We start from the raw sequence: 115,751 nt of genomic DNA on the forward strand, positions 1-115,751 counted from the left end.
TAACATTGTTGAATTTCCTTAAAATAAAAATGTTGAATTGGTAATAGTAATTTATTTATTTTTGAATTATTATTGGTAATAGATTAAGTTAATTATCACACTATCACATTTAAGATCATGGTTAATTTGGAATTATGCACCGCCAAACATGACAGCAACTTCAGTGACATTATTAGACACAAGAAAAATGAAGTTTATTGGATAAAACATCTCAAGAAACACTCATGGAAAAAAAAAAACCATTAAAAGAACATTGTAATGAATCACTATGAATTTATAAGCTGAGATCACACCAACTATCTATCTATATATATTAACATCTCCATATGACATGACTACCTTCTTCAAAAAACATCTCCATAAGTTTGCAAATTAGTAGCTTATAAAGACTTTTTCGAAAGAGAAAAAACATAAATGTATTTTAATTGATTAGCTCTTAATTACAAACGAAAAATTTGTTAAACGTTGGATGGTTGCATTTGTTTTTCACGTACACCGGTACACAAACTATATTGGCAGTCTGCGGACATAAACTGTATTCCCTGCAATCACACATACGGTGAGTGTATGTATTTATTTTGTCTAAATTTTGGACCAAATATCCTCAAAAAAAAAATATTAGATCTATAATTTAGACAAAATACATCAACATTGGTTGACTAACTGATATTTGGGATTGGAGCGGGTATATATATTGACTAATTTTGATTGCATTCGTTATCTAACTTCAATTGGGTCGTGATATCTAAATTACTTTTTAAAATTCTAAATAAATATATTTAAAAGGCTTTTTATTATATGAAAATTCTAATATTTAAACTAAATTAATTTCACCATTTCAATTTTTAACACTTAACTAATTAAGTTCAAACACTTACAGATTTAATACATAAAAGTTTAAAATTACTTGACAAAATTTTGTTTTGACGAGTCGAGCGAATCCATGCATGATGCATCCACGAGGTTGAAATTCTAAACTATTACCCAAACAAAATTATTTTGAGTTTGGTCAGGGTTAATTCTAGGTTCGACAAAACTAAAAAAAATAAAAAAATAAGTTGAACAATAATCTCCGAAAGCAATGAAATGAATCAACTTCATTAGTAAATTATGGATTGTAAAAAAAAAAAAAAAAAAAACTGTTATTATGGTAGTATGCAACGTTACTGGAGTTGAGTCTAGCTAGCGGATGAGAGACATCATGAGCAAATTGACATCGGTAGTTACTTCCTGTGCGGACTCAATACTTTATTTATATCTAATGGTTGCAAACATGCTTACCCTAATTGCTAACCCTAAACCTAAAAAAGTGGCTCCAAAATTTGAAATGCATTGGAAAACTATGCTAATTACTCTCCCCACTACTCACCGAGCCTTTTCTCTTCCCTAGGAACCATCACTCTGTTCTAACCTGAACATTCACTCCATCCATCCTTCAAAATCTCTCCTTTCCCCTATCTCTTTTCTCTATCTCTCACGAATCAGAAATCGGCCACAACCATCTCACCATCTCCACTATGTTGTCGACTTGACAGAAAATTTTGATTCTAAAGCTTCTGTGCTGACGGATTCAGCGATGGATGCGTATTCAAAATTGCGAATTAGAATCTCCCTTTGTGAATCAGAAATCAACCACACCCATGCCACCATCTCCTCTCCGTTGAGAAATCGAATCCCTCTTCGACAGCGTCAACTCCAGGTTAAACATTTATCGGTACTTTCTCCTACAGTCCAATTTGTAATTGTGATAAGTTGGTTTTTTTCTTCCTTAAACACTTTCTGATTTTTAGGGTTTTTGGTTTTGTTCTTCCTGGTTTGTTGTTGGGTTATGTTTCGCCATTGAATCTTAATTTTGCGTTTTTGCGGTTTGACAGGTAGTATATGACAGCATCATTGTCTGCTGTTCTGCTGTTGTTTAGGGGGTTCTGGGGGTGTCTGTCTGTTGCCTCTTGCTGTGCTGTGCGGTTGGGGTCTGTTTCTTAGGTTCCTTGGTTGTCTGTTATTTTGGCACCTTGGTGTTTGTATTTTGTTTGTTCTGTTTCTGTCTGCGAGCTTTTCTCCATCTTACACAGTAAAATTAGTTGTTTCTAAAATAGAGAATTGCTGTTCCCACATTTGGTTTGGCTATGCCACACGAGTAAATTACTCAAATGCCCTTCGGCAGTTAACTGCCGAATTATGAAACCGGCTGCAGTTAACTGCCGAGGAAAACTTCGGCAGTAAACTACCGAGGAAAACTGAAAACTTCGGCAGTTAACTGCCGAGGAAACCTCAAATCTGTTTTTTTTTTTTTTTATTCTTTGAGAATATTCCGCGGTCTTTATCATTTTTGATTGATTTTTTTTAATAATTCGTTTTTAATTTTATTGATTTGCCTTCCTTATTTATTTTAATTGTATTACTCCTTTAAATCTTTTTTTTTTGTTATAACTGCTTTGATCTTCAACAATAGTGAATATTTTATTTCCAAAGAACTTTCACGGAATTTTCTTCTTTTATTTCCTTTTTACGGAAATATTCACAATTATTTTAATTGTGTTACTCATTTGATCTTCTTCTTTTTTTGCCTATTTTATTTCCAAAGAACTTTCACGAAATTTTCTTCTTTTATTTCCTTTTCCTTTGTTTTAGGCTTAACATTTAAGTCCTCAGAAAACATTTTAATAAGTGTAAAAATTAAGTATTTGAATATTGTTTTGCAAATTACTTAAATAAAAAAAAAAATCTTTGTACACAATTATTTTAATGTAGAAAATATAACAACATATTATACCTTAAAAAAAAATCGTTGTGCACAATTATTTTAACGATTTTTTTATTGTTATTTGTATTTAAGTAATGTGCAAAACAATATTCAAATGCTTAATTTTTACACTGATTTAAATGTTATTCTTATTAAGATATATACATATAAGTATAATACTGCAATTGTTTAAAACGTACCAAAATAATGATTGAAACATTCAAAACCAATAAATATTATTAAAGACAATTTATGGTTTTTGTCAAAACAAAAAAAAAAGTTTGTTATTATTGACAATTTATGGATTTTGTCAAAAAAAAAAAAAAAACAGGTTTGAGGTTTCCTCGGCAGTTAACTGCCGAAGTTTTCAGTTTTCCTCGGCAGTTAACTGCAGCCGTATTTCTAAAACTTCGACAGTTAACTGCCGAGAGGTATTTAAATAATTTACTCGTGTGGCACAGCCAAACCAAAAGTGGGAACAGCAATTCTCTCTAAAATAAAATCAAAATAGAGGCAAGCAATTTATACACATATTAGCAAATTCACCCTATTATAGTTTCACTAATATGATTTCAATTTCATGCTACATGATAATTATGCACGTTGATTTTTTCCTCTGTTTCTGTGCTTAATAGCTCTTTGTCTAATTAATAGCTCTTTGTTTAATTAATTTTCTATAATCTATTATGATGTCCAAATATAATTTTTCCCACTTTTTTTTGTGGCAATAATAAATTGAAGCTTAATTTCTCTCATTCAAGTAGTTAAAAAATAACATCCACATCTCTAAAATATGTTTTGGGTGGAAATAAACTAAAAATCTTAATTCCTCTAATTTAAGTAACTACTACATTTCACTCGAGTCAACTATCCTAATCATTTGTTCTGCGCCCCTAAACCCTATTTATAAGCCAATTCTTAAGTCAAACACACTGCCCCATGAAAAATATTAATTTCATATTATTTGTATTTATCTTTATCCTAAAATGTTTAGCATTTTCTAAATTTATTCCACTTCAAGTGCATCCATTTGTTCTGCGCCCTCCCTATTTACATGTCAATTCTTAAGTAAAAAAAATATGCCCCATCAAAAATATTAATTTCATTTTATTCATATTAATCTTTATCCTAAAATGTTGGACATTTCCTAATTTTGTTCCACTTTTTGTGCGTATCTTGTAATACTCTTTATTGTTCAACCATCATATCCTACTCACACGTATTGCTCGAGGGGTGGTTTAAAGATATTGATTAATGACGAGGACGACGATGATACCGATGTTGCATCAAATGTGGTCTACATAGAAGTTTTCCATAATGTGTAGGATTTTTTGTGTCCTATTCATTTTCTTACTTATTGAAACTATTTACATGTCAACGAACTTCAGTTTCCCTTTTAAAATTATATGTTATGTTAAAGTAACAGGAACTGCGTCTTAGAATTATGGAACAATAACAAAGTCTATGGTAATTGACATTATGCTTTGATTCACGACAATTTTTACATTCAAGCGAACTACATTGTTTTATTTTTACAGTGAATATTTACTTCTTAAAATGACGCGTGCATTAGCACGGGTCAATGGTCTAGTTTTTATAATTGAAATCGAAGAGAGTAGTTCACAACAATTATTTGTGTAGCAAGTAACTATACCTAGTTATTTAGATTTTTTTTTATGGTGGCCGTGATTCGAACCCTGAACCTCGTATATATTATGCATTGTCACAACAACTAACAACTGAGTTAAGCTTACGATGATTGTATCACGTGCTCGTTGACACAATAATTTAGAGTGTAAGAGCTATTAGTGTATACACTGATGTATCTTCCATCCCGATTAACTTTCATTCACTTTCTCTCAATTTATAATAAGAGTAGACTCCCACAACGCAGTACACCAAAGTTTAAATGCGGACTAAAAGGAGGTATCCATTTTCAATGTTCATAAATGTCAATTTTGGGGAAGATCCTAATTAAGCCAACTAAGAAAACTAAAAAATATGTGCAGTGTAACTTTATTATGGGATCCAAAAAATAAACATACAACATGCATGAATGGACATCAACATCGAAAAAGCTTCATCTATTAATAGGCCCCTTTTTATTCAACTTAAAATTCTAATATGATCACAAGACTAAAGAAAAAGTGTTTGATCACAAACACATAAAAAAATATTTTTTAATAATAAAAAGGAAATTGATAAAGTGATTGAATATTTTAAGAAGAATCTTTTTATATGTATGTGACTAAACACTTTTTCTTTGACAGGTAGAACAAGTATATATATTTTAATCACAACGGAATTAATTTTTCAGTATTTGGTTCCTTTCCCTAAAAAAAAGTATATGGTTCCTTTATAACGTAAAAGAAAAGGTATGGGTGTAACAAAGAAAAGAGGTTATGGTTCGTTGTAGCTCAGACCGTTGGTCGAAAAGACTGCTTTCATATTAATTGTTCATATTTTTTTTTAATGGAAAAAAGAATGTGATTATCATTTTTTTAAATTTGGTATCCGGTTAAATAATCAACTCGGTATAAACTAACCCACCAAAGAGAAAAGGACCTTTTATTTTTTGAAAGAAAAGGGAAGAAGTCATTAAGAGGAGCATAGGCACATTGGGTAGATTTATCATTTAATTTTTTTTCAAGTGTGTTGAGAGATTTATCATTTAAGTTTTCCATTTATGCGATTTTTGAAGTATGTCTATGTTTTTCGATTCAATCGGTTAAGTCAACTAGTTTGATTTGATTTTTAAAACACCATGTTTTTTGTTTTGTTTTTGGTTGATAGACGAGATGACAAATCTATCATAAACTCAGACACACAAAGTTGAGGTACCGAGGTTCGAACCCCGATCATGACGTTCGGCCTAACAGTTTCGATATTTTTGCCAGTTGAACTATAACTTATGAGATAAAAAAAACTCCGTGTTATTCACAACTCATATAATAATAGAATTTATCAATAAAATAAAATATAATAATAGAATTTAAAAGAGAACAGGACGAGACTCGAGAGAGAAAAATGGGAAAAGGGTGAGAAATTTATCATCTAAATTTACGTTTATCAATTGTAAATACTAAATATCATGACAATTTTCCTCACAACGTTGTGAGTCTTGTGAAAAATGTTAATAGTATTAGTATTGGGTCACTTAATTAGTTTTGAATTCACAATACTTTCATGAGTCGGTTTTTCATGAGAAATATCATTTATGTTATCAATGATCATCAATCATCGAAAGCATGTATAGATCGACAAATGTCCAGATCATAATCAAAAGTTTTAGAATTGAGAAGTTTGATTATCATGGTATTGGTCCATGCATTTCTTTTGATGTTGTTGTTCCTAAAATACGTTGAATGTTATTGTGGATCTTCAAATTTAATAAGATCCATGGTCAAAATGAAGTTTAATAAAGTCCAAGTTACAAACATTAGGTCAAAAAGGGAAAGTACGTATCCTTGCTTCATATATTTATAAATTAATGATCATTTTATAAAATAAATAGCTATTTGTCAATATTATATTTTAGAAAACATCATTTCATAAGAAGAAAAAATATCATTTCATTGTTTATAAGAATCATATTAAATTTTTAACATTTCTCATAAAAAATAATCAAAATTCTTTGTTATGAGTAATAAAAAGTAAAAAAAAAAAAAGCATCGAAACTTTTGTTAAATAAGATTTAATTATTATAACTGTCAATGATAAAAAATAATTTTTTTTCTTCAAAAAAACAACTGATTTAATTATTAATGATTTGGTGTATAACATTTTAGATGTATCATAGAATTTGACCATAAAAAAAAGTTTAATAAAGAAATTGATTTTAGCATATCTATTTGTTTCTGCGTCAAAACTCAGTAAAATATATATGAGTTGAATATGTTTAGTGAATCTACCACACAACCAAGCATGAGGTTTAGTGAATGTTTGGAGTTAATAAGGATTTAACAAAATCATTACGGTTTAACAAAACTACAATAGCAACGTAATTTTATTGAAGCTCTTCAATAAATCAATTAATTTAAAATCAATTGTTGTCACGGCCACTACATAACAAAATGCACACACAGATTACAAAAGTATAAAAACAGAGAGTTTTTTAAAATTTAAAATAGGAAACTAGCTAGGTGCAGAACAGAAAATTATAACACTTCCAACTTTAAAGAAAACCGAAAAACAAGAAAACAGCCAAATCATAAAAGCAAAATGCTGCCCCTACCCATAAATGAACCCTTCCACTACTAGCTAAAAACCGGGATAAACAAATTTCTAAAAAATTATAGCAATGAACATATTGGGATTAATTCCATTTGTTTTAATAATTCTACATGTAGTAATACTTAATCATATGCACGTAGTAACAATTCTGTAGTATGATTCCATATAGTGACAAACTGCTGCATAATATCCCAATATAAATGTACTAGGACACCAAACTTTTCTTGTAGTAAACATTTATATCAATTGGCATCTAAGATTTGGTGAAAAATCGCTTAATCATAGCTAAATACCTATAATTATATATGTTTTAAGGGACCTATAACTATATATTGGTAGTGGCCTTTTGAATGTATTAATAAATTAATTCCTCAACATATATATCGCTCTCAATTTATTTTCTACAAATATATTTTATGCATGTAGTGATCAATTATATCATTGTCAAAGTCAGGGAAAGGATGAATGTGTTTGTTTGTCTTGTTTGTTCAAAATTCCAAACCGCTTTCAACTTTTGGAAAGTGGTTTTTTCATTTGGCAGTCGTTGTTTTTATGGCTACCCATGCATCCGTGGGCGGATCTAGACATTTGATATTGGTGTGGCAAAACTTTCAAAGCAACTATATATATTAACAAAGTAAAACATTGATACCTTAAATGCTATAGATAAGTGGTTTGGGTGACTGTGTTTTACCTTATTGTTACTAGTTCAATTCCCAGCAACACCCTTTTTTAATACAAATAATTTAAAAAAGGTTTTTTCTAGATTACCTTTGAAGAATGGTGGGTAATTTACCTACCAACCAATGAAAATGAGCAATTTGTTGGTGGGGTCAAGATAGTTCATGGATACCACTTAAAAATGTGTGCTTATGTGGCTAATGTGTATTGGTTGGGGTAAATTACCCACCATTCTTCCATGGGTACCCTAGTTGTCACCTTTAAAAAAATATATCAAAATAGCAACACACCACAAGAATCGAACTCAGCACATTCAATTCGTCCATCAGCACATACCACTAAGCCAAGAAAGAAGTTCTAATATGTTTGCGACTTATATTATATATATAATAATTTAAGTCAAGTATATGAAGATAAAAAAGGGGAATAATCTGGTGTGGCAACTGCCACACCATGTTTCAGTGTGGATCCGCCCCTGATGCACCCTTACGCCTAATGTGTGTAATGAGTCCAATTCTCGACTCTCCAAGAAGTCCAAACACATTTATGCATCCAACGATTTGAGAATTTGAGCAATTTGAGTCTTCAAACAATTTCAATATTCAGCCTCACGTCTAACGCGAAATATGTGATCAATTCTCACATTGCAATCTTTAACCCAACTCTTTTGGCATTTTAAATGAGCTTGGATCTTATTCCAAAAGTTAGTTCAAGATGTCCAAAGACATTTATGCATCAAACGACCTCGGAACCTTAGAAATGTGAGACTCTGAACAAACTATAAACAATTTCAATAAATTCCTATGTCCAATCCATTTGCATGATTGTTCAAGATCCAATATGATGACGCCCCATACCCGGCCCCTCATGATGCAATACTGGTTTCAGAGCCAATGGTTCGCACTAGCTCTTTATACATAGAAAGTCTTCTTGACAATGTTGTGGTTAGACAACATGCACCAAGAACGATACAAATGTGTATGGATGACAAATATTAAACATACTTAGATGAATAGATAGGCAAAAAGATGTTGAACAATATATAAGTGAGAAAATTCATATATCTAATTGTTTAAAGATTTGGTTAAGATGTAATGTCTAATCTATTTTTGTAATCGATCAAAGTTCGATGAAATGATTCATGAACCTAACAAACAATCCAATAGGGAGACACATGTATATTGTTCAAAACTAAATGTAATGATCCCCGAATCCCCTAAGATCCAATAGAAAGACACGTGTATGGCATAGATGAATCTACATATTTAAGAGTTATTCCAAATGCATGATGACAAAGTCCTTTATGTTCAATCAAACAAGCTGTCCAGAGGAATCATAAATCAGGTAAGCAACACACACACACACACACACACATATATATATATATATATATATATATATATATATATATATCCTGAATAATGGTCAAATACTCTCTAGCTAGCACATAGATTCACTACTACCCTGTGTAATAGAATGGAACCGTGCTTGTTGCACTGGGATTTTGTGTATCGGTTTGTTAAATAACATGTACATAACATATTGGAAAATTCTGTTACTCATAGAACACAGCATGATATATGGTCAGCAAAAGCATGTTTGTATATACCAAGTAGTAAAGGAGCAGGGGAGACAAGGGTTTTTATACTAAGGAACTATTTTCACGAAGAGAATTTAACTCTATCCACCAAATGCTCCTTGGAGGTAATTCTCCAAGAGAAGTTTTTGTCATTACAATTACTTCCTCCGTGCTTATATATAAACATCAATTTGATTAAAAAATTATCTCTCAATATTAGCCCATTTTCAAATTACTAGATATATATGTTTATTTTCTAAATAAACCACCATTTAAGACCATCAAGTGTTTTGGAATAGGAAAACTCAATTTACTACACATACATTCAAAAAGAATTTTAAGTGTCCCGTGAGCATAACTCAGTTGGCACGAACAATACATTATTATATATAGGAGTCGAATTTCGAACCCCGAACACCCACTTATTCGGTTTAGAAAGTGAATTCTAACCAGTAGGCTACCTGACCAAAAAAGAAAAAGAAAAAGAATATAAAGTTTTAAGTATATTCATACATAAAAGACACAGCACTGCTAAGTTTTAGTAATATTCATACATTAAACGCTGAATTGAAATATGCTTAGTTGTTCTATCATTGACCTCCAACTAAACCCTAAAGTCACATAATTGAGTGAAGATAAGATATTGGATTTGAATCCGAGATCTCACCATTGATTGTGAGCTAAATGATGTTTGCCTCTTTATTGCGTACGTGCACACACATTGTTAACGATCGAAGTGCAAAAATTAAAGACCTACCAATTTACTATTAACACTAATCCACAGTGAATAATTAATTATGTTTTAGAAAACGAGAGAAAGCTTCCAATGAGCAAGAAATCACCAAAAAAGCCTCGAGAAGAATTTGATTGAAGGAGATGAACTTACACTGTGAGAATCTTAATAATTATGCAAAGGTATTATGGATGGTGACATAAAGAGGGTAGGTAAAGATTTGTGTGCAGCCCAAGAATTTGATTAAAGCTTTTTCGACTAATTGGGATTGATTTTGCCTATGCATCTGTGGAATTGATTAAATTGACCCGTGTGTGGGGGTCTGGTTAATTCTTTTAACACAAATTCTTTTCATTTGACATACGTGTATATTAGATTGAGATGTGATGAAGAATTGATTAAGAAGACTCACATCAACGACGTTTTAAAATGATCAAAATTAACTAATAATAATAATAATTAAGTTTGTGTTACTGAACACAGTCATATATATATATATATATATATATATATATATATATATATATATATATATATATAATGCTTTTTGCTTCCACAGTTCAGGTTGGCCAACTATAGTACTCAAGCAAGAACAAAACTATAAACTATATCACTCCCCGTACTAATCAAATTAATCTTGTCAGCCACCTAGTAAACAAGATAACCGACTCTCCTCTCAATTAATTGATTACATGTGTTTGTATAATATAATATAAGGGTTTTTTTTTAGAAAGTGTCTCCGAGTGACTATTTAAGCATTCCTAATAAAGAAATTATTCTATAAAAATAATTAAAGACTTCAATTTTTTATGTAATAAATGCATAAATTTTCGTAAAATCTTTCTACTTTTGATGCTTAAAGAGTATTCAGAGGTTCTCGTTAACATTTCTCTATAATATATTATAATGACATCCTATATAGACCTAAAAAACTATATCCATATAAATATTTTATATCAAAATCAAAATACGTTATTTATCTATGCATATATAGCTTTTTTTTTTAAGTAGCATAGTTGATACAACTCACACATTTTAAATATGAAGTGAGGTATTTGAGGTTTGAACCCCGATCCTTACATATAATATGTAATATCAATATCAACTGAGTTAAACTTACCGAGATGTGTGTGTGTGTGTGTATATATATATAGGAGGCTGCTAACTTACACCCACCTAAAAATACTACGGTGCAAGTTAGCAAGCTACACCCACTAGTTATTTACCAAAAAACTTATTTCCACTCTTTCAAGTCACTTGAAATTTAAGGGTAGTTTTGTCATTTCAGTTTTATTTTTTCAATAAAAAATAAACTATAACCGTTTTTTAATCATGCTGGATTGTTTGTTAAAAAAAGTTTCATGGATTACCAAAAACAAAACCTTCAGTCGAATTTTTTTATTTTTTGTACAAAAGCTTCAGTCAATTAATAGGAAAAATATGAGTTTCGGTGAATTTATCAGAAAGAGAAAAGTAAATGGCTTTAACTAATTAGCATGTGTTCAAAAAAACGAAAGTTTTATTAAAAAGATTGTACAAATATCATTTCTCATATAGTTAATAGTGTTAGATGTATTGATCGTTTAAGAATGCATGCAAAGAAATAAATGTTGTGATAGCACGTCAGAAAAGGAAGTTTTGGTTGTACTGAAGCACATGCACATGGAGTGATCTGTGCAAGGGTTGGTTCTTCTCTGCTCTAAGACTAGTAGAGTAGTAGTAGTAGTCACTCATTCATTCATTCATGTCATCAACCTTTACAAGAATCTCTGACTATGTCGTCAGCCTCTTCTTCTTCATCTTCATTTTCCTATCATCTTCTTTGTACTTCCGACCGTGTTATTACCAAATGACGAATCCCTTTCTCTTTTTGTTTTTCCACATATTCCATCACCTTCTTCTAATAGAGATTGTTTTCACGCTCTTTTAAATACATTCAACAGTGCCCTTTTTTGAGACACACGCGCGCCATTTCTATCTTCTCATGTACTTTGTCATCAATATAAATATAAGTACGTAAGGAAATGATACTCTTAAGAGACCACAAGATCAAAGTAGGACCTTTGGTTTAGTTTCTTGTTTTTATTTAAGAAATATTATCGATGTTTTAAGAAATATAAGATTAGATAAATGTTCTTTTTTAACTATATACATACATACTCTCATTAATTAAGAAAAAAGATATCAAAATTTGTAATGGAAGCATGAAACTCATTATAAATAATAAGAGATTAATTATTTTGATTCAATCGACCATTATTTGAATCACAATTTTTCTCAGTAATTTTTTCTTCGCATAATACCTATATTTTTATTTTTTTTTAGGTTACAAGGAGTGGGAGAGGTGCATAGTATTTATTTGAGAAAATCTTTGTTTACTATACCATGTTTCATTATATAAAAATAGATCGATGATAACTATGGTCGTGTACGTTTTGTCGTATTAGGAAGGCATAACAACAGTTGTTGGATTTTTTTTTTTTGGCTTCATTGGGTTTGCTGTTAAAATGAAGGCTATAAAATTGTTGAAAATAATGTTAATATTATATCGAGTCTACTGATAATTATTTTATTCAATCAAACAAAGGTGAACATCATTTTCGTCCACATTTATTAGCTGGGCCATTAATCGTTCTGAATTCAAAGATTTTTCATCAACTATTTTTTATTTGGAAGGACATTCATAACGTAGACTATACTGATTGTCTTGCCGAAATATGCGCAAAGAGAAAACAATGCATGTAACTTGTAATGTAAGTACTCTGTCTTCTTCTCCATGGACCGCAGAATCTCCTTGGTGATTGATTAGATGCTTCTAGCTTTTGTTTAAATTAATTAAATCTCTTCTCTTAACCAAAACTAAACATATAAAGATTAACATTAACTACTTCTTAGCGGACAACCACCAATCACCATTGGACACATGATGCAATTATATATCACATCACATCCTCTAATAATATCAATATGTTCTTAATAGAGTCCTCTCCTCTCTTGTGTGCCGTCACCAAAACCTAGTTTATTCTTGTTCATTCATCAAAGAGGTATGATTTAGAGTCAATTTTTGACCCATAATCGCCCCTTTAACTCGTTTTCTCTTTCCCTTTATTGAAATAAATGATTTTCACATCTATTTTGTTTTTTATTTTGTGATTTCGTCATCTTTGTGCAACATTGGTTTGTTTGTCGTCTTTGTGCGGTGTTGTTTGTCATTCTTGTTTCGTTCAGGATTTGTTCGGTTCAGATTGTCAGATCAGCTTAGATCCAATGCAAATTCAATCAATGACTTTAGTGTTGTGCATGTTGCAGATCCAGAGACATGAGTATTTTGGAGACTTGAATATAGTCATATGTATAGGCTTTTGTACTTTGCCGTTTTATGCTATTAACATGTATGCTGTGAGTTTGTTCGCAGATTCATCCTTTTTGTTTTTATCGAATTTGCATTGTATCGATATACTCTGTTAATTTGAATGAATGAATATAATTTATTTTTGTATAAAAAAATATGAATATGTTTTTCTCTTGTTTTTTTTTTTCTACATGCAAACCTTGTACTTCAATTTATTTTTTTATTTTTTTTATTAGGTAGTCTAGTAACTAAAATTCATCTTATAAGATGGATAAGTGGGGTGTCCGAGATTCGAATCCCAACCCCTACATATAATAATACATTGTCTTACTAACTGAACTATACTCACGAAACATTTATTTTTTTTTTCTTTCTTTTCGGTGAGCACGTACGCAATCTAAAATTTTATTTCACCACTCATTACGTCCCAAACAATATACCGGTGAACAGTGATTAAGAAATAGACCTAGATTCTTGTTTAGCTTCTTAAAAATAAATAAATAGACCTATGTCTAGTTTTACCCAGAGATGCTTAATTTATCTTCGATTAACATTTTTTCAGCAATTTTCATTACCATCATGGAGAAAAAGGAGAGGAACTAGTATAAATTTAAAAAATAAAAGAAAATTATCTTAAAAAGTAAACTAAACTAAGTCTTTCATTCTTCAATATTTTTATTTGAGAATGCTAACAAATGCGGACTCTTATTGATTAATAATAATAATATCTTGGAAATTATGTAGTGTACCTCTAAGTTTTGAAAATGAAATTTTTTATGCTACATACGATCTTTAAATTAATAACTAAATGATTTTTTTTTTGAAAAAATTATTTTCTATCATTTACAATTAAAATAGTTGAATATTAATCACCAAAAATATCGACAAAGTAAAATTTAATTCTCTAAAATTTTATCACTTATACAGTGAAAACTAATTATTTTTTTAGATTAAATGTAAAATACTTAGTATGATTATAAACAATGAAATGAATCATTGATTCGTGAGCTTAACTCAGTTGGCAAGGACAAGGTCTGAAGTTCAAACCTCGATCACCACAACAAAAAAAACAATGAAATCAAGTTTTTTTTTTCATCAAATGATATTTAAGAAAACATAAAAGTCACAAATAATTCTTTATTTCATAAAAATAATCGTTAATTTATTGATTTAAAAATTGATGCATCGATATATTTTAATTTACAAGTGTATCGTAGAAACTCCCTCTAAAAATATTTTTTATAACACAAAAATTTTCTTTTCTACTTCTTTAGGACAAATGTTGACCCTATTTTTGTCCTCACCTTTTCTTTACCGCTGATTTTTTATTTATTTTTGTCCCTCACCTTTTCTTCTCCAAGTTGTACGTAACATTTAGAGATGCTCTTATCTCGTTGGCATTTACCAATTAGACACACAGAGGTGGTTACAAAATACCGCATAGAAGTAGTAACATGACATTAGAAATCTGCATATTAGATGACCCATATACTTCTATTGGTCATATCAATGTTTATGCAAGGAAGAAAAAGCAATAAAAGGGAAAATCATCTTTGAATATACTCGTAGATACTTTGAAAGAGAAACAAAATAAAGATAGTATACGATAAATGTGAAATATGAGAAGAAAAGAGTGAGATAAAAAGAAAATAAAATATTAAATGTGTATGTTGAGAAAATAAAGGATGTCCTTTTTTTTTTTTTTTTTTTGAAGGAAAAGGATGTCCTATTATAATCACCCAAACTGAAACCAACAATTTTGATACTACATGTATCAAAAGTAAAAATAATTATAAAGACCAGAATATATAACTTCTGTGTTTTTCTAGGAAAAAAAATATTGAAGCTAAAATACTATGTGAAGTGACATATAGGTCAAACAATTAATATTTTCCTCAACAATTTAAACCCATTTTATTCATAGCAAATATTTATAGATTTAATAGAATTAATTTGGTTAAAAAGATAATAGAATTAATGGTGCTTTTCAACCCAAGAACACTTGAATCATATGTTTAGAGACCCCTTCCGACAACATCAAAATTGGATTGTTAATTTTTATCATACCTTCCGTCAAGGCAACAACGAGTGTACGGATTGGCTTGTTAAGTATGGTGTTTATTTATCGGATGCTCTAAAGTCTTGGATTTCTTGCTCTCTTCAAATGCATCATTCCTTCTGAATGATATGATGCTCTTGAAGTTGCTTGAGATTGTAGTTTTAATTTTGTTTTATCATTTAGACCTCTTCCGGCTTAAACAGTTATTATAGGAATTAAACAATATTAAATATATTTTTCATGCTTGAAATATGGATTAATCTAGTTCAGAGCCCCTCTACATTTTTATTCCATTCTAAACGTATACAATTTTTCAACGAATTTGATCTTATAAAATTGTTGATGTTACATTCTGCTGTGTTAAAAGAGAATTGATTAAATTGACATATGACTAATGATATGTCATTTAGTCATGTGTGAGTCACCAATTAATTAATTAAACAGAATAAAGTAAAATATTTTAGGAACTAACATAAAAAAAAAAAAAAAGATTTGATTAATAGATAGTATGTACAAATTAAATTCTAAAATAAAATAAAGTGTGTTTCATATACTTGTTCTAAACTTCCACACTAGAATTCTATTTCATTTCACGTGCAAATCACTGTCCAAATTGTGTCTTCACCTAAACTGAAAAAAGCCCTTTTTATAAGCTCAAAATCACTCTTGAAGAAAACGCAAATTGGCTTTTATCATCTTCATCTTCCTCTTTCAGAGCCTCTACATTCACATGTGTTTACCAGAGGAAAATAGAGAAAGAGAGAGATCCATGGCGCTAGAACCAACTCTACTATATCCACAAGACCCTTTCACCTATGGATTCAACAAAGACCACTACAATTACAACCTTTTAACAGATTCTGAAGCAAACTTTGACTACACCAATTTCAACCTTCAAAATGAAGAACAAGGTTTTGTTTCTACTTTTCTCAAGAACCAACAAACAGAGAATTATCCTTATGAAAATTGGAGTAACAATTGTCCATCTTTAGATAGTTCAATTTCAACTCGTTCTCGTTCCAAGAAACGCAGAGTCAAAACAAGTAAGAATAAGGAAGAAATTGAGAATCAGAGAATGACTCACATTGCTGTAGAACGCAACAGGAGAAAGCAAATGAATGAGTATCTCTCTGTTCTTAGATCTCTCATGCCTGAATCCTACGTCCAAAGGGTACTTCTATAGTTCTATTACTTTTTTTTTTTTTTTGAAAAATATTTAGTTTTAAATTGCTGTTAGGATCACATTTTTACTTTTGTGTTTTGATTGATGAATTTTGCAGGGTGATCAAGCATCAATTATTGGGGGTGCTATTAACTTTGTTAAGAAGCTTGAGCAGAAGCTACAATTTCTTGGTGTACAAAAACAAAAGGAGGGTAAATTTGATACTATTGTTGAAAATAAAAACAAGCCCTTTTCTGAATTTTTTACCTTTCCACAATACTCAACAAGTGACGGTGTGTGTGAGAGTTCTGAGACAAAAATGGGTGGTGAGGTTCAATCTCGCAATATTGCTGATATTGAAGTTACAATGGTTGAAAGCCATGCAAATCTCAAAATAAGAACAAAGAAAAGACCAAAACAGCTCTTGAAGATGGTTTCTAGTTTGCATGGATTGTGTCTCACAATCTTGCACCTTAATGTCACTACAGCTGATGAATTTGTCTTCTATTCTCTCAGCGTTAAGGTAATTGTCTGTGGTCCCTGTCATGTTTTTTTTTTTCTTTTTCCACTTTCCAAATTCCAACCACTTTTTAGCTTTCTCTTGAATTTCTTTTCTTCTTAAGTTATTCTTCATGTAAGCACTTAAAGTGAAATTAATGAATGTGTAGGTTGAAGATGATTGCAAGCTTGGATCAGTGGATGAGATAGCTGCAGCTATATACCAAATATTGGAAAGTATTCAACAAGAGTCATCAATCAATATATTGAATTAAGATCTAAACTTTAACTAATTTTGCTCTTTTTTTTTTTTTTTTTTTTTTAACTTTAAGATCTCTTGATGATGGAGAATACTATTTTCTCTCATTAATTTCCTCTCTCAAGATGTACCTAGTTATTGCAAAGGCTGTTTAATATTTGTTAATCTAATGATTGTGCCTTATATTATTTGATTTTCTAGTATGCTACTTTTGATCATTCTAAATCTGTCTATGGGGGGTCAGGGTGGAGAGTGTTGAATCAATTTTCCCACCTTGTTTTTATTGTGGTTGGCCATCTTAATCTCAAATTGAGAATATCTTAAAATCAACTTTTTATGTAAAATTGATTTTAGTAATTTGCCGGATACTAATTAGCCCTTTTAATTGGTTGTTAAGCATTAATTGGTTGTTAAGCACAAGTTTAGAAGTGCTAGCAGTTCTTTGCATGCATTGTTAGTTTTGTTATATAAAAAAAAATGGATATTAGTTCAAATCCCACATTGAATAGTGTAAAAAAGTGGATATTATAAAAATGAAGAGTTAATTTAAATTTTATTTGTCACAACATTGTTTTTGTATTAATCAGAGTTTGAGAAGTTGCAAGTCATTGAGGGAGTTTACAAAAATTTTGTGATAAAGTTTGTAATTTTGTCTTCATAAACCTTGCAAATTAAGCAATAAAAAATATTTTGTTTTGATATTGTGAATGCAAGCATGGATTGTCACTCATTAAATTTGATATCCTTTGTTTCTTTTTGATCATGTGTGTTTCCACCTGTGTGGATATTTTTACTTCTTAGTTTCCCAACAATTTTATGTTACAAAGAAAAAGTGTTTCATCCTTTTTTTTTTTGAAGAGAAGTGTTTCATCCTTAATCATCACCATTATCAAGATGACTAAATTAATAAGTGTCATGCTAACTTGTGTTCAGTTAAGGAGCTTAAAATGAAAATTAAAAATAAATTTTGTATTCAAAATATAACTTTTGAAACTTTTAAAACATTAAATGCACAATTTTCAAGAAAAAACTTCTATATTTGACTTCTTAACTTGCCCCAAGACACAATTCATCATTTCCCAACAAATAAATGTCCTTGAGTGTACATATACTGTATAAAGTAGGGTTGGACAAACTGATCCGACCCGCCCGGAACCGGCCGACCCAAGATTAACTAACGCCATAATTGAATTTAGAGTTTTTCTACTTGCACCATAGTTAATCATGGTTGCACCCCAAAATGACAAGATTACCCTTTCATAAAATTTGATTTTCAAAAAGCCTATTCCTTCTTTTTTGGTTACACCCCAAAACCCTTCTTCCAAAACCATAATTCTCCAATCGATCGATTGTGTTCTGCGAAGATTTTCAAAACCATACTTTCTCACGTCCATTCATGATTTCAAAGAAAATTCGAAGCAAATCAGGTTAGCAAGTGTTGTTCTTCAATCGATTGTGTTTTCTTGTTATGGGTTCTCAGTTCTGATTTTGTGTTTTCCTTGTTCTGCGATTCACAGTTCTGCGATTTTGTAAAATCAGTTTAAGTAGGTTCATGTAAACTCAGTTTAAGTAGGTTCATGTAAACTCAGTTTAAGTAGGTTCATGTTAACTCAATTTAAGTAGGTTCATGTAAACTCAGTTTAAGTAGGTTCATGTAAACTAAGTTTACATGAACCTACTTAAACTGAATTTAAGTTAACCTTGCCAAATGTAAATTAAAACCGTAATCGTACATTGCATCATTGCAGTGGAAGGAAAAAAATTGAAACTAGCAAATAGAAGAAGAAATTCACTTACTTATATCCAATTGAGTATGGATGAAAAATATTTTGATTCACTCTTTAATTTTCATGGAGATTGATATTGAACATCAAATTGTTTGATCGATCACTTTGTGGGGTGAAAGAGGGTGAAACTCACTGACAATGAATAAAATTAGGGTTTTAAGAAAATTTATATAAAAGGGCAATTTTGGTATTATAAAGATAATTTAAGAAAATTTGGGTATAACCAGAAAAACATAGGGTGTAAATAGAAAAACTCTTGAATTTATCATCCTCCTCTTAGCATTAGCAATTAAAAGTACCGCTTTTCTCTGGAACTGATACAATTTGAAGAAATATCCAAACCGAACCAATTGTGTAAAATGCTAAAGAAACCAGAGCGATTGAACAGAAAATTGAGTAAAAGTACTGCTGAATAATGAATTATATAGTCCTATTAATAAACACAGACATTAGGTTTTAAAACTCAACACCAATTTATATATAATTTAAAATCATTAGTTTCTATTCTTAGCGAATCTTACACATGGCCTATATTTTTCAATCTACTCACGATGTCTAAGGTCCTTCCAAGCGATCACCTTATTGTAGTACGATTTTACGACTGCAAGTGATGCACAATAGTTTTATATCAGCTTGATTGTATGACTGCATGTAAGGGAGGAGAACCATTGGCTTCAGTAATTCAGTTAGGTCCTCAATATGAAGGTTAGCCTGGTCCCCAAGAGTAAGAAAATAGTTGAAAGTTTCAATATTCCGAATAACACATGCAATATAAGCCACCGGTGCTTCCTTTGGCTGGCCATTACAACCATCATTGTTAACTGATTTGTATCTACCCTCAGATCCATCAATAGCGCCTTTATAATAATGTTCACCATTTTCAAGTTCACATTTTGGAGAGAGGCCTTTGCTACTTGAATCCATATTCCTCTGGTTCAAAAGAATCGTAATTACACGAACAAGATGTGGCAGGCAAACTGGATCATATATCACATCTGCACCCAAACTGAAATAATAATATTAATATAATAAAAATGACATCTGCATAAATGTTAAAGAACAGTATAAGAAACAATGCTTTAACTTGACTAAAAATAAATAAATAAATAAACAATGCTTTGTTCCAGAGGTTATACAACAATTTAAAGTTCAATTCTCACATAACATCGGGTATGATATCTTGTAGTTGGCTTTCCGATGCAGATTCCCATGGCAGATACATGCATTTTACCTGAGATATGTGAACCATAGCACATCATACAGTAGTAGAACAATGACACATACAATTCAGATTATCTTTTCCTCAATGACTATTTATACAAGCACACATGCATTGCATAAAATGATGCAGATCCAATCTAGGTATCATTGATTTTAGTATTTATATTTGTTTATCAACATAGATACAGAATTTGAACAAAAGGAGAAATTAAAATGTCAAAAAGATGAAAGTTGGTCTTCCATGAAAAATTCCATTATCATAGTAGGAGCTACCCACTAGAGTATAAACTACTGACGGTATGTATATGGGGATAAGTTTAAAAGGTAGAGTAAGTGCATCAATGCTCTGCAGAAAGACGAGTAGACAACTCAAGAACTAAAACACTAGAAATATTTATTTACAATTTAGCAAAATGGTAAGTATGATTCACAAAAATTGAGAGATGAATGCTGAGAGTATTGAATTTTATGAATATAAAAGTAAAAATCCAAAACGCAGTCAATGCAAGCAAAGACTCACCGCGCTTGTATCTTCATTTCTTTGTGCCGTGCCAGTTTCAACATTCAGGTTGTTCAACTCCAAATTAAACTTCATGTTAGCTAAAGTTGAAAGATCACCATCACTTAGTATCACCTGTTAAAGAACACTGGAACTAGTCATTGTTGACTAGATTTAACATTTTAACTAGAATAGTATCACCCAATATCAAGCATATAAAAAATCCAGTGCACCTTTAATTATCACTCTGTTCTAAAGAATAAAGCAAACATAGTTTAAGAGCATAATTGCCTTTGTGTTCAATACGTTTTACACAGAAGAGTCATCAGGTATTGTCTGCTATACCTTAGAAGCTTTCACATGAGCTAGACACAATCCAACTAAGCCAACTCCAGAGCCAATCTGTTTCAAACTGTGCGTAAGTGCAACATGGTATAATAAGCACAGCTGAAAGCCCGTTTTAGTGCAATAAATGAAATAATAAACATTTACAAATAGACATAAAAATTTCAACAATAACAGCTTGCAAAGGACAAAATCACTTCTAAGAGCTTCTGTTAGGACTGCTGAGTCATTAGTTCATAATACAACTGTGGGTCCCAAAGTTTGGCAAGTTTATTCTAGAAGGTGTAAGAAACCTGCTAAGGGTTAGTTATAGAATTTGGTGACGTGGAGAGTGGATAGAGGACTAGCAATGACTTCCATTATATAAGGAGTGGGTGGGGTTGAGAGTAGGCATCTTGGATTTTCCGTGAGTAATAGAATGGATAGGCAGCTGTGAGCTGACCTATAGGAGCTTAGCTCTAGTCAGATCTAGGGATTCATACATTCCCCCATTTCTGTAATTCTCCAATTTTCCATCAATAAAGTCCTTTTACATTTCAATTGTCTGAATATTGTGCTGTTTTCTCTGTTCTTATTTTGGGTTCCTAACAATTTGGTCCGACCTACCGGATTAAAACGTTGGAGAATCAGTGAATGCCACCGAAGAAGTTAACACTCAAGAGTATGGAAGCAAAAGTTGCATCTCTAGAGGAAGAAATCATGGGAGTGAAGGTCACACTGGCCGCAATGGAGAAAACTCAAACAGCGCTCCTTGCGTTGCTTGAGAAGAATCTGGGGAAGACGGTACGAACAGAGAACGAGAGTGTGGTTGACGGAGGAAGCTCGGAGAAGAACGCTGGCGAAGGTACGGCGAAGAACACCGGCGAAGCTTCGGCGAAAACATCCGGGAAATCCGGATCGAGCAAACTCCAAGGTGAGGCGTTGGTCGAATTCCGACATTCAGTGAAGAGGGTTGAACTTCCGATGTTCGACGGTGAAGATCCAGCTGGGTGGATATCTAGAGCAGAGGTGTATTTTCGCGTTCAGGATACGATCCCGGAGGTTAAGGTGAATCTGGCTCAGTTGTGTATGGAGGGACCAACCATCCATTTCTTCAATTCGCTCCTCAACGAAAACGAAGAACTGACATGGGAAAGTTTGAAGGATGCGTTGTTACTTAGAACGATATGGCGGACACGGCGAAGGCGATGTGTATGAACAATTGACGGAGCTCCGGCAAAGAGGGAGTGTGGATGATTATATTGCTGAGTTTGAACATCTCACTGCTCAGATACCTAGATTACCAGATAAACAATTTCTGGGTTACTTTCTCCATGGGCTGAAGGAGGAAATTCGAGGGAAGGTCAGGAGTTTGGCGGTGATGGGAGATCTGAATCGTTCCAAGGTGTTGCAGGTGGCCAGGGTTGTGGAGAGAGAGACGAAGGGCGATTCGGGTATGAGTTACCATAGACAAACAAAATCAGGCCATGGGTCAAACCGTGGAGGAATCCAGGGATCCAATAGAGGGAACAGTACTGACTGGGTGATGGTGAAGGGTAACAAGGAACATGGGTCAGCTGGAGGATCAAAAGGAACCGGGTTTGGGCCCAAAGGTGAGAAGCAAGCCCAATATGACAAGAAAAAAAGTGGGCCTCGAGACCGTAGTTTTACTCACTTGTCTTACAATGAGCTTATGGAAAGGAAGCAGAAAGGGTTATGTTTCAAATGTGGGGGACCTTTCCATCCAATGCATCAATGTCCAGATAAGCAACTAAGGGTATTGGTATTAGAGGAGGATGAAGAAGGAGAGCCAGAAGGGAAGTTGTTGGCAGTAGAGGTAGATGACGAGGAAGAAGGTGATGGGGAAATGTGCATGATGGAATTTTTTCACCTGGGTCACTCTAGACCACAATCCATTAAGCTGATGGGGGTGATAAAAGAGGTGCCAGTAGTAGTATTGGTGGATAGCGGAGCAACCCACAACTTCATCTCACAACAATTGGTCCATAAAATGAATTGGGCAGTGGTTGATACACCGTGTATGAGTATCAAGCTAGGCGATGGGTCTTACTCTAAGACCAAGGGAACATGTGAAGGATTAGAAGTAGATGTGGGAGATGTGCACTTGGAAATTGATGCGCAGTTGTTTGATTTAGGGGGAGTAGACATGGTGTTAGGGATTGAATGGCTTCGTACACTTGGAGACATGATTGTAAATTGGAACAAACAAACTATGAGTTTCTGGCACAACAAAAAATGGGTCACAGTGAAGGGGATGGATACACAAGGAGGTGCGATAGCAACTTTACAAAGTATCATTTGTAAGTCCAGACGGAGGAGCACTGGTTGGTGGACGTATGAAGACAAGTGTAAAGAGGATGGTAGTATCCACACCTTGGCAAGTGAGCAGTCAAGGGAGCTGGAATTATTGTTAGAAAATTATGGTGGAGTTTTTCAAGAACCTACAGGGCTGCCACCTAAGAGAAAGAAAGAGCATGTGATCACCTTGAAGGAGGGGGAAGGGGCAGTTAATGTGAGGCCCTATAGGTACCCTCACCACCACAAGAATGAAATTGAAAAGCAAGTAAGGGAAATGTTACAGGCGGGAATTATACGGCACAGCACAAGTTCTTTTTCTAGTCCTGTCATTTTGGTCAAGGAAAAGGATAATTCTTGGAGGATGTGTATTGATTATAGAGCACTTAACAAGGCAACTGTACCTGATAAGTTTCCAATACCGGTGATTGAAGAATTACTTGATGAACTGCACGGAGCTAGATTTTATTCCAAATTGGACCTAAAATCTGGTTACCATCAAGTAAGGGTCAAGGAAGAGGATATTCATAAAACCGCTTTCCGAACACATGAAGACCACTATGAGTACCTGGTGATGCCATTTGGGTTGATGAATGCTCCATCTACATTCCAGAGCCTGATGAATGACGTGTTCAGACTATTATTGAGGAAGTTTGTGCTTGTATTTTTTGATGATATATTGGTTTACAGTCAAGACTGGAAAACACATATGGAGCACGTGGAAGAGGTGCTGAGAATTATGCAAACACATGGTCTGGTGGCCAACAAGAAGAAATGTTATTTTGGGCAGGAGACGGTGGAATATTTGGGGCATTTGATTTCAAAGGAAGGTGTGGCAGTGGATCCCAGCAAGGTGGTGAGCGTTACCAGATGGCCAATACCAAAAAATGTAAAGGGAGTAAGAGGTTTTTTGGGTTTGACAGATTACTATAGGAAGTTTATCAAAGATTATGGTAAAATTGCCAAGCCTTTGACAGAACTTACCAAGAAAGATGCGTTTATGTGGAATGAAAAGACACAAGATGCTTTTGATCAGTTAAAAAGGCGTCTTACTACATCTCCAGTTTTGGCTCTTCCGGATTTTAACAAGGAATTTGTTATAGAATGTGATGCGTCAGGTGGAGGAATTGGAGCAATACTCATGCAGGACAGGAAACCAGTAGCTTACTACAGTAAGGCGTTGGGCGTTAGGAACCTTACCAAGTCTGCTTATGAAAAAGAGTTGATGGCTGTAGTGCTGGCCATTCAACATTGGAGGCCGTATCTGTTGGGGAGGAGGTTTGTGGTGTCTACCGATCAGAAAAGCCTCAAACAACTACTGCAACAGAGGGTAGTTACAGCAGAACAACAAAACTGGGCTGCTAAGCTACTTGGGTATGATTTCGAAATCATTTATAAACCTGGGAAACTTAACAAGGGAGCAGATGCGCTTTCACGGGTAAGGGAAGATGGGGAGTTATGTCAGGGAATTACTAGTGTGCAATGGAAGGATGAGAAGCTGTTGCGGGAAGAGTTGTCACGGGATTCCCAATTGCAGAAGATAATTGGTGATCTGCAGAGAGATGCAAGCTCCAGACCAGGATATATGCTCAAACAAGGAGTGTTACTATATGAGGGGAGACTGGTAGTGTCCAGTAAGTCTGTAATGATTCCTACTTTACTAGCAGAATTTCATTCTACTCCTCAAGGAGGACATTCTGGCTTCTACAGGACTTACCGGAGATTGGCTGCCAATGTATATTGGGTTGGTATGAAGAACACGGTACAAGAGTATGTAAGGAGTTGTGATACATGTCAAAGGCAGAAATACTTGGCTAGTTCACCAGGAGGATTATTGCAACCGCTTCCTGTGCCTGATCGTATTTGGGAAGACTTATCCATGGATTTTATCATGGGGTTACCTAAATCAAAAGGGTATGAAGCGGTGTTAGTAGTGGTGGATAGACTGTCAAAGTACTCTCATTTCATCTTACTTAAACATCCGTACACAGCTAAAGTAATTGCAGATGTGTTTATTAGAGAGGTTGTCAGGCTGCATGGAATTCCGTTATCCATAGTCAGTGACAGGGATCCCATTTTTATGAGCAATTTTTGGAAAGAGTTGTTTAAATTGCAAGGAACAAAATTGAAAATGAGTATTGCTTACCACCCTGAGACGGATGGGCAAACAGAGGTGGTGAATCGATGTCTGGAGACTTATTTGAGATGCTTTATAGCTGATCAGCCAAAAAACTGGGCCAGTTGGATACCATGGGCAGAGTATTGGTTTAATACTAGTTACCATGCTGCTACTGGTCACACACCATTTGAGATGGTGTATGGGAGACCTCCACCGGTCATTACACGTTGGGTACAAGGGGAAACCAGAGTAGAGGCCGTACAAAGAGAGTTGTTGGATAGAGATGAGGCCTTAAAGCAATTAAGGGAGCAGCTACTTAGGGCCCAAGTTAGGATGAAGCAGATAGCAGACAAGAAAAGGTGTGATAGGAGTTTTGAAGTAGGAGAATGGGTGTTTGTAAAGTTGAGGGCCCATAGATAACAATCAGTAGTGTCCAGGATTCATGCTAAGTTGGCAGCAAGATACCACAGACCATACCCGGTGGAAGCACGTGTTGGAGCAGTAGCCTATAAGTTGAAGCTACCGGAGGGTTCACGTGTTCATTCAGTTTTTCATGTCTCACTGTTGAAAAAAGCTGTAGGAAATTATCACGAGGAGGAAAACCTACCGGATTTGGAAGAAGATAAGGGGGTGGTTATTGAACCTGAAACTGTACTAACCCGTAGGACAATACAAGTACAGGGCGAAAAGATTGATCAAGTGCTTGTACATTGGATGGGACAAAAGGTTGAAGAGGCTACATGGGAGGACACTTTGATCATAAGAAGTCAGTTCCCAAATTTCTACCTTGAGGACAAGGCAATGCTTTCTGGTGGGAGTATTGTTAGGACTGCTGAGTCATTAGTTCATAATACAACTGTGGGTCCCAAAGTTTGGCAAGTTTATTCTAGAAGGTGTAAGAAACCTGCTAAGGGTTAGTTATAGAATTTGGTGACGTGGAGAGTGGATAGAGGACTAGCAATGACTTCCATTATATAAGGAGTGGGTGGGGTTGAGAGTAGGCATCTTGGATTTTCTGTGAGTAATAGAATGGATAGGCAGCTGTGAGCTGACCTATAGGAGCTTAGCTCTAGTCAGATCTAGGGATTCATATATTCCCCCATTTCTGTAATTCTCCAATTTTCCATCAATAAAGTCCTTTTACATTTCAATTGTCTGAATATTGTGCTGTTTTCTCTGTTCTTATTTTGGGTTCCTAACAGCTTCTCTAGTGCGTGGAGACACACATAACTGTTACATGCAAAGACTATTCATGATTCGTTAATTTTAAAAGAGCTACAAGATTCAACAAACTCCTAAAAACATAACTTACCTCAAAGCACACTTTATTAGAAAATAATTCTGGATGAGAAAGTATTAACTCGGACAAAAACAGACTTGATGGCCATATTGAGCATCTGCACAACCAAACGAAAACTAACTTTCAGAAGGTAGCGTGAGCTTCACAACTTATAAGTATACCAACACACACATTGCATCTGCATATTTAGGAGAAGAAATATTAGAAACAAACTGCAAAGAGATCCCAACAAATGTTCAAACAATTAGCATTGTTGAATTCATTCATATAAGATGTATTCCTGAGAAGCTAGAGTACATGTTATCATTTAGTCTACTGACTGCTGCATGCATGTTAAACTCAAAACACCAGACAAGCAGGATTTAAAGATAGAAACAAACAATCAAACATTACAATACACAAACAAACAAACAAACAAACAAACAAACAAACGAGCATTGTATGGGGAAACTACTCTCACACGCAATGATGACAACCCTGAAATGCTGTATAATAAATGAAAAGCTTTTCAGATATTAAATATGAGCTTACCCAGTATCACCTTCAAGCATGTTTATAGAGCACTGTAATGGAAAATTCAGAACACTTGAGTGCGAACATGTTTGTAGTTCAGAGCAACCTAGCAATACAAGTTACCAACAAAAGGTAAGCCAAACGATCTAAGTTATACCCCCCTCCATTCCAAAATCTTTGGTGAATTTATTTTAGCATTTTTATTATAAAAAAACAAATGGTGTTTTGAAAATCCAGGATATAATTGACATTTATTTTCTAACTAAACGCTTAAAGTACTTATGCTCTTTGCATCAGTTAAATGATTTGTTAATATGTGTATAAAAAGCTTAAACTAACAAAGACATGGAATGGAGGGAGTAATAATTAAATAGAGAAACATAATATAATAAATGATTTACCATCAGGAAAAAGAAATGAAATTCTTTTGCAGATTCTTGAATCTCTTTTGTCTAAACTATCATCCTATTAGGGGAAAAAGAAAAATATGAAAACTATAACCAAGGCATGTGAAGGTAGGAAAAGGGGAAGGTTAAAGAAAGTTGATAGAATAAACCTTAAATGATGTAATGTACTGAGCATAGAGTTGGTAAAATTTGTCCAAGACGGAGCCATGATCGGACTCAACTTGAGTGATAAGCTTCTTAAGAAAATTCTTCAAGTAAGGTGCATAAAAATCACTCTGCATTAAGAGTAGCAAATAATTGAAAGATTTATGGGAAAATGAAAAACACAGAGCAGAGCCAGAGAAGATAATTGAAATTTACAGGTGTGGAAAGACAATGGTCTAAGATGAATTGTTGAACTTGTTCCGTAATTGAGCCTTCGCCGCACGCCCTAAATTGAAATTGCATAAGCTAAGTATTATTGCAGTTAAACTTAAATATATTTGTTAACGAAAACAGAAAGAGAAGAGAAAGTTTACTTGGCATGTGAGATTAAGCAGTAGGAAGGTTCCATAGCTAGAATAGCAGAGAGAAGATACCGGCAACAGGTAAGAGAAGGATCCGTCGCCATGCTTCAAAACTCCACCGCGACTTTGGTTCAAATCTCAAAGTTACTAGTTATTACGGCGGCGTTTGCACGTATTTCTTTTCCCACCCTCCTCCTAGGTGGGTTCTTTGAGAAAAGAAAACGTGTATAGAACAATATTTAACACAAAAAATTAATGATGTGTCATATTTTAACTCCTCATTTATTGTAGAACGGAGGAATTAATGTTACAATTGTCATATGCCCTTGAAATTATAAAGTGAAATTCTTAGGCACATTTGCAAATGGTAGCAGTAGTTACTTTTTTTTTTTTTTACAAGCAATAGTAGTAGTTAGTAGTTAGTGAATTCCTCTATTTAAACTTCTGTAAAGGACTTATGTTTATATGGATAACTGATAAGGGCTATCTCAAATTCTCAATCTGCATGCATATAGAAGTTTTTAATTAAAGGGTTTAAAATTACTAATATCCTAATTAACAGCTAGATTACTCTCTTTTCTTTAGGGGTATTTACCCATTTATGATATCAACCAATCAAAATGTAGTATACATTGCCAACATTAAATATCAAATAAATGAGTCAATTTTTTCTAAAAAAAAAATCAATTTTAATTGTAAGGTAACTTTTAATACTTTTAATTTTTATTTAATTATAGGCTAGATTACATTAGAAATCATTTATCTTATTTATTTGTAACACTTTGGTCCTTTATCTTTATTTTTTCCGTTTAGGTCTTTTATCTCTCATAAAAGCACATATACATCATTTTTCTCATTTTTTTTGTTAAAAAAATACATAATTTTAATTTTTAAAATATATTTTTATTCAAAATGAAAAAAAAAATCTAGAAATATGATGAAGATGTTCATCATCTTCATCTTCTTCCTTTGAATCTTCATCATCTTCATTGAATAAAAAAAAATCTACACAAATATATCTCCAAATATCATGAATTAATGTTATGTTCACCTCAAATTTTCTTTTAAACACAAAAATCAAAACCCTATAGAGAAAGAGATTTAGTTTCATCACAAAAAAAAAATTATAGTTATACAAATTGTCACACCGTATATTATTATTATTATTTTCTAACTCAATATTCAAACACAGCATAAAAATAACCTCAAAATTGAGAGCAACTTTGCACATCAATTATGTTGTTTCTAGAACAATCTTAACTTTCGTAAAGCCTAACCCTTCGCCAGCGGCTAAGCCTCCACCATCCGCCTTGCAACATTTGTGAAATTAATGTTTTGATTTTTGTGTTTAAAAAAAGATTTGAGATGAATATAACATTAATTCATGATATTCGGAGATATATTTTAGTAGAATTTTTGTTGATTTAAAGAAGATGATGAAGATTCAAAGGAAGAAGATGAAGATGATGAATATTTTCATCATATTTCTGGATTTTTTTTTCATTTTTAATAAAAATATATTTTTAAACATAAAATTATGTATTTTTTAATTAAAAAATGAGAAAAAAGATGTATATGTGCTTTTTAGAGAGATAAAGGACCTAAACGGGAAAAAATAAAGATAAATGACCAAAATTTTACAAATAAATAAGATAAATGATCCCTAATGTAATCTTGTCTTAATTATATTTAGGTGTTCAATCTTAATTAATTTACACTACATGACTGTCTTAGAACAATTAAAATTTCACATCAAATTTCTTTCATCTGAATGTCCTTAAATTTATCTGTTACATTCATAAAATTTCTTCTTCCTATTTTGATTGTTCAATTTTGTCGTTCCAAACTGCCGCAATTTTCAATTTTCGTGAGAATCGTCGTAGTTTGTTTGATTCCAAATATCGTGAGAATTGTCGTTATTTCCAGAACCACGTCGGGTATGGTGACATGTTTTTTCTTGGTTGTGAGGTAGTTAATTATAATAATTGAGTAAGTCATCCATTGTACTTTGAGGACTGCTAGCATGTGTTGCCGCTGTGATGTTGTGGGAGTTTGTTAGCATTTTTTTCAGTTGCTGCTGAAATGGTTATGTCATGAGGCTTTTGTTCTTTTATTTAGACTTAAAGGCTTTGGCTGATAGTTAGTAAGACATGTCTACGCGTGTTAGCATATTTTATTAAGTTGGTTGCTTAAATAAAAAAAAATTAAGTCACGATACTTGACGCGGTTCTAGAAACAACGACAATTCTCACTATAATTGGAAATTGCGGCAGGTTGGAACCACAAAATTGGACAATCAAAATGGGAAGAAGAATGAAAAAGAAACAAAAATTGATCAACAATGAAGAATAAATAAGAAGAAATTTGAATGAAGGAGATGTTTTTGTTCTCACTTTCGGGGTTCTTGAATGGAAGAAATTTTATAAATATAAGTGATGAATTTAAGAACATCCAGATAAAAAAAAATTTGATGTAAAATTTTATTTGTTATAAGTCTTGTAGTGTAAATTAATTAAGATTGAACACCTTAATATAATTAAATAAAAATTAAAAGTTACCTTAATATAAGATCAACTCTTTTGTTTTTTGAAAAAAATTGACTCATTTATTTAACATTTAATATTGTTTATGTATATTAGATTTTGATTGGTTGATATAATGAGAGGATAATTACCGGCTAAACAAGAGGGTAAGTAGGCCTCACGTGATTAACCTCTCTGACAATAAAAGATAGTGTAACTTCATAGACATGTGAACCATGAAGACTGGATGTATTAATGTACAAATTCTTTAACATTATCACACACGGACAATGTTACCATGTCGATTTGACATTAGTGATTTCGTAAGAAGTACTTGACTGTCATTCAAAGATACAATCTGATATTGCTTTTCACTATACAATCACATAAAGAATAAAATCAATTTCGTTTAAAACACTAAACAAATTATTTAGAACTTGAGCTTGAGAAGGAATGGCATTCTGTCTGAGAAAGGAGGGTCAGAGTATTTTCCAGTGAGAATCTGTGATGCAACATATTGATTTGCAGTCTCAGTGTAATGAATTCCGTCCCAGTTGATATACTCAGAACTATCATTACAACCTTTTGCTGTAATTGTGGTTCCATTGAAGGTCTTTGTGTTCCCACAAGTGACTCTACTGTCATAGTTCAATGGTGGACCTCCATATCCACAACATGCCATAATAGGTTGTTCAAACCCTGCAAATATATAATAATATTACAAATTTAACAACTCTTGGAAAAGTTATTTATACTAAGAGTTTAATTTTGATGCACTCTTGGTGTAAAAAGTTTTATCGTGTCAACAAATCACAATCAATCATATGTGTGACTTTAGAAGCAATTATGATTAAAATCAAATGTGATGATTATAATTTATTGACAGCATAAAAAGCTTTACACCAACGATGTATATATATAAAATCATAATACAAACTCTAAAGGAAAAATCAATGAAATAGATAAATGCAATAAGCCAAGTTACTAACCGTATCTTGAATAGTTTGCAATGAGGTTTGATTTTATGGTGAAGATATCAACATATGTGACATTTGAATCTGGATATTGACCCTGCAATTTACTACACAGAGCATGAAGTTGTAGGTTAAAGGTTTTAACAGCTTGGTTATGCCCACTAACACATCCTAGTTCATCAAGCTTTGATGGATCAGTTCCAAATTTGGCAACATTCTGAGCTAAGCATCCAAGAGGACCTGTATTGTGTATCCAGAAATATCTAGCCCCCTCATCATATAGTCTCTATCAAACAATAAAACAAAGAATGAGAACTCTTTAATATTAAACTCTTTAATATATTTGAATAGTATTATGCCAAAAATAAAATAATGAAAGCAGATGATTTGACACCAACCTTAATTCCAGATTCAAATTCTAAAAGAATTGTTGGAATGGAGGCTAGTACTTGGTCCAATGTTTTTGAATAAAATGCACCAGCAAGATCATTCTGGCCAATGTCAAACATGTATAATCCTTTCTCAAAAATATCTTCGCTCGGGACATACTTATCGAATTTTCTACCTGAAATGCATGAAAAAGTGAATGAGATTTGCAGCTAAAAAAGTTGTTCTGTTGAAGCGGTAACAAAATGTAGTGTGAGTTCTAAAGATTAGCGCAGCAATACACACTTATAGGCATAAAAAAATCTTTGATGTCACGGCCACAATTGCAGTTGTAAAAAAAAAAAAAATCAAAACTAAATTAGTGGTAGAAAATACCTTTTCCTGAAAGCAATTCAAGAGCGCGAGCTTTGAACTTGAGGAACTGAGACACCTGAATCCCAAAGGAGAAAGGGCAGATGGATGATGCAGTGGCTGGAAGGATAGTTGAACCAGCTGCTGCGAAGTTACAACCTTTCCTAAAATTTGGCAAACCCAATGAATCCAAATATGCATTTAAGAATGGTAAATCCAATGCATCCACTGAAAACAACATCCAAGACAATATCATTAGGAAGACGAAAGAAAGAAAAAAAATCCACACTTTTTAATTTATGGAGATTTAGTTGTTACTAAGAAAATCAATGATGAGCCGGCCATCAGAGTATCTCCCTGATGGTAGATGAAAGTAAGTGTGTCCATTTGGTGGGTAAAGGCTTTCAAAACCAGCGGTAACAAGGGTGCCGGTATCAGAATTTGAATCACCAAAGTTGAAAACTGCTGGAAAATCTAAATGGATGGATTTGGCACAAGGTAATAAGAATATGGTAGTGATTATGCAAATTATGCATTTGTTGGTGGCCATGACTATTTGATTATTGGTTACTGCAAGTTGCAAATATGTGTTTTAAGACTTACATAGTTTGCTTGTTTTTGAAACATAGATCTGCTGTACAGTTAGCTATCCATTATTTTTCTATCTAACAATTGATGCTTGTTTGTATGTTTGGTGGGTCATACTTGTACTGCAAGCAAGTCATTGTTATAAGTTTATTCAATCAACAACATTGCACTATTTGAATGGTCTTACCTTGTCGCATGACTCACTTTTAAAACCTGATCAAGAAAGAACCAGATTATTAAACTTACCTAAACTCTTGTCCTTATATGCTATGATATTTAGAAAAGCTTAGTTCGTTACAACAACAATCAAGTTTTATCGGCTACATGTATCAAATTACGTCATAATATTATATCATAAACCATATTTATAAAAGTTTAGTTCCTTATTTATTTACATTTAATTTAAATGTTTTTGGTCCCTTGTTAAAAAAAAATGTTTTTGGTCCTACAAATATATTTTACTTTTAGTCCTGTAAAAAATACATTAATCCTTGCAAATATACAATATTTTTTAAGAAATTAAACTAACTCATTCAAATTGCAAATATACAATATTTTGATATTGGTCCTTGATGTCTTTTAGTTCTTGTAAAATTTGTTCAGGTTGAAACTCACCAATTTATAATGTGTGTAATATTCGTTTTAGTCATTATGTAGTTGGTATTTGAAGGATTAAAATCAAATGTTCTACATATTTATGAAATCAATTTCAATGTAAAAAATATTTCAGGAACTAAAAAATAATAATTGCAAGGACGAAAAACATATTTCTTTTACTGTAAAACAATAATGAACGATGATATTTTTGAGAAAGGATTATATAAAATAAAAATTATACTTAGGAAGTCAACGATGAGACGGCCATCACATGCCCTTCCGTTTGGAGTTTTGAAGTAGTTCTGTCCATAAGGTGGGACAAGCTGAAAGCCCAACCCAACTGTAAGTTCACCTGTGTCCGAATTTGAATCACCTAAGTTGAAAACTGCTGGAAAATTGAACTCAACTGAATTTGCCACTGCCAAACATGTGCAAAATAACACAATATGAACAATAATAAGTACATTATTATTCTTGGAACCACCCGCCATAGCCCTTAGTTTGAAAGTATGAGATGAGTTGGAACTGGAAGTACCAACTATCAACCAAATTAAGTGGCGGATACGTACCAACTTACTTTTATTTTTATTTTTATTTTTATGGTAAATAATTCGATGCCTTTAATATTTATACTATACTATATATGAATATGTTGCTCAAGGAGTTGCTTTTAATATATAGCTAACGTGAAGTTTCAAAGAAAGAAAAACATCTAAACAAGGAAAACCTTGCTTTGAGATGGTGGAAAAGCAACTGAATCACAAAAGAAAAAAGTTCCTTGTCGTTTTGAATAAAGATATTAATTAATGCAAGCTAGTTGAGTACTTGAGGACAAATCTTTCTCTTAATAAACATAAACTGGCAGCACTAAAATTTGTCCTTTTGAGTTGTACCCTAAAATTACTACTAGTAATATTTCTGGCCAGGGCCGGCCCATAGCCCGTCGAGGCTGGGCGACGACACCGGGCCTCCAATTTTTTGGGGCCCAAAATATTTTTTTTTATATGTAAGCCACGAAAATAATGGTTATATATCTATTAAAAGCAAATTAATTCAATTTGTACAGCTTGCTTTAGTGGCGTGGCCACTTTTTGTTGAGTGTGAGGTCATGTGTTCAAGATTCACCAAAGTGTGATTTTTAATATTTTTTTTTTTAAAATAACTTATTTATTTTTTTGGGGCCCAGATTTTTTTTTTTTTTTGTGCATCCCTTATAAAATTAAAACCGGGCCTATGAATTTGTTAAGACGGCCCTGTTTCTGGCTAGCTAGGAGAGTGAAGAAAGGATTAAATTAAAGGATAGTTGAGACTTGAGAGAGCACTATTACACAAGCAAGATGAATTTTTCTCGACGGATTGCACGCTTGTGTCTTGACTTGCATCTCCACGTGATCGTATTGCTTCACATAACCATTCTCATGTTGCACCCTCGACTTTTAGGTCATGATTGGGACTTTTAGAAGGGAAGGAGAGGACTTTATAAAAAAAATAAGAGTATATTTTTCTTCGCTTATACTTTTTTTTTTTATTGTCAACTAGTCTGGTGGTTGGAGTTCACACATTTTAATTGTGGAGAACTGAGATGTCTGATATTCAAACCTCCGACCTCGACATATATTATACATTTCTCCTATCAACCGAATATACATTTTAAATATACTTTTTTTTTGTTTTTTTAAATTAAAAATATATACTACTATATATTAATCATAACATTTTTCCCTTGTGTTCTAAAAACAACATTTTCTTAATATTTAAGGTAAAAGATTTCTCTCCTTTCCTCATCTCCACTCCTTCTAAAGGCCTCTCCTCTAAACTCTTAAACCAAGAGTTAGGTTTTGTTTGAGAGTTTATAAGGAAAGAGAACGAGAAAATTGGAAAAATAGAACAAGATGATAGCCGACAAAAACTCTTAAATAGTCATTTATCTTATTTTATTATAATGAATTAGTCTTTTATCTTTGTTTGAAAAAGTCTTTTATGTTCTTTTAATAAGTTTATTAGTTATGAACCAACTTGGGCTAATATTATGGTGATGTTGGATTGAAACCTTAAAGTGTATTGCTCTCAAGGTCTCATATTCGATTCTATATGGTACCAATTTTGGTGGGCTGGTTTAGCTTCTTTAAAAATAAAAATAAAAATAAAGTTTATGAATTGTGAGATGTTTACATCGTATCCTTCTAGTTCAACATTATTAAAATGTTTATGTGACTATTTTGACAACTCCAAAAACAAATTACATTTTTTTTTATTAATTTTAATTAAAAATGAAAATTCAAATTAAAATATCTTATGGTTCTTCTTCTTCATCAACCTTCATTATCTTTATCAAATTAAGAATAAAAACTTCTAAAATAAAAATAATAATAGTTTAGCTCCTTATTCAACTTTCATCCATATCATCTTCTTCAAAAAAGAGTATTAGAAATCAAGGGTAGCATGCAAGGAGGTTACAAAGAGTTTTAATCTTCTTTAAAAAGAGTTTTAATCTCATTGTTTGATTAGTTCATGACATTAACGCATTTAAATATATCTCATATTATTTAAAAACGTTAATATAAAATAAATATTTATGTGTGATAACATGTCATATCAAAGTTTAAAAATAGACAAATTCAAACTTCTTTTTTTTTTACAAAAGACAAATTCAAACTTAAGATTAAGTCTACGATAGATAATAGCTCAAGCATAATCCTTAAAAAATTTGATCATGTTTGGACATTGAAAATCTTTGCACCGTCCTGGTTATTTTCATCCTTAATCATGGCCTCATGGAGTATGGGAGGTATAGACAATCTTACAAAGTAATACCTCGCACCCTTGCCTTAAATTTTTCAAAATCACGCAACTTATTAAAAACGACCGCAAAATTTTTGGGATAACGTCCCTTCAAAGAAAAGCAAAGAATCTCTTGCAATGGATTCCAATATTTCACTTACTTGCAATTTTAAACTTGTCTATTTTTATAGTAAGCTGTGGGATTAATCATCTACTTCTCATTGACACACCGCATCACCATTCACATTTTCTTTTTCAATCTCATTGCAAAACTCAAGCAAATGGATAAAAAAGAATTGCATCTTGAACATGTGAACATATGCTATAAGCTCTATGATTTCATCATGAAAATACTGTCTGCACAAGCATCGAAGACAGTGACTTTAGGGAGATCTTCAAATTACGGTTCAAGCTCACTTGGTGTGCCAATTTCAGACAAAATGGTTCGGCATGTGACACCTTGTATAGGTCTAAATAGCAATGAGCTTCGAAAATCTAAATATTTCTTCGGTGATAATCGTCTTTCTCCTCAAACAGAACATGTTGAAGAAGAGAATAATCTGTGCAGGAACATTGTTGATGAAGAATTGTGCCATCAAGCTTCGAAGAAAATGGTTAGCATAAATGATATGGCGGAGGAGATCATTTTAACAAGTACGAAGAAAAGGAATAAAGTCCTTCCATAAAAAAAAAATTACATGGATCATGATTCATGAAGAATGTTTGAAACCTCTTCATTTCAATCAATGATGAAAGTTGTTTATAATCTCAATAAGAATGTAGTCTCATTGCTATACTTGATATTGTGGAGAATCATTGCCAATTCAACATGTCGTCTCAAATCAGTGTAATCGATTTCATTTAATATTATTTTTTTTCAACTAATAATAATAATAGTACACTGACTGAACAAGTTGATTAATTAATTAATTGAAAAACGTGACAAAAGCAAGATAAGTTTTGATTGTTTGTCGTGTCTGAAAAGTGAAGGTCAATGGTTGCTGGATCTGGGTGCTTGGTTTGGTTTCCTCACTCGTGCACTAACATTTTTCCTTCATCTTTCGTCTCGTCTACTTCCCAACACCATAGATCAGTACTGTCACTTTTCTTTCCTAAAAATAGAAACATGTCTCAACAACAGCTGAACCTGAGTTCTACTACCACAAACATAGAAGTAGAAGTGGTTGATAATTCTCCTCCCATGACGCTTCCCAGCTTTAATGATTATCATCAAATAGATGACAAAGTTCTTGAAAACATTGTTTATGATGCTCTTGTCTTTGCCACTCTCAATGGTCTTCTTGTTGGGGATAAATCTGTTGAGGTCACTCCACTGCTGCTTTTTTACTTTACTTTTACATAATATTGCATGTGTTGTTACTTGTCACACTTTCTAAACTCATCAAAACAATACACTCTTTAACTACTTAGCATATACTACTAATTATTATCAACATATATATGCCTATCATTCACATGTTAGATCAAGTGGTAATTAAACATGAAAAATTGTTGCAATTCAACATGTTCAGTCAAATACTAACAAACAAATTCACAGCAGCTAGTTTTGTTGTCAGGTCAATTTTGGATAGTCCTTGAAAAATCAGGCCAGTTTTGGATAAAAACATTGTCACGTAACTTTCTTGGGATCTAGGAATAGTAGTATTGTCAAGTATCTTTCTTGGGATCAAGTCAGGTCAATCCTTTCCGTAGGATTTTTTTTTCCCCAAAAACAAACTTTTTTTTTTATTTCTAAACTAATTTAACAATGAATGATACGTTGACATCCTTAATGTGTACGTCTTTTTGTACCACACAGAAAAATTTTAAGTTAGCCAAATATATATGGTTTGTATTACCACATTTTTTAGTTGCATGACCACTATTTATTTGGTTAACTAAGTGAAAAAAAATAGTGGTCACGCGCATTTTAGTTGCGTGATCACATTTTCAGCTTCTAAATTCTTGAACAACAGTGGTCACGTAGTTTTTCAGAATGGTACAATAGGGCGTACACATTAAGATGTCAACGTATCTTTATTCAAAATAATTAGAACTACGATATACCCTCCGGTCACTAATATAAACAAAAATCCACTTTTTAGATACATTCAATTAATGATGTATGTGACATATAATACATACATCATTAATTGAATGTATCTAAAAATTAAATTTTTACTTATATTAATGACCGGAAAAAAACATAGGATTAGTGATGTTGACTGGTCAATTTTGGATAAGTAAAGATTGAAAAATGGTAAACCCGTTATTTATTAGTTAGAGCCAAAATGATCATATGTTTGTTATTTTTATGCAAATAAGTTTCCTTGGAAACTTATTAAAGAGCCAAACATGTTCCCTAAAAAAAAAAAAGAGCCTAACATATATCTAAAAAAATTGATATTTTTAAATTTCAACACAGTTTCTATATTTTTATTTACTGACAAGGCTCTAGGGCACAAGGATTCCAAATTAAAAAAAAATATTTTTTTAAAAGGTTAATTATTTGAATTTTTAATGCATAAATTACACCAATTTCTATTAAAACTTATCATTTAAAATCCATAAAAATATCTTAAGAACACTCGTTATAAAACCTTAATAATTACTCCCTCCGTCCCAAATTGTATGACGTTTTGGACATTTCACACATATTAAAAAATATAATTAATATTGTGTGGGAAAGAGATATTATGAGTTGTTTTATAAAATTGTCCTTAATAAATGATATGGGAAATATAAATGAAAGAATTGAAAAAAAGAATGAGTAATAAATAGTTAAAGATATAATAGGAAAAACGACATATAATTTGGGACAAATATTTTTTTTAAAGTAACATACAATTTGAGACTGAGAGAGTACTTTAATAATATCATCGATAGAAGAAGCTCGAAAGAAGCAAAGCAAGGGGCACACAAATGGGTTTGATAGTTGTGCACTAAGACTATAAAAAGAACTAAAGAGGGGATAATTCAAAATGCTAACATTATATGATATCCACCGGAGTTCAAGAATTCATAATATAAGGTTAATAGTGTTTTTTACCTCTGTAATATATGCTATTTTTGGTTTTTGCTTTTATAAAATTTTCGGTTTGATTTGCACCCTGTAAAAATTTTATTTTCCGGAAAACACCCCTAATAGGACATTTTCAGATTTTTATTTTTCAAGAAATTTTGGTTTTTTAATGGCCTATAAAGGGTGTTTTTCGGAAAATAAATTTTTTACGAGGGTGCAAATCAAATCGAAAATTTTATAAGGGTGAAAACCAGAAATAACATATATTATAGTGGTGAAAAGCAGTATTAATCCTAGAATAAATTACAGTCAACCTAATAATTACATCACCTTTCTTAAACAATGTTTTAGAACACTTATTAGCATTTTATTTTAGTAAAGTTGAAATTATGAATTGCATTAGTGTAAATAGTGAGTGTGAATGTTTTTGTTGGAATTATAGAGATCAGGAAGAGTTCCTGGTGTAGGGTTGGTGCATCTTCCATTTTCCTTACTTCCTCCCCCTCTTCCTGAAACTCATTGGAAACAAGCTTGTGATTTGTCACCTTTATTCAATGAACTTGTTGATCGTGTTAGCTTGGATGGAAAATTTCTCCAACAATCCCTCTCCAAGTAAGCTATTTCCCAACTATTACCATTATTAACACCTAAAATTTTATTTTATTTTTCTTGCCAAATTGAGTTTGGTTATGTTTTAATTCGACATAATTTGTATCTGTTCATCTCAATGCAGAACTAAGAAAGCAGATGAATTTACCTCTAGACTTTTAGATATTCATGCCAAAATGCTTGAAATGAACAAAAAAGAGGTAACTGTGTATTAATTATACTACAACATTTAGTCCTTGTTTGAATCAAAGGGATTTATTTAGGCCTTGTTTGGATAAACAACTTAGTTTGCAGCTTATAGCTTAAGCGCTTATCATATAAGTGTTTGTGATATAAATGCTTATGAATAAGCTATTTGTATAACACAAGATAAAATCAAATCAAATTGTTCATGTATAATCTATAATTTGTTTTCTTAAGCTATCCCGAAGAGCTTATGGAAATAGATAAAAACAATTTATGAACATATCGTAAGTTTTTTCATAAGTTCTTCTAAACAGTACCACGAATGTTTATGCCAGTAGCTAAGCTCAAATAAGTCAATCCATAAAGGAAATACTAATTTCTTTTTCATGCCATTACTTTAATAGGAAATACGGATGGGATTATTTCGTTCAGATTACATGCTTGATGAAAAGACTAAGTCACTTTTGCAAATTGAGATGAACACTATTTCCACTTCATTTTCTGGTGTTGGTGTTGTTATGACTGAACTTCACAGGTCAGTGCCGCTGCTATGGGTTTTGAGGTCTTTGTTTAAGCTTTAAGTTTATTCAAGTTTTGTCTGAACTCTTCTTGTTGATATAAATGTACATGTATTTAATGATGGGAAATTAAAGTTTGTAATACGTAGGTAGAAATCGAAGTATAATCAAATATCATAAACTAGGTGCTTAGATAGATATCAGTGTATGTTTATCCACGGTGAAATAATTCATATGAACTCTGATTATGGTATATCTTCGTTTTAAAGATAATTTACTATGAAGAGTTACACCATTATATTAGTTGGTAATTTTCCAGGAACATACTTTCTCACTATGGAAAATTGCTTGGACTAGATTCCGAAAGGGTTCCTGTCAATACTGCCGACAGTCGGTATGCGGAGGCATTAGCTAAAGCTTGGAAGGAGTATAATAACCCTAGGTCAGTTTTGGGGAAAATTTTCCTTTTCGATTTCTTTTGCTGCTTCTTTTTGTTTTATGCTTTATATTTTTGAATGGATCCATGCAGGGCTGTGATTATCGTTGTGGTTCAGGGTGAAGAACGAAACATGTATGACCAGCATTTTGTGTCTGCAATTCTAAGAGAAAAATATCCTTTTCTTAGTAGTTACTATGATTTGAGTTCAAAAGGAATAAACATTCGTTTTTACTATCTAGCAAAGCAAACTCTTTGATTTGTATAATTAGGAATATCAAATGTGATATCCAAGGATTGAAAGGGTTGTTTGTTGTATAGAAAACAACTATAATTTTATACTTCAACACATATTTGCGCTGTTAGTGTTTTTATCCTTAACTTTGTGACACGCATCATATTACAACCATACGGAAAACATTGGCAGAAATTAATCAAGAAGGAGAAATTCTGCCAGATGGAACACTTTCTGTGTATGTAGCCCTGGCCTTGACTGCCTATCTGCTATAATTTTGTTTAATCATATTTTTGTATCTAACTGTATAGAAATATAATGTCATGCCACTTGCAGGGATGGACAAGCAGTCGCAATCGTTTACTTCCGAGCTGGCTATACACCAGTTGACTATCCTTCGGAATCAGTGAGTGACTCAAATTCAGTTTTTTGCTACTCATAGTAACTGTGTTTTCCAACACAGAAACATGTGCTTTCACCTGACTTAACTCCTTCTTGTACATGTAGCTTTTTTCACTAACAAGATCTGATGTAATTAGTAACATATTTCATGCTAAAGTTTCATTATCTTTTTAGTTTTAGTGAGCCGTGTACCTTTACAATGAGCTCTTACAGTTTGCTCAATATATAGGAATGGAGAGCTAGGCTACTCATAGAACAATCTTCTGCTATCAAATGCCCTAACATATCTTATCATTTGGTTGGCACAAAAAAGATTCAACAGGAACTGGCAAGGCCCAATGTTCTTGAAAGGTATCTTCTAATTAATATTTTCCGTTTCTTCAATGCTTATTGCATCCTCTATGCTTTGGAAGTAGTAGATCAATTCGTACATACTTGATAGATAAGCCCTTATTAATTAGTTAAATCAAATGTACTAAACTAGTATGAGAAATGCTAGGAACACTCTCTCTAATACTTACTCTTTTATGGGTGAAACCCATGTGGGTCTCACCACTTTATGCGGGATGCATTTTCAAAGTGTGGAACCACATGAGTTTCACCCTATAAGAGAGTGAGTATTATAGAGAGTCTTAGAAAGAGAGTGTCCATAGCACTCCTCAAACTAGTATTGTCGGTGCGCGGGGATACATTCATCGAAAAAAATCTGTTTGACATCCCCCTCCCCCACCCCTCTCTTTTGCGTTTATTTCTTAGAAAACATTTGTTCCATGGCTAATTTGTACACTTTTGCTAATTATAGTTTGTTTCTTTAGTTGACATCTCTTCACTAAATTCTTGAGAAAAACTGTAAGCAGGTTCTTTGAAAACAAAGAGGATATTGCAAAACTGCGTAAATGCTTTGCAGGGTTGTGGAGTTTGGAGGATTCAGATATTGTTAATGAAGCGATTGCGAAGCCAGAGTTATTTGTGATGAAACCCCAAAGAGAAGGAGGAGGTCTTTTACCTCTCTGACTTTGTTGAAAAAAATAAGAGAGAAGAAAAGTTATCTAATAAATGTAATTACTTTTCAGGAAACAATATTTATGGCGATGATCTTAGGGAGACCCTTAAAAGATTACAGAAACCAGGTTCTCAAGAAGATGCCGCTTACATACTTATGCAGAGGATATTTCCAGCTAACACGGCGTCAATTTTGATGCGTAATGGCTTCTTGCATAAAGATCATGTCATTTCAGAATTTGGGATATTCAGTACTTATTTAAGGTAACATGGCGTAGCTAAATGTTAATCACATTTTTGTGCTTGAATTTGTGAACCGGTTGACATCCACATATGACTGGATTTGCAGGAATAAGGATAAGGTTATTGTGAATAATGAAAGTGGCTATATGGTACGTACAAAACCATCATTATCTGATGAAGGTGGGGTTTTGCCTGGTTTTGGAGTAATAGATAGTGTATACCTCACATGATGAAACCAACTCATTGAATTAAAGAGGAGAAACTACATTGTTTCTTTTACTTTCTCCCATGACATGTTTACAATCTGTTTCTTCTACTCGAAGAGACAGCGACCTGCTTGATTCTACCAATAAAAGATTGATGAACTGGTGTTACCTGTTTGTTCATCTGATGTAAAGACTTTTAAGTTCTAATCTTAGCATTTCTTATGCTACGATTAGCTTGTTAAAAAAATTGTTGGAAAGTTTGTTTATTAGACATTTTACTTGGACCCAACACATTTCATGAGAAAAAATACAAAAGGGTGTTGCCAACTTCTAACAATTACCTTCATGCCTTATAGTGGTTCTCATAAAACATATTGGTTATATTTTATGGGAAATGCTAGCCAGTGCAATTGTCGGACCCTATCAATAAAAAACTTCTAAAATATGAAATAGCAACCCCATAATCAAGTTTATCCTCCTACATATTTGTTTTATTGCATCCACTTCATTCAGAGTACAGCTTGAACTCCACAAGCTCAATTACCTAGTGAATGACTTATATGATGTTATTGTTGAGGGCTTTTCGTCCATACAACTAAAGTCTGAGAGAATACACGTAATATTTAGCTTTGAAAAAAAAATGCTTTGAAACACATATCTCTGTTGTGTATATTAAGAAGCTATATTTACTATTTTTTTTTCAGAAGCATCTTACTACCTCACGAGCTGCTCCATGTTAGCTTCTTGAAACATTTCATACAAGAAACAAACAATTATTGAAACAGAGATAAGAAGCTAAAGTAATGACATATAGAAAAAAAAATATATAAATTTTCAAGTTTGGGGGCATTTTGCACATAAGTGCAAAACTTCCGGGGGTATTTGCAAAACGTCATGTTGACTAACAGAAAAATTTGACGGAAGGGGTAAATTGATTAATGTTGTGCAATTTTAGGGGGGTAATTGAAGTTTTGTTAATTTCAGGGGGTAATTGACGAAACTTACAAATTCTAAGGGGTAATTGCCTATTTACTCGATGTGAAAAGAATTCGGCCGGTTCAAGAGGGCTGCCACTAAAACAAGACCATCTAAATTTGCAGGCCTCGACATTTTGGCTTTGAATATATTTCTATTGGTCAAATTTTGTAAATGTGTTTACCCCTAGTTCAAGTGGTATTTAAATGAAAAGTCATAGTTAATGTTACATGTCCGATTTCAATGCTAGCAATCTTATTGATTATAAGTATCTTAAAAGAATTTTCCTTCATATTTCTATTAATCTAATTTGATGTTCGATGTTGAAAATATATTAAGACAGGTAGTGTGGAATCAAAATATCTAATAGTAAAAATTAATTTATATTTGTATCACTTCAATTTTATTTTGCGATTTTATGATCTAACAATTGGTAAAGAACCTGAGTTCAATTTTCAACCGGAAAAATACAAATATTTAATGTTTGGCACATATAAAATAGAATTATTGACAAACGAAGGAACTTATGGGAATTTTTTCTTATTTTTTGTGTTATTCTCTCTATACATACTTAAAAGATCTCTATTTAAATTTTGATTTAGATGTAGAAATGCATTGGGTCGGCCCCGGATAAGAAAATATATATAAATAAAATGAGGTGTTGAATGAGTGTTGAAAAATATTGGGTGTGCATATAAAAATAGTTAATCTCACTATCATGAACATATATGGTGTGATAAGAAGGTGGTACGGTGCAAGGAGTAACATGAATGAGTGAATGTCCAGGTACATTGAATCGGACCTCATTTATTGTTGAATGCATAACTAAAAAATTAGTGCTGTAAAATAAATGTAAATTCTAGTGGTTGTTAAAAAATTGGTATGAGATTCTGTTTTTATTTTAATAATACATTCTAGGAGTGTGAAAACGACGAAAAGTCTTTGTAGAATTAAGACTTGAATGTTTTTTATGAACTCACTCATCCTTAAAAAAGGTGAACGGAGTATTTAACTTAGGCTGATTTTAGTCTGCACCACTAAATAGATTGGTCCAACTTGGACCCATATTTCCACCATTGGATTCATCTAAAACTCACACTACTATAATACTCCATCTGCAGTTGATTGTTTCTCCCTTTCCTCTACCACATCTCTCCTTGACGTGCAACCTTCTTCCTCAACCCTCCTCCGCCGCGCTGAGTTCCGACCACCGTACTGTTGGAAGCGGAAACACAATCTCAATTGTTGTTGCTTCTGCTAACATCTCAATTGAATTGCTGATTAATGGTGTCATTGTGATCAATCAAGTAGGTGAAAAGAGGAGAAGAGTGAGAGATATAATGTGTAGATGGACTATCATAAAATATGTGTATTAGATGAAACCAATGGTGAGAACATATTGAGTGAATGACGTGGCCATTGTTAGTTAGTGTTAAAAAAAGAGTTTGGGTTTGATTCTGACAAATTGAAATGAAACTCAAATTTGATACGATGTTGAAGCAATAGGCAATGGCTGCTTCTGCTTTTGGTTTTGGTGGTATTAGATTCTCCAAGACTATACCTTTGTCCAAATACATTCCTCCTCTTCAGCCTCATCACAACAACACCTTTTTCTCTTTCTTTCCTTCTTCTTCTTCTTCTTCTTCTTCTTCTTCTTCTTCTTCTATAAATTTCTCTACGAAACCACTTCCAATGTCTCATCATAAGCATCTCACCATTAATGGTGATGAACAAAACATCATTAAACCTTCTCCTCTATTCGTTGATGATTATCACAATATTGATCAACAACTTCTCGATAACATCGCTTATGATGCTCTTGTTTGGGCCTCTCTTCACGGTCTTCTCATGGGAGATAAATCTTACCAGGTACTCTTTTCCTCCTTGATTTCATTATTATTAATTAATTATTCACACCATAAACTCATTTAACAAACAATTTTTTTTTTTTTTATTCATTTTTACTAAGGCATGTCTCCATCTAACAAACTAACTCAAATGCTTCTCTTTATTTTATATATATATTTTTTTTGGAATCCATTTTTTTACAATGGGTTTGTCAGAATCATATATTGTACCACCAAGTAGCTTTTACAAAATCACTGTGATTGCACTTATTAGTCCTGGCGTAAATAAATTAGGTTTAAAAAGAAGAACAAAAATTATAATTTTTTTTCTTCTTCTAATTACAGAAATCAGGAATGGTTCCTGGTGTTGGATTGATGCATGCCCCGTTTTCATTATTCCCAACGTCGTTTCCAGAAAGTAAATGGAAGCAAGCTTGTGATTTGGCACCTATATTCAATGAACTTGTTGACCGTGTTAGTTTAGATGGTAAATTTCTTCAAGAATCTCTCTCAAGGTCCGTTCTAATTCACTGTTGCTCTATTGTTTTTTATTCATTATCACAAGTGGGTCACCCTTTTGGTGTGTTTCTACGTCTTTTCCATTTTCAGCTTTTAATTGTCTCTTTCTTATCTCAATGCAGAACTAAGCAAGTGGACGAATTTACCTCTAGACTTTTAGATATTCATTCCAAGATGCTACAGCTCAACAAAAAAGAGGTCGGTATATTTGTTAAAGTGTAATTATTATTATTTTTTAATACATGATGCCGACATATTCTCTTTTTCACAATAACGCTACATATCTTTATCTTTTTTTTTATAAAGTGGATCAAATGAATTTACTCATATATTAATTTTACTGTTGGAATAATTTTAACTTAATAGGAAATAAGATTTGGATTACATCGTTCAGACTATATGCTTGATGAACAAACCAAATCACTTTTGCAAATAGAGCTCAACACTATTTCATCTTCATTTGCTGGTTTTAGTACTCTTGTCACTCAACTTCATAGGTAAACTTTTGCTTTAACTCTAATTTATTATAATCTCTGATTTTCTCATACTTCCTCTTTTTTTCCTTTCTTTTGCGTCCTATTTTTGACCTCCGTGCTCTGAATTTTTCCAACTCAATTGTTTCTTTATATCAGTTTGTGATTATTTATCAGGTACATACTTACTTGCCATGGAAAATTGCTTGGTCTGGATTCAGAAAAGGTTCCTGCCAATAATGCTGTCAGCCAGAATGCCGAGGCCTTGGCTAAAGCTTGGAGTGAGTATAATAACCCAAGGTTAGATCCGAGAAATAACTACCCTTTTTCAGTTCACTTTATTCTACTGCTAATTTTGGTTCCTTATATTTCTGAATGATTCCATACAGGGCTGTGATTATGACTGTGGTTCAGGCTGAAGAGCGAAACATGTATGACCAGCATTTTCTTTCTGCTGTTCTAAGAGACAAATATCCTTATCACTGTAGTTATAAACTTACAATAGTAATTTTATTGCATCTGATTTCTGTTACCAAATGTGATATCAGAGGGTATGAAGGGTATTTTATCATATAAGGAAATGACTAGTTTTATATTTTAAACATATTCTGGTTATGGAGTTGTTGTCCTTAGCTTTGAACACGCATGGTATTACAATTGTTCGTAAAACGATGGCAGAAGTTGACCAAGAAGGAGAAATTCTACCAGATGGAACACTTTCTGTGTATGTAGGCTTTAGCCATAAAAAACTGACTTCCTCATAAGTTTGTAGCCTACTCAACTTGTTTTCTGACTGTAGAGAATTCACTTTTTTTTACTGTAGTAATGGACAAGCAGTTGCAGTAATTTACTTCAGGGCTGGCTATACACCAGTTGATTATCCTTCAGAATCAGTAAGTGACGAGTTTATATTTTCTTGCTTGTCCATAAGAATTGCGCTTTTACATCGTAGAGAAATTTTGTTACTTAAACAGTTAAACTCGTTATTTGAAAGATTAGGAAAGGTTAACCCACTGACCCTTGTATGATGTTTGTGACAAAAAGAAGAGCTGATTGCTGTCTATTAATATTTGATTGAATGTTAGCCACCTTATTTTTGTTCTGTTGGTTTGCTTGACGGCTTTATAGTTGTCTTTTTGCACCCGACAAGTATTGAATGCTTTATAAAGATAAATAACTTCCAGTTTGGACCCCAAAATAGTTGAGTTCCATAAGTAATATTATTTGTTGATTGGTCGGTACAGCTTGGGTTTTGCATGATTTTACTATGTAAAAACTTTTGTAGCACACCTTTTTTTTTTTACTGTTAGCTTACTTTTTCAAACTAACATGAACTGATTGACTCTTACCTCAATCAATCTTTATATTCCATGGATTATCTTCTCTGCCATAACTTTGTTTCTTGATATAGTTGTCTTATCTTGAAATGTTAGTGAGCCTTTTATCCTGACAATGAGTTCTCATTGCTCATGCTTTGGGCATAACTTGCTCAATATGTAGGAATGGAGAGCTAGACTATTGATGGAACAATCTTCTGCTGTCAAATGCCCTTCAATATCGTATCATTTGGTTGGCACCAAGAAGATTCAACAGGAACTTGCAAAGCCAGGTGTTCTTGAGAGGTATCTTCTAATTAGTTTTCTTCATCTCTTCCTTGCCTCTTTCAGTTATTGTTTTGAAAGTAGTTTGATCAATTCAATACTACGATTAAATGAAAAGTGTATAAATGGGAGTGAATGATGTGTGTTGTGAGATCGCCTTCTTCAGAATCTTCTGTTCTCAAGTCCATGCCTTACTTATTTGATTAATCATGGATATGGTTGTGCCAGCTATTTATGATTTGATTGATTGGTGATTTTCTTAAAAAAATTTTGCTTGGTGCTCCGTATCTTCTTCATATCTTGTTTGAAGCTAATTTAGTTCAGTCCGACCCTATGCTTTTCTGCTTGGCCAGCAGTGGCAAGAATGCATCATTAATGGTTTGGAACTTCGGATTCTTACAAGTTTACACAGAAACGGAAGGTTTGGAACAGTGAGGGCTTTGATAAAAACTTTAGGTGGATTGAAAGAAGACAGTTTATGTTGTTTATAGAACAATCGTAAGAATGAATTCAACGAGGTTTTGATGTTAGAGGAAACTGGCTGCAACTAATCATCTTTAAATGATTAGTTGAACTGCTTTGTCTGTTTTTCTTTTTTCTTCTGTGTGTTCGAGTGTTTAAATGTTTTCTTCGAGGGGATATCTTATCCGGTTATCCCCTATTCTTGCACCTTAAATTTTTCTTCCAAAATTACTTGTTCTGTCTTGAAAAAAAAGCAAAATAACAAAAATAAAAAAGTCATTTTGGATGATCGGTGTAAATGAATATGTTCCCTTTGGAACTACGCTCGTACTTCCTATTATGGTTATAGGAATTACAATTTATCAAATGTACTGTACTAAACATGATCTGATCCTATAGTAGACATTTCCCTTGCACTTTCATCTCAAAAAACCAAAATAAATTGATTTGTATTTTTAGTTGACCATAGTTTGTTTTTCTGGTCAATATCTTTTCCTAAATCCTTGAATCAAAATGTAAGCAGGTTCCTTGAAAACAAAGACGATATCGCAAAAATGCGTGAATGCTTTGCAGGACTATGGAGTTTGGATGACTCAGATATTGTTAAAAAAGCAATTGAACGACCCGAATTATTTGTGATGAAGCCCCAGAGAGAAGGAGGAGGTACTACCACCCCTAAAACGTGATCTAACTTTCTGCTCTCCGACTTTGTTGAAAATTATATTAAATGAGCTGTAATTATCTTTCAGGAAACAATATTTATGGTGATGCAGTGCGAGACACCCTCATAAAATTGCAGAAAACGGGTTCTCAAGAAGATGCAGCTTACATACTTATGCAGAGGATATTTCCAAATATTTCTGCTGCAGTTTTGATGCGTAATGGTGGTTGCCACAAGGACCACGCCATCTCAGAACTTGGGATATTTGGTACTTATTTAAGGTACATTACTTGACTATATATCTTTATAGCTCGGTGCATAAATTTTCATAATGTCTTTTTACGAAGAATTTGCATAATGCTTGACATCCGCGGGGACTTGAATTTGCAGGAATAAGGATAGGGTTGTTATGAATAATCAAAGTGGCTATTTGATGCGTACGAAAATATCATCATCTGATGAAGGTGGGGTTGCAGCTGGTTTTGCAGTAATAGATAGTGTATACCTCACTTGACGTAGAGCACCTCTAACTTATCTGGGTATATTATCAACACATTGTGTTTACACATTACCATTTGAGCCTCCTGTTTATATTTGTCTGCCTCCGCAAAAAATTGAAAGGGAGGCCACATTGCTTATTTTACGTTATCCCATAGTGTGTTGTATAGTTGCACAAAAATAACCTGTTAAAGCTTTTTGCTCAAAAAAACTTGTTAATGCTTCCGAAACAGTACTAAAGAAGCCCATAAAGATTGATGATCTGGGTAAACCTGTTCATTCTTATTGAAGTGCAGTTTCTAACCTGCTTTATAGCATTGATTTGAGTTGACAATTTTTAGAAGAAGAGGAAATGGTTTGTTTAGGTATTTCTGTATGGTGGACACTCTCCTCCTTGAACAAAGAGCATTTCAGACAAGTGACTCCAAGGAACATGAACCTAATCAGTTTCATTCACGATTTGAGAAATGTTGGCAATATAGCACCCTTCCACTCTATTAGTGAGGCCGGCACATTGTAAAAAGAATGTAGAGGAATATATTGATTTTTATGATCACCGTGACTTTTAAGGTGGCCAGTATAAGCATCCACCATCTTAATTGAAATTAATGTTATGACCTTTCATAATCCAAGACTTACATTTGCTATACTGGTCAGCTGTAAACACTAAACATACAGGCGAGAGTTTTGTATACAAGGAATATTGGCAAATGGCAATGTTGATTTAACTGTGCCTGCGTTTTCAATAATCAGTTTTTATTCCTTGTAAGTGAAAGAGGTAAAGCCCTTTAGTTTAAGATCCTGCCGCTAAGTGGAATTCAACAAAACGCTAATTTCGTTTTAAGGCATTGCCTCCATGGTTAAATAATCACAATTAATAAAAAGCTATGCTATAATTACAATGAAGTGTTAGCATAAAGTAGTGATAGTTTGTTTATTAGTAGTTGGTAGCTATCTTCTTAAGCATGTTCATCTCCTGTCCTTCCACCCATAATCACGAGCTCGTTCTTCCCATAATGCTGTCAACCTGCGCTCTTCAACAAGCTCTGCCTCTGCTCTCTCCCTTGCTTCTTCACAAGTTTCCATCCCTATGCTGCACTTTTCTACTTCTTTTTTATAATGAGAGAAAGTATTCCTGGCATTTATTACTAATCTTTTGGTCTGTTCCAAAGTCTCATTGGCTACAATTTTCTGCAACTTTAACTCCTCAGACAGCATTGACAGTGGATCCTTGTTCATTTCCTCCATTGCTGGATCATGTTTCCCACAATCTGTACATATAGTAAAAGAATGATCTTTTCTGTGATGGTAGGTCCAAAAAAGAACAGAATGAGGAAATAAGAGTTCAACTCTCAGTAAAACTATTCAAGTTTATTATAAATTTTACTTAAAGTGAATATTACGCATACATGTACGATTAGTAAGATTTGCTAGCCAGATAAACAAAGCTATGTAGACAGAAATGCAAAACATTTAAATGGTAACATTTCGAAACTCTTACTTAAGTAGAAGCTTACTAAAATTAGAAACCAATCCCCGTATAGTGTTAAGTTAAACAAGGCAAAGCATTCGATGGTTGTTTTGTATCACAGTGGCTTACTGCGATTCTGGAAAACTATGAACTCAGTTATCATATATTGTCAAGTCTCTCTCTCTCTCTCTCTCTCTCTCTCTCTCTCTCTCTCTCTCTCTCTCTCTCTCTATATATATATATATATATATATATATATATATATACTTTTTTTTTTTTTTTAAAGATCAAAGGTAGATGCAACTTGCAAGATTTCAAGACCACGAATTAATATATATAAATCTAATACACATATGAATTGAATAACCAAAACATTCTGGCTAGATAGACTAAAGAATTATTTGTTCTGATTCTCAAAAAGGCTACCAGTGAATTTTTCTAATTACTATCGTATTATTTTTCAAATACAAAGGGTTGCTTTTTTTACCTATACACCTAATCAAACTAGTTTTTTCTTTATCAAAACTAACCAAATTTGTTAATTTGAACGGTAAGTGAAAAGGGAAACTTACCCAAAGAACCAAGAGGATATTCGACTGAAGAACAGTAACAATGATGACATTGAGGACAAGGAGATTGCTTGAAGCGCCAGCGTGATGGTGGTCCAATTGTGAATACAATGTAACACACACTCATCCAAACCAAAACCCACTTCAAAACACCATAAGAACATTGTCTTTGTTCATTTTGATGATGAACCCTCATTGCAAACCAAATTTGTCACTTAATTCAACTATGTTTTATTTGAGGATTTGGGTCTTGTCTCAAATATAGGAGTGACCTTAAAAAGATCAAGTCGACAGTACAATACAACGAATTAGAAACATGATTTGGACTTCACAAATCATAAAAGGCTTTTTTTGTTCTTTTAATGTGAGTGGAAGACAAGCTCTACTTTGTCTTTCAAGAAAAAATGAAAGAGACCCAGATCCCGGTAAAGTATAAAGATGATGTTTTTATGGGAATGGGAATTTATTGCAGAAGAGTGCATTAAAGTGGGGTATGGTATGGGGAAGAAGAAATAAAGTGCATGTTTTTAGTTCTAGCTCAAGAAGGTTGATTTATTGAGAATTTAGTTAAGAATGGTAAATCTTTAAATATTTTGATATAATGGTTTTACCAATAAGATGGTACTTATTACTTGATAATAGGTAGTTTTCCATTTACATCGGAATTTTTTGTTAAATTGCATGGTCTTGGATGTTGCCGTTTTGTGCTCTTGAGGCTCAAGATACTTCCACATGTCAATTGCGCACGTGTGGTTGGTTGCTGCTGAGGTTTTTAAGGTTTCACTAGTGTTGTGATGTGGAGTGATATATACAAAAAGAGATAGAGAGATATCAAATATTTTCGCAGTTTAAATTGAGTGAGTACTCAAGTTTTTCTTTTTGATTCCTTATAAAAAGGTTCTTTATTTTATTTTTTTAAACAAATTGAAATAGTTATATAGACAAACCACATTGAGAGAACAAGCTGAAAATTAATCAATAGCAATAAAATTTTATTGGGAAAAAGAAACAAAGAAAAAATATAGGGAAAGAAATCGAATGAGGATCATTCTTCTTCTGAGGTTGGATGTTATGGCTCTGATACCATGTTGAAAACCATGGTTGACCCAACCAAGAAAATAAACTGAGAGAAAGGTGAATAATTGGAATTAATAAAATGAAGAATGTGATAAAAATTAGGGTAGAATACACCTTTGTATAGTGAGTGATCCAAGGTAACTAATCTAACAAACTTCCACCTAATCATAACTAACTTCTAATTGCCTTAAACCAACATCTAACATGAAGGGTTCATCTGTACAGAATATCCCATTGTCATTACAAATCATAATTAATATCAGGATTTGTCTCTAACAAGACATTCTGTCGAATCAAATCACTACTTGTTGAAAAACAAGCGGGAGGATTCACACAGCCTTGAGAAGAAGTAGAACCATGAGCTTGCCAACAGTAAGATCTTCTATTTTCTCCAAAGTATGATGGAAGATAAATATTTTCGAGATGTAGTCCTTCACATGGATAGGTATCACTGCAGGCAAATTTAATGGTTTCTTCGGAGGCCGAAGTTCCTATAATATTAATGAAGGATATGTTCACCACTTGAACAGCTGAAGTCTGCATCACAATTCAGGACATTATTACATTCTTACAGAAAAAAATCATCAGTTGAATTAAAATCATTATGAAAGTTCATTAATTTGAATCCTTGTAGGAGATTGACAAGAATGTATGTCACTGACATGATTATAATTGATGAAAATTATGAAATCAGCTATTATATTCTACAAATCATAAAGACAATTCAAAACTATATTGGCTATCTCCTCAGATAAATAAATACAACTATTAATAATGTGTCACTGCATGCACATGTAGACTTGCAAAATGACCCTGCAAAAATATCTTAAAATTCAATACCTGATTCTTGCATGGAAGTCGGGAATCACAGTAGTATTGATCAATTATTATTGGATTGGACACATTTTCCATCACGATATCCTGAAATGTGATATTGGAGGCAAGACCATGCCCACCCTAAAGAAAATTTAACTTGACTCAATCAAATTGAACATTACTGGGTGACATTTAATGAGAATGAAAATGCTAAGGTTACCAACTTACCTGCCATGTTTTGATTCTCAGCCCATTTTTCGTGTTCGTAAGATAAGCTCCATATATACATTTACATTTTCAATCTTCTCCCATGCCTTTGATTTTCCCAAGCTACCAATACTGAAAAATAGGTTCGAGTATCTGTTAAGAATTATAGTACTTAGTGTACTAATGAACTAAAAGTAAGTATTAGTTTCACCTTATGCCATGGCCTGGACCACAGGAAAAATTTCTGATCCAGACCTGTGAAGAATTTCTTACTATGGAGATGCAGTCATCACCTGAAATGGGACATAAGCAGTGAAATGTTTTTCTTCTGGCACATTACTTGACATAAAGTTTATTCTGGATTTCTACAAGACAGTAATGAAAGTGAATAAGATGTTAAATTGCCACTTAGACCATTATATCTTTGAAGTTCGGTAAAGTTAATGTTGCATTAGGTTGAAGTTAACTCGCCTGTTTTTACGTCACTATGACTAATCTCAATACCCTTTGTTGCACTAATGTGGATTCCATCAGTATTAGGACTGGAGGAAGGTGCTGATACGTTGAGACGGGATACAACAACCCGCATACAGCGAGTGAATGCGATGTGCATTTTTTGGCTATTTACCACCGTAAGGTTTCTAACTTTGAGACTCTTGCATCTATGAAAAGTTAGGGACTGCAATGCAAATGTAGTTCATTATTACATCTAATAGATTCATAACTAGTATATCATCAGATCAGAGAAATGAACTGTTTTGCTTTTGCTCCATATTTTGAAGCGCCACTAACCGTTGGAGCAGGATGACATGGCTGCAAAAGGAAATTTTCAAGTCATTATATGATCACTTAGTTTAACTGATGAATAAACTTCAATTAATACGAAATTAAGTTTGTGAGAAAGCAATACATTTGTGGTGTTAATCTTGCAAGATCTGGACCACCATTCTTGTCCCATTCCATCTATTCTCCCCCCACCACCTACAGAAAGGTGATTCACCCCGTGGATGTAAATTCACTTGCGCTTATTTAAGCCATTCCATACCTCAGGATCTTGCGGTGCAACTATTGTTCCTGAGATCTATAATAAATTATAAATAGTCATAAGTAAATAAATATTTTCCAAAAGATACACTTCATTCAGGAATTGAAAGATGCATACGACAGAAACTTGTTTAAAATCACAGAGATTTTACACGCTCTTGGTGCTTACCCTCAAAGTGATCTTTGATCGACACGGACCACCAATGTCAATTGGATGGACAAGAAAAGTTTTCCCATATGGAAAAACAACAACTATAAATCCAGACAGAGAACACGCAATTTTCCAAACCTCTAGGAAGGCCTGACAAGATTTTTTTTTTAAAAAAAAAGAAAAAGTCAATACATTGTTTACCAATTCATCATGATTGTCCATGTGTAAGGATGACACACAGATCGAGAATGGTCCAAAATTATGGTCTAAAGCGTGCCAGATTAAGGTTCTGGTCTGAAAAGGCGTGGGTTCAAATCCCACCCTAAACTTTTCTTGTTTGGGGCTTGTATATGAGAAAAACAAGTTGGAGTTTCCCAAAACTCCACTACCGGGAAAAACCAAAAGCTCACCGAAAATGCAGTTGGAGTTAGTCGTTGGCTGCCATAAATGGTGAGAAAGTCCGTCTAGTTACAGTTCCTTAATGAAGAGTTCTGATGAAGACAATGACGGAGTCTTTGGTAATGATAAAGCTAAAGAAATAACTTGATTATCATCTAAAGGTGCAAAATTTGTTGATTAAGTGCGTAATGATCCAAATCAACATTGGTTAGATGATTTCCAAATGGATAAACATATATGATACAAGTTATGTGGTATTTTGGAAACCACCAAGGTTTATTGTGTGGAAAAAATCGAATCAAAATTTAGAAGCAATTAGCAATGTTTATGTTCGTTATTGGACATAATCTAAGGATAAGGACTGTTCAAGAATTATTTCATCAGTCTGGTGAAACTATTAGTCATCACACAAACAATGTTTTGAATGCAATAATGTTTACTTCCAGGGATTATTTTCAGCCTCCTAGCTCTAATGTTCCTTCAGCAATCTCTGAAGATCGTAGATTATATTCATATTTTAAGGTTTGTGTGTAGGAGCAATTGATGGTATATATGTACTTGTGACAGTTGGTGTAGATGAACAAGGACCTTTGCATTTGCACAATCAGGACAGGCTACTTTCACAAAATGTTCTTTCAGCATGCTCATTTGACCTCAACTTTTGTTATATTTTAGCTGGCTGGGAAGGATCTGCTACAGACTTACCAGTTTCTAATTCAGCAATTACTATGAGGTATAGGCTGCAGGTACCTGAAGGTAAATACTACCCGGTAGAAAACAAGCATCCGAATGTGCCAGGTTTCGCTGTTCCATATCCCCGACGGGGCACTTTCAATCACATGGAGAAACCGTATGGTTGGATTTTTAAGATGTGTGAAAATGATGCATCATTTACCATGGAGGAATCACTACCACATCAGAGGTGGAAATATATCCAAAATCGAATGGTGGAACCCAAAAACCAGTATCAGGGTCTTAGTTTTAAAGGCTCAAGAAATTGCACTTGCTTCACAGTTAAGGGTCTCTGATACAAGTTACAACTGAAATCCATGCATGATTCTTCTTTAACTAAGTTTATGTTCTAAGGTTAGGTTTGAATATTTCTAGGATCTTCTGGATATAATAGGAGACTATTGTTTTATAGTACTTTATATTGGTATTTTGTTCTTAAAATAGAAGCATGCTTGTTGATCACGTCACGTCTCATGGTAATAACTAACAAAGTAATGTGTTTATAGTTGTAGTTAAAAGACATATAATAACATATTATCAAATATTCATTGGCTATCCTTAAATGTCCTAAACATTTGTATGCTATCTATGAATCTCAATACTACATTGCACTATCTTCTGATTTTACATTTGGAGTAAAATCTCTAGAAATATTTGCTTCTTTACATCAAACAGCACTACAATGCATTGATCAATGAAACAGTAACATTCTGTAGATTTTATAAAAATCATTTGAACAACTGATGAACCTGTTAACAATACAGATATAAAATGGAGAAAGAGAGAATAGGAACAACGACGGCTACGATTTCATTATAATAACAATAGCTTAACATTACAAAAGGTTATAAGAGAATATCTAATAAAATCTAATGGACTCTAACTTACTAATATAAATGCCCAATAACTTAAGCCTAATACTTTATTATCTAACATCTACCCTCAAACTCACAATGAGTCAACAAGAAGCATTCTGAGTTTGTCAGACAATATACGAAAAACATACTAAATAATATAAAGTTCTAACACTACCCCTCAAGCTGAAGCTTACTAAGCTTTAAACTTGTTACAAATTAACCAAGAAAAATAAACCAAATCAGCTGTCAGCAAAACCAATGGAGAGCAGCAACAAACCAAACTTAGTTATCTTTGTAGAGAGCAGCAAGAACCATCACCATCAACCAATCAAAGAGAGAGAACCATCCAAACAATAGAACCAGTAGAGAGAAGCAGCCATACATAAGAACCAATAGAGGAGAACCAAAGAATCATCAAAAGTGGGAGAAGTGCAATCAGAAGAATCAAAAAAGGGGGGAGAAGTGCAATGCAATCGGAAGAATCAAAAGGGGGGAGAAGTGCAATGCAATCAATCGGAAGAACCAATAGGGGAGAAGAAGTGCAATCAATCAGAAGAATCAAAAGAGTGGAGAAGTGCAATGCAATGCAATCAGAAGAACCAATAGGGGGAGAAATGCAATCAATCAGAAGAATCAAAAGATGGGAGAAGTACAATGCAATCAATCGGAAGAACCAATAGGGGAGAAGTGCAATCAATGAGAAGAATAAAAAGGGGAGAAGAAACCAAATTGTGAGCACATGCTCACCAAACAACCAAAGTGTGAGAAATCGACTCACCAAACAAGCAAATTATGAGTTCTTGACCCACCAAACAAACAAATGAACAAACCAATTGTGAGCACTATTTTGACTCACCCAACAACCAAACAAATTGAACCAAACTAAATCGAACAAAACTAAATCAAGACAACTTGAAGAACCAAAACGAACGTAACCAAACGAACCAAGACAAGTTGAATCAAAGCAACCAAGACAAAGACAAACAAACAAACGAACAAACCTACTGTGAGCACTATTCTGACTCACTTTGCATATGAAACCACTTTATTCTACCTAACTCACTTTATTCTACCTAATTAAAATTCACTGAAGGTAAAGAAAGAACCAACGAAACCAACAAAACAAACCTCGTATACATATTATTCTTCAAGCACACAAATTAGACGACATATTCCCAAACTTTTGGGAACTCAACAGCGGAAGCGACGACTAAATCAAGGAGGGTCAAACCACGCTCTTGATACCATGTTAACAATACAGATATAAAATGGAGAAAGAGAGAATAGGAACAACGACGGCTACGATTTCATTAGACTAACAATAGCTTAATATTACAAAAAGTTATAAGAGAATATATAATAAAATCTAATGGACTCTAACGTACTAATATAAATGCCCAATAACTTAAGCCTAATCCTTTATTATCTAACAGAACCAACAACACTAAACAAACTCAAAACCTCAGGAAAGGAAAGAAAAGAACCTGTGTGTCGTCTTGAAAACCATCACCTATGGCACCAAAGTCAGTGATGGAAAGAACCCGCCTGAATCTGGTTCTGGTTCTGATCATCGAACCAGAATGTGTGAGTCTGATAACAGAGTCGAGCTTTTGTAGTTGTGTTTGTGGTGGGTAGGTGAGAAAAGGATTAACGAGTATAGTTATATGAATGAAGAAAATAACAAAGACATATATAGAAGAACTCATTCCTGCCGGTTTCTGTCTACCAGGAAACAGTTCAGTTCGTTAACCTAAAGACAGTAATATTTGTGTGAATCCTTTGTGTCTAAACATAGTGTGCCTTATTTGTATTTATAATGAAATATTATACGTAATCAATTATGACTAATGATAGAATCAATTATAATAAATGGTAATTAAAAAATGACGACTAGCAAATCAATTAAAATCATTATAAGTTAGAATTTTTTTTTATACATATCATAAATCTCTCTACCATTCTAGTTATAGTAGTGTAGTTAGTTACTAATCCTGGTATGTAGATGGCTCGATGATGTATTAGAACTTGTATTATTTTCATTTAATATTCTCGTATAAATAGATGGAATTATTATTACGATGATGAATGAGTAGTTAAAATAAAAGGTTGTTTAATTTTCGTAAGGTTAAATGTGTTTTTGATTCCTATAAATATTTCAATTTTTTTTAGTCTCTCTAAAAAATTTCTTCAATTTTTAGTCCTTTGCAAGTTATAATTTTTTAACTAAATATGAATTTTTATGTTTTTTTTGCGCATAAAAAGTCATTTTTTGTTAAAAACCCTATATGCTTTTTTAATTGATGACCAAAAATCATATCTAATTTCTTGTTATCAAAACCTCACACTTGAACTTTTGCTTGTCCTCGTACAAACTTACTTGTAAACTAAAATTCACGACAATACACCTCTTACTCAATGACAAGAAATACCATAAAAGAATTTTACCTCTTTAGTGATGCAATTACCGGCGTCTTTTGCATTTTTTGTTCATAATAGTATGGTCCTCCATAGTTTAAGTCAATCGGTCCATAGAAAGTATCATATTGATGAAAATTATAGCATGGTCTTTTTCTACCTAAACCTACTTTTAAACATTGAATAATGATATTCTCTCCGGTTGACATGCACATGCCACGTGATGATACAACTTGAAAGTATCCTAAATGTGAATCAAGGTATACAATACACACATTTTTAGAGGGTTTTCACGGGTTATTACTTGGCTTAGGTAAATGGTGAATATATTTAGAAAAATGGTGTGAAATCGGAGTTGGTTTCTCTACTACTCATTCTTGATCTATTAAATATTTCCACGATTACCAAGCACTTGTGCCTTAATCAATTCAAATAGTTTACAAAGAGAGAAAAAAAAATTGTGAAGGGGCTTATTTAGAATTTTTGTGGTCTTTTTCCTTATTTTTTTAGACTTATTTTTTATTTTGTCTCTTAGTTCTCTTGTACTCCACCCCCCAACTTAGATTGTTGTTCCTTTCAGAAGCAACCCGAATCCTTAATTTCAAATTTAAGAGAACATTTCAACTCCATAGAGGGTTAAGCAACTTGAAAGGCCTATAGAGCAATCTACTAAAATCATATCATCTTGTATTTTTGGACTATTTATTTTTCCACTCCTCTTTTCACGCGCCCTATTTTATTTCAAAAATATTCATCTTTGTATTATATAATCCGAACACCTTTATAGAGATTTTATATGATCCAAAAATGTGTTTTTAACTAGATTTTCAATCAACTTTTCAAAACAGCAGTAGCGTATACAAATTCTCAATAATTTAACACTTTTATTAATTGATTAATAGATTTACATTAAGACACCAAATGCGAAATTTGTGATACAAGATATATGGTAAAGGTCTGTCAATCCTCTTAGCACATCCTTGCAAGGGAGAGGAGGGGTAAAACTAAACCTGCAGCATGTAAACTTACAAAGTGGGACATTGTCCTTTAACCATTCATATTATCCTAAAATATGAGAGAAACCTTTTTGTATAAAAGATCGATGGTGGACCATTGCCATCATGAACACTGCTATAAAAGAGAGAGAAAGACATAATGTGAAATAAAATGAGAATTTGTGAAGATTGGGCAAGTATTTATGAGGGGAGAATTTGTGACGATGGGTCAGCATTATTATGACGATAGTAGTAATATCATGCGGTGAGTAACATGGGTCTTTAATAAATTTTCCAAACAAAACAAAGACGGAGCTTGAATTTCTTACTAAAAATAAATATAAAAATGCATAAACTATGATAAAACTATAATCAAATATTTAACGACAGATTTAAGATAGAATAAGAGAAAACAAAATACAGTAGAATATAACAATGTAAAATTATAATTACATTGTTTGAATTATGTCTAACAAATCCAAAAATATAATTTCTCCAGTATTCGTATTCGGGGGTAGCCTTAACATAACGGAGTTACTATTGGTAGTATATTGTGTGATTAGTGAACCAGTGAAACCAATCGCCTGCAAACATAAATAGAACTGCCTTCGATAGAATCTCAAGGCAATGTCATTTCATTCCTTTCAACTCCATTACATCCATTTCCATGTCAATTCAGACAACACCTAAAATTTGGTATTTTTGTTCACAAGAGTGTGGGAATGATGTAGACATGAACTTTACACAGCTGAATATCATGACCTCAATACTTAACTCACCATTACTTACATGCTATAGAAAGTTTCTTATGTATACAGAACAAAAATTTAGTACCTGAGAAGAATGAATGTATCCAATAGACCAATACTCGTAAACATTGAGGATCACAAACCAAGTACAATCTTTAACAACATACTTACATGCATATACTCTATATGAACGAACATGGAGAATGATTAAAGTAAGCCATCCCTACTTCCTACCAAATGTATGAAATTGTTTTGAATCTACCCACAACAAATAAATATTAACAATTCATTAGAAGCATTTGTTGAAACCTCCAATTGATTGTAAATTTTATGATGATTTTGATGATGAATGAGCCGATTAGAAGTGCTAACTAGCAAGAAACAACCTATTATCAAATTATATTTGCTATCCTCTTCTTTAGAAACTAATTTACTGTTATCCAGTCAAAGAAAGAAACAACCAAAGAAAGAAAGAACAGCCTATTGTCTACTACACTCACTCAAAGAATCTGTTTCGTCTTCTGTGTCCACACTCTCGTCATCAGAATCAGTAATGAGATCAAAAAATGCTTCAAGGCAGCGGGGACTTTGATCATTCGATGGAGCCTTGCTACCATGGGCACGCCATTTCTGATCGGCTACCATATCAGGAGAGAGCCCCCACTCAAGCAGTTCTTCATCTGTATGATGAACTGCCAAGCTGTACTCTCCACCACTCCCCAACTGCATCACACGGAACTCACAGTTTCCAAAATTGTTGAGAAGTTCAAATTGTTCAACTGTCCATCTAAACCACCTCATTAGGAAAACTCGAGATGCCAGCCCATGTGACACAATTATCAGATTCAAATCGTTTGAAGGGTTATGATTGAGCCTGTTCATGTCAATGTCCCTCCACATAGATTCAAGAAAACCTGTAAACAAGTCATCTCCAAATTAATACCAGCTAATCCCTCTGCATTACATTAGTTTAAGATGTAAGAGTAATAACTATACAACAAATCAAACTGTAAAAGAATCCAGTCAAAATTTGATAATGGTTGTTGGATAAGGTGAAAGCTATTATCTAGCCCAGAGTCAATAACAGCACCAAATCATTCCCGTAACAAAGTTTAGCTAAAAAGTTCTGTTTGTTTAGTGTTTTCCACAGTTTAAACATGACCTACAATTATCTACATTATAATCCTTTTTTGTTCAGTAACTTCATAATTTTGTCCATAAAAGATAAAAATTGACGGTATTAGTTCTGGAAAATGCTACTTACTAAGCATAGGTCCCTAGGACTTATACATGTTTTAATATTTTTACATATATGCAATAAATGTATGTTTCAGGAATGCGTGTTTTTATTATTTTTAATATGTATTCCAGATATACTATTTGCTCTATTCTCCTATTTCATTGAATGGTTGAGAAAAAACTAAATTATTTTTCCCCGTATTGTGTAATGCTCAGATGATGAGGTCTCTGGCAAAAATAAAGAAAGGGTTTTCATTAATTTAATTTCAGCAGACAATACGCACACGCATATAAGAACAATAAAATGTGACTGTACTTCATTTCGTGTTGCAGCTTTCTACCACCCGTGACAGATTGATCTTATGCCTTTACTAGCTAGCCACAATGCATTGCATGGTGATAACTGAAGGCTCGTGGTGCTCACTGTTATTGCTCCGTGTACAATTACCATAAGCCCATTTGTCTTGTATGGAAGGATTTACAAAAATAGTTTGATCTATCGGATAAACCATTAATTTGATATCTAAACTATAACTCTTCATCCAATTTGATCCATGAACTATAGAAATATAATTAGTCCCTAAACTATTTCTAATCTATCAAGATAGTTTCTGAGCTATAATTGTCTTGACTCTTGCCTATTTTTAAAGGAACTGAGTGACTAACTTAATGGATTAAAAATAGTTTGGAGACTATTTATTAGTATATTTCTATAGTTCAAGGATCAAATTGGTGAGACAGCGACAGTTTAAGAATCAAATTGACGGTTTATTCTTATATGTCTATTAGGTAAGGTAGTTGTTTTCCGTTAATTCTCATAAGCTCCCATAACACTACATTTTCTCATCAAACTTATAACTAAAAACAACTTATACATTAACTAATTTTCTTATGTGTTGAATTAACTTGTTTCCCCAAGCATGATACATATAACAGATGAATTATCAAATCAATCTCTAAATAATGACATTATGGATTGATTGATTAATGCAACTAAAATAAATGAATTGAAATTACATGAAAAAGGGGGAGAGAGAGATGAGGAATTTACATACTGGAAACACGATCGAAAACATCGGCAGCAGATTCTCCTTCAGGAAAACGATAAAAGAATCTACCAAAACGCTGACGAGTTTCTTTAATAGCATCCATACGTTCCTGAACCTGAAAATTACCAAAATCCTGTTCACGAATACGACACTCTTCTCTAACACCAATAACACGTTTCTTGGAGAAAGATTTGGCGAGTTCACGAAGAGTGGATCTGGTGCGAGTATAAGGGGAAACGTAAAAGTAAACACGCCAATCAGGGGAAGAAGAAGAAGAAGAGATGACGTGGCGAATTCGAGAACCGGTAGAAAGTGCTTGAGAAATGCCTTGTGGTGTTAATGGAATCTTGTGATCTGGTGTGACTGTGTATGCACCTGGATCTAAGTTTCCTTGTGATTCACCGTGACGAACGACTATGATTCTCTTTGGAAGTACTCCGGAGGAGGAGGAGGACTTTTCTTCTCTGTGCATTGCTATTTGGCAACGCTGCTTATGTCGATTCTTACGTTCATTATTATTGCTGCAACTGGGGTTCATGCTTTCCCACTCTTCTTCTCCCCACCGATATTATTATTATTATTATTATTTTATTCATTTCATCATGCTGCATTTTAAGATATCTTCTTTTTTTAAATAAACTTAAGTGTATCTTTTACATATATGTTTAATCTCTCATAAAAATTTAAAATATTTTAACAAAATATGAATTAAACATCAATTTTTAAGTTTTAAACACTTCAAGTTTTATCTTTAATTCATCTCTTGTTAAAAAAATGTAAACTATTTTAAGCTTTACACTTATTGGACTGTTTTGTGAACTTTTTAATTAATTTCAGCTTTAATAAAAATGTGACATGCTAATTTGCTCGCCTGCCATAAAAGGGGTCAAAGGTGAGAATTTCAACCATAAATTTGTAGTTCGATCGCCCAACCTTGTTTTAGAAGTGCTAATGACGGTGTAAGATGAAATGAGACAATTTTATTTGTTTTTCCATCTCTGAACAATAGTTCAAAAAGAGACAATTTAGTCTCGTACCTGATTAAATTTCTAAATTGTACCTTATTGTAAAACACACAAACCTATATTGAATCATCTTTAGCGTGATTATAATGAGAAGGAACATATGACTTGGGACAAAATCATGAAAAATACTACACATGTAATTAAAATTCCGAGTTTTAAAACAAGGGGTTAAAATCTAAAATTATTCAAAATAGATGGGGCGTAAAACTATGCTTGAACAAAAAAAAGTCTAAAATGATCCTTCACTCTAAACTTAAAAACCTTTGTTTTACCATCAAATGAGCAAGGCTTAGAACGGCCCACTGATTGATTTATTTTTTTAGGGAAAATGTTATAAATAAATACTGTAAACAATATATATTAATTATTTAATTAATTTGAAAGTATTTAGACTATATTGCAAACAACATACATTAATTATTCAATGAACTTGAAAAAGATAACATCTGTTTATAATAGTAATCGGATAAAATGTTAGATTATGCAGATTCTATTTTTTAGTACATGCGAAGTCATTCTTTATTTTTTTTACAAAATGTTATTTTTTTCTATACACTAGCACTTTTGATTAATGCAATTATTTTATGGTCTTTATTAATTTGCTCGATCCATCCAAAATTTGTTGGTATTATAACTGGTGTATAATATACGTGTAATATTTATTTTAAGTCTTTATGTAGTTGATTTTGGAGTGAGTTAAATTAAATGTTGTACATGTTACAAAGATTAATTTCATCATAAAAAAAAATCAGAGATGAAAAAATGAAACAAGAGGGACAAAAATATATTTTTTGTCATGTAGTTTATTGATTATATCATACATTTTAATTTTGGGAAATTTTTAGTTGGAATCTTGTGTATCAATGTTCTTACAACTAGGAGTTGAGTTGTACTTGTAAGACAGAAACAAATATTTTTGAGATGAAACAATAAAGACAAAAAAAAAATTGTTTTTGTTATATAGTCTAAGGGTTATATATTCTTCACTCATTTTTAAGTGTGCAGGTGAGAAATCTAAAGTTTAAAGTTTGACCCCTATATATTAATGTCCTTACCGTTACTAATTGAGTTGTAATTATAAAGTTTTTTTAATATTTGTCAAAAAAAAAAAAGAAGTATTTTTAATATTGATTTGTTTATACTTTTTTTGGGTAGAAAGTAATTGATATAATTTTGAAGTTAAAAACATTTCTATGTTGAATATTTCTTGAACATAGATATCTATATATGTTAAATTTTTTTAACAGTGTAATTCTCACTTTTATTTATATAAAAAAAAATATATTTGCTAATCTAATAATAATTAATAAGTTACAGTAAAAAACAAAGAATTGTCTAGAAACTAAATCGATCGAACATATAGTAGTGTTTTTTACATTTTTTTTATTGTGAAGAATCCAGTATTTCTTGCTAGAAATTTGTATTGGTAATAATAATAAATAGAAAAAACATATTGAAAAAGAACGAAGAAAATTTTGGGGTATATGACGTAGACGCGGGGGGGAGGTGTGTGTGTGTGAGATTGGGCGAAAAAGAATAAAGAAAGGTTGGGGTCTTGTTTAATAAAAATGGAGACGCGGGGAATCGAACCCCGTGCCTCTCGCATGCGAAGCGAGCGCTCTACCATATGAGCTACGTCCCCGTGACAACATTTTTCACTCTATTTAATATAATTTAAAATAGAAACCGTGCAATGTTACCATTTTGACGGAACTTCACCTTTATCATAAAAGACATAATGGATGTATATATTTTAGGCTTAAATGTGTGTTTAATCCCTGCACTTTCGCCCAGTTTTGACATTGGTCGCTACACTTTCTAAAATTTTTGGCTTTAATCCTTCTGTTGAAAAAAAAAAACCAAAACTAACGGTGTGCCGCCCAATCATGACACGCCACGTGGCACACTAAAAAACAAATAAAATCAATTTTTAATTATTATTTTTTCACTTAAAAATATCATTAGTCCCTGCACTTTCAACATTTTTTTATATTAGTCCCTGCACTTTCAGCATTTTTTTATATCAGTCCCTGCACTTTGGTATTAGTCCTTGAACTTTTTAAAAAAAAAAAAAATACTTTCAATGAAATTATTATGTTTTAATTATTGTTTTGTTCATTATTTTTATTGAGAATAATCATAAAAAAAATAAAATCAAAAAAACTTTGTTAAAAAAAATTAAGTTATAATTGTATAACATTGCAAATGGAAATTGTATTGTATTAACACCGTAACAATAGATAAAAATCAACAAAGAAGATGGAAATTAAATTGCACTTTGGCAATATAGACCTATAATTCAAAGTCACAACATAGGCCTATAATTGTATAACATGTAATTGTACTTTCAAAGTCGAGCAAAAGTGGTTATACAATTATAGGCCTATGTTGCCCGTGACTTTGAATTATAGGCCTATATTGCCAAAGTGCAATTTAATTTCCATCTTCTTTGTTGATTTTTATCTATTGTTACGGTGTTAATACGATACAATTTCCATTTGCAATGTTATACAATTATTACTTAATTTTTTTTAACAAAGATTTTTTGATTTTATTTTTTTATGATTATTCTCAATAAAAATAATGAACAAAACAATAATTAAAACATAATAATTTCATTGAAAGTATTTTCAAAAAAAAAAAAAAAAGTTCAAGGACTAATACCAAAATGCAGGGACTAATATCAAAAAATGCTGAAAGTGCAGGGACTAATGATTTTTTAAGTAAAATAATTAATAAAATAATAATTAAAAATTGATTTTTTTTTGTTTTTTAGTGTGCCACGTGGCACACCGTTAGTTTTGTTTTTTTTTTAACTGAAGGACTAAAGCCAAAAGTTTTAGAAAGTGCAGGGGCCAATGCCAAACAAAAAAAAAGCGTAGGGACCAATACCAAAATTGGGTGAAAGTGCAGGGACTAAACACACATTTAAGCCTATATTCTATTTTTAATTCTAATTTTCTTTCAACGAAGGAAGTCTATTTTTTTTTTCTTTTGAAAGAAATCTAATTTTATTGCAGTGTCATAAAATGGATGTTTATATGGTCTACAATAAAGTGGTGATCTAATCACGGGATTCTAATTGTTTGAGCACTTTTAAGTTTTTTTTAGTATCGTTTTGGTCCTTTCTATTAAGTTTCCGTTAGGTTTAATAAAGAATGGATGTTTACCCTTTTTTTTAACTTTGAATTAGGTCCCAGCTGAAAGGAAGGCTAAAAAAGACGGAAAACCGAAATTACCCTTGATTGATTTAGTAACGAAAAAAATTCAGTTGGTCCAATTCAGGAGGGAAAGGGAAAACTCAACTTAGCACCAAATCAGACAAAATTCATCAACAGTGTAAGCGAAGAACACGCTTCGTCGCGTCACAAATCTCATTCTCGAATCTTCATTCTCATTTCATCCATTCGCATTTTATCAATTCGAATCTCCTATCGTTCTTCTTTTCCCCATTTCAACGGAAAAATTTTCCGTCGTCGTTTTACGATTCTCTACCTATACATTGCCATGAGAAGCGAAAGCTTCAACCACGTTCACTTTCAGGGTTTCGAGCACGGATTGGGTTCTATAAATGGATTTGTGTTGCTCCACACTACAATGTAGCTACCGATTCTAGTTTTTCATATGAAATAGCGATTATACTTACATCATGGTTAGGTTTACACCTGGATTCGTACTCCCTGTGCTCCTCCTAACAGGTTTCATTCTATTATCCCTCACTTTATTATGCTAAATGCGTCTCAATATTGCCGTTTTAATTCTATGAGACACAATACTCACTTGTAATAATTTTAAAAAATTAGAAATGATGGAATGTAACACCACACGTCAGTGTCATGTCGTTGTTTGACACTCATATGTGTAGGAAGACACACTTTCAATCTGAAATCTCAGTATGTAGCTTGAATTTGAATGTTTGCGAGGAAGTTTAATTATGTTTGGTTGAAACTAGGTTTAAGTGGTTTGGGTATGTAGAGAGAAGACCGATAGATGCTATAATAACAAGAGTGAATTAGATGGAGGATAGTCAGATCACCAGAGATAGACCTTGAAAAACTGTAAGAGAAACTATTAATAAACATCTAGAGATTAATGAGTGGGATAAGGATTGATTGCTGTCGTATAGTTTTCTTCAAGCTTGATTTTAACTTGGCAAAAAAATAGCAGATTGTGTATTTAATAATAATAATAGTGTCGGACTTGCATGAACTTGGTTCTCAAATGGTGATGCTACATTTGAATGTATGTTTATTCAAGTTGTCATAAACTCATATCATGGTGTTTTATTAAAAGTGGTCAAGTATGATTACACGATACTTTACCAAAACAGTAACATTGGTTGAATAGGACAGTGCCATTTAGGAACTTCCACAACACTTGTTTATAGTTACAACTTACAACTGTGTGATTTAGACTAGTGATTCCATCTTAAGTTTGAGTGGGATTGCTTGAATTCACATGAAGCTCTTTGTATGGTTGTCCATAGTTGTTTACTTTTGATTTTTGCATCAACTTTCACTCTCTAAATTGCAATCGACACTTTTTCTCTGTTTCATGCAGCATCTATACTTAACTGGAGTTTGATGTCTTTGGTTGATTTAATAGCATTCCTTTTCATTCAGTACACTGTTCCTAGAAAAGGTGAGATGCTGGCTCTGATCCTTGTTGTACGACACACGAGCTTTCTGCCTATTGTTTACAACTTAAAGATTTGGTGTCCTATCAGGAATTTAGTTATACGTACATGCTCAAAGATTATGATTATGTTTGTATCATCTCACTACTTGGTAGTGATATTATTGTATTTTAGGTGTAAATATAATTATTGTCTTTTCTTCATGACTTTTTTCTCTCCTCCAAATAGGATCTCGTTGGCATCAACAATCTTTGATAACATGGTCTGTTCTCATATTATCCTCTTTGACGCTGCTCTCACATGCCATATTTCATATTGTTTTGGCCATCGAGGGGGATCAGTGGAGTACCGCCGATGCTCAGTGGGCTCAGCTAATTGGATTTATAAGGTTTTGTTTTGGTTTTAAATTTTGTTTATTATAACTCCCTCCACAGTGTATCACCATTTAGAGTATACTGCAAATACTGTATTAAATGATTTTGCAGAGTGCAGTCTTGGAGAACATTGCCTATAGAGTATTTTTTGGTTATGCAAGTACTAGCAACCTTTCTTTCTCTAATTGAAATATATGGAAATGGACGTGGTCAAGATGCATGGGGAAATTTTTATTCAGGGTACCTATGCTCTTCTGTTCCACTGATAGGTTTGTCGTAGAACTTCTCTCCTTTCCCTTATTCTTGCTTTGGGATGGAGTTTTGTTTATACTTTATAGCATCTCCATCTTTTGCCCGTGTTTGTTTCAGGGGACTTACCATTACTGATATGTAGAGGGACATGTTTGCATTCATGATTATTTCTAGGTGGTTTATTTTTTTTTCTTTTTTGTCATTTAATTTCTGTTTTCAAGGATTGTTTTGCTGACCCCTTTTTGTACCGGACATGTTTCCTCTAATAAAATGTATGTTTATGTTTATAAATGAAGAGTTTTTTCACTGTTATAAACAATAAAGAACCTTTTCTGGGCTCTTAGGACGACTGGTTTCTTGATATGGTTAAGAGTTCAATCTTCACTTTCTGCTCTACTCAAAAATATAATTTGTTCGTACGTTAAAATGAATAATTTATTTAGTTGCATTATGTTGTTAACACTAATAACAACAACAACAACAACAAACCGATTTCTTTGTATCTATGGAATAATTATTGATGTTGGTTTTTGGGTTGCAGGATCTCATCTCAAGAAATTGTGCTGTTTTTTGTTGCCTGCTGTACAACTACTTGCTGGGATTAGTCATGCATCTTGGGTTTCTTTACCTTTTTTCATTTGCAGCAGTGCAGGGCTGGTTGTTTGGTCTTGGACAAGCAATTATATAGGTATCTTTCGGTAAGCTTTTCCTCCTCAAGCAAAAAATGACAATAATATATTTTATTGTTACAGAATAAATTATAAATAGAATTTAATTGGTTCAATGATTTGTGGTTTTTATGAATTTGAAGGTGGTGGAGATACCTTCTATATTATGCTGGCTTCAATATAATTTTGCTGTACATATACCAACTTCCTATTGACTTCCCAGAGACCTTAAGGTCGTTGTTTTACCACTTTGGGCTATTCAAACTTTCTACAAAGTCAGAATGGTCAGAAATTTGTTCTGTTCTTTCACTTCTACTTTTCTATATTATGGTAAGAATATATAATGCTCCTATAAATAACATTTTTCTACTATTGAAAAAAGTATCTTATAAAATAAGTATTTATCATTGTGTATGGGGTTGGGTGGGAATCCACTTCTGAGAATTTAGGCTTAGGGTATGACTCAACCCCACAAAGCTGGCTGTAAAGTGGCGATTGCCCAATCCTTATAAGCTTTACTAGGCCATTTCTCTAGTTTGATGTGATACTCTCAACAAATTCCCTCACTAGACTGGACATCTGGAGCGTGAACAAATGCATGTTGAATAATAGAGATCTTGACCTAATAACAAATTTAGGATAGACTCTGATACCATTTTAGAGTTTGAGCTTATGACCTAACTCAACACCATAAAACAAGCTTGTAGGGCTAGGATTTCCCTAGCCTTATAAGCACTACCTTGGCTGTATCTCGAGTCAATATGGGATTCTCCACGCAACTCTTCAAACAGAGTGTGTGGACTCTTGCACTTTCAATGAATAAAATATATTTGTTTTTCAAAGACTAACCTATAGATGTAATTTCTAAATCTTTTAGAAAATGCTTGCAAGAGTAGATTTATTCATACTAGACTTTCTCAACAAAGGTTCTTAAAAGAGCACATCCAAAGTGGTAAGGCATGTCGCTCTAAAAATCAACAATAGCAGAATCCTGTATGGGAACGAGAGAAATCTATACCTTTTCTCATACGTCCAACAGATAAGATATTCTATATTACTGATTACTCTAAGATACAACTCATATTATGAGATATTTTCCATATTTTGTAACAATCTCTTGTAGTATGGGTCGCCATTTTTCATTTTCCCTTTGTTCCAGATATCTTGGATCAAGAATGAGCTAACTGAAATGGAAGTCATCACATCAACACGAGAAGGTGATTTGACCGAGGAACTTCTTCCCAAAAGACATTCTCTATTTGTTCATGAATTCAGGTAATTTACTAGACACCCTCATTTTTTTTAGGTTAGTATTTTCTCCTTAACCAAGGTTTGAACCTGAGTTCTCCAACTCTTTTAACCCTTAGCTCAAACCAGTTGAGCTACCCAACCCCCCCTGCAACACCCTCATTTGATCCATCTTTCTTGCATTTTTCTTTTTCTTCTTCTTCTTCCTCTTTTCCGTTTATACCTGATCCTTAATTGGTCTGATCCTTCCTTGAACCCCAGCATTATGGAAGCTTTATATGACTATGCCTTCCCTTAAGATTGACACATTATTGGGATGAGAATCTTGTCGGACCTGTAGGTTCAGGAGTATTTCTTTATTGGGCTTTACTTTACATTTTTGGTTTTCGTGTTTGAAGCAAAATATTTTAAGTGTCATGTAGATGAAATGAAATAGTTAAATTGTTCCTTTCACTTGGCTAGCAATATTTTATTTCTTTCATCTCTTGGTTTTCTAATTTTCTGACAGGTTTGGTGTGAGGCATAAAAGTTTCATATTGCAAGGAGCTATTTCTCAAACATTTAGTATTAACTTTCTAACATACGGCTTTCCGGTATGCACGCCTTTCCTATTTCTGTTGAGGTTTTTTTTTCTCCATCAGTAAATCCTGTTCAAAATTCACGTTCAATGTTTGGAATGACGTATGTAACTAGCGAAGTAGCATAAATAAATTTCAATTATAATTTGCACCCATCCGTTTTTTTAGTAGGTAAAATTTCAGTGTGTAAGGTTGAGAAAATTTAATTGGTAATTATCAATCATTTTCACTGGCTAACTGATAACCATGAATTTATCTTCCATCATTTATTCCCAAAGAAGGAAAGGATCCACTAGATGCAAATTGCAATTGCACCAGTGCAACCGTTTTATCATTTGGGCCAAACAGGATATTTTAAGGGTACAAGGTAGAGGATGCAAATTTATTTTTACCTTATCCAGTTATCCTTTCTTCAATAGTCATCACAAGTTAGGAGGGCAAACCTTGGTGCAATGATAAGGTAGCTACTTCTGGCTTACATCATGAAAACAACCTCTCCACTTGTGTGGTAAGATTGCATATGTCTACCCTCCCTAAACCCCCACATGTGAGAGTCTAGTGTACTGGGCCGCCCTAGTCATCCAAATTGGATACTGTGAATTCCAAATTTTGACGTCCCGATGAGTGTTGACTTTTTTAATTATTGAAGAGATATGTATTGGACAAAATGATATGAGCTCATGAAACATGCAAAACACGTCATGATATTATAGCTCAACGAGGTTGAGACTTTGACCTATTGCTCTCTTGTGAGCTATGAAACACGAACACTCTTTGAATTAGGTGTGTTTGTGTGTTCGACACGTTCGCATGTTTGATACTCATCCTAATTTTTCTGCATGAACACACCTACAGTTTTACCTAAAAAGGTAGAAACAAAAAAGAACTTTTAATAATATTAAAATAGTATTTTAATTAGACATTTGAATATATAAATTTTGATTCTCAATTCATCTTTTAAAAATGATGTATATATTTTATTTAATTATTACACACACACAGTGGCATATCTAGTGAGAATGGCTTTTTTATATAAGAATGAGAGGAACATTTATTGACCATTAAATTAAAACCATTGGTTAAGATTTAAAACTAATTTAAGTGACTCACGTGTCTCTGCCTGCACCAGACCGTCTCTGCCTGCACCAGACCCACACATGTCTTCCGTATTTATTTGTTGCCCCAATTTTGTTCCTTCTCTTCCCTACCAAAGTGTGTTGGTTCCCCAATTCGTCCCTCTCAAGAATATTTGTTGAGCCTTCTTGTTTCAATGTGTTGGATTAAATCCAATTTGATGAAGTGGAGACTTTAAATTTTTTTGCAGATTTCGATTTGAATAAAAATTAGAAATAGTCAATCTTTACTTCATATATGCATCGCTGAGAAAATTAGAAATAGTCAATCTTTAGTTGACAAATTTGGTCAAATAAAGGAGAAACACTCATACATCATATGAAGATAAGGACTTCCATGCTTTCATATTAATCCTACAACATCACTAGTGATGCGAGGGAGGATGAGGACAAATAATTTCAATAAGAGGTTTGTTTGACTAAGGTGATTTTTTGAAGAGTATCTATGCTTTTAAGCTAGGCCCGACAAATCTACAAAAGATTTGATAGTGAAAAATTTGATAAGTGAGGAATTGGGAGATCATCAACAAAAATAAAAAGCAGAATGAGAAAACACAAGTGGGAAGTGAGGAATTGATTTGCAGAAAAACTAGAGAAAATAAGTTTATTCCCTGCAGATGAAGGTAGGTTGAATTCGAAGAAGATGAAAAGGTAAATGTGTTTAGGAAAAGTAATAGACTAAGTAGAGGCACGTATGTTATTTAAATGAGGCTTTTTAATCTTAACTGTCTATTTTGATCTAGTGGTCAATAAATGCTCCTTTCATTCTCATATAAAAAACGGCATTCTCTAGATATGCCCCTCTCCCTCGTTGTATGTATGTATGTATGTATGTATGCTTCATTACTTGTGAGCCACCTCTCCGTCGTTGTGACCCTTGACATTTAACAGAACTTTTCTAAGCTGATTGATTGCGTTAATTGTTACTCCTGGCAGATTTTTTTGCTGGTTCTATCATTGTGGAGTTTCCACTTTGCAAGTCTGATCTCATTTGGATTGCTTGCTTATGTGGGATACATCTTGTATGCCTTCCCTTCCATGTTTCGATTGCAGCAACTGAATGGCATCCTTCTTGTTTTCATTCTCCTTTGGGCAGCTAGCACGTATATCTTCAATGTAGCACTCACTGTCTCCAATTACAAACCAAGGAAGGTACATATTGCTAGTGGCTTTGAGGGATCGATAATTCTATTAATTTTTTTTTTTTAAGATTTTGTTCCTCACTTGCAGGATATGAAGATATGGGAAACTATAGGCTTGTGGCATTACCCTATCCCGGCATACTATTTGCTTGCTCAATTTGGTCTTGGTTTTCTTGTTACCCTGTGCAACCTTGTTAACAATTCAGTGTTGTTGTGCATTGCTGATCAAGGACAATTAACAGCTGATGAATCTGTTGTGGAAGGTGAAGAAATCGATGGTCTGAGTAGACTATGCATGCTACTGTTTGCAATTATGATTTCCAGTGTTTAACCATATTCCCCTAGATAACAAGTTGTGATAAAATGTTGAAGTATGACTCTCATGGTTAAATTATTTGTGATTTTTTATTACATCGTGACGTATGTCCCAATGCAGGTCGATAACATTTGGATGTTTAGTTTGTCAAGGTTCTATTTATGTCTTCAGGTGGATAAAATCCATTTATGAAGCACATTTAAATTTGATGTCTGCTGCCACTTTGAAAATACTGGTTTCATAAAATAATTAGCATGACAGTATGGTTGATACGTTTATGAAAAAAATTGTTTTGCTCATTTGGTGTATCCTTTATAGAATCTTGGTCACTTATTTTCGTTGAATTGAAACAGTAGCATCTTGGAAAATTTATATGTTTTATACCTTTGGAGAAAATATATTTCGCCCAGATAAGTCTTTTCTTTATCATGGAGCATAGTCTATGTAATGTAATGCCATTGCTATAGCATCGCATGCTGCTAACTTTTGCCTTTTAACTTTTGAGAACATCAAACACAGGAAAAAAATTGTATATGTATTACAGTTTTTTGGGAATTTGAAAGATTTCAAGCTATTAATCCTTTATCTATTGTTTGTAAGAGAATATGATCACGATTATTAGGAAATTATAAGAAATTTAGAGTTCTTAAATGTCCCTGTATTCTTCCAATTTAACTTTGCATTGGATTCTTCTTAAGAGTCCTAGAAATTTCGGCATATGCTTATATCTCATTAGACTTTTTCTCGTCCGTGAAAAGTACATTTAAATATGCATAGGATAAAAAGTATTACTTTGTTTTTTTTAAGGAGATAAAAAGTCTTACTGTTCTGTTGTTTCTTTCTGTTGCTAAATTTCTAGAGGAAGAAGAGACTGCAGTATTAGTTGTGGCTACAATAGCATGGGGACTGCACAAGTGCTCACATGCTATAATATTAACATTGATATTTCTTCTTGCAATAAGACCCGGTCTTATTCATGTTGTTTATAGTAAGTTCAATGTCCACCATTTTCCTCCTTTGTTATTTATATATTGTTTATTGATATACTTCTAATGAGAAATTTCTCTTATTAGTATTTTCTTAAATCATGAGATGTGGATCCACTATTTACCTCATCAATTTTGTTGGCTTTAAATTTTGATTGACCATTAGTGTAAAGTTTTATAATACAGTGGACCACACAGTTCCATTTGTAATGGATTGAAATTTATTGTTTAGTCATATTGTTGAGAGTTTTAAACAAACTGCACATTGGTAAAATTTAAACTTTCTTTGAAACATTGGATTTGTCTAACATGCACAAGCTAAATGGTCTTGCACCATGCACAAGTGCCGTTTTCACCATTGGATCAAAAAGTCATAATTTCTCAATTAATTTAATGGTGTAAATTATTGATCCAATGGTGAAAATTAGCTTGTACTTGATGCAAGACTTATCTTACTTATTCCTAATTTACTGACTGTGTACACTTTCTGCGTGCAGTGATTTTCTTTTTAATTTATCTTTTAAGCAATGCAATCAATGGTAAATTACGTCAAGCAGTTATCCTTTTATGTGAGGCACAGTTTGCACTTCAGTTCATTCTTCAGCTTGATTTGATCTCCAAAACTTTGGACCAGAAGGGTTCCTATGCTTTTCAAATTCTCTCACGATTTGGTAAGTGTTTTCCTTTGTTGTTAATATATAAATACACTTTCGTTATGCCTATAAACAAAAAAAGATACTTTTAGTATGCCTGTCAGACATTTGTGTGCAGTGACGGATCCAGAAATGTTGACTTACGGGGTAAGATTTTATATTGTGAATATTTATAGAAAATTTTTAGCAAAGCAAAAGTGATAGAATAATAACATCATTATCATTGAGAAAAATACTTGAGATTATAAACACTATCCTATTGTATATTAGAAAAATCAAAGACTCGTTAACATTTACAAATTAAAATTGTTCTTTATGTGTCTTTATATTTAAAAAGTATGGTAGAAATTATTCAAAATTTCATTTCAAATGCATTTACTCATTTGATTTTATAAAATTCATGAGCGAAACTTTTTTTTTTTTATGGTATAAATTTCCATTTAATGGGGGCAATCAATTATTTTAATAGGGGACAATCATTAAAACATCAAAGATTTAACAAATATAACCGGAACATTAGTGGGGGCAGTTGCCCCCAATCTACTAAGCGTGGATCCGTGACGGTTTGTGTGTTTTTGGGTCCAAATTTAAACCATGTTTCCTTCAATAAAGTCAATCTGTTTAGTTTTATCATTATTCATTCATGTGAATGTTTCAGGTCTGCTTAATCATATCCATTCAGTGGATTTCTTCAAAATATCGATTCTTGCTTGCTTCTGTGCAATTCACAATCACGGGCTTCAAACACTTCTTATATTTTCAGCTATTGTGCGACACACATCTTGCCCGCCAGTTGGGTTTGGCATCTTAAGAGCTGGCTTGATCAAACCTGTTTGCTTATCGGGCTATAGTCCACGATCTAGTGAGATCCAGGGAACTCATGGTACAACTCTTGTAAATACTGACTGTTCTCTAGGATTTCCATTTAATTTTTTCTGTTAAGACAATAATACCTATGTTGCTTGATTAGTGTTAGCTACATATTTAACCAAAGTGTGGACGTCAAGATTCTAACCGTTCTATTGATTATTCAGAGAGGAAGACAATAGCATATTTGAAGGTTATAAGACAGAAGTTCCTTTCTGTTTATCAGTCATGTGGTAAATACATTGCCTTCCTGACAATTCTCCTCAGTGTATACCTATCCACACCCAACTATGCTTCATGTGGTTACTTATTCTTTCTTCTAATGTGGATAAGTGGAAGACAACTTGCAGGGAAAACAAAAAAGCATCTTTGGTATCCTATGAAAGTGTATGCTATATTTGTGTTTTTATCCATTTACAGCATTGATGTCTTTTCTAGCTCAAAGATGTCGTTTCCTGGTATCATAGATCTCCAAACTGCATTTGGCTATAACCCAGAAGCTTCAACGTTGCAAAACATTTGGCAATCATTGGCTGTATTGGTAGTGATGCAGCTATACTGCTATGAAAGGAGGCAGAGCAAAAGTTATGGGTCTAGTAACTATGATTCACCTGAAATAAAACCTTTTCCTTTTACCAGACGTCTGTTGATCCGGCATACTGAGACAATATTATATGCTGCCCTGTTTTATGCGTCTTTATCACCTATAAGTGCATTTGGTTTCCTGTATCTTGTTGGTTTAATTCACTGCTCAAGATTACCAAAGTCTTCTCAGATCACTGCAAAAGTGTTTCTAGTTTATTCAGGACTTCTCATAATGGTTGAATATCTTTTCCAGATGTGGGGAGATCAGGCTGAGATGTTTCCTGGTCAAGATCACTTTCAGTTATCCTTACTTATGGGCTTACAGCTGTATAAGCCTGGTTTTAAAGGTGTAGAGTCAGGGTTGAGGGGGAAGGTTGCAGTTATTGTAGCATGTATACTCCAATACAGTGTTTTTCGTTGGTTGGAAAAGATGCAACATGTGGACGGAAATGGAGGAAGATGGAATGAGCATTGTCCTCTATTCAGTCCAGTTGAAGATCCTGATGAAACTACCTTCTGTACGCTGCTAAGCAAACAAGAGGAAAATCCTACTTCAACAATTAAAACAGGTACAAGAAGTCGTTCATGGCCAACAACTAATTCTGCATCACCCCAAGGGACAGATTCAGCGCAAAGAGACGGTGTAAAAAAACTAAAACTTTTACATTTCTGGGAGAGTTTCAAGGATAGCTCGAAGTGGAACAGAAAGAGGCTTCTTTTCTTGAGAAAAGAGAGGTTGGAAATGCAGAAGACTGTTTTAAGAGTGTCTTTGAAGTTCTGGATAGAGAACATGTGCAATTTATTTGGTCTTGAAATCAACATAATTGCTTTGCTTCTTGCTAGCTTTGCTGTGCTGAATGCCATCTCCTTGCTCTATATAGCATCACTTGCTGCTTGTGTTCTTCTAAACCGGCTACTTATTAAAAAATTATGGCCTGTTTTTGTTTTTCTATTTGCTTCTATCATCACTATTGAATACTTAGCTATCTGGATGCATCTTGCTTTTGCGCACGAACAAATTGACGAACAAGTACCATGCCGTGACTGTTGGAGAGTATCAGATATATATTTTAGCTACTGCAAAAGGTGCTGGCTAGGTATCTCTCCATTAATGCATGTTTATTTATGTTTGTTCAGATAGTTGACAGCAGGTATATGTCTTGTGGGTAAATGTGTATCACACGTATAACAATCCCAAAACCTGTTTTCGATAATAGAGAATGTTTACAAGTCAGGACTGGATATTTTAATATTTGTTACATGATAACATTTCCCCAATAATTTATGTTAAATTCCTTCACTGCAGGAATTGTTGTTGATGATCCCCGTATGCTTATTAGCTATTATGGGGTTTTCATGTTTTCATGTTTCAAATTCCGTGCTGACCAGTCATCTACTCTCACTGGATTAGAGATGTATCAAAAAATACTCTCTCAATGGAAGTCTGCATCTGTACTAAGTGATCTTTCATTTGAAACAAAAGGATATTGGACATTTCTCGACCACTTGAGGCTGTATGGTTACTGCCACTTGTTAGATTTCGTTCTTTCATTAATTTTGATTACAGGAACTCTTGAATATGACATGCTGCACTTTGGCTATCTTGGTTTTGCTCTAGTTTTCTTTCGAATGAGGCTAAAAATACTAAAGCAAGGAAATAATATCTTTAGATTCTTAAGGATGTACAACTTTGTCGTTATCGTCTTGTCTCTTGCATATCAATCTCCTTTTGTTGGTGACTTTAGCGAGATCAAAAGTGGTTCCATAAAGCTCATAAATGAAATGGTTGGATTTCACAAATATGATTATGGATTTCGAATTACATCAAGATCAGCGTTTGTGGAAATCATCATATTCATGTTAGTATCACTACAGTCATACATGTTCTCATTTCCAGAATTTGTTTATGTATCAAAATACCTTGAGAAAGAGCAGATTGGTGCTATACTGAGGCAACAAGAGAAGAAGGCTGCCTGGAAGACTGCTCAGTTACAGCACATACGTAAAGCTGAAGAGCTGAAGCATGTCCGAAGCTTGCAGGTTGAAAAGATGAAATCAGAGATGCTAAACCTTCAAGACCAGCTTCATAATATGAGCACTGAGGCAAACTGTAGTAATGTTTCTCTCGAAATTTATGGCCTAAGAGAGAGAGGAAATTCTTCCCAAGATTTTCACAAGGGAAATGAATTCCAGAAACACGGTCTTGATCTAAATACTGAGTCAATAGGCCCAATTGATGTGAATCAATCTCTATTGAGTGAAAAATCTCCAAGTCCATTGGTACCAGAATATTGGAAGCACCCAATGGATTCTCCTCATGGAATTGTTGAGTTAAAGGAAAAAACTAAAACCAACGATCTTTTGGACTTAGGAATAAGGAACCGTTATAAACTTCGAGTCAGGAAAAATGCTTTAGTTTCTGCTGTACATTTCATAGGGAATGGAGTATCTCAGGTGCAGTCTCTTGGAAATATGGCAGTTAACAATCTAATGAACTATCTGAAGATAGAACGTAAAGAATTAAAGTCAGCTGAAGATTCATCAGACGATGAGGAGTACTATGAGATTGAGAATCAGAATACGAGTGCAGAACCTCTGGAGTCTACATTTTCCATACACTCTGTTAATGAGCATACTGTGCCTGATACAGCCTGCCCTCAAATTGGCATTATTTTCCGTTACATGTGGTCCCAAATGAGGTCGAATAATGATGTTGTTTGCTATTGCTGCTTTATTCTAATATACCTATGGTCTTTCAGTTTACTTTCTGTGGTCTACCTAGCAGCTCTCTTTTTATATGCTCTATGTCAAAATATCGGTCCCAGTTACATATTTTGGGTTATCATGTTAATTTACACCGAGATATGCATCTTGCTTCAATATTTGTATCAGATCATCATTCAACACACCGATTTTAAATTCCACGTGAGCTTGCTTCAAGAGTTGGGATTCCCTGCGAAAAAAATAACATCATCTTTTGTTACAAACAACTTACCATTTTTCCTAGTATATATATTCACTCTCTTGCAAACCTCCATAACTGTGAAGGATGGTGGTTGGATAATCGCTGCAGATTCCAATTTTTGTAAGAGAAGAAATCAGAGCTTCATAGAGGACGTAAAGTGCTCCACCTTCAAAGAGAGATTACAAAGATTATTCTTACCACTGAAAAATGTATTGAAACGGTTGGTCAGAAGCCTCTGCAGGTACTGGAAATCATTAACTTGGGGTGCAGAAACTCCTCCCTACTTTGTGCAGCTGTCTATGGAAGTTAACTCGTGGCCTCAAGAGGGAATTCAGCCAAAGAGAATTGAATCAAAAATAAACAAGTCCCTGAAGATATTGCACTATAGAAGATGCAAAGAGGATAACCTTTTTAATTTGCACTCAGCAAGTAGGGTTCGTGTACAGAGCATCGAAAAAAGTGAAGAGAATGAAAATTTGTGTCTTATTGTTTTTGAGGTGTTATATGCCTCCCCTTCAATTGAATTTACTGCTGAAGAATGGTACAGCTCATTAACTCCAGCAGAAGATGTCTCCAATGAGCTTCGTAAAGCTCAACACATAGGTATTTTCAAAGAAATCGGGTTTCCATATCGAATAATTTCCATCATCGGTGGTGGGAAAAGGGAAATTGATCTGTACGCCTACATCTTTGGAGCTGATTTGGCTGTTTTCTTCTTAATAGCCGTTTTTTATGAATCTGTTATGAAAGCTAACAGTGAGTTTCTTGAAGTCTACCAGCTTGAAGATCAGTTCCCAGAAGATTTTGTATCGGTTCTCATGGTAATAAATTTTCACAAACGTAAAACATTGATGCCTTATTTATAAATTGTATCAGATAGTACAAGTCCTATACTGGGTTTTTCTTGGCTGATCACTCTCTTGATGGAACTAAGGCTATGTTTAGATATATACTTGTAAAGGAATTGAATGGAAAGGGATATAGTATTACTGTATTAGAGTGAGCTTAGCTCAGTTGGTAAGGACAATGCATAATATATGCAAGGTCCGGGGTTCGAACCCCGGACACCACCCAAAAAGAAAAAGAGTTGATTGGACTTCTATTGTTTGGATATTTTTATGGAGCACAACAAAAAACGACTTGTTCCACCTCTTTTATCCTCTGAATTAAAGGGGGGAATATATGGGTGTTGAAAGGAACGGATTGTACTCCATTCCATTCAATGCCCTTCTTTTAAACAGTCCAAACAATGAATCCTGGTATTATTTCATTTTATCCCACTCCACGCCATCCTTTTTCATCAATCCAAACATAGTCTTACCATTTATGTTGGATGCACCAATAAATTCATTTGTTCAAAGTTTGCCGATTTTCAATTATTTGTTGAGAAATTTGTCTTCCTTCATGCTTCATTAATCTTGCAAACATAATCTTAGATTCATAACACAGAACAGGGGGAAGTATTAGATAATCTTAACCTCTTTTTTTCAACAACAGAAGAGAACATCAAATAATGAAAAGAAACCCATTACCAAGCTGTGGTGTTTCTAAAGAAAAAGATGTATGGGCTGAAGGGTAGTTAGGGTCATCCGTTTGGATATATATATATAAAACCAGAAGACTGCTAATTTCTTTTCTTCCAAGGGCTCACATAACTTGTGTTCATAGATTTTCAGAAACTTGGTTGTTTCTTTCTATGCGAAACTTGTCCATTTCATTTTTTGTGAAAGATGATATAGTTTAATATATTCCACTGCTAGATCCATTCAACCAACGAATATCAACTTTTTGAATCTGGCATATGTTCTGGCTAGTTACTCAGCATAAAAACTTTATCTTGCAGGTTGTCTTTTTCTTGATCGTGCTTGATCGAATTATATACCTCTGTTCATTTGCAACAGGAAAAGTTATTTTCTATTTATTCAACCTTGTGCTCTTCACATATTCAGTCACAAAATATGCCTGGGACATGGATCCTTTGAACAGATACTCGGGAAGATTAGCAATTCGTGCCATTTATTTTACAAAAGCAATTTCTCTGGTTTTGCAAGCAATGCAAATTCATTTTGGGATTCCTCACAAGAGTACTTTGTATAGGCAGTTTTTGACCAGTAGTGTTTCACGAGTTAATGTTTTGGGATTTCGACTATATCGAGCTCTACCTTTCCTGTATGAATTGAGATGTGTGCTAGATTGGTCTTGCACGACAACATCTTTGACTATGTATGACTGGCTAAAGGTATGCCACATGTGTTCAACAGCCTCCATATTGTTTCTTTATGATCATGTTTTCTATTGCTGCTACTGTTATGAGTAATGCCATTCACATATTAATATAGAACTCCTTGTTTTGCCATTCTTGAACAGTTGGGGTAGAATATTTAGACATCTTTATGCTCTTGTGATCATCTAATGAAAATATGGAAAAGTCATTTTGACATAAATCCACATGTCTTATCATTAATGGTGAAATGTGAATATTATGAACTACTGGCACAGTATAAATAATGTTTTTTTCTGAATAATTTCTCAAAAATTTATGACATGATTTTAACTTTCATTAACCTATATTAGAAATTCGAAAGAGGACCAAAACATGCGACTACACGACTTTATTAATGAGTCAAATGATGGACAACATTGGAAAACCAATATTATCTGTGTAGCAGCAAAAAATAATAGCAGTTACAACTGAAAGACATAATAAATGAAGATGGTAGCGTACCCCTCACTCAGTTGATGTTCAGAGACTGCTAGGTCTTCTAGATCTAAATATTAAGCAACCTCAATGATTTTGACCTTGATAACATGCATAGGTTGATTAAAGGATTAATTTTACAGAAATAAATGTTTCTCTTTTTCATGTAAGTTTGCGAGTGATTTTTATATAACTTAATTACTTTAACATCAAAGCAACATTCTTAGTAAGCAAGGATTAAATTTTAACAATCTATTTGGGAAGCATACATGCCTTGCATCATTAAAACTTATTAACATTTCAGAAAGCATCGATTTCTAGTCCACTTCCCTTAACTTCTTCAATAGCATCTCTTTTTATTCGGTAATGAGTCTTCTGTAGTAGTTTATTCTTAGATTTTCCAATTATGGAAATAAACAGTCTTAGCCTTGTCATTTTTTTAAGTTATAGCAATGTCTTAATATGGTGGAAGTTAATAATTTCACATCATACTGGCACCTGAACTAAAATTTGATTGTTATCAGTTTACCTTAACATCTGTATTAGTACTCTAGCAAATTGACTCTTTTTATTGAACAACTTAGATTCATAATTCCTGTATCACCTAAACATGCAGACTTGTTATTTTCTTAGCTACTTCTCATAAGTAATGTGCATTTTTATTCCCATTTATATATTTTAAACACTCTAACTTTCTTTCTAGCTGGAAGATATTCACGCAAGCTTGTTTCTCGTCAAATGCGATGTGGTTTTGAATAGAGCCAGCCGCCAACAAGGACAAAAGCAGACAAAAATGACAAAGTTCTGCAGTGGGATATGTTTATTCTTTGTTTTAATGTGTGTTATATGGGCTCCAATGCTGGTAAGGAAAAAAAAATTCTAATATTATCTTTTTGTAAAAATTAAATGTTATAATTATGAATCTCATTTTGTCTGATGAAATGGAGGAGCGCCTTGGGGATTATATGTGATAAAAAGGTACTGCTCAAGCTAAAGGGAGAATTTCATTGTAAAACTGTAGGACTGGCGATGTTTTATAAGATAGAGTGTGGGAAGTAAAATGTGATCACGGGAGTAAGATCAGGGCACCATAGATGGTAGCATTAGAGATAGAGTTGGGGTAGCACCTATTGTAGAAAAGATGGTTGAATTTCATCTTAGGTGGTTTGGGCATGTGTGGAGGAGACCTATAGATTTCGCAGTAAAGATAGTAGATCAGATGAAGAGCATCCCAATTGCAGAGGAAAACCAAGAGTTATAGGAGAAACTATCAAGAAAGACCTAGAAGTCAATAGTTTGGATAAATATATGATATCTGATAGAGCATTATGAAGTCATTTGATACATGTAGCCGACCTCACCCAGTGGGATAAGACTTTGTTGTTGTATGAAACAACAAATAAAAATAGTGTGAATGACTAGACTGACATCATCTGCCTTTCTAACATATTTTTAGAAAAAGCCCAAGGCTGTTGAGTGCTACTTTTAGTTTATTTTATATCAATTATAGAGTGCATACTTACTACAATAATATTGGAAAGATTTTTTTTTTCCCTAAAATATTTATTGAACTCTCACTTCGCACTATTTCTTCAAAATTACATTTTCTGGACAGATGTATAGTAGTGGCAACCCAACAAACATTGCAAACCCGATCAAAGATGCCAGTGCTCGAGTTGATATAAGGACATTAAGTGGCAAGTTGACATTGTTTGAGACTACTTTGTGCGAGAAGATATCTTGGGAAAAGCTTGAAGCACGCACAAGTTTGGATCCCCAGGGTTATCTTAGTGCATACAATGAGAAAGACATCCAATTAATTTGCTGCCAATCGGATGCAAGTACATTGTGGCTTGTCCCACCTGTTGTGCAGGCCAGATTTATGAAGTCCCTTAGGTGGAATATGGACATTACTTTCTCCTGGGAATTTACCAGAGATAGGCCTAAAGGAAAGGAAGTAGTGAAATATGAATTAACAATACAGGAACAGGATCTTCCCACATCTTCAGAAGTGACTAAAGTCTTCAATGGTACTTCCAATAGTTTCTCAGTGTTCAATATTTATCCTAGATATTTTCGGGTCACAGGCTCCGGAGATGTGCGTTCTCTTGAACAGTCGGTATGTACATCTAACTTACAATGTCCTAATCTTAGACTTGAACAAAATATGCAATCTAAGACCAAAAAAATTATCCTAGTATTGTTCATCGAACTGCTACATTCATTCACTGGCTATGGCTCCGATCATAACGACCATAACGTCTTTGCAGGTGGAGCTGGTTAGTGGGGATCTTGTCCTTAACCATGGGAATCCAGAGTGGTGGTCTTTCTATGATCTCGACATCTCAGATGAACATGGATGTGGGAAGTTCCCAGGACCGATGGCTATAATTGTATCAGAAGAAACCCCTCGTAAGTTTAACTGAAATTTTATTACAGCTACCTATCCAGTCCACACTCATACACGAATTTAGTCAGAACTTTGTTTCCCCTCAGATATGATCAAATATCTTAACTAACAATTTGTCTTTTCTCTTTGCTGCTCTAGAGGGCATTCTCGGCGAAACTCTTAGCAAGTTCAGCATCTGGGGACTTTACATCACATTTGTGCTTGCAGTTGGACGTTTTATCAGATTACAATGTTCTGATTTACGAATGAGAATTCCTTTTGAGAACCTTCCTTCTTGTGACAGGTGCTCAAGCAATTGATCTATTTTACGATGAATGTTCACTAATGGGCTCCCTTCTGTTTTATTGGGAAATCAAATGAAGTGGATACTGATAATTTCTATAATGTGTTCATCGATGCAGATTGATGGCAATATGTGAAGATATATATGCTGCAAGAGCAGAAGGAGAGCTTGAAGTGGAAGAGATTCTGTATTGGACGCTTGTTAAAATCTACCGCTCTCCACACATGTTGTTAGAGTATACCCAGGCTGAATAACTTCTCGGAGGAATTAAAAGATTTTCAGTCTCCTGCTGAATCAACTTGCAGAGCATTGATTATTGAGCATGATCTAATTCTCAGATGCAATTGCCGAAGCAGGAAGGCAACATTTAGAGGCTGCTTAACCATATTAATCTTGGATTATATCTTTTACTGTTTGGAGCCAGACACTCACAAACAATCAGGAGTCACTTGGGGATCATACGTGGGCTATACTGGATGTGGTGGTTTACTGATTATGGGCTATTGCATGCTCTAATCAAGAATAGGTTGATGTTGTATAAGCACTTCAAGAGGTTAGAATACTTATGTGAATCTATACATTCTATAGGTGCATGGGTTTACTTACTGCACTTAAGTTGAGCATAGATTTCGACATTGACCATGTTACTTTTTAGACTCGCTCACTCTAGATCGGTGGTGGGTAGTATCCATTATCGAAGTTTTGTGTACATTAATGATTGTAGAGCCATCTTTCAATCCAGGCCAGATTTTTCAGTAACGCTTATTAAGCAACAAGTCAATTATGGTTGTTCATTCTCTAACTAAGACGATCATATGTTTACCTAGTGACTATAATTTTAATCATGTCACACCATGTATCGTATTGCTGGTTCAATTTTTAATAACCTGAAGCAGCAACCTAAGTTGGGTTGGTTTGTTGGCGTTGATTTGTGATCTGAGAGTGCGTGTGCTCATCTCAATGTTTCAGATTCCACTCTCCATTTGAGTGGTTTAGTTTGATACTTTAACTTCTTCAAAAATAAAAATAAAAGTGAAGTAGCATTTTTTCCAAAAAAGAAAAATATATTAATTAGTAATACGTATTATCATTGTAAAATTATTTTATACATCCATTAAATGATATGTTGATACGTCATTAATAAATATGACGACCCGTGTGTTCTTAAATTTATGAATTAATTTTACACGTACTTTAAAGATATCTTTATTCAAAAATACCTCTAACTTATTTTCTTTTTTCTCTAAATAAATTTATTTTACAAGAATCTATTTTTAACAACTTTTCATTAGAAGCATGTTTTTTTTTTTAATTTTTTTCTTATATTCAAATCTTTCTTTTAAAAAAGTTGTAACAAACGCAATACTTTTAAGAGTGATATTTTTTATAAAAAAAACGACAACAAACAATGATTTTAATTGAGGAAAATGAGTATTTATTCTTTTAAACATGCATAACCTTTCATGCCAATTTTATATAAAGATTTAAGTAAATTTATTTTTAAATAGTTTTAACGTATACTATTTTTTTTTTTTAAGAACATATTTTTTCTACCCTTCAAATAGTGAATGAAAGGGATAACCCAAATCATGCGTCTGCCGTCATACCAATGCAATTGCCATGACTTTTAAAAAGCTAGAAAATCGAGATTCTATGTTGACATGAGATTATTGTTGCAGTTTGATGTAACGAAGAAAACTTGATGCAAAACCAAATAGAGAAGCTACGTTAATTTATCATAATGGAAGTGAGTTATGAATGTTCTTGAGTAGTGATAGCTAGGGGTGGAAGTGGTTCGGACAAAATCGATGAAATTGAAAGTTCAAATCTAAAAAATATTCGACCTTGTTTGGGTCGGTTTGAAATTGATCCGAATCAATCGAAACTGATCTAGTTTGGTTTGGTTCATGGTTTTTCATTTCGAGATCCGTGAAACCGATTAACCAATCCGATGATAACCACACTCCTTATTTTACTAATATTATCGTACCTCACACAAACTTAAGGTTAAGCCCAAAATTAAAGTCCAACATAAAATACTTTTTAATCCATTCAATTTCTCTCATCTTCATCTTCATCTTCATCTCATCTCATAAGTGACTCTTTAATTTCTACTACAAAAGAAACCCTAGCCGATTCACGTTGGAATTGGATTGATCTAGTTTGGATGTTTTTATTTAATTTCATGGCGACCATAATTTCTTCTTTTTTTTGAACAAGCCAAAATGAAATTATATTACCAAAAGCGATAGCAATCTCTTCGCACAAGGTGTGCCAAAAGACCACTAACAACAAAACAAAGAGAACAACACAGTAACAAAGTCAAGAGGAAACAACCTCCGGTGATTAGCCAAAGCCCAAACAGCGACCATAATTTCATGATGTTTAAATTTCAGAATGTTTTAATTTCAGTTTGCATGGATTTGTTATTTTGACTATGTTTTAATTTTAGGATGTTCTTTTTGGAATTTTTGTGTTCGTTGATGAATGATGCATGTATGGATCATGGATGATTGAAATATTTGAGTTTGATGAAGTTGTTTTTTAAGAATGATGGATGAATGAATCTTGGATCATATGTATGAAATATTGAGTAAGGTTAGCTATAAAAAGTTGTTTGAAAAATAGAGAACATGAAAAAACAAAATACGAAATTATACAAAGTTCTATGAAATATTTTATAAGAATATGATTTTTTTTTAATTGTATTTTTAAACAAACCGATCAACCGAACCAATCCAAACTGAACCAAACCGATTAGTTTGGTTTGGTTTCTTTTTTGAAAAACAGTGAAAACCGAATCAATCCAAACCGATTAAGGTTTCATCGGTTCAGACATTTTTTTGACTGAAAACCAATCCAAACCGAACCGTTACACCCCTAGTGATAGCAACACTCTCTTTTTAACGCTCTCTCTAACACTCACTTTTTTATTGGCTTAAATCATGGTGGGTCTCACACTTTGGAAATGGATATCACTTAAAGTGGTGGGTCATACATTGATTTCATCTAATAAAAAAATGAATGTTGAAAATAGAGTGTCTTAGCTTTCCTCAATGATCTTTACCTACTTTAATTTAATTTTGATTCATTCTGAGAAAAGCTATGCCAATAATAATTCTTAATTAAAGATTTTTTTTTTAAAGCTTTTACTGGCATGTTCAAACAATAATATAAGAATGAGTGAATCATCAACTTCGTCCCTGAATTTTCACGGGTCGGCCAACTTCGTCCTTCAATTATGCGAAATATCAATTTAATCCCTGAATTTGTTAAATGTCAATCAAGTTAGTCCTTCTGTTCAAACGGAGCGTTAACGGGGGTGACGTGGTCGTTAACCTTTCACATGTCAGACGCCACGTAGGCAGAGACTAATTTGGCCGATAGTAACAAACATTTCGAAGGACTAAATTGATTGATTTGCAGAAAATGTTTTGGCTTTCTTCCTAAATGACTCTTTTCTTCCACAATAGCTCTTTTTTTCCCAATTGTATAAAATTGGAACCTTAATTACACAATCTGCAATCTACACTCTATAATCATGAAAATTTCCTCCAATAATAAGTGGTTCAGTTCTGCCCCAATTCAAAAAACTCCAAACCCTAATTTTTTTCGTAGTGAATTTGAAAGCCAGAATCCTCAAAATTTCTTGAAGCAAAACTATTGAAATTGAATCTGAAATGATGTGGGGTGGGAATATGGAAATAACGGTTATGAAAGTCAAGCTTCATCTTCAAGCTCCAAGTTTAATGGTGTTGTGAGAGTGCTTGAATGTTGGTGTCCTACAATTTGTGTTGTTAGAAAATCCAATACTTCAAAAAACCCATGAAGGCCATTCTATGCTTGCCATCTGCCAAAGGTTGGTTTAACTAATCAAAAGAGGTTGAAGATGATTGAGAAATGTAATCTTTCTATAATAATACTGCCATCAAATTAGTCCCTGAATTATTTTTCTATCTATCAAATAGATCCCTACGTTATATAAAAAAACCATCAAATAAGTCCCTGAATTGTTTAATCAGATATCAAATTGTTCCTTGAAACATATGTGTACAAAATAAACTAAAAAAGGCAGAACACACAAATTGAAACTGAAATATTACATAGGCATAAGTCATAGATCATAAGTCGTAAGTCTGAGATATTACATAGGCAAAAACAACCCAACTATGGGGCATTAACAAGTCATAAGTCTTAAACGGTAATTTAAGCAAAAAGAAACCCAACTATGGGGCATAATTCAAATAAGCCTAAATATTACAAATCCAAAACATCTATTAAACTCCAGGAAGCATCACTTCTTTGGAAATCCGGTAGTTGGTATAAACTCCATGCATTTAGTAGGTTGAGTCGAACTGGATGGACCATAGGTTGGATATGGAACCCTAATTATGCCAGCAGGAGTTAGATGAGCTGGTGCAGGACCCCTCATTGGTGTTTGCCTAGACCTATCAACTGAAAGAATTGGTCCTCTAAGGCCATACCTCCTTGGTGCAGAAACCTGAAATTGCAAATTCAATCAAATTCGTCCCTAAAATCATAACATAATCAATCATATGAGTCCTTCAATTAATATTACTAATTGCCAAAACGATCCTTAAAAATTAAGAGTCATACCTGTCCAGCATTTGCAACACCATTTCATGCAGTTTCTGCATTCCCAGACACAACATTATTCTTGTGGCTGACTTTCTTGAGCCTCACTTCAAAAACCCTAAAACGAATAATCAAAACAAATGTCTCAAAAACGCAACAAACACAAACAAAGAACAAGGCAAGCATCAACAATCACAAAAACAAAATAAACAACATGATCAAAACTTAAAACGAAAACACAAAAAAATGGACAAAAACAAGGTGAATACGAACACAAAAACTTGATAAACAACAGGAAAGGTGTTACCTTTAATCACAGCCGAACACACAAACTTCAAAAATGTCAGAATCGTCGGAGATGATGATGATTTTGGAGGGGTGAAAATGGAGGAAGTTTTAGCGAGAAGAAGAAGAAGGGTCAAGGACGTTTTTGATGTTCTGAAATGTAAAGGAGGTATGGGTAATGTAGGGGCAAAATGGGAAAAGCAGAAAAAAATAAACTGAAAAGTGAAAACTCAACATTTTCCAATTCAATCAAATTCGTCCTTGAACACGTGGCTTCCTTCTTGCCACGCGTACAAGACAACACAGCATGCAAGGCGACAGATCAGCATCGCTAACGGAGCACTTGGACGGAGGGACCTTTTTGATGGACGTCTGACAAATTCAGTGACTAAGTTGATATTTCGCATAATTGAGGGACGAAGTTGGCCGACGCGTGAAAATTCAGGGACGAATTTGATGGTTCACTCATATAAGAATTATACTTATTCTATTTCGTTTCATTTTGACTCACTTATAAGGTTGTGAGTTCAACCTCTGCGGTCAAGATAATGATCTTTTCTTTTTTTTGAATGGCCAGATAATGATCTCTCATGTGAGTGTTTTATAAATTATCGCTCTCTAAGCTTTGAGATTTGCTATCCTGATGAGTTTCGGATGCCAATTCACCTAACCTTTTTTTTCATAAAAATGAAAAAGAAAAAAAAAAAACAAAAGAACTCTCCCTTTAAGATGATATATACTAGTCTGGTGTCAACAATTTTCTGCGATACTCCAAGGATCTTATATAATTAATGAACCAAAAGTTGCAAGTCGTCGATATGTCCGAGTGGTTAAGGAGACAGACTTGAAATCTGTTGGGCTTCGCCCGCGCAGGTTCGAACCCTGCTGTCGACGTTTTGTTTTTCACTTTTGCTGAATTTTATTCATTATTTGTTGCAAAACTGGAATCGGCTTCATGTAAAAAAAAAGCTTTATGATTTTATTCTAATATGCATCGATCGATCATATACGATATGAGCCTTTTTTTTTTTTTTTTTTTCTTTTGCCTATCATTTTAAAATCAAAATCCCATGCAAAACAAACCATCAGTTTCAAGTTTTCATTATGTTGCTAGTGAGGGCAAGTTATGCATTGATTATATATTTCGTAGAAGATTATCATTTTTGTGTCAAGCCTGACCTGTATTTATTGAATTATTTACTTGATAAAAAAAATAATTTAAAATGCCAAATATCTATTTTTAAATCATGCAATTTGAGCTAATGAAGTGAACCGGGGGGTTGAGTTTGAGTTAATTAGATTTGTATCAAATTTGGATTAAATTTTAAGTTAAGCTACAAATTCAGTTCGGATCGACTTATTTTTAGCCCTATTAAAAACTGAACCAATCTATAATATGAATCGTCTTTTGTTTACCCATTCCCGTAGAGTAGATGTAGGAGTAAGAAGAAACGTGTACCAACTCAAGCCCTCTCACTTCTAGAAGAATAAGAGGTAACAAACATAGCACAAGTGCTGTTGAGCTCAGCCACTAATTAATTTCTAAAAATCCCATTTATTGTTATGGATGGGATGGTCAAATCTAATTAATTAATTAAATTACCACGAGAATATCCAAAATTCCATTTCTTTATCCTTGACAAAATAAAGAAAAACGTGTTTATGATAAAAACCTTTTATTATTGGTCTACAACGTGTGATTAGTACTATATATATCCTAAAATAGTGAATAGTATTATCCAAATCACGCATTAATCCAACTCAACTAATAAGAGGTTAATGTTAGTGTTAAATTTAACCCATAGAAGTAAAACAGATTAGCAACAAAAACATGCTAATTAAGGGATAAATGATAGTCATTAGTCATAGTGATATATATCCATCCATCCTGGGACCCGGCACCGTTTACTTAATCATTCCAGCTCATTCCCTTAAAAAACAAACTCCCCACCTCATCATTTTCTTTGCCACCCCATCCCATCATCAATGTTTCAACATGAATCTTAACATTTCTTTCTAACTATATAACACCCTTCACCTCTTCTTTTCCCTTTTATTTATTTTCCTTTTCAAACACAAAAATAAAATCAGATATCTCTATGGGTATGTTGTTGTATTACCCTGTTCCTATTCTTCTTTCTTTCTCACTTTCTTTCGTTGTTCCTTCTGTTATTACAATGTTCAAGAAAAACATTCACTCTCTTTTGAATTTGAATTTGAATTTGAATTTGAATCTCACCACCACTACAACTATTACTCAATCTAACTCTGTTTCTGGTTTGGCTCTTGTCACTGCCACCGCGGATAACAACCTTCCAAATGTTCTTGAATCAACGACGTTAAATTCGAAGCCAAGCATTACTGAAAATTGTCCTGATCCGCCTTCGATTGGATTCGTTGATGGTTTGATGTCATGCACTGAAAGTCTTGGATTCGAGAGTTCTGATGAATGGAGAGTTAACGATGATAAAATGGATCATGTGAAGGTGAATAGTGATGAGAATGATGAGATATGGAGGAAGAAGATGATGACGAAAAAAGCTGAAAGCAGAGGATATTTGAAGAGGTCGTTTCCTCCACCGCTTCCGTCGTTGAATCGGAACGGTAAACCTAGTTTCTATCTCCGGCCAGTGAGGAAAAACGGACGGTTAGAGTTAACTGAAGTTAGAATTCACCGGCCGGATATTCTTCATGCTTCACGACATGATGGACGGTTAACATTGCATCTAATACCAGATCGTGATGAAGAAGATGAAGAAGAGGAACAAGAACAAGAACATGTAGAAGAAGAAGAAGAAGAAGAAGAAGAAGCACAACAAGAAGAAGAAAACAGGGGAATACCAATGTTAAGGAGGTGTCACGAAATGGTGAACCAACAAAATCTTCATGGAAACCATCACATGAGAATGAGAATGTGTGGAATCAGCATTGTGTGAGAAGGACACGTGGCGGTTATATTTACTGGCGTAGGAAGGAACGTTTGAATGATATTAGTTGGAAAATTGTGCCTCTGTGACAGAGATTGGATGCATGCGGTGTTGTTTGGAAAACAATGACAGTAACACAAATTATGGAGCCAAAAAACAACATGCAATGCAACAAAAAGAAAGAGCGGCATGGTGGTGAAGGTTATATGTGAGCAAGAGATATTTTGAGAGTTTCCTACTGTTTTATTTTTTATTTTATTTTTTTACCAAATTTTGAAAAGTATTGTTATATTAGAGAGAAGAGAAAAATTGAACATATAGGCTTTGTTCCCTTTTGTTAATTTCCCTTTTACAATTCAAGTTCCCTCTAGGGTTTGTCTCTTGTAAACATTTTTTTTTTTAATGAATGTGGACCGAAAAAATGTGATTGAGAGTGGAGAATTCACCAAATATTTTTTTTAATTGAGATTAGTCGTTGACAAAGATGATCGCATCAATAACAACATTAAAAAAAGATAGACAATTTTGATTATTTGAATAAATTATGTTTGACATTTCTTCCAACAATAATTGAACTTTTTGAGGTCATTTGATGTGTGTTGTGTTAGTCAATTTTAGAAAAATAATTTGAGAGAGACATATTCAAATTATTAATATGGGTGGTTCAAAATCAACACAGTTTGTAGTGCTTCATGCATGTGGTGGTTTTATTTGGATCTTTTTGGCTGCAAATGCACTTAAAATATCTGAAATAGACAAACATGTACAGTGTCTTGAAAGTAACTAATACCGTACAATAAAAATATAAATCAATCAAACAAGGAAGCAACCCAAGAAACAAGGGAGAACACTCATGAGTTTGATTTGCTCAAAAAAATACTCATGAGTTTGATATGATGATGGCTAAAGCCTACGACTCCACGAGTATAGGACTCGGTATAGCTCAAAGTCCGTTATTTTATGACAAAGGTTAACAAATGCTCTAAAGACACGTGTTGTTAAAGAATAAAAAAATTGAAATATTGTCTTAGAAACTATGTATTCAATTATTTGAAAGTTAAAAAGTTGTTCTTTTCAAAATAATATTTATATTTAGTTGTTTAACATGTGCTCTTAGATCATCCGTTAGCAATACCCTTATTTTTATTCATAGTATTTATTTCAAGAATAAGGAACACTCCGTTTCGAGCATGATGTTGTTCAAATCTTGTGAATGAAAACAGAATATGGACACAAGCTGGTTTCCTGAACCTTTCTACACCATCCATCATATACCATTTTTTAAAATATTACTTGGATTTATTATGCATGCAATTCTGTTACAGGATCATATGCCAAATTCATCTCTTTGTTGGATACTTGCTGATATGGATTCAGAGACGCTTGAACTTCTTCTAGTGTGCGCCCCTTGGTCTCGGGTACTAGTTTTGCTACAAATAGAATGGTGAGGCCACAGATGGTAGAGAATATGAAGAAAGTTCCTGGTCAAAAATGATACATTAATTATAAGGAACTTATTCCACACTTAATAAGCATAACCTACTTTTCAAGACTTCGTTCTTTTTTTTTTGTCCTTTCTGATTTTTTGTTTTCTTCTAGAGGGATCAAAAGTAAATGGAAACTTATACCTGCTGAATTCCAACTCATGAGGAAGTTAAAAGCATATGATACAATCCAAGAACACAACCAGTGAACAAATGTTACAAAGCTTCCAGCAGAACCCTTCACATTGATGGGAAATATCTGGTAAAAAAATGATTATCTAGTCAAGATGAGGACTTGTTATGAACTTACGATCAAAATTTGCATACGCAGTGAAGCATATTACCTCAGACATTATAACCCAGGGTATTCCTCCCATGCCAAGTGAGAAAGATCCTGTATATACCTGATTATTATGGTAACTAAATGGTGAAAATGAATATTACCATATACCTTTTAACTTTACTACCATCGCGGTATTCTTAAACCAAATCTATTTCATGAATGCTAATGTAAGGTCGGTGAAAAATCAGAGAAAGTATTAGTAGGAAAAACTCAAGTTTCACATTTAAAATGAGAAAGTTTATAAAAAAATGGCACTCCTCGACTTATAATTCGGTTTTGTAGGAATGAGTTTAGAAGCAATATAATCAGACAAAATCAATACCAGTACACCGACGAGTGCCAGAATGGGACTGAATTCCTTATGCAAGTCCTGCATATTGGAAGCAAACAATCTATTGATTTAGAAATAACTAATGTGAAAAACAACCAAGCAAGAGAAGATCTTATTATTCAGAGAACCTGCAAATAGAATGACAGAGATACAAGGAAGCATCCTAAGCATGTTCCTGATGCAGAGATCTGTATAAATGTAAAATTTTATATTTAGAATTTACAGAATAGCATGAAAAGGAAGGCACAAAAGTTTAACCGTTTTACCAGTAAAAGGGGTCGTCTTCCAGATTTATCCATCAAAATTACTCCCAAAGCTGTCATTGGGATCTACGAAGACAGAAATTACTGAACAGTGTGAAGGGACTCAGTAATGAAGACTCATCAAAATTGACATCTATCTCGTCTTATTCATCATATTAAGAAGACAAAAATAAATAAATTATACGAAGAGAACTAAGAACCTGAACAACAACCATCGCTATTGTTCCAATACTTCTGGAAAACCCTGTGATGGATAAGAATTTTCCCTTTCATGAGAATCATGTAATAAATATAATGTTAGTTATTGTAATCACCTTCTTTACATGTCATATGCTATGAAGCACCAACACCAGACATGCCACTGATAGTCAACCAGTAATAATTTGAGAAAATAAAATTATTCAATTTTGTTGGTATTCGACATCTGACACGCCTTCATTGTGAGGTTTTAATGCTGCATAGGTCATATGATAGAAGCATAAATAAAACGTACACATACCAGCAGAGACAAATATAGAGCTTGCATAAAAAGCAATGGCGTTAACTCCTCCAAACTGTTGTAGTATTATCAGGCCAACTCCTACCTAACAATGTAACTAAATACCATAAGAATCTGCAAATTTTTGAGATAAGATGCATGAATTGGGATTGGAAATCTCACGGTAAGTGACTTCAAATACTGCAATTGAAATAATCCAAAGATGTTAGCTTCTGTTTGCTGCTGAGAGGCTTCTGTAAATTCCTACAAAAAGTAAAGTGTATAAAAATATGTTACACTTTTCGGTTTCTTCCTAGCTAGATGATAACCCAAAAGTCAACACTCTAATGAACAAACTCTTATTATATACTCTAATTTCAGTGGCCTCTTCAGAAATATCAACATTTTTTCCCCTAAGGTGCTGTAAAGTGGATTCACTCCTTTCCAAGCGACCGACCTTTGCCTGCAGAACAATGCAACTATCACTTGTAAATGTAGCACTGAAACTTTATCTTGAAAGTGTGTCTGACACGACACAGACACTTGTGATTACATGCAATCACCTCTATTTTTTCAAATCATTATCAGTGTTTACGTGTCAAGGTCGGTGCCATGTCTGTGTCAGTGGATTGAGTTTGTCTAATGACAAGTTGACTCCTACAATTAGAAAAAAAATGATGAAAAATTTCAGTTGCTTGTTTGAATTGTGTCCAACACAATTAGCACAAACAATAGATCTAGAGTAGCTCGTAAACAACTCACCAGCCACCTAGGAGACTCGGGAATAAAGGACAGACTCAGAAGCTGTGCAAGACATGGAATAGTTCCTGAAATAATGAAATAAAAATCTGAGCGAATGCAAAGACTTTTTAATTTAATTTTGTAAATATAAAACCAGAAAGAACATCTTTACCTATTATAGCCAAAAGCCTCCAATTCAAGAATGCTCCAATAAGATAAGTTAATGATACCCCAAAACAAATCATTAGCTGTCAAGATCATACCAAATAAGGATTTAAAGTAAACCTATATGTATCATATATTATGTAAAACATAGGTGGTGACTGGTGAGTCACACAAAATAAGAGTAATATGTATCCACAACAGCATAATAACCGCAATTTGGACCACATCAATACAAAGGTTCTAACCGCTACCGTAATTTAAACTATTGACCCTTTATCTTATTTAACGCGGTTGATTTACCTGATGAACTGCAGTGAATCCCCCTCGAAGATCCTTGGGTGTTATTTCAGCTATATAAATTGGTACCACGTATGATAGAATTCCCATTCCACATCCTAATAATAGTCTTCCAACATAAAGCCACCAAGCAACCTTCAAACAAAAAGCAACCAAACCATCAAATAGCAACTACTTTGGTATAAGAAAGAATTCTTAAAGCAGGACGGAATTGAAGAAGCAGAGGATTAATTCAAACTAGAATAAAGAACTTATTTACAATCTTCCATTTATTATTATGGAAATGGAGTCATAGAAACAGTAACCTTTGAGACTGCTATGGCAAGCCATCCCAAGATGCAAAATAGCTCGGAGAATCCCATGGCCTATAACATTAAATTGAAAGAACAATAAATAAGACAAAAAGCATATACTTTTAATTAATTATAGTTTAAAAATACAGAATTGGAGAAACTTACAGCTCGACGACCTGCGTAATCTGCTAAACTACCACTTACAATGGCACCAACCATTGCTCCAATTGTTAGTATTGAACCAAAAAGTGAATACTGCATAAAATCGACTAGTTTGACTTAGATATGTTTGGATAACAACTTAATTAAGTGCTTATAGCAAAAATGTTTATCATATAAGTGTTTATATGTAAGCTATTTCTATAACAATAGATAAAATAAAGTCAAACTATTTTTATATGAACTATAAGCTGTTTTCATAAGCTACCATGGAGACTTTATATAAATAAGCTGTTTCTATAAGCTCTTTCAAACGGTCACACAAGTGTGTATGCCTATAGATAAACTCAAATAACTCAATCCAAAAAAGCCTTAGAGAGAGTCAATCTGAGTCAAATGATGCAAACAATATAGATAAATGAGTTGTTCATGTGATTCAAACATTCAAAGAAAATTCAAACCTCGGCCACGCCAAGATTGAGGTCATCCGTGATTCCAGATTGAGCAGGGGATGAATAACCCACCTGCAAGATGAGAGTGATAGAGTTCATTCTGAATTGAATTCTGATATAGTATATCATAAACTTATTAATTAAATCCCTCCAAAAAATGATGTAAATGAGAACTTACAGCAGAGCCAAAAACATAAGAACCAGAGACAGCAGCAAGGGTGGTAAGTATAAGAATACTAGTTGGTACAGAACTAGCTTCTTCGCGAATGGAAGAAAGTAGACGAGAAAAATCTTTAAACTTATTCTTCATGATATTATAAACTCAGAACTCTGAAGCAAGAACTAAGCCACACAGATGCTTTAAGGTTATAAAAAGTAGGAGTTTTGACTTATGTTATATTATTACAGAATAAAATGAAATGAAAAGAGTAGTGTAAAACAAGAAAAAAAATGAGTGTATATGATTGCGGTTAGTAATACTAATGAATAATGATGTGATGTGTGTAATCTTAAACTATTGGCATTAGTTTTCTTGTGAAGAAGGTGTCAAGTTGCAGAAAACGTTAAGAGCTCCCAAGCTGGCGTCTTCACACTCTTCCATGTTTGTATTTTATTATCATAGATTCATCCAAACACACAAATAAAATACTTGCAAATTCATATATCAAAGATACTAATATTCAATTTAACTTATTATATTTAAGTTACTGTATTGAGTGATAAATTATTTTTACTACACAACGAATTCCTTAGTTTCAGAAGACAAACATTTTAATTTTAATTTTTTTTTTATCTATAAAAACTTTCATCCAGACAGATCACAAATTCATCTACTGTGAACTTTTTTTGGAGCCATCCATATACATGAAGTTTCACATGAAAAATGTGATATAGAATGACACAGTGGTATAATCCTTTTACCATCAAATTTATAGATATTTTTATATATATATACCATATTTGGCACATGCTATCAAAATTTGTGGTTGAGAAATTAGAGGAGAGGAGACTTGATATTAGTTTGGTGGATACTTCTTCAATAGAGTCATTGAAAAGGAAAGCTGATAAAAAATAAATACAAAATAATGTACGCAAGGTATGAAATACTTGAGTATAATATCTAAATTCAAATAGACATAGTATTGTCTAAACAACCCCATCCTCCAATCCCTCAAAAAAAAAAAAAAAAACCATCCTCCAAATAAAATTCCAGAAAAACAACTGATGACGTTTTGGTATAAACACCTATTTATAAGGATGTGTAAATCACGTTCTGTCAAAAAAAAAAAAAAAGTAAACCTCGGACTATTACAATACAATATTATATTGTGAGACTTCCCTAATGCAAGTTTCCTGCTTTCCCATCTTTTTATGCAATGATGTTTCATGAAACCTTTATTTGCAATCAGTCTGCAATTTTTGGAAGCTTCTTAATGGGTGTTTTGTACAAGAAATTCATTTCTTCATTGAATTTGAATTCAAGGAAACTTGAATTTCTTCTAGCGTGCGCCCCTTGGTCTCAGGAACCAGTTTTGCTACGAATAAAACAGTGAAGCCACATATGGCAGCGAATCCAAAGAAAGTTCCTGACCAAGCATAACATAATAATCAATTTCATTTCTTATATATGTACCACACAGTTAAAAGGTTAAATTCACTCATGAAATAAGTATATTGACTTTTATAAAAAGTGTGCTAAATAGTGTATTAAAATGAAGACTTTAAACATTATGCAATGATAGTATAAAGTTTTTACATAGTCATCAAATCAGAATTTAATTACTGTGCAATGGCAGAGTCAAAATATTTACAGTATAAATATTTAATTTATCAATACATATATTTAGGAAATAATATTACAACGTCACATTATAGCAAAAGATTTTGACCTTATGCTTTATCTTTTTAGGGAATAAATGAGAATCAGGAACCGAGGAATATGAAGATTAAAAGCAAACATACCTGTTGAACTCCAAGTCATGAGAAAGTTAAAAGCATATGATATAATCCAAGAACACAACCAGTTAACTAAGGTTACTAAACTTCCAGCAGAACCCTTAACGTTAATAGGAAATATCTGAAAAATAAAATATAACCATTTATCATATCATTCTGAGGGAGTGAGAATTTATTATGTTTGCATGTAAATTTTAACGAGTTCCGGCATATTAAGATGAAGCTACCTCAGACATTATAACCCAGGGAATTGCTCCCATGCCTAGCGAGTAAGATCCAACATATACCTGACCATTAACAAAATTAAAAGGTAAATTACATTTATTTGTCAATAGATTCCAGTCTTAAAATCATTTTTATGACATGACGAAAATACAAGGCCGGTGAAAGAATCAAAGAGAATGAGGTACATGATCAATGTTTTAGCAAGAACTTAGAAATGCTAATAGTATTGTGCAATTGACTTAAGATTTCAATGACTCAAAATAGAGTAACAGTTTACTCCATCATTTAGAACCTGACTTAAAATTTATGAGATTTCACATTCTAGTCCGAAATTCAATGTATATGGGAATGATTGCATAAGCATTACCAGTACACCAACAAGCGCCAAAATAGGACTGACTTCCTTCCATTTATGTATGTCCTGCATAAGATAAGTGTAACTATTATTAAGTTCTGTTTGAATAAACAACTTAATTAAGCGTGTATAACAAAAGTAGTTATCATATAAGTGCTTATGTATAAACTTTTTCTATAACAAAAGATCAAATAAATGTTTTCATAAGCTGTCATAGGTTTTTACCATAAGCTCTCCATAACAGTCTCACAAGTACTTATGCCAATGGATAAGCTCAAATAACTCAATCAAAACAGATCCTTACTAGTAATTCATTTGAAAAACATTAACTAGAGCATATATTTTGGTATTAAAAGAACCTGCAAGAAGAATGATAGGGCTGCGAGGAAGCATCCTAAGCAAGTTCCCACTGCAGACAACTGTTTAATAGTCAAAATTTTGGGTTCAGAATTTACAAAACACAGCAGAATAAGAAGGAATAAATGCTCAAACTTATTACCGGTAAAAGCTTATTACCAGTAAAAGTGGTCGTCTTCCAGATTTATCCATCAAAAATACTCCTAAAGTTGTCATTGGAATCTACAAACACAGATGATGAAATTGTTTGAATAGAATTAAAGGTGCATTCATCATCTTATTCTTATGCAAAATTAGGACAACATCAATGATGAAATTGTATTAAGAGAGATAAGAACCTTAACAGCAACCATTGCTATAGTTCCAATACTTTCCGATAACCCTGTCATAGATAAGAAAGTTTGCAGTCGTGTAAATTATGTCATCATAAATCTAATATTCTCGCATTCGCCTTCTTTTCTTTGTCATATAATAAAAGTAGTATTAGCATAGAAAAGATCCTGCACATACCAGCTGATATAAATATAGAATTTGCGTAGAAAACAATGCCGTTAATCCCTCCAAACTGTTGTAGTATCATCAAGCCGAGTCCTACCTAAGCAAAGTAACTGAATATTATAAGAGTCTGCAAAAATAAAATGGAAGATATGCTGCATGAATAGGACTAATTTAGAAATCTCACTGTAAGTGACTTCAAATATTGCAATTGAAATAAGCCAATAATGTTAGCTTCTGTTTGTTGCTGAAGGGCTTCTGTATAATCCTACAAATAAAAGTATGATTCATAAGATAATTACAAATCCATTTGATTTCTTCTTTCCTTTTTAACACAAGAGTAGCATTCACATGAACAAAAAGTAATTATATACTCTGATTTCATTGGCCTCTTTATAAACATCAGCATTCTTCCCTCTAAGGCGCTGTAAAGAAGAATCACTCTCCTTCAAGCGACCCATCTTTGCCTGCACAAGATCACAAGTAAAACTTCAATTGCTTGGGTAGGCTGTGTCCAACACATACATCCCCAAACAATCAACTCGTCAACAACTCACCAGCCACCTAGGAGAATCTGGGATAAAGGGTACACTCAGAAGTTGTACAAGACATGGAACAATTCCTGAGATAAAGACAAAAACGATGACACATGAGAGTTAAATCAAACACTTGATTTTGTTTTGTGAAAAGAACACCAGAAAGAAGAATGTTACCTATTATAGCCAAAATCCGCCAATTAACGAATGCACCAATAAGATAAGTTAATGACATCCCACAACAGATCATTAGCTGTCAAAATAATACCAAATAGAGATCTGATATGTGCCTACAAGTGATATGACGACATATGCACTATACGAAGTCCACAAAAAAAAGAGTGAATTGATATTATATCATTAGACAGGATTGCTTCACCTGATGAACTGCGGTGAATCCCCCTCTAAGATTCTTTGGCGTTATTTCTGCTATATAAACTGGTACCTATTACACCAAGAGAAGCATTCATTTGTATTCTTTCGGTAACTGAACATTGTTTTAATTGCAATTATAACAAACAACATGTCACGAAAAATTACCACATAAGATAGCAGGCCAATCCCACATCCTACCAACAGTCTTCCAATGTACAGCCACCAAGCATCCTTTAAACAAGTACCACCAAAGGTTAGATAGATATCAGCAACTGAGCATGTGGACACGCTGTGGAAATTAGAAAAACATTCAACTGATAGAATCTTAGTACTCCATATTTTGTAGCCAACTTTATCTATCGGTTTCAAAATGTTTTAAGAGAAACAACAACTCAACGGAAATGATTTTAAATCTTCTTATGAGATTTAATAGTTGTCTTTGTCAGCCAAATAAGCTTTGTTGTTGATCAAGGGGGGTGAATATGTCTAAATGATACATATATTTATTTTTTGTAAATGACATTGATGTCCCCTCAATTACACTCAGTGAAGGGTGTCATTTAAACAGAACTAAGGGGAGGGGAGTGCAATTTCATCAACAAGGTGTGAGTATTTGTTTCAAAAAATAGAGGAAGTGTGTGCATAACGAATCTCAGGGGAGCGAAGTGCATAGAAGTCCTTCCCCCCTTCCTTGGAATTAATATAAATTATATTAGACATGCTCGATTAGTAAATACTCAATCAACATAAAGAAAATGTTATAAATCACACATTCAGTACAAAAGAAAGCTCAATGCGGTACTTAAGCTATGAGATTCTCACACCTAATTAACTAGTCTTTCAGGTTGGACTCTCCTTGTGGGCTTAAGTCATACATAGCATAAAACTACCGGGATTCGTGAATAAAATGGAAGAAATGAATGGCAGACCTTTGCGATTGTAATGGCAAGCCATCCCGAAATGCAGAATAGCTGCGAGAATCCCATGGCCTGCCCAGCATATTACAAAATAACCAAATTAATTAAGTTGAAAAACAGAAACATTGAGTTTAAAATAAAATGCAGACATGATTGAAACTTACAAGACGTCGACCAGCGTAGTCTGCTATTGTACCACTAACAATGGCACCGATCATTGCTCCAATGGTTAATATTGAACCGAAAATTGAAAACTACATAAACGCAAAAGAGTTATGAATGTGCTAAGTAGAAATTAAAAGGAAGTTTTATGACATTCATTGAAACCTGTGCGACAGTAAGATTGAGGTCAATCATGATTCTAGCTTGAGTAGGGGATGAATATCCGATCTGTAAAATGAGCGATGTTGTTGAATGTTGAGAATTGTTATAAAGATAGAAAGAAAATGGTGAAAAAACTTACAGCAGTTCCAAAAACGTAAGAACCAAAAACAGCTACAAGGGTGGTAAATGTGAGAGTAGGAGGTGGTATAGAAGAAGAAGAAGAAGAAGAAGTAATCTTTTGTTTGTGTTGTTCGTCGTTGGAAGCAACATCATCGGAAGAATCATACTGTTGTGATTGTGATTCAGCGTTTCCTCTGAATAGAAGAGGACTTGAAGAAGAAGAAGAAGAAGATTCGATGATTCTTTTACTGTCCATGATGATTATTGATTTTTTTGGTAGAAATTAAATTAAATGGTTAGTGTATACTATATGATTGATTATGAATGATTATTGAATATCAATGGTGGTGTTGACCAAAATAGGATATTGTTTTTGTTTTGAACAGATGTTGCATATCGCATTCTCCGGCTGCGCGGGCTCTGGCTGTAGATATATATATCTAAGTCTACAAACAATTGTCACGCAACTGGATCTTGTCGTTGTACGGCTGCGCACGCTTTTCCTGCGTTACAATTTACTAATAATTAAAAAACAAAAAATCTCAAATAAACTAAATAATAAACCGGTGCACTTTGGAAATTCAAGTTATGCAATATTTTTACGAGTTTTTATAATTACACCGTGTTTAATCCTAAAATGACAAAATTATCCTTTCAAAAAGCATCTTTTTTTTTTTGTTACGCCCTAAAATTCTTCTTCAGTTTAAGTAGGTCATGTAAACTTAGTTTCAGTAGTTCATGTAAATTGAGTTTAAGTTTAAGTGTACATACTTAAACTCAGTTTAAGAATGTCATATAAACCGAGTTTAAATGTTCAACATTGTTCAATGATTCTACATAATCTCAGTTTAAGTACGTACATGTAAACTTATTTTAAGTAGGTCATGTAAACTAAGTTTAAGTGTACATACTTAAACTCAGTTTAAGTAGGTTATGTAAACTAAGTTTAAGTAGATTATGTAAACTAAGTTTACATGAACCTACTTAAACTGAATTTAAGTTAACCTCAACAATGTAAAACTGAAACTGTCGTACAGTGCAGTTGAACAAGAAGAAGAAAATTGAAACCAGCGTTATTGAAAAAGAAGAAAAAATTCACTTATTTATATGCAATCGAGTATGAATGAAAGATATTTTGATTCACTCTTTAATCTTCCATAGATATTAATTAAACATCAGAATTGTTTGATCGTTGGTGGGTGAAAAAGAGTGAAATTTTAGAGTGACAATGAATGAAATCAAGATTTTAAGAAAATTTATATAAAAAGACAATTTTGGTATTATCAAAAACTTTTTAAAAAAATTGGGTGTAACCAGAAATATATAGGGTGTGAATAGGAAAACTCTATTTTTATCAACTCAATTAAGTTTACAATAGAGCCGTCAAAATGAGCCGACCTGCAAAACCAAATAAAGCATTTCGATTGGTTGTTCAAATAATATTCATCTTTTAAAAAAAAAATCATAGTTTTAAGTTTTAAGGTGAAAGTTGATAAACTTCAATGGGGTTCCATGACTCCAAAGTTATTTCTTTTTTCTCTTTTGTATTTTTAATTATATTTTTCCATAAAATAAAAAATAATGCTTATAAGACTTTTTTGCTAATTTTTATAATATTTCATAAAACTAAAATTAATTATGGGCTGACCCGTTTAACCTACGACCTATAAAGGGCAAGCCTTGAGTAGTAAAAATTGAGCCCATATCTAAATAATAATTAATCCTTTTTTAAGGATATAATAACTAAATCATATTTACTAAAAGTGTCGGAGAAATAACATTTCATTTTTATAAATTTATATTATTCTTAACAGTGAATATTGATTTCTTTTAGAAGAATAGGGAATATTGATTATTCGTTTTTTTGGATAAAATGTAGAAAACTCAGTACTATATTTTTTTTGGGAAACAAAGAGGGCGTTCGCCCAAGAAAAGAGTTATAGAGAAATTTACCGAGAAGTAGTAACTCCATAAACATGGCAATAACCAATTGATTGATTTGAGCATGACATAGCTCAAAAAGCCACAGAACATTGTCACAATCGCATCCTATATTAGTAAGTGCGTCTGCACAACGGTTAGCTTCACAGTAGGAGTGACAAATTTTGATTTCTCAATCCATCTCCAACTGTTTTCGAATTTTTCAATCAACCTGAAACCCACAACATTGCTAGGTGAATCATATTTTAAATTCTTCATTACCGATTCTCACGCAAAGCTCTACCACACGAAAACTTAGCAATTTTAAGACCTTCAAACACTCTCAATTTAATATGATTATTATAAAACGATATTTTTTAAAATATAAAAATCGAGTTATTTATTTGATAAAAATGATGGTGAATTTATTGATTTTTTGAAGCAAATATATTGTTCGTACATCAATTGCTTTCCACTAAATTTCCTTTTATGGTAGGACAAAATTGTCCTCGTTCAAGGACTTGCTTGTTCACTGTCTTTACTTTTTACGTATTTTGTCTCTTCCAAAACGCTTTTCTTGATTTTATTTACATTGGAACAATATTATTTGAACATCAATTTAATTGACAACCATATTTTTACAAAGAAAAGTATATGTTGGTACAAAAATCAAAACAATAAAAAAAGAAAATAAAAATATAATGTGAATATGAGAGATAAAATTGTCACAAAAATTATTAGAAAATGATTGTACAAATATCATTTCTCTTTACATTGATCACATATCTAAAGAGTTTCTCGATTTTGTGTCACCTCAAATTTACAACTCAGAGAATCTTCCAAAGCTAAAAAAATCAAAGAAAAAAAGAAAGATTTACCTTTATCCTCTTGGACTGTCAGTCTATCACCTTTTAATGGCGAATGATGATCAGAAAGATTATTGTATATGGTATGCTTACTTGCGTTTTAACATCTTCCTTACGTGATTTCTACGATCAATTACCCAAATGGTCATGCTTGTTGCGTGCTTAATCATGTTTCACTTTTGCATGCGTTTCTGTCTAAACAAATGTTGTGGACGTGTTTTCTTTGTAAGAGGATGTCGTAATCTTATGTGGTCCCATTTCATTCTGGGACCAAACAAATCAGTTCAGTTAGGGTTTTCCATAGGTTCTCACCACCGGAGGTAATACTGGTTAACTCCGGAAGGATTTGAACTTTGATTTGCCACGTTGTGAGATTCTAGCCCCGCTACCTAGACCCACTTGTCAATTTGACCAAGCCTTGAATTTTGCCTTGTATCAAAAGTGTTTTGAGGAAATTCAGTGATAGTATTAATAAATTTATAATAATTGAAAATTTGATCAGATTATGTGTTATGCAGGGACCCTAAAACAAGCCCTGCTTGCAGACTAAAGAAGATCTCAATTGAAGAAGCTTTTTTTAATGCTAAACACAAATCTGCTTCTGCCAAAGATTGCTTCAGTGGCTTGGATGGTAATAAACAATCTGAATTGCCTACCAGTTGTAAAAACTTGAGGGCAAGATTTCAATGGGACAAGGCATTGAAACTGTTGAAAAAAAGATCAATTAACAACACATCCTCCTGCCCTCCTTTTTGTGTGCCGATACCAAACACAGACGATCCTACTCTATCTAATTTAGACAACTTCAAATCTTCTTTGGTGAATTTCACTCTCTCTGAACTCAAAAATGCAACCCACAATTTTAGCAAAGGTATGTAATCTCCGCTGGAATATAGGCCAAGGCCTTCTATTTTTTAGTTAACGAGTATACTCATTGATGTTATGGATACTTCTTTAGCAAAAGTATCATAATTTACCTCATAGTTCAAAATTATGGTCCGGAACCGTAATTGCGACTTCAATGCTACAGTTTTAGAGGACTATGCATAAGCATCGCAACCACAATCGCGCAAACATTGGCTGTGTTTGTCTGTATTTTATCGCAGTGTAAAGGTTTGCAGCATAACTGCAGCCATGGCCGCAATTATAAAATCATTTAATTTCAAATCTTTAATTATCTTCAATTGTTTTTTAAGAGTAGTTTCCATATTATTACTGATTTGATTGTTGGCAGAAAATTTAATTGGGAGAGGAGGATTCGCAGAGGTTTACAAGGGTCGCCTCTTAGATGGACAGCTGATAGCGGTTAAGCGGCTGAATAAAGGGACTTCAGATGAGAGGACATCAAACTTTCTATCTGAGCTAGGCATTATTGCTCATCTAAACCATCCTAACACTGCCAGACTTATTGGATGTGGTGTAGAAGGAGAAATGCACCTTGTATTTCAACTATCTCCATTAGGAAATTTAGATTCTCTTCTTCATGGTGAGAATTTATTTTCAAATTAAAATATTCTTGTGCCAATCTTGTTAAATTAGTACAAAATGCTGGCAATAGCAGCTTTCAGCTGCACAATAACATTGTTCTGTAGCAGAATTTCAATGAACACTATTTTCCACGATCCATGGTCACAATGCTATCTTGTGTGAAAGCTCGAATTGAGGTTTAAATGTATTGTCTATAACTATTATGCTTACTCTTTCATGACGTATACATTTACGTTCAAATAAAAACAAATTAGATTAGAGTAAAAGGTATAAAATTAGGGAATATTACATTGACCTCCCCTAAAGTCCTCTTTAAATGACACAAACATCCCGTCTAATTTTAAAATAAACAATCACCTCCCTTAACTGTTTAACAAATGACACGAACCTCCCTCCAAAACTAACGTGTCATTGACGGAGGTTAATTTAAGACCAAACAAACAAAAAATAAAACAGGAAAAGAGAAGAAAATCAGCAAAAGAAAAAGAAAAAAAAGGGGAAGAGATATTTTCCACCGTCGATGGAAAACCGTGGTGCCATCATCAGGGAACACAACACTGACCTAAACCACTAGGCAATCTCAGATGCGGTGGCTTACAATTGTGGTGGGAGGCATATCTCTATCAGTATTGAAGTTAAAGGCTAACAGTTTGGCTGGACAAATAGAAACAAAGGAGATACGACACGATGTGGTTGGTCGCAGATTTGTTGAAAGCCTTGTCCTCTTTGTTTGATTAAATATTTGGGCACTATGAAAAGGGGCTAATAACAGTATGGTCAACATTATATGAGATTGAATCACCAACACATGTGATGAGGTCAGTTGGATGATTGAACTATCAAATACAGGAAGAAGATCTTGATGGCGGTGAGTTTGTTCCGCTATCAGAATTCAACTGGCTTGTGATGGGAGGCGCAATATGTGTCTCATATTTCAGAAGCAATGTTTTATTTTTTTGGACATTACAAACCATGTTTTTCTTAACAGAAACATAACAGAGTCAACGGCAAGGGAGGTAAGTGTTTAAACGAAAATAGAGGGGGTGTTAGTGGCATTCAAACAAAACTTGAGGGAGGTCTATATAGGCAAATAGCAGTTTTAGAACGCTGTAACATTGTTGTGTAGCAGAATTTCAAGGAACGCTATTTTCCGCGATCCATGGTTGACAATGCTATCTTGTGTAAATGCTCAAATTGCTGTTTAAATGTACTGTTTGTAATTACTATACTTACTCTTTCATGACATATACATTTAGGTTCCAATAAAAACAAATTAGATTGGACTAGAAGGTACAGAATTATTGTGGGGATTGCTGATGGACTCCTATATCTTCATGAGAATTGTCAAAGGCGAATCATTCATAGAGATATTAAAGCAGAGAATGTTCTTCTCACAGAGAACTTTGAGCCTCAGGTATCTATTGATTAATTGTCATTATACAGAATCATTGAAGAATAAATTATGTATACTGTTACCTTGACATATGAAGCAGTTTCCTGGATGTATTTTCATGCAATGAAGTTTACTACTACTTCTTGCGGTTAAGTATCTAAAGGTTTGGCATTATGGGACCAAAATGACACTTTTGACAACTATGTTTTAAAATAAATCTACTGAGGAATACTGATTGTTGGATTTCGTTAAAACAACATGATCATGTATTCCGCCAAAAACTGTTATATTTTAATTTCAATTAATATTTGTAAGAGTAAAAAAGGAACAGATTCCACGTTTACATTCTTGCATTTTATGGACAGATTTTCTTTGTAAAGAATAGCATTTCTCGTCAACAAATGATTCAATTGGAGTTTTGACAAATATCATATGGAGTATTGTTGACATTGAGAATCTTTCTTTGGTGCTATTTACCACGAAATGTTTCTTCACAAAAAGCTCATGAATTATAGTTAACCAATCAAATTAATTCTTGGCCAAAAACATGGTAAGTATTACTGTGTCAGATTCTAGATTCTCAATTACGTGTTCGTGATATTGCTGCGAGTCGTGCTCTAGATTCTCAATTACGTGTTCGTGATATATCTGCGAGTCATGCTCTAGATTCTCAATTACGTGCTCGTGGTATTGCTGCGAGTCATTTTTTAAGTGACAACTGACACAAGTAACATTTCCGTTTCTCAAAATAAACAAATAGGATAATGCTTCTTAGTATGAATACAAACGCAAGACATGGATATTTCACCTGTGAACAACTCTTTGCATTAATTTTATAGTTTAATTTTAATTATTTCTTTTGGAAAAATATATGAGAGCCATGTGAATAGTATTACTCAAAAAAAAAATCTTTCAGAAGTCTTGAAATAACAGCTTCCTGCATAAATAAAATAGACTTTTCCTTGTCTAACTTCTATATAAGATGTTATAGACGACTATATGTTTAAATTCCCTATATATTATTTTACTTAATTCACCACTCTGATTAACTGAGAATATTCTTCAGATTTGTGATTTTGGACTTGCAAAGTGGTTACCAGAACAATGTAGCCACCATAATGTATCAAAATCTGAAGGAACATTCGGGTACGCAAACATATATTATATATATAAAGTACTAAAACTACAGAAGTTTGGGAATGGTGACATTTTCATGATTTACTACTACTTAAACCCCCTTATTTGTCTGACAGGTATTTTGCTCCTGAATATCTTATGCATGGCATAGTCGACGAGAAAACTGATGTTTATTCTTTTGGTGTCCTACTTTTGGAGATTATAACTGGCCGTAGGGCATTGGATCATTTGCACCAAAGTCTCGTGTTATCGGTAATTAAGTTTATCATTTTCCTAGATAGTAGAATGTTATATTTTTCATCAATGTGCAAGTATATATCACTCAACACATTGTGATTTCCTATATGGTAGGCAAAACCTTTGCTTGATGCTAATAACATCAAGGATCTTGTTGATCCTTCTCTTGGAGATGATTATGACCAAGAACAAATGGATCGTGTTGTTTTGACCGCGTCTCTATGTGTTGAGATCTCTCCTATCTTACGCCCTCGCATGAGTCAGGCAAGTATGCAATTAATTTAATGTTGAACTAATGCAGTTAGTTGACTATTCCTTATAATTTTTATGGTTGATTATAATGTATGTGGGGCCCTTTTTTCATAACTTAAAATCAAATCTTGTTTCCTTTGATATGCCTTCTCTATTGCAGAAGTAAATTATTTTGATTAAGCGAATCAACATTACGTAGTCCTTGAAATAATTGGGGTCAAACAATTTAGATCTTGAAAGCAATGCTATTTTAAAATCATTTATAATACTTAGAACACTCAATCAAATTAGTTATTTTGAATAGGTTAATCTAGTCTCTGAAATTGTTTTGAAGAGACCAACTTAATGGAATATCTTCAATTTTATGGATCATTTCAAAATTTTGTTTTCAACACTAAATATTTCAACTTACAATTTATTAAGTCAAAAAATAATAAACTCTTATAATTTCAGATATCATTTTAGTGATGCATTTTTCTATTCTTGGAGTCAACAAAATAAAAAATAAAAAAAACTAAGCAGTGAAGTTGCACTCTACTCCATTTGGTGCAGGTTTCAATACTACTAAGAGGTGATGACTTTTTCCAGGAATTTGCAAATGAATGTCCAAGGCAGTCCCTCCAAAGAGCATACTCAGAGGATTATTGAGAACTAATAAAATAGCATTCAAACATGTGAATAGTAAACAATAGGTTAAACTATGTTTTTCGTTTTTTACTCGGAATTTATTTTGGTGCTTTATCTTTTTTGAAAGAGTCATCGTGGTCTCATTTTTTTGTGTTTAAGTTATACTAGTCCATTATGTGAATAATTAACAATGAAGTCGTTCAATTTTGTTTCAAATTTCATATTTTACCTTTTGCACCCTACCAAGAGTATGTGCATTGGTCTCCTCAAAAAAGAAAAAAGGTACTACATTGGTATTTTTTTTGTGCGTGGATACTGGATATGTGTATATAATATTCATCAATGAGAAACAATGTTAATATACTGTCGGATTGAAGTAAATTGTGTTGGGACACTTCAGTAGAGGGAATCGAAGTACATTTTTATCAACAATGCACATTAGAGGGATAGAATTTAAGAGGACATTATCATTCCAAAAATTTAGTCCAAACAAATCAATTTCTTCTTAACATGGTCATATTGACCCAAAAGAAAAGGTGATCCCCAATCTTTAAACCCATTAAATTACAAATATTCCGACTTAATTGTGATCTATTTGACATAATTTTATATTAATTTCTCTTGAATTACTTTCAGAGATCTCATGCACAAAAAAAATGTACATGAATTAGATACTCTTTGGAGGGATACTCTGAGTCTGCTTCATAAATTAGATACTAAAACTTTGTATTAATTCTTGAAGCATGAAAAATTCTTCAATGATATGAAGACTTTAGGTGTATCCACACCGAGATCAATTCTTACCCTCAACCTTTGAGTAGTGGAACTAGAAAACTAGAGCATATTTCTATTTTGTATTCTTGTTGTTATGTTGTGTGTTTTGATCAAATCACTTAAGGCCTATTTAAAAGATACACACACTACTATCAAATAGAAGGTTGACTCATCTTAATGATCTTTTTAATTTTATATGGTCAATTATTGTAAAGAGCAATTAATCTTTCTTAAAAAAAACAAAGGTTAATGCTAATTACTTAAAAGAAAGAAAATGGACATTGTCGACTACATAGACATTGACCATTTTAATTTCATATAATTGTGTATAATATACATAAAACCATTTCCATATATATATATATAATTGACTATATGAATTAATTAAGATGTTCAAGGTACAATTGACCATTTTCATGTAAAATCAAAGACGTTTCTTCAACGTACAATTTATTTAATTTAATAAATAATTATAATATGCTCAATACTAAACTGGTAATAGATTAATCAAATTAGTATATTAATCAAGGTAGGCGTCTAGTAACACTCTTAACGTTCAGGTAGTATGAAGTATTATTTTACTTTTAAGAATCAAATAGAACGACATAATATTTTTCTTCCGTCGTTACAACTCTTGTTAACTCTAGAGCATGGTACAATTGTCAAACTCTAATAAGTTAACATATATGACTTAAGAAACTCATTTCTTCTTTCATTTAATTTCCCTGGCCGGGGTTTTGATTTTATCATAGAGTTCAAACTCATTACCAAAAGTTGAAGGATCCCATCTTGATTAATCATTAGTTATACAAGCATTTAATCGTATCCAATATCCTTTCAACTAGCACCCTAAGGTATTAGGTGTCCAGAATCAAAATACAATAAATAACATGTTAATTACTATGACAATCTCAGGTCAAAGAAAATTATTATATTCTTTATTGAGAACTTTTCTATTGACAATTTAAGGTAATATCGGCCATTAGAAATTCTGAGTTGAGTCAGTTCAATGATCACGTCTCTATATGCATCATCTATATATGTAATTTAATAAATGAGATTTATTAACCTTTATCCAATAAAGACTATCACATATATTGATCTATCCGAATTATTGATGTCCTATTCACAACAATCATACGATCAAGAACAATTTAGATTAAAAAATAATAAAAGACTTGTTTATCATTATCATAATCTCTATCATGATAGACTGGTGCTAGTCACACCCCAAAAAAAATAAGTTACACCCCAGAATGACTAATATATCCTTTAACTAAAATAAAAATTTCAAATTAACTAAATTTACATTAACGTAAATTGAACGTAAGTAAACTGAATTTACATTAACCTAAATTGAACATAAGTAAACTTAATTTACATTAACCTAGATTGAACGTAAGTAAACTTAATTTACATTAACCTAGATTGAACGTAAGTAAACTGGATTTACACTAACCTCTTATATACATACGTAAACTAAATTTACATTAACCTAAATTGAACATAAGTAAACTTAATTTACATTAACCTAGATTAAACGTAAGTAAACTAAATTTACACTAACCTAAATTGAACATACGTAAACTTGAATTTATATTAACCTAC

The 115,751-nt window shown here is 33.2% G+C and overlaps 11 protein-coding genes, 2 non-coding genes and 2 pseudogenes across 21 annotated transcripts; 8 read left to right on the forward strand and 7 right to left on the reverse strand.

The window, feature by feature from the left end:
• Positions 1 to 15,955: 15,955 nt before the first annotated feature.
• On the forward strand, positions 15,956 to 17,487 carry LOC11429781 (transcription factor bHLH96). Its single transcript, XM_003626270.4, has 3 exons — positions 15,956 to 16,551; positions 16,661 to 17,065; positions 17,211 to 17,487. The coding sequence occupies exons 1-3, from the start codon at positions 16,111 to 16,113 to the stop codon at positions 17,313 to 17,315; spliced, it is 951 nt and encodes a 316-aa protein (XP_003626318.2). The 5' UTR covers positions 15,956 to 16,110; the 3' UTR covers positions 17,316 to 17,487.
• A 1,991-nt stretch (positions 17,488 to 19,478) lies between these two features.
• On the reverse strand, positions 19,479 to 28,521 carry LOC11429782 (protein-lysine N-methyltransferase EEF2KMT). Its single transcript, XM_003626272.4, has 10 exons — positions 28,304 to 28,521; positions 28,146 to 28,215; positions 27,935 to 28,060; positions 27,780 to 27,843; positions 27,397 to 27,484; positions 26,878 to 26,962; positions 21,152 to 21,208; positions 20,828 to 20,941; positions 20,247 to 20,317; positions 19,479 to 20,092 (listed from the first exon to the last, which is right to left on the reverse strand). The coding sequence occupies exons 1-10, from the start codon at positions 28,393 to 28,395 to the stop codon at positions 19,666 to 19,668; spliced, it is 1,194 nt and encodes a 397-aa protein (XP_003626320.1). The 5' UTR covers positions 28,396 to 28,521; the 3' UTR covers positions 19,479 to 19,665.
• Positions 28,522 to 31,009: 2,488 nt separating this feature from the next.
• On the reverse strand, positions 31,010 to 34,298 carry LOC11420850 (GDSL esterase/lipase At1g54790). Of its 2 annotated transcripts, none has more exons than XM_003626273.4 (5): positions 33,952 to 34,298; positions 32,550 to 32,753; positions 32,186 to 32,352; positions 31,803 to 32,073; positions 31,010 to 31,512 (listed from the first exon to the last, which is right to left on the reverse strand). In XM_003626273.4, the coding sequence occupies exons 1-5, from the start codon at positions 34,199 to 34,201 to the stop codon at positions 31,244 to 31,246; spliced, it is 1,161 nt and encodes a 386-aa protein (XP_003626321.2). In that variant the 5' UTR covers positions 34,202 to 34,298; the 3' UTR covers positions 31,010 to 31,243. The 2 variants fall into 2 exon arrangements, with proteins under 2 accessions (XP_003626321.2, XP_013450501.1); XM_013595047.3 differs by lacking the exon at positions 33,952 to 34,298 and adding an exon at positions 32,844 to 33,272.
• A 3,169-nt stretch (positions 34,299 to 37,467) lies between these two features.
• LOC11423166 (glutathione synthetase, chloroplastic) lies at positions 37,468 to 43,687 on the forward strand. Its single transcript, XM_024770494.2, has 12 exons — positions 37,468 to 37,815; positions 39,956 to 40,125; positions 40,247 to 40,322; positions 40,713 to 40,843; positions 41,146 to 41,268; positions 41,356 to 41,436; positions 41,655 to 41,735; positions 41,834 to 41,903; positions 42,129 to 42,250; positions 42,757 to 42,896; positions 42,973 to 43,165; positions 43,251 to 43,687. The coding sequence occupies exons 1-12, from the start codon at positions 37,486 to 37,488 to the stop codon at positions 43,372 to 43,374; spliced, it is 1,641 nt and encodes a 546-aa protein (XP_024626262.1). The 5' UTR covers positions 37,468 to 37,485; the 3' UTR covers positions 43,375 to 43,687.
• A 2,079-nt stretch (positions 43,688 to 45,766) lies between these two features.
• Positions 45,767 to 50,726, forward strand: LOC11425656 (glutathione synthetase, chloroplastic). The gene is made up of 12 exons (XM_003626276.4): positions 45,767 to 46,194; positions 46,518 to 46,687; positions 46,814 to 46,889; positions 47,058 to 47,188; positions 47,342 to 47,464; positions 47,554 to 47,634; positions 47,808 to 47,888; positions 47,988 to 48,057; positions 48,665 to 48,786; positions 49,751 to 49,890; positions 49,977 to 50,169; positions 50,279 to 50,726. Exons 1-12 carry the CDS (start codon positions 45,835 to 45,837, stop codon positions 50,400 to 50,402), a joined length of 1,671 nt encoding a protein of 556 aa, XP_003626324.2. The 5' UTR covers positions 45,767 to 45,834; the 3' UTR covers positions 50,403 to 50,726.
• Positions 50,727 to 51,105: 379 nt separating this feature from the next.
• On the reverse strand, positions 51,106 to 52,985 carry LOC11420851 (uncharacterized). Its single transcript, XM_003626277.4, has 2 exons — positions 52,430 to 52,985; positions 51,106 to 51,657 (listed from the first exon to the last, which is right to left on the reverse strand). The coding sequence occupies exons 1-2, from the start codon at positions 52,620 to 52,622 to the stop codon at positions 51,356 to 51,358; spliced, it is 495 nt and encodes a 164-aa protein (XP_003626325.2). The 5' UTR covers positions 52,623 to 52,985; the 3' UTR covers positions 51,106 to 51,355.
• A 565-nt stretch (positions 52,986 to 53,550) lies between these two features.
• LOC11431320 (probable polygalacturonase At1g80170) lies at positions 53,551 to 55,943 on the reverse strand (annotated as a pseudogene).
• A 259-nt stretch (positions 55,944 to 56,202) lies between these two features.
• Positions 56,203 to 57,148, forward strand: LOC112416301 (uncharacterized; annotated as a pseudogene).
• A 4,992-nt stretch (positions 57,149 to 62,140) lies between these two features.
• Positions 62,141 to 64,739, reverse strand: LOC11430562 (phosphoglycerate mutase-like protein AT74H). Its single transcript, XM_003626279.4, is given in 3 exon segments — positions 62,141 to 62,395; positions 62,397 to 62,782; positions 64,163 to 64,739. Coding segments are annotated over 3 exon segments (945 nt in total). The 5' UTR covers positions 64,695 to 64,739; the 3' UTR covers positions 62,141 to 62,368.
• A 2,011-nt stretch (positions 64,740 to 66,750) lies between these two features.
• Positions 66,751 to 66,823, reverse strand: TRNAA-CGC (transfer RNA alanine (anticodon CGC)). Its single transcript has one exon. It is a non-coding gene; the product is annotated as a tRNA-Ala (tRNA).
• Positions 66,824 to 68,480: 1,657 nt separating this feature from the next.
• LOC11427293 (piezo-type mechanosensitive ion channel homolog) lies at positions 68,481 to 87,769 on the forward strand. 2 transcript variants are annotated; one of them, XM_003626280.4, is made up of 21 exons: positions 68,481 to 68,879; positions 69,742 to 69,822; positions 70,046 to 70,205; positions 70,303 to 70,460; positions 70,985 to 71,141; positions 71,255 to 71,441; positions 72,271 to 72,386; positions 72,868 to 72,952; positions 75,007 to 75,222; positions 75,301 to 75,475; positions 76,388 to 76,516; positions 77,012 to 77,185; positions 77,826 to 78,050; positions 78,202 to 79,716; positions 79,926 to 82,405; positions 83,428 to 83,823; positions 84,986 to 85,144; positions 85,898 to 86,401; positions 86,553 to 86,694; positions 86,831 to 86,975; positions 87,094 to 87,769. In XM_003626280.4, the coding sequence occupies exons 1-21, from the start codon at positions 68,831 to 68,833 to the stop codon at positions 87,227 to 87,229; spliced, it is 7,389 nt and encodes a 2,462-aa protein (XP_003626328.2). In that variant the 5' UTR covers positions 68,481 to 68,830; the 3' UTR covers positions 87,230 to 87,769. The 2 variants fall into 2 exon arrangements, with proteins under 2 accessions (XP_003626328.2, XP_024626339.1); XM_024770571.2 differs by lacking the exons at positions 68,481 to 68,879; positions 69,742 to 69,822; positions 70,046 to 70,205; ... (3 more) ...; positions 72,271 to 72,386; positions 72,868 to 72,952 and adding an exon at positions 73,927 to 74,721.
• Positions 87,770 to 92,668: 4,899 nt separating this feature from the next.
• TRNAS-UGA (transfer RNA serine (anticodon UGA)) lies at positions 92,669 to 92,750 on the forward strand. The gene has a single exon. It is a non-coding gene; the product is annotated as a tRNA-Ser (tRNA).
• A 1,069-nt stretch (positions 92,751 to 93,819) lies between these two features.
• LOC11435991 (histone H3.v1) lies at positions 93,820 to 95,171 on the forward strand. Its single transcript, XM_003626282.4, has one exon. The coding sequence runs from the start codon at positions 93,956 to 93,958 to the stop codon at positions 94,790 to 94,792; it is 837 nt and encodes a 278-aa protein (XP_003626330.1). The 5' UTR covers positions 93,820 to 93,955; the 3' UTR covers positions 94,793 to 95,171.
• Positions 95,172 to 95,908: 737 nt separating this feature from the next.
• LOC11423172 (sugar transporter ERD6-like 5) lies at positions 95,909 to 105,869 on the reverse strand. Of its 6 annotated transcripts, none has more exons than XM_024771345.2 (18): positions 105,469 to 105,868; positions 105,333 to 105,395; positions 105,170 to 105,259; positions 105,018 to 105,077; positions 104,254 to 104,319; positions 104,093 to 104,158; positions 103,891 to 103,966; positions 103,735 to 103,799; positions 103,552 to 103,644; positions 103,365 to 103,445; positions 103,193 to 103,277; positions 103,021 to 103,064; positions 102,842 to 102,904; positions 102,685 to 102,744; positions 102,338 to 102,391; positions 101,973 to 102,032; positions 101,752 to 101,866; positions 95,909 to 96,264 (listed from the first exon to the last, which is right to left on the reverse strand). In XM_024771345.2, exons 1-18 carry the CDS (start codon positions 105,703 to 105,705, stop codon positions 96,086 to 96,088), a joined length of 1,557 nt encoding a protein of 518 aa, XP_024627113.1. In that variant the 5' UTR covers positions 105,706 to 105,868; the 3' UTR covers positions 95,909 to 96,085. The 6 variants fall into 6 exon arrangements, 4 of the variants coding, with proteins under 4 accessions (XP_024627113.1, XP_003626331.2, XP_024627112.1 ...); XM_003626284.4 differs by lacking the exon at positions 95,909 to 96,264 and adding an exon at positions 100,862 to 101,375 and having other exon boundaries at positions 105,469 to 105,866; XM_003626283.4 differs by lacking the exons at positions 101,752 to 101,866; positions 101,973 to 102,032; positions 102,338 to 102,391; ... (12 more) ...; positions 105,333 to 105,395; positions 105,469 to 105,868 and adding exons at positions 96,412 to 96,526; positions 96,612 to 96,671; positions 96,933 to 96,980; ... (11 more) ...; positions 99,799 to 99,861; positions 99,968 to 100,383.
• A 2,305-nt stretch (positions 105,870 to 108,174) lies between these two features.
• On the forward strand, positions 108,175 to 113,585 carry LOC11425665 (receptor-like cytosolic serine/threonine-protein kinase RBK2). 2 transcript variants are annotated; one of them, XM_003626285.4, is made up of 8 exons: positions 108,175 to 108,318; positions 108,754 to 109,106; positions 109,470 to 109,721; positions 110,980 to 111,137; positions 112,183 to 112,262; positions 112,370 to 112,505; positions 112,605 to 112,754; positions 113,295 to 113,585. In XM_003626285.4, the coding sequence occupies exons 1-8, from the start codon at positions 108,284 to 108,286 to the stop codon at positions 113,388 to 113,390; spliced, it is 1,260 nt and encodes a 419-aa protein (XP_003626333.2). In that variant the 5' UTR covers positions 108,175 to 108,283; the 3' UTR covers positions 113,391 to 113,585. The 2 variants fall into 2 exon arrangements, with proteins under 2 accessions (XP_003626333.2, XP_039683224.1); XM_039827290.1 differs by lacking the exon at positions 108,175 to 108,318 and adding an exon at positions 108,325 to 108,555.
• The last annotated feature ends 2,166 nt before the right edge of the window (positions 113,586 to 115,751 follow it).

The sequence above is a fragment of the Medicago truncatula genome, chromosome 7, assembly GCF_003473485.1.
Source record: "Medicago truncatula cultivar Jemalong A17 chromosome 7, MtrunA17r5.0-ANR, whole genome shotgun sequence".
Taxonomy (NCBI): domain Eukaryota; kingdom Viridiplantae; phylum Streptophyta; class Magnoliopsida; order Fabales; family Fabaceae; genus Medicago; species Medicago truncatula.

Coding starts and splice junctions, on each gene's coding strand:
- LOC11429781 (XM_003626270.4), top strand. CDS start 16,111: ATGTGTTTACCAGAGGAAAATAGAGAAAGAGAGAGATCCATGGCGCTA. Junction 16,552..16,660: donor CTGAATCCTACGTCCAAAGG/GTACTTCTATAG, acceptor TGAATTTTGCAG/GGTGATCAAGCATCAATTAT. Junction 17,066..17,210: donor TCTATTCTCTCAGCGTTAAG/GTAATTGTCTGT, acceptor ATGAATGTGTAG/GTTGAAGATGATTGCAAGCT.
- LOC11429782 (XM_003626272.4), bottom strand. CDS start 28,395: ATGGCGACGGATCCTTCTCTTACCTGTTGCCGGTATCTTCTCTCTGCT. Junction 27,844..27,934: donor AGTACATTACATCATTTAAG/GTTTATTCTATC, acceptor TTCCCCTAATAG/GATGATAGTTTAGACAAAAG. Junction 26,963..27,396: donor ATGCTTGAAGGTGATACTGG/GTAAGCTCATAT, acceptor TTGGTTGTGCAG/ATGCTCAATATGGCCATCAA.
- LOC11420850 (XM_003626273.4), bottom strand. CDS start 34,201: ATGGCGGGTGGTTCCAAGAATAATAATGTACTTATTATTGTTCATATT. Junction 32,353..32,549: donor TGAATTGCTTTCAGGAAAAG/GTATTTTCTACC, acceptor CATGCATTTCAG/GTAGAAAATTCGATAAGTAT. Junction 31,513..31,802: donor TGCAAACTATTCAAGATACG/GTTAGTAACTTG, acceptor ATATATTTGCAG/GGTTTGAACAACCTATTATG.
- LOC11423166 (XM_024770494.2), top strand. CDS start 37,486: ATGGTTGCTGGATCTGGGTGCTTGGTTTGGTTTCCTCACTCGTGCACT. Junction 40,323..40,712: donor TTGAAATGAACAAAAAAGAG/GTAACTGTGTAT, acceptor TTACTTTAATAG/GAAATACGGATGGGATTATT. Junction 43,166..43,250: donor ATATTCAGTACTTATTTAAG/GTAACATGGCGT, acceptor CTGGATTTGCAG/GAATAAGGATAAGGTTATTG.
- LOC11425656 (XM_003626276.4), top strand. CDS start 45,835: ATGGCTGCTTCTGCTTTTGGTTTTGGTGGTATTAGATTCTCCAAGACT. Junction 47,465..47,553: donor AGTGAGTATAATAACCCAAG/GTTAGATCCGAG, acceptor GATTCCATACAG/GGCTGTGATTATGACTGTGG. Junction 49,891..49,976: donor GCCCCAGAGAGAAGGAGGAG/GTACTACCACCC, acceptor ATTATCTTTCAG/GAAACAATATTTATGGTGAT.
- LOC11420851 (XM_003626277.4), bottom strand. CDS start 52,622: ATGAGGGTTCATCATCAAAATGAACAAAGACAATGTTCTTATGGTGTT. Junction 51,658..52,429: donor ATATCCTCTTGGTTCTTTGG/GTAAGTTTCCCT, acceptor CTATATGTACAG/ATTGTGGGAAACATGATCCA.
- LOC11427293 (XM_003626280.4), top strand. CDS start 68,831: ATGGTTAGGTTTACACCTGGATTCGTACTCCCTGTGCTCCTCCTAACA. Junction 71,442..72,270: donor TTCTACTTTTCTATATTATG/GTAAGAATATAT, acceptor CCTTTGTTCCAG/ATATCTTGGATCAAGAATGA. Junction 75,223..75,300: donor CCAATTACAAACCAAGGAAG/GTACATATTGCT, acceptor CCTCACTTGCAG/GATATGAAGATATGGGAAAC.
- LOC11435991 (XM_003626282.4), top strand. CDS start 93,956: ATGGGTATGTTGTTGTATTACCCTGTTCCTATTCTTCTTTCTTTCTCA.
- LOC11423172 (XM_024771345.2), bottom strand. CDS start 105,705: ATGGACAGTAAAAGAATCATCGAATCTTCTTCTTCTTCTTCTTCAAGT. Junction 105,078..105,169: donor ACTACGCTGGTCGACGTCTT/GTAAGTTTCAAT, acceptor TATGCTGGGCAG/GCCATGGGATTCTCGCAGCT. Junction 101,867..101,972: donor CCTGGGTTATAATGTCTGAG/GTAGCTTCATCT, acceptor TTTATTTTTCAG/ATATTTCCTATTAACGTTAA.
- LOC11425665 (XM_039827290.1), top strand. CDS start 108,377: ATGGTCATGCTTGTTGCGTGCTTAATCATGTTTCACTTTTGCATGCGT. Junction 111,138..112,182: donor CAGAGAACTTTGAGCCTCAG/GTATCTATTGAT, acceptor AATATTCTTCAG/ATTTGTGATTTTGGACTTGC. Junction 112,755..113,294: donor TACGCCCTCGCATGAGTCAG/GCAAGTATGCAA, acceptor CATTTGGTGCAG/GTTTCAATACTACTAAGAGG.